This window comes from Amia ocellicauda, chromosome 20 (assembly GCF_036373705.1).
Source record: "Amia ocellicauda isolate fAmiCal2 chromosome 20, fAmiCal2.hap1, whole genome shotgun sequence".
Classification (NCBI taxonomy): Eukaryota; Metazoa; Chordata; class Actinopteri; order Amiiformes; family Amiidae; genus Amia; species Amia ocellicauda.
In genome coordinates this window covers 15,096,576-15,240,754 of record NC_089869.1, presented here as the reverse complement: position 1 = coordinate 15,240,754, position 144,179 = coordinate 15,096,576, and the positions used below count along the sequence as shown (strand labels likewise).

General features: G+C 36.1%; 11 protein-coding genes across 14 annotated transcripts; 4 read left to right on the top strand and 7 right to left on the bottom strand.

Annotated features, from left to right (window-relative positions):
- Nucleotides 1-45,236: 45,236 nt before the first annotated feature.
- Nucleotides 45,237-61,430, bottom strand: caly (calcyon neuron-specific vesicular protein). Its single transcript, XM_066693097.1, has 5 exons — nt 61,291-61,430; nt 53,333-53,476; nt 52,528-52,647; nt 51,702-51,815; nt 45,237-48,993 (listed from the first exon to the last, which is right to left on the bottom strand). The coding sequence occupies exons 2-5, from the start codon at nt 53,459-53,461 to the stop codon at nt 48,790-48,792; spliced, it is 567 nt and encodes a 188-aa protein (XP_066549194.1). The 5' UTR covers nt 53,462-53,476; nt 61,291-61,430; the 3' UTR covers nt 45,237-48,789.
- A 2,930-nt stretch (nt 61,431-64,360) lies between these two features.
- LOC136715725 (uncharacterized) lies at nt 64,361-68,729 on the top strand. Its single transcript, XM_066693095.1, has 4 exons — nt 64,361-64,454; nt 66,094-66,160; nt 67,079-67,116; nt 68,032-68,729. The coding sequence occupies exons 1-4, from the start codon at nt 64,447-64,449 to the stop codon at nt 68,549-68,551; spliced, it is 633 nt and encodes a 210-aa protein (XP_066549192.1). The 5' UTR covers nt 64,361-64,446; the 3' UTR covers nt 68,552-68,729.
- A 233-nt stretch (nt 68,730-68,962) lies between these two features.
- Nucleotides 68,963-72,345, bottom strand: fuom (fucose mutarotase). The gene is made up of 6 exons (XM_066693096.1): nt 72,198-72,345; nt 71,276-71,344; nt 70,934-71,004; nt 70,221-70,319; nt 69,718-69,791; nt 68,963-69,416 (listed from the first exon to the last, which is right to left on the bottom strand). Exons 1-6 carry the CDS (start codon nt 72,280-72,282, stop codon nt 69,350-69,352), a joined length of 465 nt encoding a protein of 154 aa, XP_066549193.1. The 5' UTR covers nt 72,283-72,345; the 3' UTR covers nt 68,963-69,349.
- A 7,150-nt stretch (nt 72,346-79,495) lies between these two features.
- Nucleotides 79,496-83,042, bottom strand: echs1 (enoyl CoA hydratase, short chain, 1, mitochondrial). Its single transcript, XM_066693411.1, has 8 exons — nt 82,856-83,042; nt 81,936-82,133; nt 81,548-81,675; nt 81,265-81,364; nt 80,843-80,947; nt 80,392-80,511; nt 80,023-80,090; nt 79,496-79,933 (listed from the first exon to the last, which is right to left on the bottom strand). The coding sequence occupies exons 1-8, from the start codon at nt 82,953-82,955 to the stop codon at nt 79,868-79,870; spliced, it is 885 nt and encodes a 294-aa protein (XP_066549508.1). The 5' UTR covers nt 82,956-83,042; the 3' UTR covers nt 79,496-79,867.
- Nucleotides 83,043-84,333: 1,291 nt separating this feature from the next.
- Nucleotides 84,334-89,411, top strand: sprn (shadow of prion protein). Its single transcript, XM_066693310.1, has 2 exons — nt 84,334-84,575; nt 86,107-89,411. The coding sequence occupies exon 2, from the start codon at nt 86,122-86,124 to the stop codon at nt 86,533-86,535; it is 414 nt and encodes a 137-aa protein (XP_066549407.1). The 5' UTR covers nt 84,334-84,575; nt 86,107-86,121; the 3' UTR covers nt 86,536-89,411.
- A 613-nt stretch (nt 89,412-90,024) lies between these two features.
- On the bottom strand, nt 90,025-94,251 carry mtg1 (mitochondrial ribosome-associated GTPase 1). Of its 3 annotated transcripts, none has more exons than XM_066693308.1 (11): nt 94,061-94,251; nt 93,580-93,644; nt 93,172-93,276; nt 92,931-93,017; nt 92,532-92,588; nt 92,115-92,205; nt 91,780-91,841; nt 91,526-91,622; nt 90,986-91,067; nt 90,516-90,624; nt 90,025-90,367 (listed from the first exon to the last, which is right to left on the bottom strand). In XM_066693308.1, the coding sequence occupies exons 1-11, from the start codon at nt 94,161-94,163 to the stop codon at nt 90,281-90,283; spliced, it is 945 nt and encodes a 314-aa protein (XP_066549405.1). In that variant the 5' UTR covers nt 94,164-94,251; the 3' UTR covers nt 90,025-90,280. The 3 variants fall into 3 exon arrangements, with proteins under 3 accessions (XP_066549405.1, XP_066549404.1, XP_066549406.1); XM_066693307.1 differs by having other exon boundaries at nt 90,512-90,624; nt 94,061-94,249; XM_066693309.1 differs by lacking the exon at nt 92,532-92,588 and having other exon boundaries at nt 90,512-90,624.
- Nucleotides 94,252-95,125: 874 nt separating this feature from the next.
- On the bottom strand, nt 95,126-101,913 carry paox (polyamine oxidase). The gene is made up of 7 exons (XM_066693329.1): nt 101,567-101,913; nt 100,150-100,639; nt 98,922-99,121; nt 98,169-98,424; nt 97,854-97,966; nt 97,446-97,600; nt 95,126-95,807 (listed from the first exon to the last, which is right to left on the bottom strand). Exons 1-7 carry the CDS (start codon nt 101,724-101,726, stop codon nt 95,655-95,657), a joined length of 1,527 nt encoding a protein of 508 aa, XP_066549426.1. The 5' UTR covers nt 101,727-101,913; the 3' UTR covers nt 95,126-95,654.
- A 4,335-nt stretch (nt 101,914-106,248) lies between these two features.
- Nucleotides 106,249-131,963, bottom strand: rassf4a (Ras association domain family member 4a). Of its 2 annotated transcripts, XM_066693818.1 has the most exons (13): nt 131,872-131,963; nt 129,993-130,027; nt 117,484-117,579; nt 117,184-117,259; nt 111,457-111,602; nt 110,027-110,112; nt 109,374-109,540; nt 108,626-108,727; nt 108,477-108,528; nt 107,987-108,108; nt 107,515-107,612; nt 107,070-107,166; nt 106,249-106,661 (listed from the first exon to the last, which is right to left on the bottom strand). In XM_066693818.1, exons 3-12 carry the CDS (start codon nt 117,537-117,539, stop codon nt 107,097-107,099), a joined length of 975 nt encoding a protein of 324 aa, XP_066549915.1. In that variant the 5' UTR covers nt 117,540-117,579; nt 129,993-130,027; nt 131,872-131,963; the 3' UTR covers nt 106,249-106,661; nt 107,070-107,096. The 2 variants fall into 2 exon arrangements, with proteins under 2 accessions (XP_066549915.1, XP_066549916.1); XM_066693819.1 differs by lacking the exons at nt 111,457-111,602; nt 117,184-117,259; nt 117,484-117,579; nt 129,993-130,027; nt 131,872-131,963 and adding an exon at nt 110,719-110,883 and having other exon boundaries at nt 106,249-107,166.
- Nucleotides 122,355-124,578, top strand: cxcl-c13b (CXC chemokine 13b). Its single transcript, XM_066693591.1, has 4 exons — nt 122,355-122,462; nt 122,913-123,042; nt 123,286-123,369; nt 123,835-124,578. The coding sequence occupies exons 1-4, from the start codon at nt 122,399-122,401 to the stop codon at nt 123,956-123,958; spliced, it is 402 nt and encodes a 133-aa protein (XP_066549688.1). The 5' UTR covers nt 122,355-122,398; the 3' UTR covers nt 123,959-124,578.
- Nucleotides 126,061-129,694, top strand: cxcl18a.1 (chemokine (C-X-C motif) ligand 18a, duplicate 1). The gene is made up of 4 exons (XM_066693821.1): nt 126,061-126,219; nt 126,295-126,427; nt 128,294-128,374; nt 129,558-129,694. Exons 1-4 carry the CDS (start codon nt 126,159-126,161, stop codon nt 129,637-129,639), a joined length of 357 nt encoding a protein of 118 aa, XP_066549918.1. The 5' UTR covers nt 126,061-126,158; the 3' UTR covers nt 129,640-129,694.
- Nucleotides 131,964-132,694: 731 nt separating the features above from the next.
- On the bottom strand, nt 132,695-141,566 carry tmem72 (transmembrane protein 72). Its single transcript, XM_066693820.1, has 5 exons — nt 141,098-141,566; nt 139,002-139,068; nt 137,890-137,961; nt 136,747-136,886; nt 132,695-136,403 (listed from the first exon to the last, which is right to left on the bottom strand). Exons 1-5 carry the CDS (start codon nt 141,165-141,167, stop codon nt 135,973-135,975), a joined length of 780 nt encoding a protein of 259 aa, XP_066549917.1. The 5' UTR covers nt 141,168-141,566; the 3' UTR covers nt 132,695-135,972.
- Between the last annotated feature and the right edge of the window lie 2,613 nt (nt 141,567-144,179).

Below are 144,179 nucleotides of genomic sequence, written 5' to 3'. Positions count from 1 at the left end.
TGTTCTTTACAGAAGTGTTAGAATAGGCAGAGAGAAAAAAGTCTCCCCTGATATTTAGTAAACTCCGAAGGGCACTTTTCATTCTTATTTTGCAAGCTTGGCACATGCCTTCTGTTACTAAGTGGCGTTGCATTGAAAAGCTCTACATCTTCTATTATTTGGCCCACTAGGTACCCAGACTTACAGCCCTGGCAGCTGTTGAGTCCTCTAAAAGGCTATAGACTCCTCTCTGCAGGTGAGCTCTCCTGCCAAAGCAATTTCCAATCAAAGGCTCTTTCAGGATTTCAATAGGAAGCTGACTTCGTATGTGCCACTACTCAGAGTGCCTTCACAATGACTGCCTTCTCTAAATATGCAGCTCATACGGAGTGGAGCCATTCTGCCCTTTTTGTCTCTGATGAGAGCCAATGGCTGGCGCAAGTCCCTTTGGTTCAGGGGCAGGACATTTTCCTCGCAATTATCATACGAGCTGTTACACATTACTCATAAGGTGTGGTACTTCCCTCAAAGGCCTCTTCTGTTTTCTCAAAGCTGCTGGCAAGCTGGGATATCTATTCATTTGGTTACTTAAGTATAATTGCTCTCTTTGAAGCCTCAGAGAAGCAAATAATTTTCTTTGCCCTCAGGCAGTAATGGCGACATATCCAGCGACCCCCCTAGCCTGTAACTGCCAGAGCACCTCCGAAAGGGCAGCTCCCATACAGAGAAGAAATAATACAGCTTGGGCTGCTCAATTTCACCTTCTTTTCATCCGATTCTTTTTAACTTTTATTAACAACAGCTTTCACAGCCATATCGAACGTTTGAAACGGGGGACGGGGGGCTCCCTGAAGCACTCTGCTGAAGTCACAACAGCATTTCCTCCACATCAATAGGGTCGGGACAGGGCTGCATTGAGAAAGCGCCGCAGACTCAGTTCACACCAATGGGGCCGAGTCGTGCTTCCATACTTCAAGTGACATAACTGTGTTCACATAAACAAACAGAGACAGACATACTTCTAAATACCCCTGCATACACAGACAAGTGTGCTCATAATGTGGAGGAAATCTTAGAATATATGATAATATATGGAAGTGTGGGCATACTACATTCAATATTAAAATACACAGGAAGTTACAACTAGTTTTAACCAACCAAGATTCACTTTTCCCTACTGGGAATAGATCAAAGTGAAATTCTGCTTTTTTCTGTCAAATAAATATCGTTTAAATAATCCCCTTGCATCAATTAGAAAGATGTATTTATGTGTAGTTAAATCATTCAAATAAAACAAAGTCTCAGAGGGATGCCGTTGTATAGTTCGAAAATCCTATCAGTGCTAACAGCTAACAGTTCTGCTTTCATTTTAAGTTGTCTGAGGGTTTCTGATGCCAGATATAATAATTCATATAATATGCTAAAGGCCATTTGCAATCCTTTTAGATTACATAATGGAGTTTCAAGATGCCTGTAGTATGGCAGTGATACATTCCTGAGTAGTGTAGGAGTTTACATTGGTTTTAAAAACACCCTTTTAAAAACCCATCTGCCAATTCAAAATACATCCAGGACAATCTGTTGGTTATATTCTTGATCTGAATCATAAAAACTGAAAGCCTAATTTATTTCCAATTTGTTTCGAAAATTAGGCCTCACATAATGTGAAAAAAACCCACATTTTTGTCTATCTGGAAATAGGTTTATGCAAAATATCCAACAGATTGTTAGTTGTTAAAGTCTTATCATAAGCTGTGAGTGTCTGACATTCACCTTTGATTAATTAACCGGTGTTTCAAGCTATAATTGACATTGTTTAATTGCTTTTATTCCATTAGCTATCATTTCAGTAGTGAGACTGCCAGCTCCATAACATGAAGACATTATATACTACCAGTTAAACTATTAAAACCTAAATTATTACTGTCAGAAATCTATATTTCATGAGATTAAACAGAAGGTGATGGTTATAGTTCACCTATTAACCATTTACAAGTTTTTACAAATGATCATAAAGACATTAAAATATTAATATCACCTTACAAATCAGTTGCTGGATAAAGCCATTATAGTAATAAAAGTAATTTGTTCTGTGGAGCTGCTTCCTTAATGACAGAATTAATACAGATGACACTAAGAGTAAGATAATTCAAACATCTGAACCAATAAAAGCGGGATGTCTTTCAATACAGAAACATTCAGAAATATCATAGGCAAAGTTATGGGAGTAATAACATAAAAGAAGTATGTGATTTCTGTATAGATGGGCAGAAATTAAGAAATAGGTTTATGAATATTGCATGTTACTAGTATTATTTGCTTTGAGGTTTTAAAGAGAGAAGCATTTCCTGTACTCATGCCAGCTGCTAACAATTTTGAGACATATTAAAAGCAACTTTCTGCCAAATAACTTCCCTTTGGGATATTTTCAGGAGACTGTATAAACCAATAATGTAATTGTGAACCAGTTTGCACAGAAAACACTTTTTTTTGTTATTTGTATAGATATCAGCTTCCAAAGGAACAGACATTTTCAGGGGTTTTTACATTCAGATTCAGATTTGTGCACAACAATCTGTTTAATATTTACACTGTACTCCGCATAGGGATAGTTGTGTCTTGATTCAAAACACACTAATCATGCAAGGTTATAGAGGGTGTTATATTAAACATGTTGCTCTTTACATTTCAGAAAACAGAGTTCTGCTTTAATTTTACACAAACCACATTAGGCATGCTTTTCAAAGGTACTAACTCAGATGTATTCATTTCTCATGAAAATAGACCTGTACTATGTATGATGTGGTTAGTACGTTTGAAACATGACCTTGAGCCAGGAGGTTAATACCAAACCTCTCTGCTGGATTGCATGTCATCAGCTTGAAACCCACAGTGTTGCTCCCTGCCAAGCGAGACTTGGAAGGCCAGCATAGGGGTTATCAGATCATACTGTATTATTTGATGTCTGTCTGCTCTGTGTAATGTTGGCATCTGTACGTAAGACATTAATATACTTGTTTTTCAACCATATGTGCTAATGCCTGTCTTCCATAGACCTACGAATGGTCCAACAAAACAAAACACAAATTGTCAGATTTTCCACTTGGCACTTAACAGATCACATACACTGCATGCTTCAGTGTGTGTGAAAGTACTAGCATTATTATAAATATGCAATTTTGTTTCAGGAAATCAGAATACCGCATTTTTACTGCTAATGGTAAGAAATCTCCTTGGCATCACTGTCCCCATTACTTTAATCTTTTATGAGAACCCTCTCTTACTCATAAAATTAAAAGAGGTACAGCAAAGAAAAAAATAGTCTGGAGCTGAACTGCATGCTCCCAGAAGCTAAACATACACACAAACCAAAGGTCTCCAATTATTGCTAATTGAAAAATACAGCTATGTCATGGTAATTTGCTTGTCTAAGTGCCAATTAAACAGCCCCCTCCCAGATTAAGAGGTCTCATGCTGCATTTAACAAGACACAATATAGACAAGACTGACAATGTGTGAAGCTATGTGTAGGTCAGAAAGAGACCTGCACACACTTACAGAGGAAATGCGGTGTCAGTGTCCCTTCTTCAAAAAGGTGATAAAACCCTGCCCCAATTAAGGCTGAAAGCCTGTTTATACAAAAAATAAAATTAAAATAAAGTTAATGTCAGTTAAAATAAAGTTAAAATAAAGTTAGTTAAAATAAAGCACTTAATGATGCATATTGAGAATAGTTTGCACAATTTCACTGTTCTATGTGTCAGAATCATTAAAAAAACCTATAAAATAAGTAAATTGTTTTATTAATTAGCAGCAGTGGTTAAAAATCTGTTTAAATCCTTGAGTGAAATTGTATTTCTGTAGTGTTTGTAATGCAGGAATGCAATACAAGAAGTGGCTAAGCAAAGGGCACCACAGTGAATGATGTGCAAAGAAAAGATAAAGTTAAGTATGGCAATTCTTTTGAAACGCATAATATATCAACAAAATATTGTGCTCCCCCCACCCTTAAAACTGTAGATTTTACTTTGTTCTTAATCAGAGCTGTAAAACAAAGTTCCACATGACTGGAGGTACAACCACAAAGTAAATTATTTTGTGTGTGTGTGAATTGCAGTAGCTTATGGTCCCTTAATGAGCTCCATATTTGACCTTAGTTGTATGTTTTTAAAAATGTCATGTCTTGTAACTCTCTGCAAAGACCCTAATGCTCAGACGATTTAGCATAAAAGAAAAACATCCACCGAAGGGCTTGGTGCCAGAGATGTAATAATAACCATCACAAGCAAAATATGTTTAAAATCCCACAGACTGCACAGCATATAGTTCCTTTGTATCATAAGCCCAATTTGAGGTATGCATACTACTGCTCATAATAATAATATCAGAATTTTAAGTTTCTGAAGATATTGCCTGTATGCGGCAGTACTTTGTGCATACATTTGTACAGAATATGTATTATTGTGTTTGGCAGTTGTAGTACATTTAGTTTATGAATGTAAAAAAACGGTATGATAGTGCCCATGATAGGATGTACATAAGTATACACATATGTACATCAGAAGCATGTATGATACGTAACACAGGGGCAGGCATCATAATGCAAGTTGTCTGATTACCTCAACCCAGTGACTAACGCAGACAGTGACATTCAGGAAGTACTTTTAAATGCGGATGAGTAGAGATAAGGTGGAGCAGAACAGAAAAGGGAGAAAATGTATTTAAGCGCTTTGTTTTTTAACACACAATTAACAGTTCCTCTAAAAAGATAAATTCCCAGAGGACTCAACCCACATTTCTCCACATTCACTCCATGTACAGCTGAGCAAGACTTGGAGATTGCATAGCTTTACATAATCTTACAATCTATTTCAATGTTCAAGAGCACATTAAAGCAACAGAAGCATATTTTAAAACAAAGGAAGACAATAACTCCTAAGAGAAGGGGGAGGGAGGTCAAGTGCATTGGCTCCTTCAGGGCACACAAGTTCACTACTTTCTCTCGCAATACATAGATCCTGACTGAGAAATTAACTTCCTCAAGCCTTTGAAAAGCTTTTAAAAAAGTCCACAGTCAGTCGGAACTGTATCTCCTCCTAAGTAGAGGAGGAGAATTCGAACTGCTGTAAACCCTAACTGCTGATTAACTATCAAGCTTAGGATGTACTGCTGATTGGCTATTGAATAGTAACCAGGAATGAGAGAGAAGGTTGCGTGTGATCTTATCTTAGTGGGCAGCGTTCAGCAGCACTGTAACCCTAGTGATGTTTGATCTGTTGAACTCCTATGTCTCTATGAAACAACAGACTGACTCAGTCTGTGACAATACTCTGACTCAGACTCCAGCCCACCCCACCAAGGTTTACCACCTTTCCTAGTTTTACGTCAAAACATGAATGAAATCATTAGCTATCGTGTGTAGGACTCAGCAGCTGAAAATGCAATACAACCAGACTGGCTTCTGACATAAGTTGTTCCTTTTCGAATGGACTTCTTGAGCTGTAATATTGTTGTAATTTTCTCATTTTAATATATTGGCTATGGCCCTGGGAATCTTTGACTTTGGGTCTCCTATTGTTTTCCTTAATAGTTAAAGTAATTACAGCCAAAAACAAAGAATTACATAAAATCCTTAAACTGTGCTTAAAAATAAAAAAAGTAAATATAAAGAAGCTATAGTGACAAGTTCCCTAATTGCTACGTTATTGAAGGCGGTTTTTGTAGACATGTAATTAGCTTTTTGATGGAGCCAGACTATCTTGAGGACATTGCTTAAGAGCAGTTTCTTTTAAGGGGATTTTGTCTTTATGTATTATTCACACACACACAAAAAAACAAAACAACAACCAAAAATATGTTATATATTTTAACATTAAGAATATTATAAATAAAAATCTGAAATTAATAACTGAATGTTTAACAGTTCATGACAAAATACTTACATTTAAGTATAATGATGCAAATTATAGTCTAATGGTTATGATCTAAGTTAAGAAAGACATATCTGTGAGATTATTTTAGTAATGGCCAATTATTCTGACCTAAAAAACGAATTTTCATTTTGTGCAGCTTACATACAATTTATATATGTTTGTGAACTAAGCTGTTTGCAACCATAACATCTAGTTAACTATGATGAAAAGTTTCCAGCTTCATTACAGTTGCAAGATTTGTGTGTGAATTTCTGGAAAGGGGCTAATGAAATCTGAAACACTGAAACCATAAAATGTTTTATTCATAATATTCATGATTCCACCCTGAGAAATGGTTTGGCTCTTAAAACAACTATGTAGTATATAAATATTGAAATGGTTTTTGATCATATTTATGTGATATATTCACCAATATCTGCACTTTTAAAAGAAAACTATGAAGAAGAGGCCAGTTGTTGATCTTTGGTTGACTAACCTACTCATTTTCGATATTTTCAAATATATTAATCAATTTTTAATTTTACGTGTTTCTGCAGAAGAGTCATTGAGCTTTGTATCAGGAACAATCTTCTCTTTTTCTTTCTGGAGGGAATTTAAAACAGCCGATGCTACAGTAGTAGGTATAAACATACAATAATGCTTTATTTCAATATTTAATTTGGTCTGTACTTAGTTATGAAAAAAAAATGTTTTTTCATGCTGCAGGGAAATGGGGAACTTTGCTGCAAGTCCAAATATTAGTCATGCCAGTAAAACAATGGTATATGTATTTATTATTAAGCAAACATTATAATTCTCATTAGAAAAACTATTTAATGGACACTCACTGACTCATGGATGCTTCTGCTTTGCATTAGAGAATGACATTAAAATGTCATCCTTTGAATATTGTTTTCTCTGTCCCAAGTGTTTTTTCCATGTTGTTCAAGGCTCAGCTTTGGTGGGGCAGGCTGCTTCAATTAGCATGATAGGATACATGTGGACACTATCAGCTCTGGCATCTTCTCCCACTGGCCTTTGAAATGACTGTCTCTTCACAATAACTGAACAGCGCACAAAAAAGACACTTTACCCTTCCGTGCTGGAATTTTACTTTGTGTCCCACCACAAGCCAAAGTAATTAAGAGTAAAACTAACCAGAAGGAAAGGAAACTTAGTGACAGCCCCCCAGCTTGTTTTACATTTATAATTTAATTCTTAGATGACGCCCTTACCCAGGGCAAAATATAATGTCAGATGTACAATAATTGCTTTGTAATGTTTTATTATTTCACTTGTTGTCAACTCATTTAAACCTGCAAACTACTAATTACAAGCTCTCTCACACTTAATGTATATGTATTATAACTGTAATTACACTATAGAAGTAGATTTAACTCTTAGCAGAAAATAACATTGCTTTGTTTGGATTCCTACACTTAAGAGGAATAATTCACCATTTATATTGTGACACCGTGTGGGGTCAGACTGTTAGTCAATTAAGGGTTCAATTAAGCAATTGAGAGCTCAGTTGGGACGAAAACCAGCAGGGCAGGGGGGGTTAACTCTTTCGTGAAGCACTTTGTTATATTTATTTATGAAAGGCGCTATAAAAAATAAATACTATCATCATTTTGAACATAGTGAATATGGATATTTATCCCTTGGCCAATTATCCAGACCCCTAGTGGTAATACAGTATTGTAAATTTCAGAATGATCGATTCTCTATGTATAACACCAGATTGTACATCATGGGTATATTGGGAAATGTGCTGTTAATGTTTAGTGGTTATGAAAAATATTAATTTTGCAGGGTGCGAGTGGGAGCAATAATACAAAGGGTGTATCCATGGCAACCGGATCCGTGTTTAGTACACACAAATTATAAATAACCTGCTATCATTGCTGCTGCTTTGACTATTGTATTAATCCATTAGGACACACAGTCAAAATCCCAAAGTGAAAACCATACAGAATATGTGCCAGAACAATTCCCTACACAAAGATGTGTGTAGCCTGAGCATATTGACTTTTGTATAATGGAAAATAAACAGCCATAAACACACGTTTCCAGTATTCAGATGCCTGTTACTAGTGCTGCCACCTCCTACGCTATTAATGAAATGGTTGTACTGCAACAGATAGATACATTCATAAACATAAAACATGTTATGCCCCAGTTGGTTGGATTAACGAGCTGCGAGTCCAAAAGACGTATTATTTTGTTATTTATTTTCTCCAGATCGGTAGGGTTGTTCCGTTTATAAAGAGGAACAACGCAAGTACAATTAAATATATACCACTGGGTATGTTTTTATTTAATTTGGCATTTTCATTATCCAAGGCCTTGAAGGCAGGGTTGGGCCTCACCTCTGATGATCACTAAAAGGACTCAGTGTGACAGTTGCTCCTGGGGCTGCTGCTCCCCGCCTCGGCTTCAGAGTGGTCTGTACAGACCCATGGCCTTGGCACCAGCCTAATTAAAGAATGAAGTCTGCTGGACATCCCTGTGACTGCAGTGATCATAAATGACAAATTGAATGATGTGAAAATAAAATATTTTTGCTATATGTTTTATACAATAACAAAGAGGTATTTATTCATTTCTTTTTTTAATTAATGCTCGTCAGCATACAAGGCTACTGTGCATAACTGTACTGCATTTGCACATGATTTACATACACACAAGTACAGTATATATAAATACAATACTTCTGTGGCATCATTCAGTTAAGCCCTGAAATCAAAATACTTTCCTGCCTCAAGAAAATGTCCATAAGATTCAAGCTGGGAAAGAAATGCTGGTCACATACATAACTCATATTTTTTCCATTGTATACATGTATTTTGTATATTCATATTTAGATTGGCAGTAAAATACGAGGATAAGGATATATGATATAGGATAAATGAAGTTATATTGGCATACCCTTTAAGAAACCTGTTGAGAGTGATGTTATAACCTAGTAACAATGGAGTTAAAGCCAGTCTTTCACTGTCTCATAAGGCCTTCTGCGTGTACTTCAAGTATTTGCTTGTTATTTTTTTCCTTGCTAGCAAAAACATAGAACAGCTGGAAGAAATATGGTTTATCGAACTAAAGTGTCAGTTAAATTTCATAATCCCAGGCTAATAAATGTTCTAGTCCTAAAAAAGAAAGCAAATATAGGAAAGAAGTGAAAGAAGTGTCCCAAGCTACTAAGAATAATTATGACAACTGTCATATCCTTGCATTATTTAGTACTATTTGGACACAGAATTTACAATAAAAATACCACTATATCCCCTTTGACAGCATGATCATTAAAGATTACATGAACATGGGTGTCCAGCAAGTTGTTATAAAATTTTGCATTTAATGGCCAAGTTTAAAAATAACTATGATCTATAATTTTAAATTAATCTGAACACATAATTCTGTCTTATATTCAATGGAGCAAAACCACAAGTATGTGACAAACAAGTTTAACATTAGAAGAGAATATGTTGTGTGCCATTATTCTTGGTTTGGATACCGTACAGAAAGATGAGAATATGTTTTGATGAGCAACAAAACATATGTTGAACATTTCCTGTCGGCTTTCTTATAACAGCATATGGGGATGGCGATCACTGCTGAATGCTTTACACGGTGCTGATAGTGACAGATTTCCCAAGTTGTCCTTCAAGAACTCCCACTGCATCTTCTTTGTTTTGGGATATTTCTCGAGTTAAGTCTTGCAACAATAGCATTTAGTACTCAGACAGAAATGCATTAAGGACATAAAGAAGTAGTTCATGACTTTTAAAATTGAGCACACATTTATTTCCCCAGGATTTCCATCGCAAGTTAGGAAGAAAAGAATGTAACTCATGAAATCTGATATTTCTTTAATAAGGACCATTTCAAACTAAAACAGTATGATCTCCAGGTTTGACATTTTGAAATGCAATTTAAACAGTAAATAAAACAGATTTTGGCAAATAAATATTTTGCATCAAGCCGTTTCACAGAAGGTTATCCATTATCATATTATTAATATCAAGCGTCAATGGAAAGTATCATGTGATGGTTATTCAGATTCATCTTAAAGGGAAAAACTGCTCGATTCCCAAAATATAGTGGGACTTTTGTTTACTCTACTTCTGTTTTATTAGCAAAATCTATACTTCAGACCTATAAACAATAATCTTACTGGCAGTTAAAATGTTAGAAAACTGTATTTTTAAAAACTACTAATTACACTTTTGTGAGTTCTTAGAGATGGATCTGTTTGTGTAATTTTCATCACCATGTAGTGCTCCAGCTGTTTAGGTAGTGTGGCTATTATTTTGGGTCATACATCAGATGAAAAAAAGTTGAAAGTCCAATACGATCACATGCAAAAGTCCAGCTAACATTCTGACAAGGGGCGTACACTCACAGCTTGTAGAGATGCACCTTTCTTCAAATCGTGACATCATAGAAGTGTCTGTAAGAGATGTCAGACAAGCAGCCCTGTTGAAACACCCGAAGTCGACATCTTGAAACTGACTGCATCAAATTTGTAACCAAGAAGGTCCAAAACTGACAGTTTTGGGTCAGATAAGCAAATTGATGTGTTTATCCCCTATGTATTATCTATTTATCTGAAAATAAATACATTAATAAATAAATAAACAGAATGTGGATTTGGTTTCTTTCCTCTGGGTTTGTTAATATCAGAAGTTATGATTTTGCTACTTACTGCCATCAGGCACAAAGCAGTCAACAGGAAAAGTAGGTAACAAGGACCACAAGCAAAACATGTAATTGGCTTACTACAGGAATCTGGTGTGCCAAACTAATTGACCCATGCATCCCTGGAGCATTATCAACAAAAGAAATTCCACTTGGTCAATAACGAGCCATCCTCGTAAACTGATCTATAACCAATGGCCAATTTGAAACACATGTTATTGGATATTTTATAGCAGCTTTCAAAAGTAAAAATTTGCTCACTAGGATTTGCCACATCCTGCCAAAGTGCTTACATTTCTATTTTGTATCTCGCAAATAAAGGGCCAAGTGTCAGCTATAATATTTCATAGGTGTAAGCCATTTACATTAACTATAAAGTGCCTGACAGACAGAGCTGGGACTATAAACTCTATGACAGTAATACATGAATTTGAGGAAAACCCAAGCAGGAAACTAATTACTGAGGAAAACTGTATTCAAAAACAACATTTTTAATCTAGGATCAAACTATTTACTCCTCTTCAAATACTGTAAGTTAAGTTCTGGTCATATAACTGCTTTTTGTAGAGTGCCAGCCATGCTTTTAATATATAGTGACAAGCTGTGGTATACTGTTTCTTCCCTTACCTTTGACATTCAAGAACTGGCTTTGTGTTTTAATATAATGTAAATGGTTAAGATTAACTTAACTATGTATTTGATGTTGAGACTTATGCATTTTGAGAAAGAGATCTTACCGAAAGAACAGATTTTAAAGACAAATGTCTTGTCAGAAATAGTTTAGCTTTACATACTCAATGGATCCTTATATTTATGATTCAAATTTCACTTAGAAGAAACACAACAAGGATATTGTGAATTAGAATATCTTTGGGGAAGTCATAATTTCATGGATTAATCTTAGTTTGTCACAGAAGTTGCCTATTAGAGTAAATTCCCAACATTCAGTTAACTAATAATACACTGGCACCACTGTGCATAATATTTTCTACTTTCTGATTTAAAACATACAAACAAACTATATTTTTAAGCAGCGCTCAGGATTGTATATGACACGTTTGTGTTGTATTCCTATTAGTGTTGGTTTCCCCGCAGTGTGCCGCAGATATAAATGAGTCATTTAGTGTTCCTCAGTTGTGTGGCTGGGATACTTGTAGACTGTGTGAAAAAGAGTTATACAGATTTACAACTTACATTATTAATTAAGTAACAGTGTAACTACTTAATTTACCTTATAGTATATAAAGTAGTCTTGAAAACTGCAGCTGGTGTCCAACAGGTTAAAACTACATTTAAATGTCCACATGAGTAGTTGTTCTTGGTGATGAGTTATGGAAATCTGGAATACATCAGTCTACAAGGTCAAATATATACTTAATACTGCAGTTATGAGTCTAAATTTGACTTTTAGTGTAGGAATTATGGGTAAAGGTACAATTGAAATATTATCAGAAAAGTACTTTGAATTGAACTAAAGATTCTTACAGGCACTGGTGAGAAGCATGATGGGTATTATTCATTAGCCACAGTCTGAAATTGCTTGTCCTCTGTGCAAACCTTACATGAATGGGTCACTTCTGCTTCTGGAATCCATCTTCGGCTCCGATTTGCACAGCTTTGACAAATGGCTTAAAACAGGGATCTGGACCCTTTGAATTTTCTTTTTTTTTGGACCACAAAAAAGAACATTAGCCAAAGAAAGGCTACTGTAATACCCAGCAGGGTTATCTGACAGCCCTCTCTATAAGAAATTCAACTCTGTGGCTTGACTGTCTTTAACCCAGCTGATAACACTTAGCCTTGCAGTAAAGGATAGGCCTCTTTAAGTGATCCATTAACATCCTATCCCCAAGAGTGGGCCAGTGTCTACTGAAACAAACCAGGAAACCTTGAAGGAAAACAGGATGGCAGACAAGCAGAGAGATCAAAGGCCCCCCTTCGATCCCCCTCCTCCAGACATCTTGAATCTTCCTTCTTGAGTGCAGTCCCAGTGTTTTCAATTAGGGGCTGCAAAAATGTTTTAAATTATAACATTATCAATTAGTCAGCAATTCCTGCATTTTATTTTAATGTCCTTAACTTACGACTAAGATTTATGGACTGAGAAGGAGGTGGCAGATCTCTTTAATACTGACTAAAACTTCTTCATGTTGTGTGTCATTTATGATGCTCTTTTTAAAGATATCATCTAGCACTGGAAATAGTTTAACTGCCTTCCTTTAGCTTTGAGCGCGGTCTTCTTTAGCAGTCAATCACCTTTTAATGTGCAAAAGTCTATCTTCCAAAATGACTGACTTATTTACAAGATGCTTTTGTGTCCCTCACTCCATTTCCTACTTCTGTGATGGCCGATTTGCAAACCACAGATGTTGAACACAAAGTTTTTGAAAGTATTCAGGTTCTTCTTAACCCACAGTGCAAAACCTTTCCAAGTTTTTTCTTAATTCGTAGTTTTGAATGAGGTAGCTTCATTCTCAGTCATCTGTCTCCTTTTCCCCTTCACTTCTGGGAGACCTAGACATCGTGTTTGAAACAATACAGAGTAGACCTGTCTAGAAGATGTCTGAAAATTCATATCTTTTGACCTTTAAAAGCTGTAGGCTGGGCAAAAGTTGTACTGAATAGAAAAGCTGATTTTAAATAGTTGCTATTGTATTGAGTAATTTATACAATTGGAAATATGACTTACTCAAGTTGAACATGTAATTCCTCTTAATTATTGTACCCTTCCCCTTTCCACCCTTTAATTAAATCTGCACAATGCAGGACAACCATTAATTATTCTATTCATAGCAATTTAAAAATGATACATTATAATTAAAACTAATCAATAAACAATAACACATGTTGTTATGCAGTTGTCCCAAGCTGGACTGATTTCCTTATTTCATGAAAAAAAAAAATGTTTCATTGAATTGTTTCTTGGAAAAAAATATGCTGGAAGTCAAGCTATTTAAATACATAATGAATCAGTAATTCCATACCCTCTTGTATGCAAACATAATACCATATCCTACTCTGAATTAGATAGGAAACAGTTTAAGCCCTAGAAGACAGAAAAGATAACGAAGAAGTAACAGCATGTCACATAGTATCAAATTCTCTGAAATGCTGATCCAATTCTGAGTGAGAAAAATAGACTGTGAAAACTGGATGCTGATTTTCCCAGAGCAAATGAAGACGTGTGTTAGGAAACTAATGAGAGCAGTAAGGAACATCACGAGTGACTGGCAGCTGTTTTATTCAAGGAAAATGTCACAAAATCTGTTAAAAGTTAAAACAGTATTTCAGGCAAAACTGAAAGCTCCAATTTGTGAATTCTGTGGTTTTCTCTTTTCTCTTGCATAAGTTGCCTTCATGTGATGCTGTTACTGTGTGCCAATGATGGAAACTGACATCAGTACAAGCAACATCAAGTCATAAAAGTCAAGTTATTAAGATGAGAAGGCTCCTGATGAGTAGGGCCAGACGGACTCCACAAGCACAGATTTTTGACGAAAACCACAGAACATCTTCAAAAAATGGAATTCCCACAGAATTGGATTAATTGAAATGATGCACAAAATGAGAGTATTACCATATCCCAGTCTGATGTTCAAAATAATAGAACTGTCACAAACCTACAATGGAAAATCCAATGGAAAAAGGAAGCACAGCGAAGATGTCAGCAGACAATACATACCCACCAAAATGCAAGTGATCATGCTTGATAATTTCCATGTGCTTTCTATAAAAATGGGGATTACTTTTTATACCTTCTCTCAGCATACCATTCACAACTGTTGGAAGCAGACACTGCTAGAACACTTGAAATCTAACTTGCAATCTGTGTTTCTTTATAGAAGAACATTAAATTCAATATATTAATTTATGCAGATTTTATGCAGAAATTAATAAAAAGTTCCATGGAATTTTAGAAAAATTCTTAAAATAAAATGTTGTCATATAATAGAACAGCTTGGGCAACATAAGGGGCCCAAAAAACACGGAGTCTAAGACAGAAACACCACACTAGACACCATTGCTTTTGTAGCTATTCATAGTCCATGCTAAGTACTTAATCATGTCTTACTCTCTAACCAAAGCTACACGAGTGATACATTACTCTGAGGTTGTGGGGCCAGAACAATATGTAATATGCCAACATTAAATGCTGATCCTTGTTATGTATGCAGCAGAGCTTCCAGAAGGAGACGAACTCAACAAACACTGAAGATTAACACATCATCGTGACTCACAGCGCGATCTCGCTTCGCTAACACCAGTAAACCCTGGCCTAATCCAACAAACCAGGCACAGAAACAGATGACACTCACAGCAAACACAAAAAATAGCTTCTGTAATGAGGAACGTATACAAACATTCAAGAGGAAATTGTAATTATGACTCCTGTCTTTGGAATGAGACTTGATGATATCCTTCTGTATCGCTCTGGATGAAAGTACTTGAAACTGCTTGGCAAGCCACTGTTGATGAGCCACACAAAAACATCTACTTAGTGTTTGCTTTTCATTAGAGAAAACAAAACACAGGGGTTTAAGTATGTATGATACATTTAACCCCCAACCAACACAATGAGCCAACGCAATCAGCTGAGCGCAATCAAATGATATAATGACATCATCCAACTTTGCTTCACAATCACAGCATCTGTATTCTCTGACTCTGACCTGCTGTTCAGAGCTGTGGAAGAGATCACTTTAAAAATCTTGAATGCGTCTGTTCTTTCATACAGCTGCTGGTAGTCAGGAGAAATGTAATATAAACAACAAACTGCACAAAATGTTTTATAATAAGCAGGTGTTGATATAAAGTACAATATCAGTAAGATTTTATTTTTGGGGAGACCAAAGTAAATCCACAGATATATTACAGTCAATGTGATGAATTCCAGAAGTAATTATTATTGTCTTAGGTAAAGGTAAAACATATACTATTTATACCGTAGAATAGAATAGAATAAGTCTTCATAAGTCATAAATACAATCGGTTCAAAAAGGGCCACAATCCACAATCAATCAAAAAACATTTGTGTATATATAATAATATTCTTACAGTGAGTGGTTATGGTTTTTGGTAAGTACTCTGAAGAAATATTGCTTTATTATATAGACCAAAAACCTACTCAATGACTTGGGCAAGGCACAGAGCAATTTAGTTATATCATACTAACCCAAATATATTCTATCGTCTAGTACAGCACTACAGTGGTGATATTTATTAGGCATATTTCCTCTTGTGTAATCATGTGAACATGTGGTCACTTTTCTCAGCCTCAACCTTACAAAGCACTCAGAGATTTCATCTTTAAGAACACAATAGGCTGGGCTGAAGTTCAGCTAAGGCTTCTTGGATCTGTAACCCTGTAATTTGTCTCGTCTATTAGACACAACCCAGCCAAACCACCATTTAAGCTGGTGACAATAAGAAGGTCACAAAAGAGCCGTTTCTTCCCCCACTTAAAAAAGATAAATAACAATTAGCTTTCAAATTTATGCCATGCTGAGGACAGAACAATGGCAGAGAGAAAAATAAAAGTTCATTTTAAATTCCATGAGATATTCCCATATATTTTTTAATTTTTCCAAAGAACAATTCATATTGGAAACAAGGTCATTTTTACTGACTTAATTATTGATTTCTCTTCAAAGGGTCTTATTTCATGAATTAAAATACACTTCCAATACTGTGAATGCTACAACTGCTTCAATTATAGAATGTCTGCTGGGTGTCTTTTTTAAGCATAATTGTACCTTCATTTTGTATTGTCAATGTTGGCTTCCTGTGCTATCAGAGTGACAGCTGGTTTTTACTTGTAAAGTCTGGGTGATCAAGGTGTTTCACCAGTTTGACAGTGATGGGGGTATAATTTATCATTTATCAGAGCAATGAAGGGAAAAAAATTACCATGTTATTTAACATATAATACCATGATTCTGAACCCACGACTTTAAACAAACTGACTTTGCGTAGCTTCAGGCAAAAGTGCTACAGTTATTAGCTACTTCCGAAGTGGCTTGTATGTGAAGCTTTTGTACATTTGTTCATCATCAAGAAAACCATTCATGTACTTTATGGTCATATGACTGAAAACTGTCCTTCAATATTTATCCCACATTGGTGTGATTAATGCATACAAAAATTGTGACCAATTTGTGTGGCTTCTATTACTGCAATTTCACAACAGTTTTTAACTTCTTGTCCAGCATGGCATTTGTTATTAGCCTTCCCAACGCCACTGCTTTAACACAAAGGTCAAAGGAAGTTGGCAGCTAGTGACAAAAGTATGATTTATGCCCTGTTCAATTAATGCCATAAAAAGTCTTCAGATATGAGGTAGCAACTACAATCAGCATCAACTTTTTACTTCAAACTGACAGCCATATGTGTGCACACATGGCATGGCTGTTATGTTGCTAAATTCTAAACCCTTTCCTTGAAAAAAGGAAAAGGTGTCTGGTTAACAACATCTTCTTGTTGCTGACTGCTGTGGGCATGTATACAAGTTTAAGGTATGTGTTCTGCTCTGTTTACAATCAACTTTGTGAGAGATTACTCAGCTGTCTTTTTTCTGAAACTGGACAGGTCTCCTTTATTCACCCAAGGACACGTATTTCACATATCTAAATAATTTGATTCTGAGCTATACGTTGTTGTTTTTTTAAGTATTGAACAATATCTCATACAATCACCTTAGAAATAGATCACAATGTTCAGTTTCCAATAATAGCATGGGTTTTATGTAATAGTCAAGGAGATTAATCACAAAATAAATCGTATTAGTAGCCAAACTATATGTGCAATAGAGTGTAACATATAAACCATTCACTTTAACAGTAAACTTGAGGGATTTTTAAATGATTGATTCAAATATAAAATGTCTTCTCTGAATAGATCAATAGGCTGCCAAATTGTTTAAAAAATGTCACATTAATCCCAACAGTTCAATTCGACAAGGCTAACTGAGGTAAAAAATATGGCTTGATGACGCAGGCTGATTCGTTATGGTGATTATTGCAGCAATTGGTGGCATTTTCTTGATCAAGTGGCATGTGCTCAGCCCCAGAGAAGTCAATAAAATCCATTTCTCTGAATTTGCACAGCAGCCAAATTAACCGAACATCTGTCACAACAACTGACGGAGCAGTTATTTTAAGGCACAGTCAAAATAAAAATAAGAAAAGGAGCACAGCTAGCTAAGGTTGAAATGGAAATGGCATTAAAACCACACTGTTTGGAAATAAGGCTGAACTGAGGGCCAGATTAAACCCGCTAATAGAAATCTACAAAACTGTACTCAGTTGCAGCCTCATTTTTAGTAAGATGCCACTTTATTCTAATCATAAATCTAACCACTATGATGTACAGATTTGTAGTCTTCTATTAGCATGTGGGTCAAAGTTTTTATTTAATCTGGCCCTGAAAATCATTCAGTGGAACTACAGGTTAATGCTGCACTGCTAGAATCAGAGGTTCCCATGGATATAAATACCATTGAGACTGATGATATAGTCTGAATACAAAATTGGCAGACCTTAAAAAAGCACACAGTATGGTCCAGAACATTATATGCATATAACCCAATCTTTTCAGTGTGACAAAGTTTTATCACAATTATATGATAAAATTAGATGGCCAAAATGTTGGTAAATAAAATGTTGTAAGCTTCCAAGGGATATTGGAACATGTTTACCATCCACAATGGTATGATTAAAATAACTGTGAAGTAATTTATGTTCCATGTCTTTTGACAGAACGATTTAAAGATTCACACAACTGAGCGATTGTGTCTATGGTCTGAAAGATCATACAATACCATGAATGGAGAATACTACAATCTTAAGGGCTAAATAATTTAACATGATTCAGTGGAAGATCGAGTACTGCTCCTTCTTAGTACAGACAATGGCTTATGTATATATTATTTATTTACCCATTACCTATTTACTTAACTTCTCAGTTAGGGACAGGTGCAATAAACAAAAAGAGGTCATTCATGTTTTGCTAACTACTTGGATCAACAGATGATCCCTTATTAAATACTGCAATACTGACCTCTATATTCATATTTTAATAAATTCAACACCTTACCAATAAAGTTTTTTTTTACACTTTGAGCTGAGGTGGAATGCTTTGTTTCTTAAGCATAAACAAAAGCAATTCTACTATTTTAAAATGGTATCGTTTCTTGGCAACTCCTCTGATCACTTTATCACATGTGAGGCAAGGAAAATGTAAGATGAATACAGCACTTGTGTTGTTTAATGAATACCCATGTATAATATATTATACAGTGCAAATGTACTTTCAAAAACAAAAATAATGTTATTAGTTAGTTTCAGAAGCTTCAGGGAACATTCATTTCCACATGAATTATAACAAATAGGACATAAAATAAAATGGTTATAAAATAAAACAAATGTTTTAATTCATTAAATGCAGAGGAATTCAAAATATGCTTGGCATGGTTTAGACAGGAATTCCAGGAGAACTAGGTCCATTATACCTTAGAAATATTCTGGGTAATAAAATATTAGACAAGGCATTTAGAAAGACTTCAGAGTGTGTTATGTGAACATTAACACAACAAGACTAGTAGGCAGAGATGACCGACTCACCAAATCCTTGTGTGCCAGGTTAGTAAGCAAAATTAATTTGGAGTAAAGCAACAACAAATTATTTTTCAGAAATATTATTCTGCAGGCTGTATATATTTATTTATTTATGTAAATCCACAAAAAGTAATACATAAATAACTCAACAACATCTCTCACTAAGTGAAATATTATGATGGCATTTGGAGAAATGTCAGAAACAATTTGGAATTTAAAACATAACGACCTTTGAAGATAATCAAATAACTAAACCAAAATCCAAAATAAATCCTTCCCTTTTCTTGTAAGGAAAATTTTACATCAGTGCTAAATACAACTTAGTGCATTGACGTGGAGCACTTAATACACTTAAAAAGGTGTTGAAAAACAACACAAGGTCTGTTTTAATAATAACAAATAAATCTTTCTGCACTGTTTGTGTATGATACTGTGTCTTTTGTAATCCCAAACTGTGAATGTGTACGTCTACAACAGCTATGACCGTAGGTTTCTCGTAAAACTCTCATTAACAACAAAGTGATACAGAAGTCCTTACCATGGCTAACAGGGATGTAACTATACTAGCTGTAATATATAATGGGTTTATGCATTGCTAAACTGTGTTTCACAACAGCCTCTTTGTCCAGCCCTGCTAAGTGAGAACTAATTTATCACTGTCAAAACATTATTTTATTTACTCATTGTAAAAGTTTTTTAAAGTCTCAGATTGCATTTGTAAATACACTGCATGTCCTTCATATGAACTTCAGTTCTTACAAAGTCCGTTCTTTACAGACATAATGACAAAGAGAGGAAAGTTTAATTAAGCTATCATTGTTAAACGTATTTTACTTTATAAGTGTTAACTTTATAATGATACATGAAATGCTGGTATAGCTAGATCTGATGTCTGTAATTAATGATCATTTTACTTGGTTTCCAAGGTTTAAAATTAAGTCTGCATGAATTCTGGATTGATAAAAACACAAAATATACAAAATCAATGAAGAGAAATGTATTTGACAATGCATACTACTCTGAAACCTGATCTCTAAATACACAAATGATACAGAAACTACAAACAACACAAAAGCATAGAAAGATGCATGCTGGGAATTGTAAGAAAAGTGTGCCCTGGAGAACAAACACTGTAGTTCAAAACAAGTAAAACATATTGGGGAGGCCTTCATCAAGCAGTGGATCGACAAAAGCTGCTGATGCTGCATATATATACATACCCAGCCTCAAACAAAAGACTACACTACATTACCTATATGAAATACATCTTGATGTCTCTGTACACTTTAAGACCTAATTTATTATTCTGTTTTTATTTTATTTTATTTGCAAATGTAGAAAATTAGAGAAACTGTCACAGTACCCCCTTAAATGGTATAATGGTGCCAACTCTCTCTGCAATGGTTGAGGTTAAAATATGACTAATTTAATCATATACTATTAGTGTTGTGTAACCTCTTGTGAATGTGATCACGTACTTTTAAAAGTTACCATTTCATATCTTATTGCTAAATACTATAGTGCATTCTTCATAAAAAAATCACAAGATGTCATCTGTGTGGAGTTTCGCAGCACCACAGGCTCACAGTAGATGGCAACAATAATACAGAGCTGGTACTGATATGTGGTAAGGTCTCGTTATTTTATCAAGACCTTATGATTCACAGTTATAAAATTCGCCTATAATTTGTCCTTAGAAAAGTCAGTTTTTATCAGTTTTTTATTTTTTTGTCATTATCAAAAAATGCATGCTGATCGCTTGACACAATTTCCTTTACTACAGAAATAATTACACTGTTTGTGAGGTTTCCAATACATAAAGGCATTACTTCAGAAACAGATGTAACAGTAAAATGCCCCAGGGGCTGGCATGCTAATAATCTAATTTAGTGAAAGCATTAATAAAATAAAATAAATAAATAAATAAAAAGTGTTCTGAAACATTAACATTTGCACAGTGGAAAAAGTATTTAAATGAAAAAATACAGATCACATTAAATAGCTATTAAAGTTTAACTGTTGTCATATGGTTACTGAACAAATCTGAGTGAAAAAGGGATGTTAATAAGAAACATGAGTTAAATGCCATTCACAGCAGAAACAAAAGTGATTAGTATTTTACTTTTACTTTTTTTAATTATTTCTGGTCATAAATTGAAAATATTATGAAGATTTTACATTTGCACTTTACTTTCCCATTAAATCGTGATATCATATACAACAATGTACTGTGAGAATATATTTACAGCTGAAATGATTATCTTTAAGGTATTTTGTTAAACAATGAATAATAATCTACTAGTATTTATCATAAGCTTACAGGAATCAGTTTAACTGGATAATTAAATGGAACCAAAAAAATGACCCAAAAAATTTAATTAGGGAGGATGTATATTGGATTAGTGATGATGTGTACAGGTATTTTTGACTCAGATCCAAGAACCATAGAAGAGCAATCTTAGTAATACTATATGTGTAATGTATGCCTTTACATGCGCTCACTACTCTAGTTAATGGATTAGTTAATGGATGAGTCTATGTACTCTACAAACAGGTGTTAATGTACACGCATTTAGAGATGTATTGATCAAACGATGCCATAAAAAACACACTGCTTAGAGCTTCCCTTAATAATGTGCTGTCATTGTAATGCCATGAATTTCATAGCTAAGAGGGCGGGATGTGGCTGACTGTGGCTACAGATGAATTTCCCCCAAGCAATAGATAAACTGTAGCCAAGAGTGTTGAGAAAACCACTTAATCAAGAGGACAATAATGTTAAAACGTATGTTTCCACAAGGATATTTATATCCTTTTAGTGTGTCCTGTGTTGTGACATAATTGGCCCTTAAGGATTTATTCTTTAGACATAGACTAAACTGTTGGTTCACTAGAGACATGTCTGCCTCTGTTTGAATTGGATATTTAGCAAGTTAAAAAATAAATACAAACCAAAAGCCTTAAGCACAACTACAGTACAAAAACAAGCATTGCAATAGGACTTCACACATTTTATCATGCACTTTGCCCATTCATACAAAAAAGTCTCAGATGTCTGTTCAGTTATCTTCCTGAAAAAATGTATTAATACTTTATGAAACTAACTACAATAATATCATTCAAGGTTTTCAGTTGTACCTGGACTACGGCCCTGCTTATGTATTTCTTGGAAACAATTACAGCACTCAAGTGTGTAGTTGCATTTCTGTAGTCTTGTGTCTAGTCTAGAAGGTGAATGTAAGGATGAGAATACGAAGCATACTGAAATAAAGGTTAGAAGAGACTTGTGTAATCTGATATATCTATATCAATAAACCAGACTGGAGAAAACAGCATAACCTGCAGAAGTAGTCATCTTATTAAACAATGGCATTTCTTAAAAAGACAACAATTCCAAGAGATTTTCGTTTGCCGTTTGCCGTTCTCTTCTTGATGTGACATTTTTGCACTGGCAAATTTAGTTTTCTTCTTAAGCTTTCACAATGTGAGGTCACTGTTTGACAATAACGTTTGTCACATTAACATCTCCAATAAATATCGTGTAGAAGTATAAATCACTTTTCTTTCAGCACAGCAGTAATTTTGTGGTGACATCAAGCATCTGAGTATTGTTGGAAACACTTCATCTGTGGGAAAGCTGCTGTCTGCCCACACTGCTGCCAAGAGTCCTTTTTCCAGACACGCTTTCCCCTTCATAAATGCACATCTACCCTCAAAAAGATTTCTGTGTTGCAAAGCTGCCAAAGAAGATTTCGACTATTGACTGGTGAAAAACTAATTTTGTTTTAAAAGTGTTAAGTAAATTGCCTTTTATGATTTGAACTCAGATTTTCTAAATGATCATTGTCAACTCAATTATGAGTCTCTTTGTCGAATACCTTGAAGTAATGCAGTAAATAAGCACAGGTGAGTTTATTCTACAGCCAGTGTTAATATATATTTATCACATGGGCATGGTTTTCAATACGCCACCAGAAAACCAATTAAATCAAGAGTACTTAATCAAGAGTACTAAGTATCAAACTCAAAAAAATAACTTGAAAATGTTTAAATGTATAACTTTTAGATTCCTTTTATACCGTGTATATCTGAATTGACTGTGAGTGAATTCAGACATTTATGTAAGAAAATACATGCTGATACAATATGATGTTTAGCAGTACAAATCTTGTTTAACTTATGAAGATGAGACATTAGATTTCCATGGCTGACAAAAACAAACATTATAAAATGGCCATGTGCTGGTTTAACAATAAGATTATGTAATCTTGTCTGTTTGTTGCTTGTTAAATAAATTAGCAATCTTCCACCACACCAAGGTAAGCCTTTCATGGGCCAACAGCAACACCCATAGAGGCTTTCTACCAATTGTGTTTAACCAGATAAGTCAAAACTTTTGCTGCTGTTTTGTTAGGCTGTGTGTACTTTTGGATTATAACTGGGAGTGTTATTTTTAAAACTCCCTGAACAGCGGAGATGAACTGACATAATGCCATCCTCATAAAACCTTTTCAAAAAAGTGAAGAAAAAGAAATTACCACATTTACAAGCATTTCATGTATTTTAAGTACTGTACATAATATATGTACTACATAATAATATTGTATTTATTCTGAAAAAACAACATTAATATCGATCTATTCAGAATAAAGAAGCCACTGTCTGTTTCTGGTACATTCTGGTAGAATATTTGGTTCTGAAGTGAACAATTAGCCCAATTGTGTGGAATCAGGTAATGTATGCCTCTCGGCCAATAAAACGTACCTTGTTTTTTCCTCGTCTTGTACACAATCTCCATGAGAGCAGCCTAAGCTGTTAAGTGATGAGGCAGATTAGTTTTTCTAACAAAAGAGCCAAGAACATTCCCAGGATAAGTGCAAGATTTAATAATTTCTGAAACCAATAATGCTTGAAAAATACACTTAATATTTAGGGAAGCTCTCTTCTTCTGACATAATAAACACTAAACAGAAGAGTTCCTGACTTAGGGTGTAAATAATGAGCACTCCTTAATGTAAATATAGTTGTTTTTACACTAAGGTGCAGCACTTCTTTAAGTCTACTATAAAGTGTTAAAACCTAATGTGAAGAAGATATAGACTAGACTGGACAAGGAAAAAGATCATGTAAAGATCATGCGAATTCCTTTATAAAACTTTGAGGTTTGACAATAAATGTAAACCGAATGATTGAACTACACTAAATCATTCACAATACTTTAATAAAAGGACACTAGGACGTTTACAAGCCAAGATTCAACGGTTAAAGTGCCATATTAGTGACAGGTCTACAATCTGTAGAGTGAAACAGAGAGTAAAATTGTGTCACATTTTAAGAAGCTAGCAACTGAAAAACACCAGTTGACGTCATGATCTAACAATGTCAATAGCCAAGACAGCGACAGTGTGTATTATCATCTCTCTCACTCGGTCAATGATTTTTCCCACAAAACCCTTTGACAATGCATACTGCCTGGTCCTGTCTCCATGCCCTTCACAGTACAGTTTAGCAGTCTGATAGCCCCTTTGAAATGAACTCAAAGCCTCTTGTTCTGATTGTTGGCCTGCTTGTTCCAGAAGGGTGGAGGGAATAACAAGCCCTATACACAGTCACCTGATGGCTGTCATCAAGTGTCTGCCGTGTCCTGACTGTCTTCTTCTTAATTACCCATCTTCACTCTCACACTGAGCTCCTCACAAATTACACTCGATTGTTATTGGATGATTGGTCTGTCATCATGCAGTGTGTGTTTCAGCACAACCATTGTTAATAGTGCCCAGCAGCGGCTCCATACAAAACCAGTCATTACCCCTGGTGCCAGGTGACTCTGTGACCCAGACAGGTTTTTGCCATGTCAGCAATACAAAATGACAGTGCTGTGGTGGTTATTCTGATGCACACAATGGGAAAAATGGGGCTTGCTCTGGGTGAGGCAGTTGAGATAATAAGTTCTCCTACCGATTCTCTACCCAGTGGCGCTCCAGCAGAGAGACAATAATTACAATGCTCGGTGGCAGCCTTGAATTTTGAATCATCCTTTCTTTGTCACACACAATAAGTATATACTATTCATTAACTTTTGGTATGCGCCGTACAGTTTTATTGAATAGGAATATGTTATGAAAAGAACAACCTGATATGTGTAAACCAGCTGAGGTAAAAACGTATTAATAAATACAGGTAAACTGTGGTAAACTGATTATTAATAAAGTATTTTTTTCCTAAATTGTAGTAATAGGTTAAGGTTGTTTTCTTTTTTAAAAACTAACCCAAAAAACAATACAATATTAATATCACAACTCTTCAATAAGTTTTAGTTCAAACTGTCTTGTCATCGCAAGGCACTATATGTACCTAGATCTACATAGGTCGGTGATAAAGTCACATATCAGTTTAAGCACTAAGGATGGTCCTTGCTGTGCTAAGCAGCATGTCATTTTGTAATTTGTACCTAAAAAAATGTAATGTGTGTGTGATGGCTGTAAATTAAATCCATAATTAACTAAATGGCAGTTCATGTAATACTCAAGAAAAATTACATATTTCCTCAATCGTTTAAGTGCTGGTTAAACCTGACTTTGTCAACACCCTCATTAATTACATTTACTTCCTTTGCTTATGGAGAAGAAAAGACCCAAACAATAACAAATACGACCCGTTTAGAACAAATTATAATACACCGAAGATGTGTTCATCAATCGATAGTACTTTATGCTTTATTTTATAACCAAGCTCGTCTAACAGAAATCGATTTCAAGATCTAATTCTTTGAGCACTATGAGGTATACAACCTTCATTTCAAAATTCAATTCAATCTTTGAGTGCTCATCATACTGTTGTCATATCACTCATTTAAGGGAAGAGTGATTTTCAATTAAATATATTATCCTGCATAAATCACGTGCTATAAAACAAAACTATTGAAACTAAATGTGTTTGTCCGTGCATGAAAAAGTATTTCCATATATATTAATTTTCATATCCATTTAAACAAAAGTTAACAGCACATCACATCAGCAGGATGTGGTGAATAAAAAATGCAATCATAAATAATAAATACGGCTTTTTCTTTTTGTAAAAATATCTAAAATCAGACACATTAAGAAGAAAGAGCCACAGTTAATTATTGTTATAAAAAGATAAAAGCCTCAGCAGTTTAAATGCAAGAAACAAAATCTGGAAAAGGAAAAACAAAACAAAAAATGTTTGTTCTAGTTGGGGAGTCTTTGCTAATAGAAATGGTCTAATTTGAGGTGGCTGGAAAAAAAATCAGCATTCCAGCAGTCTAGGGGTAAACACAACTCAGTTATATAGAGGTTACAAAAAGCAGGAAAAATTGAACTACAGAAACACTGACAATGCATACACACTAAACAAACTGTACTTCCATTACACACAAATATAAGACGCAACAGTTTTGCTGTAGATCTTTATTTTGAGTGATGTGATATTTAATTTATTTATGGTCACATTTATCAAAATCAGTTTATTTAAATATAATCTCTTTCTCACCAACTTAATTCAAGACAAACTATTATCAGTGTGGTGGAGGGAGATTTTTCTTAACTGCTTTTCTCTGTTGCAACTACACCTTATTAATTGGTGATTCCATCAAGTCAAACAGTAATGTATGTATTGTTTCAAAACCTAGCTGGGCTGGGGAACATTAGGACCAGTAAGCAAGGCTTTTCATGTATGACATTACTAAATAAACTATAATAAAAAATGTAATAAAAAAATACAATCAAATCCACACTATTGGTTGTTTAATTTAAGCACAAACTTGCCATTCCTTACTTACTTTTGGCAAACAGATAACAACTAGGATTATATTTCATTACAACAGAGATGAAAATCAGTATCCAGGTACAGCAAAAATAATGTACAAACAAACAATAGGAGATTGGAAAATCAAAGAAACTTTCACAAAACAGCAACTATAAATTAGTCTTGGTAAGAGAAAGGAGACATAAATGGAAAACACTGTAACAAAATATGTTAAATAATTGAAACTGAGAGTCAAAATCATTCCTTCCTGTGTTCCATTTATTAATGACATTTTTTTATTTTTAATTAAACAAAAGAAAACATTTATAAAGTTTTAAGATACTGTTCAATCAGTTAAAAGGGATGTGACTGACTCCTGATGTTACTTGGTGAAGATGCTTTACCAAGAGACTTTCAAAACCTACATTATAAAGTGGAATATGTATAATTTACACAGTGTGTAAGGGTATTACATGACATTTGATAAGAAAATGTATTAATCCAAAAAAGTATTTAATATATATTAGAGCTCTAATGTGTTTTTCCACACTGAGGTGTTTTGATACAATGTTCTTCATTAAAAGTGCAGCTGTTTGTTTACAGCAATCAAAACAGAATTAAATATCTCACCATGAATAAAAACTTAAATATAAGACGTAAAATTATTTTTACCAGTCTGCCAATACATTAAGATTCAGCCACCAAAGAAAATGTTGTATTAAAAAACAAACACATTGTAAACTTTAATTGCATGGCCTATGGTTTCTGGCCCAAATATTACACTCCTTTCCTTAGCACAACCAAAACGGCTGCCAAAAGCTAATTTGTAATTACAAACATATGCTAAACAAATGTGGAATCCTTTTACTGTGGTATTGGGTGTAAATTAGGATTATAGAGCTAAGCGCTTGCTAGCCATTGCAACAGTACTTCCACAGCAGTGTCTACCTGTTACAACACACAGAGACCTCATTCAAAAGCTATTGAAGACAACTCAGTTTAATGTGGGAATTTTATGTCAATGATTAATTAACGATGGTATATAAATATGATTGAAATATGTATGAATTAAGAACTGTTACTGACAGAATAAAACAACAGCAACAATAGTAACATGTTGCATACATTTCCTTAAGTAATTCAAAAATTAAGTATTTACAGCTTTTCACTTAAATCACGTATTGACTTCAATGTGTTAAGGTACCTTGTTAACATTCTTGAATTCAAGGATCACTTCAGAGAAAACACAAGTTGTTTTATATCAAGGAGCGAGCCTCCTGCAAAAAATGAAATAAATGTAAATACAGTATGATAAATTGAACACATGACTAATCAGATCTCTGAAAAAATCTTCAGGTTTGAAAAGTCCACAGCAAATAATTAAAAGTTCAACGTACCAACTGTCAAGCATTGTAATTCCATCATGGTGTGCTCCTGGTCTAATTCTTCAAGTAACGGAACATTTTTATGATTGATTAAATTAAATGATACAGGATTTTCATGTAAAATTTCTTATTTCGACAAGATGATGTTACAACTGATAACGTAATAAAATACAGATAAGGTAATAACTCTACAATAACATAATAATTTGCAGTTCATAACGTAATAATACTGATAACGTAATATATTTACTGATACCATAACCAAATTAGTTCAAAATAGCCTTTTCAACTTGTTCAACAATTAAACTATGTAACAGAATGAATACAACAGTATTTTTGGAGTAACAAGAGGTCAATAACATCTATGATCTATTCACAAACAGAACCTGAGGCTATGGCATGCACCATATCAAAAGTCGTAAATAGAGTAATGTGAAATCACTGAATATGTTTTTAGCAATTTATTTTCTCTCTCTTCTTCATTCAAAATAATTAACAGAAAATACAATTGTGACTGTTCTGCACTTAAATGAATGTTGGCGATTTCTTACTGGAATTCACAAAATGAATGTATCATAGACAAACAATACCTATTAAAAAAAATAAAAAACTTGACAATTGTATTAAAGTTGATAGTCTAAGCCAAACCTGGTTTTATTAAATAATGCAATATTCCCATACTGTTTTACTTGAACACTCAACGCAATGATTAGTTAATGACAGCTCAGGCATTTTAGATACTGCCCTTCTCATTATCATGTTAGAGAGAGAGAATTGGAAATGTCGACATGTCGAAATGAAAATAAATAAATTAATTTAAAAAAATGATATACAGTTAGGTATATAAATATTTGGACAGTGACACAAATGTCATCATTTTGGCTCTGTATGCCACCACAATGGATTTGAAAGGAAACAATCAAGATGTGCTTTAAGTGTAGACTTTCATCTTTAATTTGAGGGTAGTTACATCCAAATTGGTTGAACAGTGTAGGAATTACACCCATTTGTATATGTGGTTCCCACAATTTTAGGGGCTCAAAAGTATTTGGACAAACTGACATAATAATGAATTAAATTGTGAGTTTCAATACTTGGTTGCAAATCCTTTGCAGTCAATGACTGCCTGAAGTCTGGAACCCATAGACATCACCAGATGCTGGGTTTCTTCCCTGGTGTTGCTCTGCCAGCCTGCACTGCAGCCGTCTTTAGATCCTGCTTGTTCTTGGGGCATTTTGCCTTAAGCAAGTGAAATGCTGCTCAATTGGATTCAGGTCAGGTGATTGACTTGGCCATTGCAGAACATTCCACTTCTTCGCTTAAAAAAGTATTGGGATGCTTTCGCAGTATGCTTCAGGTCATTGTCCATCTGCACTGTGAAGTGCTGTCCAATGAGTTTAGAAGCATTTGGCTAAATCTGAGCAGATAATATAGCCCTAAACACTTCCTAATTATGCCTAATTAGCCTAAATAATATCTTGAATATATATGCTGAACTGTGAAAAAGTAGAAAGGAGAGACTTTTATGTTTCATCTGTCTATCTTAGTACACTGCAAAACTTTACTTTTTCATTTTCATCTGCAGAACATCCAGATACTTAATTTCAGTTTGTAATTAAAACAACAACAGTGAAATAAGAACTGAAGAGAGATTGAACAGTATTTGTTGTTGTTTAAACACAAATGCAGACAAATAGCTGGGATGGGGGGGGAGAGTAAGAGAGAGACATTGAGAGCAAGAGCAAGAGAGAGAGAATAGTTGAATAGATGTTAAATTGATATCACAGAAGTCCAAATGAACAGTTTCCTGAAAGGTCTCTACAAATATTTTCTACACAAACATTCTCATCACATAACCCACTTCTGTTGCTCTGAGACCAGTATTCTCTTAACCTTGGGTTTTGCTGCTGAATAGAACCAGTTGTGTGAAAATGGCTATTGAAATGACTTCCTTCCTCGAGAAAACTGAATAGATGACATTTGGCATCTATTAGAATAGACACAGATTAGAAACGATGGCCACAGAGGTTACGCACAAGACCATGCAGCTTTCCCATCTAAAACACTTGAATGACTTGCAGTGTAGATGTCTGAGAGTCCGTTTTGAATAAGAAACTTAATATGCAATTATACTTCCTACACAATTGTGAATTACATTATGGCACAACATTTTAACGTGCACATACACCCAAACATATGCGGATACTTGACCCTTTATGTCTGGACAGAATAAATAAATAAATGAAAGGGGTCATTTAAAAAAACAAAAAAACAGCCCTTTTAAAAATTGCCAGAGGCTTTTATTCAGTTAAGCGTGAGTATTTTTCAATGCTATTTTCCTTTCTATTACATGCAGTGCAAAACAGCTTTTCACATTCATATTCTTTCTACACACAACGATAACAAATATAACCTCCAGGACCATCTCCACTACTATGACCTATATTTGCTTTAATTTCACAAGTTCTTATCGAGTCACATACTTATGTGAGTACTGATGCATTCTGACAGCATAACAAAGAGGAAATTATGTGAGATTATTTTAATGTGCAAACAGTTTCTGACCTTATGTTTCAAATCCTCATTATCTTGCTCCACTTTGCTCTTTCAGCAAAAAGGTGAGTTGTGATTCACATGAAAGTATGCAAGACAATTGTATTCTGTTATCCTGTAGTATTTCACAGCCCAAAAACAAAAACATGGTATTCCTCTACAATGTATAATTCACAATTGAATGCATATGTGACACAAGATGATTGCTGAACAAAAAATATATGTTGATCTGGTAAAACACAAGGAAACATGCAGCTGTATAATACTATCATGTACAAAACCATAATAATAGAACTAAAACCAATTAGGTAATTATTTACTTGCCCAAAACTGCACGAGATGACATCTGTAATAGAGTGAAACGTCCTTCACACAACCTATTAACTTATATTAAAGTGCATAATGTGCTTGAATTTTTGCAGGTCAATTTTGTTGCCCTTGGAGCTCAATCTAGGGGGCCGATTGTTCAGTCCTATGTATTTTCAGCACTGCATTACACGGATTGTAGAATTGATTGGGGATTTTCTTGTTTTTGTTTTATTAACTAAACAAAATAATGAATGCAGGAAATGTTACTGTCACAACAACAGCAAACAGTTATGTCATGCAAAAGCATCCTGTAGTTTCATCCTATTGAAGAGAAGTGTCATGTTCACTTTCAAATTTGTGATTTTTCTCATTGTTTCTTAGGCATGGCACATTTTAAGAATGTTTCCTGAGATGCAACCATTGAAAATTTTGACAGGAGAACCACCTAGGGCTTTTAGGGTAATTAAGTTTCATACAAATATATATAAATAAATATGCAGCTCCTACCCACGGCTACAGTGAAGAAATGATCACCTTGGCCCGAATTTCCGGAGAGGTCACATGAGATGAGTCTATGGACGCGGCACATCAAACTGCTTAAGAACTCTGAATCAGAAAAGAGGAGATAGAAAAGCATAACACAAGTCAAAAAAGAATATAAGCACTTATCCTTGAGAAGCTCCCCCCAGGGAAAATACCACAACATCTGCTGACATGTAATTAAGCATGGTTTATTTTCTACCCTCAATGAGTGAATGTTAACCCATGCCTCACAAATCAATTCATCTTGCACATATGCAAGCTTTCTTCATTAGAGGGAACCGTCTAAGTGTGGACATTGTGTAAGATCAATTTCTGCTTTTCACCTCCATAATTAGGACAATCTAGATGAGACAGGGGAGTCGGGTCTGTGTCACTACAACCGATCACCACGGATTCCTTGTCTCGCAACATTTCTGAAATGTTTGCTAGAGGAACACTGAAGTCCCCTGGTAAAGGCAAAATTTATTACTAGCCTTTCAGCCACATTAATCTGTATAAATATATCCATTTCAATATGGAACACAGTCAAAAATTCATTTTGGTGGTTTTCCCCCATATAACTTAAATTGCTGCAAGCTGCTACACTTGGAAAATGTTCCCTCATAATACCATTCTTCTCAGCATAAATCACAACCTAATGTTGCATTTAAATAGTTACAGACAGACAATTTATTCTTGGCCTACTTGTTACCAAAACCCTGCCAACTAGAGTGCTTCACGGGTTGTTGCCAACAGTCATTATTTGCTGACAGTTCTTAGTCATTTAATCTTTATTGTTGCTTTTTTAAGTTTTGAGATCCTCTCCTACTCCAGTGCTGAAGCCTGCATTAGCTAGGAGTGAAAGTATGCAACACCACATTGAAGATTTAGGCAGGCTGTATGCAGCAAGTGAGTAACTTCAATGGGTTTTGCTGCTCTCTTGTTGTAATGTCAAACCTCCCACAAAGATGCATTCCCTTGCAGTTACTGAATTTCTCTGTTACTGTAAAGTTTGTTTGTGTTATTATGCTGATCTGTACGTTACAACGTTGCAGTGAAAACATATAAACTATTGTTCACATATTTGTATTGTTTTAAATAACATACTTGTCATCTTGTAAGGTAAATTGCAACCCTCAACCAAATCCATAATTATAAACACGTGAATATATATATATATACAAAACTATTCTGTCTAATTTGTTTGTGTTTCTACCTACTTAAAAATGGACCCAACATTGCAGACATTTTTACTTTGTCTGGTACTGCCTTTCTATTGGTGATATGCATACCATTACATTTTTCACACTTTTAAGGATTAACTATTAATGAATCATAAAAATTGTTTAAAACTATATTAACACAATTCCTAGTAAATGATATTCCAAACATTTTATAAATACCTTGTTGGATTTTCTTTGCCAGTTTGTTAATTCTAATAGCTTCACAAATGCGTAAGTCTACCAGCAGAGAATGGCACCCATACATCACACACACATAATTATTTTTCAACTTTAATACCAAACACACTAATACTACTGAGCTTAGAGTATTCTCTAAAGCTCGCCTGCTATCTAAATTCTCCTGTTATTTCAGCGGTTTTCAATACTGCCTGAATGAGTCCTACTGCACCCGGGCCAATTTTTAAACGCTTTCTGAATAATCTTTGCAGACTGGAAGTATCAAGCATCCTTGCCTTCCTGGAGTTAGTGGTCTCTGTCAACCACAGCAGGACCATAGACACATAATAAAAACAGAGGCACGAAACTTTGGAGTCACAGTGGGGACACTTCTGTTCAAAGAAGGGAAAAATTCTTGGAGACTGCTAGAATTATTACATTCAAGACCCAGTGTGTTATTAACTCCGAGTCATGCTCTGAAACAAAGGCCTCTGTATAGTGTCTCATCAGCTCTTTCACCTTTAAAAAAAATTATAGTATAGGATGTGTCAGATAGCATTAACCTTGCTTCTGCAAATGCTTTTTATAGTGGTGTTGAAGTGTTTACAAAGTGATATGGAATAATATAGATTAATATATATTGCTAGTAAACAAATGCATAATACATAGGACTTTTATTTATATTCACAAATCCTCTTTTGAAACTGATGCAAGGTATCAGATTATACAATAAACACTGGTGCATGAGGAAGTCAAGTTACGGGCAGATAAAGCTCAGCATTTCTTCAGAAGAGTAAAAGACATATCCAAACCTTGACTACCTCAGTGAGGGAGGCTTACTAATATGTATTCAATGAGGAGATATGTGAAGTTCATTCTTCAAAGTTATGCTTGTGCCTTTACTGTTGACTTTTCCAAGAGGGACCCTGAATTCATGTTTTGGGATTTAACTTGTTCAAATACCTTTTCTGTATATGGTGACGTATTTTAGGGCTTTGTTGTTGTTGTTTTGTATGCTGTTGTTTCTTCTTTTAAATGATGCATACAATATTAGTGAAGCTTGCCAAAGCATCCTGAGAAGATAATCATTAATACTGCACTGCATGACTCTGCATGTTTGCCAACATAAATTGGCTACTACATTTTATTTGTGATTTTGACCAGAAATAATAAAAATAAAAATAATGATTTACCATTGTGACTGATAATTGCAAAAACAAAACCGGGATTAATCTCCAAATTGTGATCCTTCCAGCTTGAGATTTTACAGACACAGTCTTATCCAAACTGAGCTGCGTTTAATTTTCTCCTGTCTGAGTCTAAATTAGACCACGCTAGAAACTAAATCAAACCAATGTGTGGCAGCCCAAATGCCAGTGGTAATGGAAACCAACTATCTCGTTTACAATTCATTTGTCTCATTAGCTTATTAACCCCAATTTAATTACAGGATGTCATTAAATGATTTGGTCTACAACTAATGACAATATTTATGCTCTTGAAGTAAGTCAAACAAAGGAACCCGCTATGCATATCCTTTCAATACCATGACTAGCATTATAGCAGATTAGATTCATTTCCTCTGGGTGGATAACATGTTTACAAGTAGAAATCATTACATTATGAATCTCAGTCCTGAATAACTATCAGACTAATTAGATTGATTTTATGGTTCTTAGAGGTACTGGATGTTACTGTGTTGAGGAGTGAGGTCTACCTCAGATGCGATGGCTACTTAGAGCTGACTGAACACAGATGACAAAGTTGTAGTCTTAATTTTATTCTTGTGTAGAGTAACCACACACACCAAAGTAAAGCTTTGCTCATAATGATTATATGTTACGTGAATAAAAGCAATGTTTCACCTCAGTTTTAGTTTAAATTGATAGTTTACCTGTTGACTTTTGGTGGTACAGACACCTGGAGTAAGACAACTGGAGTGCACATTCATTACACAAGAGAATCTGGCTCCCTCATTCTCCCACCAATCAAGGCAAAACTAAATTAGAGAGCGTCTTCACACATTATTTAATACTCAGTTGCACAGCTGAGGTGGAGACCCCCCCATAGAAAAGCTACCTACGTCCAGAATGCATCAAACGTCAACCCACCCTTCAACCGCAAATTCCAAATGTGTCACTCCAGGCTGCTTTCTGTTTGCAAGAGGCTTCTCGCATCTGCATCTATGGAAAGCCGACATATAATATCGGGTTTGGAATTTGCCATTGGGGGGGGTTGGAGTTTTGATTTAATCCAGGCCATATTGCGCATTAACTGACAGAAGTACCGCCGGATATGTTTTCAGTAGTCTGTCCAACTGAGCTGAACATGCATTTATATTAATCATTGCATTGTTGTTTTGTTATTGTGTTTATGCAACAGATCATTAAAAAACTAAAACAAAACAAGTTTCTAACCAATGGGTGACATTTAGACTTTGTCCACTTCATACAGGGTAAGCGTGTCTTTCCAGTGCGTCACATAGTGATCACAGATAATGGTAATCTTACAGAGTCGGCTGGTCGAACTACATGTGCACAGAGGCCTGATTTTTATGAGCAAGGGTGCGGCACTTTGCCAGAGCATGAGGTCACAGTTGTTTAGGATTTGATTAAAACCAATCTTTACTCAAGTTTATAATTTTTATGATTCTTCATTACTGTATTATTAGGCACCACGCTGGCAATCAATCACCAGACAGGAAAATGTCACAGGCATGGCGAGAGATCATCTATAAACAGCTGTAGAAACTGCTTTACAGATGTGAACCCGGCTTGCGCATGAAAGTGGTAAACAAATGGAAAAAACAACAACAACAACTTGGATTTATTTGGCTTCATAAAAATAAAAAAAATCTGCCCAATATCTTAATATCCTAATAAAGAACAGAGCGAAACAGAAACCCCGGAATAAGAAGCTATTGCCTTTCAGGATTTTTGAATGTGGCTATGACCTTTGTGACTAATCCAGTCCTGTCATTGCTTTCTGTGATTTGCACCCTAGACAAAAGGCGATTGTGAAGAAGTCCGAATTAAATAGAAGAGTAATCTCTCAAATATATAGACAATTAGCAAAATTAGCCTGATTTGGACCTGAACTGCATGTCACATCTGACAGGAAATGCAGCAGCTGTAATCACCAGAATTCAGAATGGCACTGACATGTATACAGTATTACTGTTTGTATTTTTTCAAGCTGCAAGACAGTTTTGTATAAGAGCTTTAAAAAAGGAGATGGAAAAAAGGGAGAATTACAGCATCAATTAACTTAAACACACACAAAGGAAAAAACTTGTTGGGCAGCAGGGTTGTTCTTGGCAAAGGTATTGCGAGATATTTTGTTTACAGGATTGTGACTTCAATATATGCTACAGCTAAATGTGCAGTAAAGAGCAAGTGCCAAAATAGCTAAGTTAACACACAATTGACACATTTGAGTTGCGTAAAGGTAGCTTAACAACATGGTATAGAGCTTAGGATCCTGTTAAACTGCTTTTACTTTCTTTTTATGGACCACACCACAATATCTGTAGGCAGAATCAATGTCAAATACACCAGAAAAGCAACTTTACAAAGCCAGTTCCCTCTGCCTTTGTACTCCTGACGAAGCTTCATTTGTCAGTAGCTGGGTCTTATCCTATACATTTCAGAGTTTGTTTTCATTTAAGTCCATACATTTGAGCCAGTGACAAAAGTGGTGGGCAAATACCTAAAACAAAATAGGTTTCAAATACCCATGACTTCTCATTTATGAATGTCAATATGAAAAATGGAATGCTATAATTTACTTTGTTCCCAAATCAAACACCTAATTATTAATATGTAAATGTTTCAAATCATCCAAATAAAGTGGTAAGAAAACAAACCAGATGGACTTATACCATTAAGATAACCACAGACAGATGAAAAGAATTATGTAATTGAAATCATCGGTTTCAAAAGGGGTATATCAAAAAGCAGGAGTATTCAGCTACACAACCTGGGATAAAAGGAAGGTCTTTTTGATTTATTTAGCTAATGCCTATCGTTCTGTATTGATAGATTTTGAGAAGATGTGTATTTGATTATAAGAATGTTTCTTGCTGTACGTATTGCAGTCATTTCCCCTTGCCTTTTTTAGGCCTGCAAATAATTCAAGGACTAGAGTTTGAAAATGGGAAAGAAGCAGATTATACGTACACTGAATAGTATAATTTATATTAATATTACAATCAATTAGATCACAAACCATATATCATCACTATAATATGAACCTGCATTTGTGCCTGGCTGTAGAACAAAGCACTAAAATAACAAATTTAGTGGTGTGAGGCGTGTGTGTGTGGGTGGGAGGCAACTTGGCTGAATACGATATACAAAATCTTTGAAATTAAATAAATAACATGTACCTGTCAGCACACATGAAGCAATTCAACACGCCTAACGAAAAAGTGCAGCCTCAGTAACCCCACACTTTCTATAAACAGCTTGCCAAGATAAAATCTCCTTTTGAGATTCTCCTTTACAAAGAGTACTAACAGCAGCATTACACTCAGTGATTTAAATTCTGTCCATTATGTCTCTGTTCCCTTCAAGTAACATGAAACAAGGCCATAATCCTCCAGGGATTTCCTTCTGTGACCAAAACTGAATTCCTTTCTGCAAGCCTGGGAAAAAACCTCTAGGTGGCAGTTGGGTTAACAAACACTGTGCAGAAACATGTCCTGAATGTGACGGCAGCATTTCCATATGGATTTCATATTGGGAAGCCCAGATAGTTCTAGACGACGTGGAGCCATCCTTTGTGAGGAAAAGGAAGTGAGTGGTGAGCATGTCTGCCACTGTTTCCCATTTGCACCAGCAGGCTTTTGGAACTGTTCCATCTGCACTGACATACACAGACAATGTGTCAGAACTGCGTCCAAGATTATTTGTTAAGAAATATTGAGGAGAGTGTCTGTAGTCGTCCCTACTATATATAGGATTAGCAACGATGAACGCCAAGATCAGCTTTTGTTTCTGTTTTTTCTTCTCCTAGCTTGGCTATTTTTCATGATTTCCCATAGTTCCTCTGCATTTTTATTTCTTAAAAACATATATAAAAAATAATAATCTTAGACTTAATATTTTGTATTAATTCAAATATGTTTTTAAGTATGAAATTGTGTGTGTGTGTGTGTGTGTTTTTTACATGTTTTAATGTGTACATTATTTCATAGATTATGCATTCTTCCTTAGAAATTGATTTTCTTTTCTCATTTCATGACCTATATCAGTACTTTCTTAATATGAGTATAGTGTATTACTGCAGGTCCTATGAGAAGTCATGTTTTCTTTATTTCCTTTTAGCAAGAGAATCCAACAGACCTCTGCATTGCATCAGGCACTTCATTTCTAACACATTTCCTGTTTTGCGTCTTGGTATTTGCAGTTTTAATATACTCACCACTGCCAGTAATTCCAAAAACACTTGTGTCAGGCAAATCGTTAACCCCTAACTTGAATGCTCCTTAAAGCCCCTAACGTCACTGTGATTTGTGTTTACCATGAATCAATTAGGCATTTTAATGTGAACCAAAGTGCACTGAAAGTTAACTTGTGATTTCCTAATTATTCTGTCCATCTTCCCAAGTATCATGCTAAGCACTGGTTTTGTGTTGTGGCTGCAGTATAATTTAAGTTGGGTTTCTTTCCCTTATAAAAATGTCTACACAATCGGTCACACAATCTATTAAAATACTACAAAAATATCTACATCTACAAAAATACTTAAATACTTATTTTGTTCCAAAAACAAACTGTAAAGTCAGTCCTAATTTATACCCATGAATACAATTGAAAAAAATGGAGTATGGTCCAGAACATTATGGTTAGAATGAAGGCCTTTGCCAGTTGTGACCAGGATGTCCTCTGGGATGGCGCACCGCTGGTTGAGTGCTGCCTAGGCTGGGTGAAATTATCCATGATTTCCTCCTCTTGCCATGCACCAAAAAAACTTTGGCTTGTGCGGTATCTGTGAGACTGCAGTGTTCTGATTACACCTGAAGGCTTACTCTACTCTTTGAGCTGTAGGCTTTGAGGTGGCCCGACAGATCATGTTTGGAGGACATGTGTCTTCATCTACCCTTTGCTGGCAAGAGGTATGGGTTAATTGCCGATTCCAATTAGAGGGACAAAAACACACTTGGTACACTTTTCCTGAGATGTTGATAAATCTGAAGCAATTAAAATGGATCATTACAATCCAATAAGAACACCTTCACACAAAGAACTAATCCATTAAGCTGTCAATCAATGTAGCTCTTCCTTTTTATTTCTCATGCATTTCCTACAGAAGAAAAAGGTAGACCAAGTAGTGTCATAGCATCTGGGTATGAATAACACAAGACTTCATCAATGCCATAGGGTTCATTACTTTCAATTAGTCCCATGGCACCCAGCAGTATAAATGTCAGCACACTGGAGTAAAATCTTGGTAGGCAAGCCTGTGGTGAGCCCTGTGCTGACAGGATTAAGGCAACAAGAAGCAGACACAGCTTAGCTAGGCTTCAAGCATAATTCAGATGAAAAGGGAACAGATTTGACTGGTTAATTATAATCCACACATACCACTCTTTATTTTAGTAACAGTGACACCACAAGAAATAAACACATAATACACCCAAGTCAATACAGCAGCGTCATATTCCCCAGGCCATGAAGGCCATATTCCAGTTTGTTATTCCTTACGAAATACAATAACCAGTAAGATAATCACCACATTAGAAAGAGAAACGTTCAGACATCCTTGGAGAGATTTCAATTAGTTGTAATTCCGTGGCAATCGTAAAATAAGGAATGTTCAAACGGATTTCTGATTCATCTTAAAAGACGTTGTTTTTCAGTGAGAGGAAGTGGTTCATTAAAACGATTACAATATGTATTTATCTAAAGCAGACTTGAAAATGCCGTGCTGCCAAAATTACCAATACTCCTCTTCTTCAGCGCTACGGCAATAGCAGCCATATACTTCTCTCAAATTCAGTGATGCTGCAATGAAAGTGTAACAACTTGAGATGGTGTTAAAGTCACAACTTCAATGAGTAATGAGGAAATCTGTTCTTCCACACTGTGGTCTATGGCACAAACTCGATTAAGGATTGCTGATAGCATTAAAATATTCTACTACAGAATCTTTTTTTTTCACACAGCTGTCTCACTTGTGAATATTAACTACATCACACGCTCACGTTCGAACGCATTAGAGCACACACAATCAGCATTTGGAAATCAGGTTCTGTTGTTGGGAAACTTTAAATACAACATTTAGACATCTGCACACAAATCAGCAGTACGAAGGGAACACATCTCGACCTACAAAAAACACAACTAAAATTAGGCGATTACCTAAACTATGGATTTCACTGCTGGCAAGCTACATGCATCAAGCCATACATTTTGTAAGCTAGTAAACACACGACTTGGCAGTTGTTTTTCTGCATTCAGACAGAGTAGTCCACTTAGGCTATGTTTTGTAACCAATCAAAATTGATGGGGTAGGCATCTGTTTTAAACACATCAAAGACTGAAAGTGTAATGGATATTTTAAGAAAAAATTTGAAAAAACACAAACACATCTCACTTCAAAATAAATTACAATGTTTTCCTTTAACAGTATACCATCCAATTTGTAAGCCATCCAGTGTTCTCATAAGTTAACAAGAATTGAACAGAAGTCTGTGCTTCAGGATGAATGGAAAAGCTGCATTCTAAGGCCCTCGATCCCAATAATTTTCCTTTTAGTTCATTGCAAGTTCTTCAGTTAGGGTCTACACACATTACAACATTTTTTATTGCATCTGTTTCTATTTAGATTAAGGTCAGGCTAAGATAAATCAACATCAGTTTCCAAGAATTGTATGATAATGATGGCAGAAAAATGCTCACATTTAAACATTTTTAAACTCATTCTCAGCTAAAATTACAGAAGAAAAGCAAAAACAATATAAATCTGAACTGATGACAATTCCCTAATCATCTGAAGGTAACATGTGCAGAACCAAGTATATATAACGTTGCTATCATCAAAGATGGCTTGGTGAATGCCAGAGTACAGGGTAGTGGACTATACTGGCAGGGTTTGAAAGGCATTTCCTCCTGGCGCCAAGCTTGAGGAAACACACTGAGTTCAGGTATTGCACTTTATGTGAACAGAGCCCTTCAAGGTCAGGTCTGTGGTCTGCACTCTGGCTTCTAGGAGACAGCAGATGCACGGGCCTGGGTGAAATCAGTTACATGTGTCCAGGTACCGAGACCAAAGACATGCAAATACAGATGGTGCGATAAGAAAGAATACATTTCATTTAAGATTAATTTGAGTAATGCATTTCACTGAAGTATTTTGATCAAGATTCTCACATCCCAGGAAAGTTGTTGACTTATTTCCCACAATCATCATATCAAAAGGAACAGAACACCTCTTTTCCATATTTCTTTACTATATCAACTCTTCCCTGCCAAACTACAACAGCAATGCTGGAACTTCAAAACACCGGTATGTGAAAAGAAATGTTTGTGGAAGAGGTTCCCAGACTCATGAAAGGTAATGGTATTCTCGTTTTAACTGAGTTTCACATCACACAAGATTAGCATCATGAATTGCGCAAAGTCAAAGCTCCTATCAAAGTGCTTTAGTGTTTCTAAATAATGTGATTTGAGTGGAAATCATTAGATTAGGATGTAGGCTAGGTCATAAAATAAATTGTGAACATATTTTTAGTCAATTTAAAGATCTCATAACATTTTATGATTTTACATAAGTACTTTTTTAACATGTTATACTAATGCTACTGTATATGTGCAATATTGTCTTTTACTTTTTTGTGGTTTATTCACTAGCTGCATGTAACTGACAATGTGTATGACAAACCTATCACTTTTTCAAATGAGCAAATAAACATGTCGTTTCTTGTTTTAAATCTGGGGTTTTAATTTAAACATTTCAACATCATACACAGCTTCACTCTGATACTGTGTAAACAAGCTCTGTAAGTCTGCTCAAGCACAATTTCACACAGTCATTGTCTTTCATTTCTGGACATCCATATTCTGTACCCTGTAGGAACATTCCTCAGAGGCTCAAAAGAAATATATGCAGTTGGAACTAGGAGAGCAACCAAAAAAAACAAACTGAGCCCTTTTATGGATTTGTAAATGAGAAAAGATCAAATCTGAGTCTCTAATATTGAGAGTTTTGTGGTTAATTTCTCCCCTAGTAGTCTACTTTCACTTTGATATTTTTAATATTTCATTTGGGATTGTTTTGTGGATATCTTGATGAAAGACTGATAATGAAATATTTAAAATGTGCCTTTTACATTTGGATGGCCCTGCTAGCAGTTTCTACAACGTTTTTCCAAGAACTCAGAATTTAATTGAAGTTTTTAATTTCAGAAACTGAATGTATTTATTCATAAACATTGATTACATCACAAACATACAGGCGTTTCCATGATTGTTGTTCTTAATACTGTAACTTTTTTTAATGGAGGCATACAGGGACGTTTAATGTTAGGGCCCAACGTAAAGATCAAATGTAAAGTAGTGCCTATAAAACGATGTTGTAACTACATTATGCATAATAATAAAAAAATGATACAGTAGTTTGGGGGGTTGATTTCGTTTGCTACAAGTGGCAACCCACCATGAAGTAGCTTTTTTTCTCCCACACAGATAACGCAATTAATGTCTGAATCGTTTTTGTGTTTTCAACTGTTTTATCGGCGATACAATTTATATTATAAACCAAAGCAATGTAATTGACATCTGGAGAAATTCAAATGTACGTTTTTACCTGTCTTCATCGCTTTGCATTGCGGCCGCCATCTTTCTGGGCTTGTAAACACAGGGTGAGTAAACCTGAATACTTACTGCTGATATCAATGAATGAACCAACGGTTCTGTACAGTTATTCATCATAATTGTATTTAATATCTTTATGGTCTCTGGTTATGTTACTTATTGATAATAAACGTTTGCATAAGTCAATTGTTTGTGTAGTTTTCACTAATCAGTAAGATTTCAGTTCAATTAAAGTGACCTCTGATTTCAGACTGTCAAAGTACATAGCCTATATAATATTTATATAAAGGCCTGTTACCAAATGCTTATTTGATTAAATCCTGAGTCAGTGTGCTCCTTATAGTGACAGAGATTACTTTTCCAGGTCCAATAATTGCCATACCACCTAAAAACAGGTGGCACCTCAGCAGACACATAGATAAGGGTAACTGAAAGAAAGTAGTGAAAGATCATACATGTTGACACAGAAATCTTTTTTAAAAACATTTTGAAACAAATCAAATGTAGTTTGCCACATAGAAGAGGAGAGAGAACACCAGGGAAGCCAACATAGTGTAGGAAAACATTTAATGCAGTGTTATCCTATCAAATATGAACTGCAATGACAGGAAAATTCACAATCACCAGCCTTTCTGAAATGTTTTTTGGCAGACAGTAGGCCCTACTGATTTCTCGTGGAGGTGCTAATATCCAGAGATAATCTGTCATGATCATGAGACGGCAACATGTTTATACTGAGAATGTGTTTTTGTTGGTTGGAAAAGAAAACCAACATTTATATATTTAAATATTGATTAACTTATCTTGTGATCTACAGATAATATACAATATGACTTTAATCCTTTCCCATGTCTTCACAGAGCTGTCACAGTTTCCAATCCATTCCAGCAGGACAGAGGAGAGGGAGGCCAGATCACTGTTTCTCAGTAAGCCAGTGATTCATACTTAATTTTAAAGTATTAAAAAACACTTCCACAGAAGTTCCAGATATGCCACTGCCAAGGAGAACCTGTCTGTGGTTGACATGGCTCTCTTATTGACTGATTTGTGTCCACCTACACATATTCCCCATTCCTTTAAACTTCAATTGGATTAAACCACACATACAGATATGGAAAGAAATAATTAATTCAGGTATTTCTCAAAGACGTTGTGTGATGTTTGCCTAAACTCCATATTATAAATAGACTGGAAACTAGCCTACAAGACTGTTGTGAGCTTACACCGGTGATAATGTAGGGAGGCTTTGTTTAAATAGCCTTTCATTTTTAATTAGTTTTTAGCAAAGGTAGTGATTTAATAAACTTTCAGGCTGCAGCAAATATGCATTAACAGTCACCCTGCAATATTTCTCGGAAAATCCCTGTAGTGTGTTTAGAAGATAAATAGGAACCACTTCCCTTTAATACCTTTTCCACTATTTGTTGTTTGTTTTTTTCCATGGCGGGGACTGATTTAAATTTTCCATGCTCACAATAACCTTTTGATACACAACTAAGCCCTATCACCAAGCATGAGGTCTATAAATGTTCTCATAAATACTTTTTAGCACTTTTATTTAGTTCCATGCCCACGGCAAGTTGTTTTCAAAATCTGTCACTCAGCAACTAGCCAAAAAATAATAATTAGTATACACTGTGAGATTTCAAAGCTGAAAACAGTACGGCGCTTCTTAGTCAATGCTTGTGCTAACTGTGCTAAACTCCCCAGTGATGTGGTTGAAGCCGACAAATTGGGAACATTCAAAAATAGACTGGATACGCTCTTTCGATCACTTAGTTATTAATGTGGCATTGTGGAGTAGTTGTTTGGGCTCTGGAACTGGAGTAGAGGGTTGTGGGTTCAATCCCTCGGTGGGGGCACTGCTGTTGTACCCTTGAGCCCAACCCAGCTGTGTAAATGGGTACAAATGTGATATGTTGTAACAATTGTAAATCACACTGGATAAGGGTGTCTGCTAAGAAATCAGGTAATAATAAAAATAATGGATACTGAATGAGCACGATGGATCAAATGGCCTCCTCTCATTTGTGAACTTTCTTATGTTTTGAGGCCATCTCAGCATTGTTCCTTATATGCAGTTGGTTCTTATAGTATAAACTACTGATACCCAGTGCCATTGTGGTATTATTACAGACATCTGCAAGTACATAAAACCTCTAGATCCTCCATAAAATATTGATGCCGACTTCTTTAATTAACACACCTCAATAGTCGTCTGAGCCTGAAGAGAAAAAACAATCAAACACTTTTATGGAATAAAAACAATGGTACAAAATTGATGAGAAAAGTGAACATTGATTTATTTGTGTTTCTCAATAAGATCAAAGCAGATGACTACAACATTAATTTTGGCACTTTAGTACTTTACACAAAGTAATGTGCTGCTATGTGAAAAGGTCACATTCTCTATTAAAAAGAAATCTACAAAGTGCTGTTAAAATGACCAGTGTTTACCACAAATTGACCAGGAGCTGCGTTACAGATAAGGTGATAACCAGTGAGTGTCACGACAATTATACACCATTTAAAATACTCACAAGGCTGTGAAGGTGATGGTGAGGTTACCATGACCTGCAGTACATTCCTTAGAACACTCCAAGTTTAATATTTATTAAGCCTTTAGAAGACAAGTGTAGAATAAAAATTAAAATATAGAAACAGAAGAATAGGTTCCAATTATTGTTTCACAAAAAAAAAACTGAACTACAGAGCAATACCCTGTTCCAATAATGCAGTGTTAGAATTAATTAACACAACAGTTATCTGCAAACATGAGCAGTTAAAAACTACACATTTAATTTTGTTGACAAAAGACTTAATGTTACAGGCTGCTCAGTATTAAACTGAAAATGCTTTCCAACTTGTTTTCACAAGATAAAATTTCATAAAATTCTTTCCGTCTCCACAGGTTATTTCTTTTAATTTCTTTAAATGATGTTGCATTTGGTTTAATCCTAAAAGCCTACTAGGACATGCAAAGCCATCTAATACATTGCGTCTATAAAGTTGATAAGCTTATATTGTATTTTACTGAGCAAGCTCTCAAAGTGTAGTTTCTTTGATGTATCTTTACATAATGTGGGTTTCTGAATGATGGCATTTTTCTTTTGCTCTGATGTATTTTTTGACACAATCATTTGTAAGATATGACAGTTTTAGAGTACACATTCTTATTTTAAATATCATATATTAAAATGTACCACCACAGTTTTGCTGTTAAAATGCAACTAGGAGGCAAAAATATTACAATCATAGTTATAGTTTTGCACTATTGACATGTCATCTTTACAGCCATGTAATTATGTACAGGAATACACAGTCAAATCTAAAATGACGCTGAAAAACTATAATATCACTTAACAATGTGAGAAATTGTGTTAGGATAAAACTAATTTGCCCATTAGAAAATATTTGCATTTGAAAATGTAATCCCCTGAAAAAAAAAATTGCATTCTTTAAACTTTTCATCAGACAACTGTAGAAAAATGCACACATTTTTGACACTGTTTGGGTATACCATTTTCACATTTTTGACCTGCTTAGTTTTTAATCTGGTGCTTGATAGTCCATCGAATGTGAAGATGAACAGTTCCAATAAATAAAATGACATTATGCAATATTAAGTTTAACATTCAGTTAACGGACATAAGCAAAGTGTTGTAACACATTCATTTGTTTTGTTTGTGTTCATCTGAAAGCCAAATGATAGCTGCCATTTAATAGCCTGCTGAATGATGGAGACTTTGCTATACAACAGGGCTCAAGAGCAGTAGATCAGTATTTATTGGAAATTAAGAAAATAAATGGCATTCCTATGGTATTAAATAGTGAATAAACAAAGGTGATAATTTAAAAAAATGGAAGGTGTAACTTTGGTTTAAAATGTGGGATATAAAGGAAACTTTAAATTAGTTAATTCGCAACATTGCAACGCAACAGGCCACATTGCCAAACATTAAAAATTGTGTAGTGCTGTTATGTGCCTATATATTTTATATTAAGGGTTATGAAATAATAAAACAAAAAACTTCTAAAGTCTTAATTTCCTTACAGCCATAAAAACCCTGTGTTGTAATTTACTTTTTCCCATTGTGGTGCTTGCATATTCTATATGCATATTATTTAGAATTCTGCATGACAGAAACATGCAGCTGTGCTTGTTTGGCTAAATTATCAATTTCTATGACATAATTTCCCAGTTTCACACCCAGAATTTGAAAAGCAACCCAGGGAAAAGAAAAAGATTTACACACAGACTAAACAGTTCTCCCACCGAAATGTGTGCTACTAATACAACCAATTCACCCAAAAGTCAATTTGTTATATCTGGATCCAGCATGATACTGCTCTCATAGCTATTTTAACAGAATAGACACAGCACCTCTGGATAATAGTGAATCAACAAATGAGTCTCAGAGTACACACTAAGTGCTGTGTTTCGAAAGAATATGGTGATTTATTTAGGTATACACTACTGTCAATGCCACTTCGTTTGCAGTTCTTAAAATGACACACAAGTCGGGGCAGTCCTGCTCATCCCTGTATGTTCAATAATACGTTGCACCAGTTCGGCACTGTAAAACAGTAATACTGATTGCTGTGGTGTTGCTGGTAAATATCAACATCCTTTACATGTGAAGGGAAGGAAAACACAGAAATCCCCCTACACCTGCAACCGAATGCTCAAGTCTGCACCCAAGCGGGAATGACATCAGTGAAGGCGTATTCTTCCCTACAATCTCTTTTACAATATATAACTTTCAAATGTAATGTTCGAAGCTATGGACAATCAGTAAGTTATAATGCACGTCGCCAGTAATTACATTTTTGTACATTTTTCAAAGTGTTTTTTTTTTATATATCAACCATGCCTACTAATTCTTTACAAAATGTCCTAGGCTTTGATCTGCTTATAGAGAATACAAATTCATACAGACATTCATTGAAAGCTTACCCTATGTGGTTTCAATTGAGGCAGCTTGTCCATCTATCATATATAAGGTTATCCCATCAACAAAATTTGCAAATACACTCCACAAATTTAAATAAATAAATAAATAAATAAATAAATAAATGGCTTAGTAAGGCTTTTGGAGTGTGTTCAGATAAAGTTTACCTTTAAAAACATGGATCGATTACACTTGAAATATAGAAGAGAAACAGACAGTTATACACATTTCCATGTTCAGAAATGCTTTCCCATGTGTGTTTATGTGTAGTCCTGTCAGGGAATACATCAACATATAAGCTACAGTTAATAGGATTTGCAAATGTTGCTCAGAACAAAATTATCTTTACAGTGTTCTGGGTAATGTGGCATGGCTTAATTTGTGACCATCTCAACTTCCCATTAGTAAATTACAGCACAACTCCTCAGATATACTCACTCAACGAGAAGAACCATCTCAAAACCCATTAAGTATCATGTCTAATGGCGTTAAGGAGTTCAAGTGTCTTATGTGAAGCTTTAGATAGATCAGGAGATCCAGGGGAAAAGAGGACTTTACCCTGCGAAAACCTGATGAAAACAATTGCTTGTCTTAAAATATAACTTTTGCTACTTCCAGAGATTTCAATAAGCTGTTCAAAATGGAATTCCTCTTGAAAACACTTGAAAAACAAAAATACCCCCCCACCCTCACATCACACAACTGTCTGATTATTTCTTGATATTCTGTGAAAATAGCTTCTGAATCAGGCACAGTCCTAAACTATTATTATCAGTATTATTAATATTTTATGTAACGCTTCAATAGTTTCAATAAAATTACAATACCATTGTTACGTATAATACATTAGTTTCCAGTTTGCTTGCTTTTTTCTTCTTCCTATTGCTGGGAATGGCTTGACTCCTCTTTAGCCTTTTCTGCCTCCTTCAAGGCATTGATTACTGGTAGCCATGGGGATGGCAGCTCCGGCATGGTCTTCTTGGCCTGGTTCAAGTGGCTGATGGCTGTGTAGAGGCTTCCGCGCGGGCCTGTCTCCTGCTCTGAGTAATACATCTCCAGGGCGGCAGGGGTACAATGCTTGTGCTGCAGAAAAAAGCAGAAACCCGAAGGATTGACAGACACTTTTCTGACCATGGCTGGACTGAACTGTAGGGTCTGGACTACAAGAGGTGCATTGGGCACAGAGCAGTGATTGAGTTGTAGCTTCAGCCGACCAGAAGCTGCATTTGGACAAAAATCACACTTCATTTTATCACTGTAACTTAAACGCCCACAAACAGAAGGTGCAAAGGTTTAGGACACAGTTTTAATCTCATGAAGCAAATCCAAAGAGCATAGCAAAAACATGTTTGTTCTATCTCTTGATGTTGGATTTCCATATAGTGCCTGGAATGTGTCACGGGAAAAGATTCAATTGAGAGTCAGAACATTCCAGAGGAAGTAAAATATTCCCAGATGGAAAATTAAAGAGGAGATTTCTGACCTACACATCCACTCTTTAAAAGAAAACACTTTATATGTCTGTTTTGTGCAACAAATGTAATGCCACTTCTTCATAATTTGAGTGATTTTATTTCTTTTCATGTGCCAAACAGTTATTTCAGAATATGCTAATAGCCCTGCTACCACCAACTTCAAAGGAAGAAGCAACCCCGCAGGGCTTTAATTGCAGTTTAGTCACAGCAAGTCTAATTAAAGGCACCCTGCATTTACATGCCATAGATTCTCTGTGAGCGAAAGGCAGGCTCCCTTGAGAAAACCTTCAGCCATCCCGTTTTTGCTTCAGGGGCTAAACTGTCTTCCTTTGTGTTTCCACACTCTTGTGTCTTACTGAGATAATGAGACAAGATCAAAAGACACAAGCAAGTATATGAAAAGGACTGTCCTACCGATACATTATTGATTTGTCTCAAAAACAACAACAACAACAAGAGCAATTAAAGAGAAATAAAGAGGAATTTTAAAGCATTCATGTAAAAGCACTTTCTAGTACCTCAGGATGGGACGGGAGGTTATTCATTCACTGAAACAGATTCACTGCACCTTCATTCACTAGATTGAAATAATGAATGAAATTAGAATTAAGGAGAATTTAAAATAGCCTCTTTCGTTTCCTTAAGGGTCACTGATCACCTGTCAAAATCCCATTCTCTGTTTTTTAAATGCAATCGCTGCAGCTCTTGTTATCAGCTTCATGAGGCACTGTAAATCATGTCAAGACTCATATGTACTGTGTGCAGCAATACTGAAACCTCAGCAGCTTAATTTAAATACAAATATGTACACAGGCTGAAACACTACAGACTTAAATGAATCACAAAGCAACCAAGTGGAATTAATTTGTAAGTAATTTTTCAACAGCACACCCTAAAACTAATTTTAAAATTATCTTAAATAAGTGGTTAAATGATTTTAACAAGAAGAAAGCACATATTTTTCTCATGCATAAAATGTGTCCTTTTTGATAGTGTTTTGTTATCTCCTAATTCCCAGAGTTTATTACATTACAAAATACTATTAAAATGCCAATTAAATGTACAGTGCTTAGTCTATTAATTTAAATTCAATTAGTAGTATTAGTGTAGAATGGGCAGTTTAAAATTATATATTTTATTTACTGGAGTGTTTTTTTGCACAGGACAATATTGCAGAAGTATGTTAATAAATAGACATTGTTATTGAGTAATATTTACATAAACTTCACTGCTCCTTCTTTCCATGTAAGCTATTTTTAAAAGCTTTCTAAGAATAGAATAATTTTTTTCCACAAGAATCAGTTCAATAAAGATAAATGACGACCTTGAGAACACATTGAATCGGTCAAATTAGACTAGAGCGGGGCAGAGATAAAAGAGGGTGGGAGAGACAAGGCGAATCCACGCGGCCTGTAGAATGAAATCAATATGATTGCAGACCTAGTGTGGGTACTCCCAGAAGACTTTGTTCAGACTGTGAACCTTCGACCATCAAAATAAAGAAATACGTTTAAAAAGACTGCAGAATACAAAACTGTCCTCTCACTGACCACACAAAACACACTGCAACAGATGTATTATTTATGACTCTCGTGTTTCATGCTACAACCACAATACAGAAAAAGGCAATTCAAACACAATATGAATCATAATATGTCGGCTACAATTATTCATTAGACTGCGGTAAATGTCTAGCAAATCATGAAGAGAACGCCCAACACATCATGTTGTGGCTTTGTTTTGCATCCTTCTAACCAGACATTAACCATGTTTTCAATGCAAGGATCACTTAATAAGGTACTGTCAGAAACATATCTCTATAAGTTTAATTATTGCTATGAAATGTCAACAGCACCCTCTACCTTGATACCTATCTCCTTCACATAGCCATTATTCAAGCAAATTGGAAAATTATTCAAATCTGATGTTTCATGTTTGTTAGATATGATCGTTATCGAAATGGCTACTGCCAATCCGAAGGAATCAATTATTGAAATATTAATACACATCAACTAAAAGGAAAATTAAAATGATATATGTAAGGCATTCTAATATAATCTCACCCATAAAAGGTAATAAAGGTAGATGTACATCAAATGCCACAATACTACCATGTCATGATTTAATTAACAAAATAATCTAATATATTATGAATTATTATATATATATATATATATATATATATATATATATATACACACACACACACACACTTTACTAAAAAGAAGAAATTAAAAGCACACAACTAAATAATAAATGAAGGTAATTTTCCAGTCATGTGTTTACCGAGAGACTGAGCTGAACTGCTTTCCTTACCTTGAAAACGAATCCCTCTGGACAGCTGAGCTGGTCGTACCACAGAGCCTTGTACATTACTAGCAGTAGAAGGCAGGCCAGGAATGCCATCGTGATGAGGATCAAGCCAGTGAGCTATAGCAAACACACAAAAGGCAGTTAACCTCTGAGAAACATCAGGATCATGCAGCAATTGTTCATACACCTTAAAATGGACACATCAAATAAATGTATATATCATCATCAGCCTTTCTTGATCCACTGCTGGATGAAGGCCTGCCCAAGAAGTTTCTGCTTGTTTCGATGTACAACATCTCTCTTCCAAGTCACACCAGCAAATCTTCTAATTTTATCTGCCCATCATTTATGTGGTCTTCTTCTAGGTCTTTTAAATTTGTTGGGTTCCATTCTGTAGCTTTTTTTTCCATATTTGGTCTGTTCTTGCAATGTGTCCAGCCCATTGCCATTCGAACATCTTCACTCTTTAACAATGTCACATACTTTTGTTTGTTCTCGGTTCCATTACATCGTTCCATAGTTAATGGTGTTGTTTACAGTTTCTGTATCATTTTTGCATTAAGTGACAAGGTTTCCGAACCGTATGTGAGCACTGGTAGTATGCAATGGTCAAATACTTTTCAAATGGGCAGACTACCCTTCAACAATGTACTGCATCTTCCAAATATACTACATCCCATTTTCATTCCATAAGGTCTCTCTGTGTTGATTTGCTGTCCAAGGCAGATATAACCTTCGAGTTTAGAGAGAGAGACCGACTGACAGAGAGAGAAAGAGGGAGAGAGAGATACAAATTCTGTACATATATGATTAGCACTATTTGCTTTACCTTGACTTTCTCCGACACCTCATCGTATAGGTTTATATTCAATTTCTTAATGCCAGGGACATACAGCTTTCTTTTCTTCTTCTGCTGCAGTTGATACTCTGTTGTAGTTTTCACTATCACCTAGGGAAGAGGAAATGCACACACAGTAACAAGAGTGTATTGTCTTACAGTACCTTTACACAGTCATTATAAAAGAATACAGAAGCTGTTGAATTCAGTGAGGGACGTATCTAGACTAAAACAATACAGTTTTTGTTTTGGGATTGGGGCTCACATTCTGGAGGGTTCCACAATTTTGTGATAAGGAGATGAAAGGGTATATAAATCTTTGCAAGAATATTACCTTTTAGAAGCATGTCCTGAACTGGTCAAATGTATATACAGTGCCTATAGAAAGTCTACGCTCCCTTTCAAACTGTTCACCTTTTGTTGCCCGGATTTAAAATATATTTATACATTTATTTATTTTCATTCATCTATACATCCTACCCCACAACTTTCAAGTTCAGACAATATTCTAGAAACGTGTATAAAATTAATTGAGAATAAAAACTGAAACAGCTTGGTTGGATAAGCGTCCTTCAGATAAGCCTTCAAAATCACACACCAAGTTGAGTGGCCTCCACCTGTGTTAGATTGTAGTGATTCACATGATTTCAGGGTCAATATTGGAAGTCAACAGGGGTAGAAATTCTTTGATAAGGGTGTCCATACATTATAAGCCATGATTATGTACTGCCTTATAAACTGAAACACAGCTTGTTGAACACTTATTTGCACCTCTTTATAATGGAAGTCATGTTACCTTGTCTGGAAATGGCTGCTGTAGCTGATTCACATCCAGGGGTGTTATCAATGGGATGTTATCAAACCCATCTTCCACAGACTGCTCCTTCTCTGGTTTTTCAGCCAGATTGCTTCCTAACTTTACCATGTCTGATTGGCAGGTCTGGGTGGAAACAGAACAGAAAATAACAGGTTGTGTTTAGCTGTTTTTGGTAGTTCTGGATGGCTCCTGACAACACTATAATTTTCCTCGGTTGCCTGTGAGTTTCTGTGAAATAATTTCCAGTGCTAAAAGAGAAAGGAAAGAGGCGTTGGGGGAGGGAGCGGTGCAGAATCGGGGCTCTGACACTCAGGTCTGTGCAGTGTTGTTGTTTCGCTAAACAGACGGTTAGTTGCAATCAAAATATGATTTATGCAAATGTTACAATAATGTTTTTAGCCTGACCACAGGACACTTGTATAATTTTAGCAGGTTTACTTATACATATATACAGTGTGGCCAATCAATAGACATGATAGGGTGAGTGAACTCTCATCACTCTTTGTTATTTTTTTAGTTGCTGATCACAAGAGCATGAAAACATTATTGAATGGATTCTGCAGGATTGTGATGTATATGCAAAATAACACAAATGCTATTAAATATAAAAGACTATTCATGCGATCATTGAAATTCCATGCTATCATAGAATTAGTGCATTCTTTAACCACTACAAAGAGACAAATCAATACATACAGTATATACTGGATGAAGACAAGTATTATACATTTTACTAGCTTAAATTCACAACGTAAACAACTAACCATACCTGCAAAGCATTACTTTGGCATTTAATGGCCACTTTATATTTCAGATTTTATTTTGTAACCAATATTTGTTTAACATCTTTAGCAGGCAACATAATTTCATCGTAGCTTATAAATAAAAAATATGACTCAAAAAAAAGCAGTAGTTTGCACCATGTTAGTCTCACACAAGTAAAAATATAAAGCTGTATGTTCTGTTTCAAAATTAAATATTGCATGCAAGTATTTTCAGAGCTTGTGAAGGGGATGTGACAGCCTGAAAGACATCCCAGTGTTGTCTTGGTAACTGCATATGTAAGTGTAAGGGCACACAGTGTATTTTATGAATATTTTATTTGAATTGCAGCACAGAAACATTTTTGCAAGCTGTTTGATAAAGCACCTGCTCCCTCAAGAATGTTTAATAAAAAGATTGAAACAAGTGGTTTCTAAGAGTGTTGAATTCACTTGTGAGCAATGCTGAAGACTAATTCTCAGATTATGTTAGTATTCATAAAGATATTAGCTATTTAATTTATTTAAATATAGTACAACATGTTTCTGTATCACAATAGAGATAAATCATTGTGCCTTGTATTAGGCAAGGTTTGTACTACATATTTTAACTGTAAATGTAACATTATCTTTATGTACGATTAACATTATGGAATTTCAATTGTGTCTTCCAAAGATGAGGGTACTTCATATAATTTCATAACACCAAAAATTCCCATTTGCTGAAAATAATCTCTTATCATTAATAATGTATTTTTAACAAATACACGAAAAATACAGTATAATGCAATTAGTGCTGGAAAACACCACAGCGTCCATCTTCTCCCTCTCTGGAAGCTCTTGGTATGAATTTAAAAATGCTCCCACTGAAGAACTTCTTAAATTCCTGTACACGTAATTCAAGTTCTTTGATCCCACAAATTGTTTTTTTTTTTTTTTTTTTTTCAGCAATGGGTATTCTAACTCCAGGATATTAAGTAGGTTTTATTAAACAGCAGGGTCAATATATTTATATTTTTCCTTCTCCAAGAACACTTCGGAGGTCTTAAGGTTTTAAAAACATCTAGAAGCTGAGGGTTTACATTTCAAAACATTACCATTGAACACAAACAGCATAGCATTAGAGCAGCGGTGTACAAGGAAATGAGAAAATAGCCTAGCATTTAACTTTCTGAAGCTCAGTGTGTGATAGCAGTGGGACAGTTGGAGAAATTCAGTCTTTGATGAAAACAACATTGGTAAATATAAACACGCTTGAGCTATCTTCCCCAGCGTTCTTTTGACATTCATTCATGGTCTGTCATTTGTAATAGGTATTTTTTTATGAAAATGCAGCAACATTATCCATTTCTCATTCTCCTACAAGCTGAGGACTGTGATAATCAATAGAAGATTGATCAGGAGGAACAATGTTGACCAAGAAAGAGAGTCATAATTTGAAAGCTACGTAAGATTGTTTATTCGGTTGGTTTATATGTGTCACAGGTCTTCAAGTGAAAATAAAATAGAATTGGAAATTAATATTGCTCTTATATTTTGTAAGTCACCCTGGACAAGGGCGTCTGCTAAGATTAATAATAATAATAATAATAATAATAATAATAATAATAATAATAATAATAATAATAATAATAATAATAATAATGTATTGCTGTCAAAATTGTGCTATGCAGTAGGTAAAGGTTATATGTGATATGGCCACAAGAGGATCTTTCTGACTGTCATCTGTGGCAAGCTCTTTCAACAATAGCCATGGTGGGGAGCCCAAGATCAGCCCTCTAACCTGTGGGTTATTAACAGGAATACAGGCAGACCGCAGACCCAGAGGCAAAGTGTAATGAGCTGAACCCTGCAGGGAACAGGTTAGGAAGTCTGCCAGGAATGCCTATCAAAAATAATCTGCTGCTTACTGAACACCTGTACTGAGGATCAGAGTTTATTGTATCAGTCTATCGTCCCCTTAACTCTTTCACTTCAAGTTTGCCATTATGGGACCCTAAACACTGTGCGTGTGTCTGTGTCTTTCTTAAGTCTTTGCAGGAGTCCAGCAGAATATGAATCAGTTACCTTTTCTTTGAGGTATAAAAGCAGAAAAGTAGTTTTGTTTCTAATCTGAATGAAAGCATTTACACTTTATTTGCCAGAAAAGCGTTCCTGTCAGAGAGCAGATATATAAAAATGGAACGAACAAAAAAATAACTGTCAATGACTTTCAAAAAACATAATGAAACATTATTATTATTCTTAACCTTATTCTCCGCCATGCTTTCATTAAAGTGCACTCATTGTGATAGGCAGAAACACTTGTATGCAATTCTGTTAAAATGCAGAATGCATGAACATTTTGACCTATATAATGGTGTAGATAAGATTCAAAGCCTTAAACTGCAAGAATTTGCAGTTTTTGTCTTGATGAAAAATCTTTCGAGTATAAAATACTGAGTTAATTTGAATGCTTTCTAGAATGACATTGAAGAAGCTGAACGCTAAACTGGAGTATATTTTAAAATCCTGGCTGTCTAGTACATATTCTCTGCTAAACAAAGAAACTAAATAACAGAGAGATGTGAAAAATCATCTAATATACTGTGTATTCTATCTGACTATTTAATTAGCTTAAGCACCAACACACCAGCTCTCTCTCCTTAATCCATGTTCTAGTTAATGTTTCATTAGCATAAACACAATCAGTATTATGAAATGAGATTATTCATGATCCTGTGCTTTCCATTATAGCTTGCTTAAATGTATTTCATGGACACAGCTTTATTATCTGGCACTGCTTGACCTTGTGGAAACTATGGAAATGTTAAAGCTTGATAACTGACTGAACCTTTTTGTTTCTCATAATGACATTTTTTTCCAAGCCGAGTTGATATGTGCTTCAAGGGTGTTTACTATAATAATGAACTTCTGAAGCATAAAAGGGGCTTTCAGAAGAGAACAAAAGTGAGAAAAAAGAAAACTATTTCAAATATAAAACCCATACAGTTTAGAAATTCTATATATTCCCTCAGGCTGTATATCATACAGTGAGAAAGCGGTTCTTTGATTCTGCATGGTGTTTATTATTTTCTTACACAAATCAATCCCATTTCAAGATGGTGTAGCATGAATGCATTTGGTTTCTGAACAATATACTTTTCCCCCTATACTTCTATATGTTGGGTGGTTATTTTTCTGCCATGTCCCTAAAATAAGAATAAATTGAACAAAAAATACAAAACATAAATTGGTCCATGCACCGAAAATATTCATCATAAAAACATTGCTCCAGTTTTTCAGAGATGGATTCCCTTTCCAAATCATCCACAACTCATGTACTTATCTAGCATTTTCTTTGCCTAGCAGTCTCTGCAAACATCTGTTTAATATTCTGCTCCTGCCATACTATTCTCTCCATTACTTGACCCACTTCTAACACATATCCTTTCTCCTTCCTTAAATCTCTACTTCTTCTAGTCACTCTGGTGTACTCTTCCCTCAATTTGCTACAACCTGCTCATGTTTATTTTCACCTGTTAGCTACATAGGAACATCAGGACTGCACGGTCCCTGGACACTCTCTTGTGTCTCCTCAGAACTCCCCTGCAGATCTGAACTATTGTTATTCTCCCTGCTTTTCATTTGTTAAGCCGTTCTGCCCAGGTCTGCACTAACTGTCACAACTCATAGATCATAGCTCTATTTTATTATGACATTTAGTCTATATTTTGCATAAAAATTCACTAGGCAATGTTTGGTCCATGTTATCTTCTCTTATTCCCTGGAAGTATTAAAATGCCATTGTTTTGGTGAATGTGAGCCATTTTATATAAAGGCACAAGGTAAATATAATTGCATACTACCAGTGCTCACTTATGGCTGTGAATCCTGGTCACTTAATGCAAAAATTGATACAGAATCTGCAGATGACACAAAGGAGCATGGAAAGATGTGTGCTTGGAATAACAAAAAGAGACAGCAAAATAAATGAATGGATCCAAGAACAAACCAAAATATGTGATATCATTGAAAGAGTGAAAATGTTTAAATGGCAATGGACTGGACACATTGCAAGGGGAACAGATGAAAGATGGACGAAGGAAGCCAGCAGTGGATCAATATGGGCTGATGGTGATACACACACACACAAACACTATTTGGTCCCATAATGCTCAGCAAAGGATATTGATGTATAGTTTTGTACTTAGTCAAGAAACAAAAGCAACCATGCTGACAGCTGATATATGTAAGATACCAGTTTTCTCTGTAAAATGAATTCACTTGTCAGCGTGAACCAGCTTTCCATTTACAGAGCTTTATACAATTGAGTGTAATCTTTTCTATAATCCTCAAATGTCAACAAATCAGTATATTCGGTGTTGTTATATCAAAGATACCTACTTTTCATAGATGAATTCACAGAGGACGTGCTTAATAGCTTTTTATTCCTCTCATCAATGTCAACAACATTTCTTGAGTTTGCTCATATAACCCCCCATTTTGAAGGGTTGTTTTTGTTGGATATTAGGCAGCAATTTACTGGCTTTGTAAGTCTGAACACCAAAGTAGCAGCAGACTATTAAAATAACTTAAAGTGATATCTTTTCAGAGTTGTGTTTGACTGTTTTCAAAGGTGTCACTTCACTGTGCCGGGTGTAATGACAAGTGAAGCACACACTGAGCAATATATCTAACACAGAACCTTATTCTCAGAACCAGAATCTAAGAATGATCCTTAATCTCTTGGAAACTCTCACATTATTTGACACATCCTCTAATATCCCTTTGCCATACTTGGAGAAAAAGGAGAAGTACCCATCTCTTTGAACTCCCAAACTGCATAAAACTAAATTACAATGATTCAACAAATAAAATATGCATATCCTTTTAATCACTGACACATTACTTCCAGAACTCCCTTATTTGCAACAATTACAGGATACAGATTTGTGTTCCAGGAGAAATTGGGAACGTTCTTTAAGACAGATGGAAAAGTGTGATGCAGATTTATGTTTCCTAACAAGAACATTTTGGTTATGAATTGCTGTTTGCAGTCATGAAAAGAACGATCTGTTCGGGTTTTCATATTTGATTTATGAATATAATATACAAATGCTGGCATTGTCTACAATAAAACTATTCTCTTTGATTAAAGAGTAGCAAATTCACAGTTAACAAAATGTTATTGGGCTCTTAGAAATATCAGAAAAGAGCTATATAAGTACTGAGTTTGGCAGAATCTTTCTTGAATCCAGAAAGTTTGTAAATCAACTAACTGAACTTAAGTCAGGTCACTTGCATTATATACCCCACCCTAGTCTACTACGATTTTTAGACCACTTTAAAATATAGAAAACTGGAATTTGAGATGTTAGGAATGGACAGTCTGGCTGCAGATGATTCGTTTCTCTGTGCCACAGTCACACTGATCTGGCCGCCAGTGGGACCAGGTGAACGTGACTCAGGTTGACGTTATTCTTCCATTGCTGAATAGTTCAACAACATCCTGTTGTGAGGTCTGCTGGGTAATGAGCTGATCTGACTTGGCACTGAGATCAGAAGACCCTCATGTGCCTCCAATCTCCTTCTCTCACTTGTGGGCTGCTATTAGTCATGCCAAACTGGTGATACAAAACAAAACGGGGGCGCTTGTCGACAACTGTGCCCCAGTCACTTTTGGAAGGAGCTCTGTGCTTTACTTACAAGCAGAACAGGAGGTGCCCACAGTCCCGTTACATCATAAGACACAGTGAAAGAACAAAGTACGTTTTAGCCGACGCAAGATCCTGAAAAATCGAAAGTACCATGCCACACAACTGAGGGGTCATGAGACATTTCTGCAGCTTCAAACTGTTACGTTTCCCTGCTTTTGTGTGTTCTTCAAGTTCATGGTGTGTGCAAGCAGCACTGTGTGTAACCGTCTCATTCAAGTAAGGTGAAATATGTATTTGAAAAAAAATACATATATTACTTATGCATATTTATAGCATCAGTATATATGTATATTATCTCATTGCATTCCAGAATTATAAATAGTTGATAAACATATATATATATATATATATATATATATATATATATATATATATATATATGATAGAGAGAGAGAGAGAGAGAGAGAGAGAGAGATGGATAGATAGATGCACATACATACAAAAATATTTGTAAATTATCATTATTATATATTATATATATACCGTTTAAGATATTCTAAAATGCATTCGTTTAGTTTACAGTAGTTATTATATGTAATATTTTCGTTCTGTAAAAATATCATGATGTTATACAAAAAAATATATATGACAAAAACAAGTAAACCCAAACAAATGCAAAAAAAAAAAAAAAAACGCAACTGGATGATGCTATTTTATTGACTTATGAGCAAAACGGCTGCCATCTTCTGCCAATCGATTAGTATTAGGAGGACGTGAGGTCCTGTAGCCACTGAAACACAGAGCATGCACCTCACTGCTTGCTGCAGTCCCAAGTGCAGAGCCCGACCGATAAAACTATCTTCCAAAAATCATACACATTATCAAACACACATCATAACGACAAACACGACGGATTCAATGAAAACCTCCGCAAACCGAGCCGTGTTGCGAGAGCCGATCGCGCCGGTGCGGGTTGCGTCTCAGCCCTGCCGTGATCTGCTGCTCTTTGTCTTGCAGAGATCCGCATGGGCGGAGGCTAGCATCGCTCTCATACATGTCTCTCGCTGTCCCCCTCTGAGAGGTCAATATCAGAGAGTTGGTAAAACAAAAAAAATGTACGTAATGCTTCCTTTTAATCTCACATTAAACAGCACACACATAACAATTAACAGACGAGATTGAGGAAGCAATTTTCAGTAACGATTCTTGAATCCAAACATGTAAGCATGAAAAGTCCCCGTAATGCTTTCATTGGATCTGTTTTTCCTTCAGCAGAGCAAAGCATGAAATACATCAGCAAAAGGCAAAATGTTTGACTCAATGCAACACATTTGTTTGAGGACACTACAGGTCTGCTTTCCAATCCCCCAGTTCATTGCATATATACTCTGTTACATGGAATATGTTGCAAAGTATGATATGATAATATTCAATGTTGGTGAATGCTGAAGAGAATAATGGAAATAATGCATTGAAGTATTAAGAAAAAGCTGCAAGACACGACGATGAAGAAAACCCAAAGTGAACAAAGACTTACGGCGGTGCTGGTGCTGATGGCTGCAGAGGCTGGGATGCTCTGACAGTGAGCGGAGCAGAGGCAGGCTGGTCCAGACTGGTTGCCGTGGTGATGCTGGGTTTGCAGCAGCACTGGGGTCCTCGCTGCATCCTTCAGGATGCTGGTGAAAAAGCAATGAAGCACCTAGTTACTAATGTGACCTTAATTCAAAACGGTGGCTTATTAACACTCTTAGAATAACGAAAACATGTTCATATCCCAATGCTGCATTTGCTAAAGAATGGTTTATGTATTTAAAAGACAAGGTACCTTAAAGAATATATTGGCAATATCCCCCATGTTACTGGAAAGAACACTGATTACCCAATACTTTTAACAAACCCAAGAAAATGCCATTTTAGTAGCTCTTGTAATACCAATATAAATATCCACCTGCTGCAGTCTGAATCATACATCAGTCGACTCAATGTAATAATAATGAAGCTATCCAAACCAGATAGTAAGATGTTCTTAATTGAATTAAGCAATACATTTAATTCCAGAGCACTTTATTTCCATCACCAGTCCTATTTGTAGAGCTTTCATTATGTAACTAGTTAACAAATAACCACTAGCTACATAGCTGTTTCATTGTCATCAGTTACTCGATAATAGTGTGTAACAGGTGATTTGACTGTCAGCTTGGTAAATATTTCGAGTATCCCCGTAGTTATTTTATTTGAACTAAATAGGCGAAAGGCCCTTCTGCAATGCCTCGCCATTGGTTGATGATTTGTATTCAAAGCCAGTTTCAGGTGACACAGGTCAGTTGATTTCACTTGTTCATATAGATTGGCTCCTGTAGCTAGCCTACATGATTGACAAAACAAAACACTTTAGACTACATCAGCTCGGCATATAAAGGCTGTGCATATAATAATAATTTGATACTGGTCCAAAGGTTTTATTTTGAAATGCATACAGTAAATGAAGCAGCACAGCAATTCAGGACAATTTAAATTGAGTGTTAAACATTAATACCATCACAGCAGAACTTATTAAAGAGACATTTTGCAAAGGATTTAAACATCTTTATTGGTTCTTCATTATGATTTAGTTTTTTGAGGGTTTGTTGATGTTTGACACTTTAAAAAAATACTGGTTCAGATGAGAGTTCATTGTTTGGGGAACCTACACATCAGTTTGGCACAAAAATTAATATACCGTAAAAACATTAATACATATTTTATTGAACAGATCAAAACTAGGTAAAAACAGATTCTGAAATTCAAGTGTTGCATTCTGTAGAACACCCTAATGAGACAATGGATGAAAGGCTACAATGCAAACATACTTTGTATTCACATTTCTTGTAACACACACACACACACAAAGGTGTGCATGTGACAAAAGCATAAATAAAAATCCATGCACTCTCTGGATGTCCTCTGTAAATCAATTATGCTTCATAATTTTAAAATAACTTAGTAATTATACATAAAATACTTACTTTTCTAATCTTAGGCTTTATTTATGGGCTATAGTGTATACTATATTGATGTCTTTTGGATACTTTCATAACAGCATACAACTGCAATTGTACAACAAATTCATAGAACATATCAAGACGTAACTGTACGTTTCCTTTATTTTAGCTGTACTTTTCTAAGTGAAAAATATCTAATATAAGATTAAAAATAATTAAGTAATTTGCCATTACATAACACCATAATCTACCATTTTATATATATATATATATATATATATACATATATATACACCGATCAGCCATAACATTATGACCACCTGCCTTTTGCCGCCAAAACAGCCCCGACCCGTCGAGGCATGGACTCCACTAGACCTCTGAAGGTGTGCTGTGGTATCTGGCACCAAGACGTTAGCAGCAGATGCTTTAAGTCCTGTAAATTGCGAGGTGGGGCCTCCATGGATCGGACTTGTTTGTTCAGCACATCCCACAGATGCTCGATTGGATTGAGATCTGGGGAATTGGGAGGCCAAGTCAACACCTTGAACTCGTTGTTGTGTTCCTCAAACCATTCCTGAACCATTTTTGCTTTGTGGCAGGGCGCATTATCCTGCTGAAAGAGGCCAATGCAATCAGGGAATACCGTTTTCATGAAAGGGTGTACATGGTCTGCAACAGTGCTTAGGTAGGTGGTACGTGTCAAAGTAACATCCACATGAATGGCAGGACCCAAGGTTTCCCAGCAGAACATTGCCCAAAGCATCACACTGCCTCCACCGGCTTGTCTTCTTCCCATAGTGCATCCTGGTGCCATGTGTTCTCCAGGTAAGCGACGCACACGCACCCGGCCATCCACGTGATGTAAAAGAAAACGTGATTCATCAGACCAGGCCACCTTCTTCCATTGCTCTGTGGTCCAGTTCTGATGCTCACGTGCCCATTGTAGGCGCTTTCGGCAGTGGACAGGGGTCAGCATGGGCACCCTGACTGGTCTGCAGCTACGCAGCCCCATACGCAACAAACTGCGATGCACTGTGTGTTCTGACACCTTTCTATCAGAACCAGCATTAACTTTTTCAGCAATTTGAGCTACAGTAGCTCGTCTGCTGGATCGGACCACACGGGTCAGCCTTCGCTCCCCACGTGCATCAATGAGCCTTGGCCGCCCATGACCCTGTCACCGGTTTCACCGCTTTTCCTTCCTTGCACCACTTTTGATAGGTACTGACCACTGCAGACTGGGAACACCCCACAAGAGCTGCAGTTTTGGAGATGCTCTGACCCAGTGGTCTAGCCATCACAATTTGGCCCTTGTCAAAGTCGCTCAGATCCTTACGCTGCCCATTTTTCCTGCTTCTAACACATTGACTTTGAGGACAAAATGTTCACTTGCTGCCTAATATATCCCACCCACTGACAGGTGCCATGATAACGAGATTATCAGTGTTATTCACTTCATACATGTATATTTAGTGAGAACACAAGCAGCATGCAGGTAAACCATCTGAATTGTCTGCCCAGCTGCCATTCATTTTATGAAGCTCAGTTAAGCTATCTAAGAATCTAAACATGAGCTCATAAAATGGTACAAAGTCCCAGGAATGTATTTATTAAATGGACTTTACTCTTTCTTTTGGCATTATTGTTCTATTTCCATTCACATTGTTCACACTGCCTTCTGCTCTTGCAAGCAATACAATCAGGAAGGAACCATGTTTAGGTAAGAATATGATAATATTTCCATATTTACATTAATTGTCAAAGCTTATTAACTAACCAGTTTTAAAAATCATAAATACAGTTCTGGAGCTGATATAATGAAATGCTGAACAAATTTACATACAATTGTGCTTTATCTCACAAGACCCACAAAACTAAATCTAGTTTGACAAAACATTTTAATAGCTTGAGACACATCAGTAACAAGTTATTTTATTTCTTATAGAATGTTTGTGATCTCAGTGAAAAAGGAGAAAACTGCTTTTTTGATTAGTTTCCAGTGCAATTCTTTATTCTTCTCTTCCTGGGTTACAATTTTAATGATTTTGTTGTAACAATGCTTATAGGTGAAACATGTTTTTGCAGCACGAGATCTGGTGCATTTATAGTTTTGGGCAGTTGATAAATTAAACCATTGAAGGTGAAAGTGTCATTCTTTGCAGATATGCTTTTAAAACATGGTACTTTTCCCTTTGAATTGCATTTTATTTTTAATTTTTTCTTTTGAATGACTATTCTAGTATATTAAGTTTGTCAATAAAGCTTATTTTGTAACCTTTTTCTTCATTCATTTTACAATGATCTCCAGTTACACAAGCAATAATGTACAATCTTTGTTACGCACAACTGTAAATAAGCTGTATTTTCTGATACAAATTACACACTTCCAAACATATTGGTAACTGCTATTTTAAATCCAAATTAGTTCAAGTATGCTGCTCAGTCAGACATGAAAATGTGACCTATTGTTTGGATTTTACAGTTAACCTAAAACTAATTTACTGCTTGTTTATTTTAATGAAGTGTGAAACGTATGACTTGAAACAAACAGATCATTTATCTATCCAGACCAATGGCAACACTAAGGTTTGATTAATCTCTTTTGACTGGAAGTGCAATGAGAGTTTCAGCATTTACTTATTCAAATTGTTTTTAATTTTTGTGTTTTATGTCTGTGTACATTTTAGCTACAAAAACAGCAATGTAACAGCAATGACTGGGGTTTAAGAGGCTGCTATAAAGAACATGAAAGAACTCTGGCTGCTCTTGTTTATTTGTGTAAAATTTAAATGTAACATGAAGCCTGATAAGGTCAAAATGCCCTGTTCGTAATGTAATTTATATTGTCCGTGTGTGTGGGGGTGTTAGCTTTGGTTGAAATAATTGCTCAGTATCTACAACGTATTTTGTGTTAAAAAATAAATTATCTGTGGTATACAATTGGTTACAATTGTCATGTGTCAGTTTCTGGTTTCCACTATCCATTTGTCCAAGTTGTGACATAAGCAGCATTTCCTAGTAAAAGGAAATTTGTACAATTCCACACTTCAATCCCTTTCCTTTTATCTGAACAGTCCCTGCAATTTCTTTGTGAATTCATTTTAAATGTCAGGCTTACGAGTAGAAGATTTCAGCAATTATCTCATTGCATCAATGACACTGGTAATGGTTGGGTTAGTGTCTTTTACACAATTCCCCGATCCATCTTAAGGTTAAATGATATAATCCAACATTTAACATATTGCATTCATACTGTTGGAACTGTAATTTAATAGTGTGTATTCAGTCTGCATTGTTACACACATACAAACTTACAAATGTGTCCTATTTTCCTCCAATGTGTTTGTGTTCACTTTCAGGATTTTCCTATTATTTGGCGTATCTATAATCCTCAGTGGCTCCACAGCAAAGCCATACTCTGACTGGGTATGTATTCAATTTGATGCATGTTATGTCAGTCCATTTGTGTGGCACATTTAGTGACGATATATTAAATCATTTTTGTGGTCTTTTTCTTATGATTTTCCATCCATATATATCCAAATATAACCAGTCATTTCAGTTTAAAAATGATTATACTACATTTATCATATTTATTTTTGTGTGTTTCTGTTAAATGTATGCTACAGATGGCTACAGAGGCATTCTGTAACAGTCACTATTAACCTTCACACTGCCATGGGGAAAGTTATCAGAAATACAAAGCGGACAAAGTGTCAATATACCTATATCCCAGTGTAATCTTTAAGTATATTTATTTCAATATAAAAATGAAGGATTGCATGATTTCTAGTTTAAAAATAGGAAGTCAGAAAATGATACTGATGATTTCCAATGTGTAACAACTATTGCTTCAGAGTTTGTAATCAAATCAGTGCCAACTTTAGAAGTATACAATAAACTGACTTTATTGTTACTATACTCCTTTTATTGGCAATATGCATGACCTAATAATGCACAGAACTAAATTAAAGCAAACGGTTATTAAATACTGTACCAAACAACACTGCAGTTATTAAATGAATATTAAACTGGTCTGAAGCATGATATTGTGAATCCAGAGTAATTATTGATTTGTAAACAGTAAAACCATTTAAGTGCTTTTGAAGGAAGGATGCAAAATTGTTTCTGAATTCAGTATATTTTTCAAAAGAAACCAAGAGAACTGAACTGAATACATGTTTTCAATCAAATCTGCTTGCAACATACTATTTGCAAGTCTACATTACATTGTGCAATACAGTGCAATATGGCACAAGGCCACCAATGGTATATTACTAAAAACAGCAAGTCCAAAGTAATTAGGAATGTAATCACATGCTTACAGCTTTAATGCCCTTTCAGGACAAACATGACCCTGGTGAACAACAGGAAGTTTTGAAGTAAGTGTTTCCCATTTACAATGTGTTAATAATTTGTCCTGCCTTGCTCATTCAAACAATAACTCGATACAGGTGTACTCCACTTGTAACGAATCCTGTTAGAATGCATTTCCGTGGACAATGTATTGAAAAGGCAAGTCCCGACTACATAACACGAGTTTCAGTGGTTTCAGATTTTAAACGTATAGTTTGCATATTCTAGAGATAAAACATACAGTAAAATGATTTGGATAATAAGAAGAAAATAAGATGAAATGTTTAGTTTGTCAGAGGGGCCGTACAATTTTTAAACTCCTTGGGTAATTTTAAAGGTTAATTTCTTTAAATGTTGGATTTCGGCTATACAACTAATCGGCATTGAAGTATTGTGTTAAAAACTTTATGAAGTATGCTTTCAAATGCAGTTTACAGATTAGAATACTGATATATAGTCCTTATAATATTTATATCTGTATACTAGTTCATCTTCCTGATATTTTTATATTTTAATTACATCTGGAGCATTTTCATTATTATAATGATTACAATGTACTGATTTCCATTGTCCCCAGAGTATGTTATCAGTGCAGACCTGTACAATTAGGACACTTATTAAGTGAGATACAAGAACAAAGAAATCTGGTAGATAAGCCACCTTACCTTTTTCTAGCAACAAAGATTAACAGAAGCAGCAAAATCTTTGTGCCCAACGTTTTTTGCTTAATGAGGACAAAATCCAGTGAAGGGTTTTTAGACTAACCCTAAAAGGCTGAATCTATGTACCTGAACGTGCAAATTTCACGTAAATATTACAATTTATACATAACAATTACATATTTTATTTTCTATCCCAACTGTTAACACAGGACACCTGTGAAATGTCTTGTGCTGAATAAAATGTAAATGTTATTAACATAAAATAAAATAACAACACAGGACTGGCGACCTCGATGTGAAGATGTCTGTAGGACTGAAGGAGGTTGAACCCCCTGAAGACCAAGGCATCACTGATGATGACGTTGATCCCTACATGTTGTTCTTTAAAGTTGTGAAGAACTCACAGGAACGAAAATATTACAAAGCAGAAGAGGACGAAGACGAAACTTATCATACCTTCCCTCAAGACCAGGTGGAAAAAGCAGTTCAGCAGGACAGGCCATCTTACATGCAGGGCATAGATCCACTGCCTGAGATGTACAAGGAAGCAGAGCCAGATATGGATGACATTTATCACAAGTCTGAACTTGGCCCTTCGAAGCTCGAGAGGGAAGAGGCAGGATTGTATGCTTCACAAGTTCAAGAGCCAGAGGAGGACATGGACCATTTGTACCATTCCTCCTCTCTCTCTGATCCACGTCATGACCCTCCAGTGAAGGTGGAGCAGCCGAGATATGACACTGACTACATTTACGACAAGCCAGAGGAAGACCTAGATCATATTTATCACAGAGCATAAAAGGGATCCCACCTCCCTTCCCCCCAAAAAACAAATGATACAATTTATGGCAGTTTGACTAGATTATTTTCAATCAAACACTGAAGAATGAGTAGACTTCCTATAGAAAATGCATTACTAAAGTGTAATAGTTCTGCATGTATCTATTCAAATAAAAATATTAAGAATTGTGCTGCAATTTGTTTTCAAACCATGATATATATAAGCAAAACAGGGGCCCTAATGAAATGTAATATTGTGACCATAGTAGGCAGATGTGCAATGGATACATTTTAAGTCCATCCCACCCCTGTGCATTATGGGAAACACCTTCTGTTCTTTAAACCTTGCAATGCAGATGCAGAGAAATGTTTGAAAGTAGTGTAAGTCACAACTGCATTAGCCATTACCAAATAAATCATAAAATGAGTCTGTTGATTAACATCAGCTTTATTGTAACATTAAACATGCATTTTTTACATTATACATGTCTATTTCATATGGATTTATCAACTTGATTGTGTAATACACATGGCTAATCAGATGTTACTGACCTCCACCTATCAAGGGAGCAGCCCAAGTTTTAAAGATTATTTTCACTATTCTTAGCAGTCATTTGTAAGCTCTGCAACCACTTGTTTATTTAGTGACCGAGCCCAGCCTCCTTCAGTAACTTTTCAAAGTCCGTTTTTTATGGTGGGGCTGCAGGAAAATTATTTGCACAAGAAAGTGAGCTCATAATTTTTTGGACACAACTAGAAAAATCTAATTGTCAGACACTATCATAATCACTTTAGTCTCAAAAGCACAGTCTTCCAGTCAACACAGATCTTCTGCAGCAATAACACCTTTTTTGATGATGAGGTTACCATAAAGGGAGGTCTCTCTAAAAAGATTAGTGAAGAAATAATACACCATTAGTAAGCATCAGATTTAATGGAGCTCACAAAAATGTAAAGTGGTACTTAATTTAAATATTTCAATACAATTCAGATCAATCTAAAACAACAATTGCTCATCATACTGAGAAAATATGATTTAGAGTAGAAATGGAGCTTTTATGTTTCATCAGTATAAACCAGCAACTTGCGTTATAAATGTGCCTACAGTAACACAGGTTTAAATGCCGTCATGATTAATATTTATGATTCTTTTTGTATTTTAAAATCTATAAAAGTAAATCTTACCCTGTTGCTACCACAGCAAACGCTTTCTTAGCCCGTTCATAAAACGCAAACCTTTCCAATTTTTCTAAAGGTTTCTAAAGGAATGAGAGAAATGTGGCAATAAATTATAAGCAGAACCACAACTAAAGAGGAGAGTTTCACAACTACTCGCTGCAATCCAACAAAACGAAATCAAGTGACTAAACTTACAGAAGACTTGCTAAAAACTACAGAGACAGAAAGATATACTATTTATCCATTATCAACTATCTTACTTACTATACCACCGACCGTAGAATCGTGTTGGAAACCATCGAACTCATCAAAAAGATTTGGACATAGAAAAACGCAGACTACAGCAACAGTTGACTATTGCTTTTTAATGAAGTAACTATGATTTAGCACACATTCCCAGCTGTATCCTTAACATGGTATTCTAAAATGCAGCTTCAAACTCCTGGAAATGACCGATATCCCTTAGACTCTTTTGAGTACCCCCTAATTACAGTAATTATGTGACTTACATCAGATCCCCCTTGATTTAGAAGTTCTTTGTACACTTCCCACACGGGCACCTTTAGACCTCTCAGTTTGTCATCTTCCACCATATCCATAACAGCTGCCTATTATGCAAGACAAATAACAAGATGACTAAAGACAGGCTCTCATAGCTGACTTATATATATAATCTACAAAGGTCTGACATTTCATTTGTGCCTTCGGTATCGATACCAGCAGTTCCTCAGTTGTCGAGCAGCCTGTCTGGGAGGTTGGTAAGATGGGCCTTCTTCTCTGCAGGTACTATTATTCCACTTTAATGAGACATAAGTACCTGCCTCTCTTCAGTACCACCATATATATCAAAATAATACAAACAAATCGTAATTGGTCACACACAGACATTGTTTTACTCCAATGGAAGACAGAAGTGAAAGGTGGATATCTGATCCAAATTAGGTCAAACACATGTCACTTGTTATATAAAATTATTCTTCATCAGTATAAATATAATTAGATTATTAGTATTGTTAATTGGATCCTACTTTTCTTCCCATGATTATTACTGTCATGTTCCGATGTTTTATGTCTCGATGGATTTTATTTAAAACAAATGTGAAATGGTGCCACATTGGTTTTCATTTAGTGTCTGAGAAAGTATGCATTATGGACCACTTCCCCGATATTCCCCTGACAACACTTAATATATTCCAGCTCAAATCAAGAATAGCACACCTACCGGCCTGGGAACGTAAGTGTCAAGCGGAAACAGCTTTAATATGGCTTCCAAAAGCTCAGGAATGCGCAGGCCTACAAAATGATTAGAGGAACTGTTTAACCGTGGTTACAAGTGAATAAAAATTCATTGCTTGCAGATTTTTGAGAAAGTATAAGTGTCCCTCCTGTTGATCTACAGTTTTCATGACCCTAAGAGCAGTTTCAAATACACTCACTATCAAGAGACACAACCTGGACGCAAAATCATTAGTCAGCAAAAGACACTCTTAAACAGAGTAAAGCAGAATCAATAAGTTGAGATATCACCGGATTCATCCAAATACAAATAAAAATGTACACTTACCATCAGCCCTTACTTCTGTGGGCCCACACTGGCAAGTCGAACAAACAGGAAAGTTTGCATCTGCAAGAACTAACACAAGAGAATGGATATAATTTGAAACTACTGGAAGGACTTTCTGTAAAGCACTTAAATGGTGCAGAGGTTACTTCTATTAACTGCAACCGTGAGACAGATGTACAAGTGATAGAAGAAATACATTTAATTTACAAACATGTGCAACTGAAGAATAATCTGAGAAGCATTATTTGACACTTTTTTCATTCATGCAACTTAAAGTGTATATTTTACATTTCACAGACACTTTCCACCAGTTCCAAGAAGTTCTACACATTGTCAGATGACTGTCTGAAATTAACTATATGAAAGGGTTAACGAATGGCATGCATTATGGCGCCAATGCTTAATTGTAATGTGGAATTTGGTTACAGAAGTGAATCACAATGCAGATCTACAGTGAGGGGCGCTCAGTGGGAAGCATGTGAAAACAGCATGCTTAGTCTGTAATGAGTCACTTCTGTATGATTGATCCTTATTGTGACTTCACAGGGCATTATCTGCATGATGTCGTATGATGTGTTTTATGAGGATGTTGTCAAGTGTTTGAGTTTGATGTTACAAAGGTCGTAAAAGTGTAAAGATAGCGTGTAATAGTCTATTTATGCTTAGTAATAGTATTACGACTTCAGTGAAATGCAGACCACTTCTTCTAAAGGTCAGTGCATGCGTTTCTGCTGTAATGATCTCTTCAAAACATGTCAAATGAAACTGTTGTCTAAGGCTGATCAAATGCATCATCGAGTTATGTATGCTTGCGTAGTATCTAATAATGCAGCCTCAGATTGACCACATTGTTCAGTACATTTCTGCCCTTCTTCTATCCTCAGCATGGACGTGAAATAACAGCTCTCTCTCTCCCTCTTACCCAGTTCATCGCCGTGACCCATTTTAGCTAAAGTGTACAGCAATCCCGGTGAAAGGATAGAGGGTATCCCTTTCAAAACGACCATTTTCCCTGCGCACACTGCAACCGCTGCACAACTGCGGAGAGGAAATCACGTGATCCCCCATCCTGCGCGCCGATTGGTCCAAATCCAGGAAGTGACTCACTCTGGAAAAGTTTACAAACACACATGCACGCAGGCGTCTGTGTTGATCCACTGCTGGCCTCCCTGGGATGTCTCCACATGTTTCCTTCTCTTATCTTGTCCATATCACGACTGCATTGTTTATTATTGAATCTTTTCATATTTGAAGTAGTCTTCTAGGTATGTTTGATTCATCTCTTGTGATATGATAGCTCCCTATGTCCATCTTCGATCTATTCTTCTCTCTCTATATACATTTAATCATGAATGTCATACCTCCATGTGTCCAATATAATGTGTCAGAGCAGGACTTTTCTCTATCCGTATTGAACACATTATAAATCCACCATCTCTGTGATCCCTATACGGTCCCTTTACTTTTCATATGCGCAATAAATACATTAAAATATAGCCTGAGCAGAGATGTGTAAACACGACAGGCTGTAAGGCGTAGTGCCCTGGGTGAGCATCCACAGAGCCCCCTATTGGTAAAACAATGTATTGCATACATGTTGGACATTTTACTCTATTGCTAATGTCTTCAGTTTTATTTTATTGAATTGTAAACTTAAAAGTAGTTCTTCTTATGCGTCTTTCACTTTTTACTACCTTTTCTATATTAGTTATAACGAAACTACGATGTAATGTGATTTAATGGAGTTATGATCTGTCTCTATTCATTGGTCTGTCTGCGCCCATCCTTTTTACGTACATTTGTGCAATGGCAAGCATGCACCGTAGTCTGCAATGGGAAATGTATGTCATTTATTAAAATACATGACATTGTCATGTAAGACAGCAATACATATCCCACCCCCGGCCCCCACTGCCGCTGTGAAACTACTTTGATTAGAAAATTATCTTTATTCTAAAAAACTCCATTTCACTATAGGATCCTAAATACATAGGTTTTTATGAAGCGATTGCCTATACGAATCTGAAATATATCAATACAATTGCGTTTGTATCAATCTAATGTGATTTAATCGAAATAACTGATATCAAATCGGGTTGTAACATATTAAATTCGTTATGTAGGCTATAACATGGTAGACTTTTGGAAGGAACAACTTAGTGTATAATTATTCTGTATAATGAAGCTGAACCTCTAAAATTACATTCTCCCACATTTAGATTCCCTGATGATATCGATAATGTTGGACATGCAAAATAGGATGGATACTATTACTACTTATAATAATAATAATAATAATAATAATAATAATAATAATAATAATAATAATAATAATATACAAAGTTAGGATTTCGATTTTGCTAATTAATTTTACTAATTGACATTACTTTCCACAAGAAAACTTCACACAAAAAAACAGACAAAACAATCGAAACTTATCAAAAGTGAATGCTTACAGTTTATGAATAGGTTACTAATTAATTAAACTGCTTGTGGTTTCGGAATGTCATTTAAATTCAACTTTTAAACCACTTAAATCGTCATTACACCCTGTACCGCAGGTGTTTCTCCATAAGCTGCGGAAATAAATTTTAGGGAATAAAATGTATACACTGTGAACAAACGAATTGCACATAGCTACTCTTTCATGATGTCTCACTGATCTGTACAATTGGTTTAGATAGTCCTGCCGTTTTCATAATGCTATGTATTATTATATTTTTTAAACTTACAAATGCGACGTTATTAATTCAGCAGTTTAAGTGTTGAAACTAACAATCAAAAAACGACTTAAACTAAGCTTGCACTTCTATAGAAAATAAACTCAGGGTTTCACAGATATTCAGGTAGTATATGTTAAGGTAGAGAACAGATTTCTTTTTCTGTTTTTACCAGAGACTCTTGTTTTATCAAAGCCATTGTGTGACAACTTGAAAGAGTGACTTTTCCCAAATCTCTGCTTGAGAAATATTTAAATAATTATTCGCCCAATTTGTAATTAAAAGTCCTCTTTCTCCTCTCCTTCTGTAAAGACTGCTATAGCTGGAGCCCATGGGGTTCAGTGTTTTTTTTTTTTTTAATTTTATTATTTCTTTGAAGTGATCTATTTATCAGAGAGGTTAAATTCTTGGTTATCCATCAATCGGGGCGTTTTTCAAAACGGTGTCATTCAGATGTGACATATTCCCTTTGCAATCATACGCATCAGTTATTCTGCTCAATAGGAGCACAAAAGAAAATGGTTTAACTTTTCTTTACTTTGATTCAGGGATACTAGCAGCTGGCAACCTCCCCAGATATGATCAAAACTAAAAATAATAAATAAGAAGGAGTGACTTGGCATTGTTGAATACACGGTGTTGGATTTGAAGGTCTGGATACATAAACTCCCAGTTTACTTGTTAACAGGTATACTCCCCAAAGGAATATGTAAGGAGAATAAACAAGAGAGGGGGGAAAAACGATTTTATTGCCTCTTTCGTAAATATGCATCAACTTTTAAGGCAGAAAAGGGAAAAGAAAAGAAAAAACGTACCATGGGGCATCCGGTGCATTTGAATTCAGTATAAGCTTTTTGCATCTGCATGAAAAAAGGTTTAGGAAACCAAATCAAGTTATATAAATAAAGCCAGCGCCTTGGTCAGAATAATGCCCCCAAACGTGCAGCTGCTGCTAATGAAAGGTGACTTTTTCTCTTCTTGATGAGGTTGTAATTTAGAGGAAATTTCTATTTGGCCGCAGTGAATGGAAGTGTGGAGGCGCTGCAGCTGCAATGGATGGAGAGAAGTGGCAGGACAGACTGATAGGGGGGAAAGAGAAAAGAGGGACGGAGGAGCCAGGCCTGTCTGATCTGTTGAAAGCCCTATTCTTTATCTGGGGACCCATGCTGCTCCCCCTTTGGTTCTGCTTTTTTAAATGAGTTTATCACGCTATGAGGGACTGCCTCTGCCCAAATGTAACGTTTTGCCTCTTTTGTCCCCGTTGAACGCTTCAATTTGGGTCTACATTTATTATTTTGACCTTTCGTTAGCAGGGGAGAGACTTCAAAGTGGGTTTTTCTCTCCCCTTTAGGGGAACCTTTGTGCCGTCTCTGCAGTGTGAGAAGCAGACTTTTCTCTCTCTCTCCTTTTAGAAGTTTTGTTCCAGGAGCTGAGAAGAAAGCCGGCTCTGGGGGAATATTGAATGCAAATAAAAATCAATTAGGCTATGGGCTTGTGAAGATAGGGCGAAGCTGTGTGAAGAAACGTTGAGATCACAGGGGGAAAAAGTGCCTTTAGAGATTGGGTGGAAATAAAAAAAGCTCCTACTATAATCAAATCTGTTATGGTCTTAAAACGTCTAAAGTGAAATGGTCTGCGTCTGTAGAAGAAACCCTTTTTGTAACCTGCAGGTATTGTTTATTTCGCAATATGCATTGTTTTATCGCGACAGACATTTATTAAAAAAAAAAAAAACGAATGAAGAGGATAGAATATCTTACTATGCAGATGTTAAACTTGGCTCTATTTCTCTGCACAATTTAAAATAAAATGTAAACTGTCATATATGAAATAATTAAGCTTCCAACCCATAGCTACATGTTTGATATTCAGGGTTCCCTGCGTATTCATTTTAATGTGTTATATTGGACTGATTAACCTACAGATACTGCGAAATTGTATAAACCAAGTTGCCGTTGAATCTGTATATTTAGAAACAAGTGTCCCATGAATGCATATTGTTAAGTATTGTTTCATAGCTCATAAAATAAACCTGCAACAAATGTGTGGCCTGTTGTCTTTTAAACCCCGGTAAATGTACCCATGCAGTGCACTATTTAGAACCGTATCAAAAGTATCTATTTTACGTCAATAATACTTCAAAAACTAAGCACAATATTAGTATAATTGAAATAAACTAAATCTAAAACGAAATGTAAATTAAGAAATATATCACATCCAAATACATTTGCATCTGATGTGCTATAGCCTAATATAATGTTAAGAAAAAGTCTGGGCGCATACATATTATACATTATCCTGCGAAGGTGGCACAATTTATACTGGTCTATAGTTTTAGTCTATGTTGATTCTGATTCTGAAAATAGCAGATGAAGAAACTGAGTATCATTGTCTGGAAATGCATTATCTTTCCTATCATAACCCATTCCTGGTTGTTTTCTATTTTTAATTGGTACTTTGTTAAATAATCAATGTATTTTTGGATATGTTTTAATATTGTCTTGTAGATTAGTTGCATTTAAAATGTTTACAGTATATCATTTTATATTGGACTATTTTCAGTACGTTTTATTTTTTATTTTACTTTATAACATATTTCTTGTTTGAAAATGTGTTATATAAATTTAATTCTACAGATTTAACAGTAAAAATACTACCAGGCAGCCTACAAAAATACACCGTTGCTGTGTGTGTATGTATATAGTCATTCGTAGTTTATCTACATTTAAAATGGATCTATTTAAGTTAAGCGGAGACATTTGTATGAAATTATCAGAAGCTCTCAGTGCATCAAAGCAAAGAAGACTCACTTATTTTTCCAAACTTTAACTTAATGGTTGACTTACTGACTTACCTACTTCTGGACTTTTCGTTTATTTTTACTTTTATATGTCTTAAATATACATTTTTGATATCACTGAAATGTGTTTAATACACGTTTGTGTCCTTATATTTTTTGCAACATCATCAGCTGAATATTAAATTAATTCATTTTTATTAATTGGAATAGGACTAGGAACGAAATTGCATAGAAGTAAATTGATTTGAACGGTCATACGAAAATGTGGAATAATAACGACAGTCAGAAATACAGATTACTTTTCTATGTAGCCGTGTGTGGGAACAGTGTGTCTGTATATATTAAATCATAATAAACAGGTTACACTGGCTTTTAACAATAATTGTTGGTATATCCATTATCAGTTATAGGATTTGATTTCATGTAGATCGTTACTTATCGAGAGTATCTTAGTATACATTTTTAAAATTGCTTCATGATCAAAACACTCTTCAGGAATGAAAGTCCCAAAGAAAGAGAGCAGTAAAGAAAATGAAATCGTGACTATTGACAGGACTCTTTTAATGAGATTGTGTATGCATAGTCTGTACAATACTGCCATCTACCGGCAATATGTAGCACGTTCAATATTTAGTAAAACGTTTGTGCAAAGTATGATTCTAGGTTTAAAAATCATAATACACAGTTGAAATTCTGAACTATAATATTCACATGAAGTTTAAAATGCACCACTACACATTACACATTGCTGCTAAAAGTGACGTGTCTATCCTTTGTTCGGATTAGGCTGCTAATCGTTTTACAAAGCTGGGAGCTGGCCGTCCACATGTGGATTCGTAATCATTATTTTTGGAGCACATGAGGACTGCGATTACACGACACTGTACTCACACACTTATAACTCACACTAGCAGTGTCTCCGTGTTACAATTCCACAATAATAAGACACACAATGTGCGACATACTTACTCCACTCTGACCTGCTCAATAACCGCATGCTTTCTTCTTTGTGGCTCCGATTTAAACGCGTATCCGGCTAGGCTTTGATGCAACAAAACTTGGGAAGCATGCGTGTTAAATCTCTAGAGGTCGCGTTCTTGTAGGGCAGATTTCCGCAGTTCTGCACACAACTGCAGCATCCCACCGCTCCCATTGGTGCAGCCGCGCAGATCGGCGCAGCGCTGCGCAACTCTGCGCTACAGAACGCGACCTGTGCGTTCGAGCCCGTAGAACTGTCCAGCGTTCTGAATCCGGCCTGCGCAGCGGCGGGGCCGGTGGAGCCTGAACGCCATGTGTCCTGTGGGACTGTATCAGGTGCACTGTACCTGAAGGCAGCAACACGATTTGTTCTCAAATGGATGTTATTTTCCTCATTTCAATAAATACTTAACATACATAACTGGTTTAGGTTGAGTCCACAAAAACACACTACGCAAATTCTTTAAAGAAGAAAATGTCCCTTACATGGATTTGACTTTTTCTGAACAGCTTTATTTCGATAGTTCCTCGCTTTGCGTTTGCCTTTGTTACTGGAATAGAATTTCACAATGCGACAATGACTCAGGCACCCTTCATCTCTCTGGAGAACTGCTCCAGAGAGATTTTACTCAATTGTATAAAATGCAGAAACCAGTAAACCAGTTTCCTAGATCACATGGTGAAATTTCAAATACCAGCAGTGACATGGTTAACTACATTTCTAGGCAGTTGCAGCTGACTGCTTATACAGCCCTAAGAAAACAATTTAAGAAAATAACCTGAGTCCCCAATGAATGGGGTCTGGTATTGAAAGCAATTACAAGAAGAAAGCTTCTTCTCTAATTACTGTGAAATGTGACCACTGAAACCAAAGGGACCAAGATCAACTTGACATTATAAACCAGGCCGTGGCGAGCGGGGTTTGATGTGTGCAAGGCCGGGGCTGGATGTATTGCTTCAATAAAAGTAACTGCAGTCATAAGGTGGTGACTATAAAGACTTGATGACTGAACTAATTATGCTAAGCAGTGGCTTAAAGCTCTCTACGTTCTGAAACATGACAAACAAAACAATTACTGTTCAGGTTAATGACAGCATTAAACAGACACATAATTACTACCAGATTCTTAAAGAGTGACATTAACCCATTATTTAGTACTTAAGAGTAATTTAAACATTTTAAATAAGATAATGTATGTATTTACATTATATTGACTAATATACAGTATCAAATACACACATTTGTCCTTAAGGTCTTCTGAAGGGCATGGTACTGCTACATTGGAAAGCAGAGTTCAGTTCCCAGCTGGCATTAATTTATATTGTACGGCTCGGACACTTAACAAATACTCCAGTCCAGGTTCACTTCTTACCCAGGTTTCAGGTGATCCTCCCTGTGGGTTATAACCACCACTTACTGTATCAAGCACCTCTTTTTAAAGTGCAGTGCACAACCAGATGGAGTACAGCTGCATTTAAGAAAACAAGTACAAAATAGTATTTATATTTGAGTAATATATATAAAACACAAACATGGAATAACAATGTATTTATAACAAGAATTGCAACATGAAAAAGTCTGAGACTAACTTTCTAAAATTCTCAGTTTTGTTGTCTGAAGTAATTTGGGAATGTTGGCATGTTCAAGGAATGAAGAATGTAAAGCAAAGTACTATCTAAGTCAGGAAACCGATGAAATAAAGGTGTGAAAGAGTTAAATGATTAACATGTCACTCAGATTTGTTTATTAACAAGAAATTAATTCACAGAACTGATTTCTTTTAATCCTGTTACAGCAAATTTCACTCTGTTTGTAACAATAAGAAAGGCAAACAGACAAATGCAGTCTATATATGTGAAGGCCAGACTTTTAAGTTTTCGTTCGAGATCTCAAAAACCAGTGTTTGCTGTTGAAGGGAACGGTCTACCTGTCTACACAAATCAGTATATGACACCATACACAGCAAAATGATTCTTCGTTTTAGTAACTTACTGGTTTGTGAACTTTTCGTTTATTTTTCCTGTTAATGCAAATGATGCACAAGTATAATGTTTGAAAGCTGTCCCAGTTCCATGTTTAGATAATATCCACCATTATTTGTCCTCAAAGATGGCTTTTCTCTTTTCAACAAATGCTGTCATTCCTTCCTTACGATCAGCCTGAAAACACAATGATGAAGTATATTGCATTTACTGAAACCAAAAGGACTCAAACATCTTTACAGGATTCAGCATTTTAATCTACTTACTGTGGCAAAGGTTGAATGGAATAATCTCTTCTCCAATCGATTTCCTTCGGCTAATGACAGTTCATAGGCTGAAAAATTAAAATGAGCAGATCAGATTTGTTCATATATAGCTTATTTAATTGGAACACAGTAAAGAAACTGCAGTTTTGATGACGGAATGAGTAGAATTGGAAACTGAATTGGTTACTTTTCAATGATTAAATTACAATCCTCTTAAACTCATACAGAGCTATACAATCTAAATCCTAATACAGTAAAATGCACAATAGGTTTGGCTGTATACAGAAATGATGCAGTACCAGTACAATGGTAAGGAACTTAAAATACGTTTAAGAATTACAAAAAAGAACGACATTTTGCTATACATACCTGCATTGACAGCCTCTTTGGCCATTGAGGAGACGAGCTTCGAGTTCCCAGCAATTTTCTCTCCACATTTGATTGCTTCCTCTACTAGCTGAGCAGTGGGATATACTTTACTTACAAGGCCTAAACAAAAAATAACATTAAACTGTGAAATCTGCCCTGCACAAACAATGATTAAAGAAGTATAAAAAGGGGTAACTTCATTAAACATTTACAATTGTGAGTTGTAATACTATTTTGGCATGACTGAAGGTTGTGAGCATTTTTTGCAAGCTGAGAGGTATTCAAACTTCTGCCCTGACTTAAATACAAAAAGGTACACGATACTGCACAGTAGTTTTAACATTTATTAACTTTTATATTTGTGATTTATAGCTCTTTATTAAGCTTTTTTCAAGGAATTATTTCCACTTTTATAGTGACGACATTAATTATGTAATTCTGAAGAATATACCTGATGCTTTTGCTTCCTGAGCCGAAATTCTGTCACCCGTGAGAACCATTTCCATTGCCAACGACTTCCCTACAGCTCTCGTTAGTCTCTGAGTTCCTCCAGCACCTGGGGATAAGGACTTCTGTGAATCCAAGCATGGAGAAAGTACTATAGCTTGACAAGTGCACCACTCTGTTTTAAATGCCCTTTAAGTATAGATAACAGTAGCACCCAAGCAGACGCAGTTAAATGTGCATTGATCAGAAACAGAACCTTTTATAAATACAGAGGAATTGTGAAAAGGAAAATAGCACCTTACTTTCTGCCTAAACGTGTCTGCTCTGATTCAATCTCACCAATACTGGGAATAGAAAATCAGTACTAGAAGAATTTAGATTTTCAGACCAGTTTCTACACATTAAATGACAAAGAAAGGTAGTTACCAGGTATTGTGCCCAGAAGGATTTCTGGCTGCCCAAACTGTGCCTTCTCCCCAGCGTAGATAATGTCACACATCATTGCCAGCTCACATCCTCCACCAAGCTTTCAAGAGCATAAAATGCCATTAGATTACAGCTGACAAACACTTATTAAACAATGAAAATGTAATGAAAAGGAAACAACTTATGTAAGGCTGCTGCTTGTGTATGCAGTGTAATTTTGTGACTAGCTAACCTTGAAAACTACATATATCAGTTAAACCAAACAAAGCATACATGTACTTACTGCAAATCCATTCACAGCTGCTATGACTGGCTTCTTAACCGTTGAAACCCTGTTCCAGTGGGCAAGGAAGTTGCCACCGTAGCACTCTTGAAAGGTTCGGTTTTGCATCTCTTTAATGTCTGCTCCAGCTGAAAAATCACAGAGCATTTAATAACAAGCAATACCAACCAGCACAATTGTGTTTTTTCATTATTAAAACATACAACAACTTGTTGTTGTTGAATTGTAAATCACACTGCTACAGAAACTACCTTAGATTATACAGTCTATGTTCTAAGAAGAAAGAAGTTGACAGACAAATTTAAAGAATTAGATAATGAATTGTCTACAGATTCCCAGTATGCAATCATTTATTTTCATGAGTGTAAACAGAAGTTAAAAATACTACCTGCGAATGCTTTCTCACTGCCTGTGATCACTATGGCACCAACTTGGCTATCGGATTCAAAAGCATCTAAAGCCTGACCCATCTCAGTCATCAGACCATCACAGAGGGCATTCAAGGCTTTGGGGCGATTTAACTGGATGAAACCTACATTCTGATTTGCACCCTTCTTTTCCACTAAGATATACTGGTACTGGCCACCTGAAATAAAAAAAAATAGGTTAGTTATGTTTTTGTAGGTATGCTACACCGGCATACACTAAACCTTACATTTATGAAGCTACTATAAGGTAACTATTGCATGTATTCATCATGTATTATGTCTGTACTTGCTCATTTACTAGGATGTGTGCTTACATTTTGTTCGGATTGTCTTACTGCACTTCTGTAATGCTTTAAACTGTTTGTGTAAACTTGACTATATATATGACCACTTATTAAAAAGCAGTGCAATGAGAAATAATATTGTACGTTTTGTTACGTCACTCTGATGACGTATGTCGTAATTCCAAACAGCAGATAGAGTAAACGAGGCATTTATGAGAAAGTAAAACACGACACCAAGCCAAGACACCAGCTAATCTACTTCATATTTAATAAATATCTACTGCATTTAAGATGATCCTAAAAATGACAATTTCACATCAATTAAGGAGAAAAACAATTACTTGCCAATCAGTGTGTAATACATCCCTGCACACTCTAAATTGTACTGTTTAGTTAATAAAACAACACGTCATAGGATGAGTCCTAAATAACACCTTAGGTTGAGATAAATGCACCACTCAAGTCGTGCAAATGTAAGCTGACATTGGTGAACTCAATCGTGCAGTTGTTTAAATGGACAGTTTCACAAAAAGTGACATTGCCCAAGCGACAGGCCAGCGCAGACAATGAGCGACAAAGACGTACTGCGTGCTTACCCGAGCTGCAACTTCGAGCAGCGGTCAATGTGTAAGGCAAGGCTTTCGCTGGTCTTAGCAGAAAGGCTGCAGTTCTGCAAAACGCTGCCATTGTACTCATGAGAGTGATATTAATTCAAAACGCAAACAATACTTGAACTTCACTGCTATTCCACTAACCCACGACCTCTGGAAAAACCAAAATCTCGCGATATTTCCTAACCAATGAGACCGAGGAAGGGGTGGGGGGCGGAGGCCACGCAGATTTCCACAGCGCTGCGCAGATCTGCCGAATCGCAGCGATCCCATTGGTGTAGCGGCGCAGATCCGCGCAGACCTCAATCTCTGAGCGCTCTTGTGTTGAGTGTGTGCCTTGTGAGTTGTGCTTCACAGTTTTGCATCCCACACACAACTGTTGTATGACAGGACTTGATCATACTAATGCTGGCCTTTCCTAATTGATTATCTATGGCGCAGACGAATCAGGTGTGCTGAAAGAGTTAAATCCTTTCCCATCACTGCTCTGTCCAACATGGGTGGGTGTCAGGATTTTAATATTTTGTTCGCTAAACTGACAGTCTACATCAAAATAAATAAATACACTGTAACCTCTATATATTGACTAAATATAATAATAATAATAAAAACTATTATGTTATAATAGTTTAAATCTGGTACATTTCAGTTCTCAAATCAATCAAAATAATAACATAAATTGCATAATTGTTGGAATACACAAAATATGTATTTGTACCATGATGCACACACAACTTTTATTTAATGTAATTTTACATTATTATTTTTATTTAACAACAACAAAAACAACAATACTTTTACTATAGACATTTCACTATAACCCATTGCTTTACAGAGGTCACTTGCACCAGTTTAGGGCCAAGCACCTGGACAAAAAAAACCTAGCCAACACCATAAATAAAGTGTATGCCCATACAAATCTACACCTGATGCGGTTCAATCAGTGGAAAAGCAACCCTGTCTTTTAAAAATGCCTACATTTACAGGGTGTGCCTCAGAATTGTGGAGACAACACATCAGGAAAACTAAATATGAAATAAATATGCAATCCACACCAGACTATATATCAGTTCATTCTTCAACATGTGTACATGAGAGCTGGAAAGAAAAGCACATACAGCATACAACTGATGTAGGACATGTATCTGTCTCTTTTTGGAAGAGTCTGGGGTTAATATGATTATTGTAATTGTTCAATAATGTTGATTTTAAACCCCAAATCAATGTATTGTTTTCTATTACCCACTTCATAGCTTTCACAATACATTGCTAAGATGTTTTACGTTTTTAGTCGCTTTATCTCTCTAGGACTAGTTTTAGATTGCATGCGTTTTTCAGGGAAAAATCCGATAATTCCACAGAGAAGACTAAATAAAACGTAAATCAAATTCATACAATCCTGTGACAGAATTCAGGGGAGAGCTTCTGCATCTTAGTCGATACAAGCCTTTTAATATTTCAAAGATTATCCCTTCACAGTGTGTCTGTCCCCGGATTACTAGGGGAGGAGTGTACACATCCACTGGGATCCCGGAGATGCTCAGGTATGCGCACAATTGACATGTTGCTCGATTTGATCATTTTTAGACGCTGGCAAAACAGAGCTGAGCATGTGAAGCTTGCTGATGACAGACACCTCGATTAACAGCTAAAAGGGCGACTGGAGGAGCACTATTGAACTCCCTTCACCACAAAGAAACCAGTGGTAAGTCATTTCAGCCTGAGAGATAATAAATGGTCGCCACAAATGCACAAATATGGACTAGTGCTCGCTTAAAATGATTTCATTCTTCCAGATCAGGACTGTGCCAAGATATCTACAACACAAATCAATCATAACGCATTTCTTGTAACATACAGAGTCATATTATTAAGACTCATATTATTAAGCACAGAAATGGCGATGATGAGATTCAGCTCTAGCAGTAAGCTGTCGCCTGGTGTGTTATACATTATTAAAGCCCAGTTTCACAAAGCCAGTATATCGGTTTTAATCTAATAATTGGAAAAGGGTATCCATAAAGCTGTTAATACAATATGCTGTATTTATCGATTTATTTAATGAGCATAGGTGTGGCTACTGTTCTGTGTATATAGGCTACTGTGTATTGAAATATCATGATATATATATATATGTTTGTGAATGAGATGAAAATACTGGAGGATGAATGTTTTATGTTGTTATGGTGTGGTAAACTGAATTACTCTTGAGACAGAGAATCGGCACATCTCTGTAAACAGTGATCTGTATTTTTTATAATTGTAATGTATATAAAATATAATGAAATGCAAGGAGATGGATTCTGGTTTACTTAATTTCAAATGTGATTTGTTCGAGGTGAGGTGTGGTTAATTACACTGTGTAATACATTAACACTGGTTAATTAACACTTGATTAACTGTTTTCATGTAGATTTGTTTTAATATATAAAACATACAGTGTTACTGGGATTCGCTGTATTTGGGTGTATAAGTACTAATGGTGCCTTATTTTCAACACTCAAACTGGCCAGAATCATCTGATGTTTAAGCTTTGGAGTAGTATGGTAATTACTGCCCGGACTACTTACAGTACATGAAATCTGTCCAATAAAGGGATTTCTACCCACCATCACCCATTTAATCTTGATTTCTACGTACTTGTATTATTTGTATTTCCTTTCTACAATAAATTGGTAGCACAGGACACAAATACAGACATTAATTGTGATCAGCAATATCTAGGTCATATCTCTACCTTGAACCTTACCTTGGTTACTGTTGCTCAGCGCCACCTTCACACATCCATCTTGTTCTTCTCGTCCCATGCCCTAGTTATGAATGCATTTCCTCCTGTCCTTGTCCAATACCAGGTAGTGTCTTTTCTACCCTGATTCCAGCTATGATGGGATGGGACTACTGTCCTGGAGGGCCACTAAGCCACAGTCCATTAGGGCGTATGGGTCTTTTTAAAATCGCCTACACTGTAACACTTAAGTGCATGAATTAAACAATTAGTTCAGTTATGTCATTAAGAGCTTATGTTATTCCTGAAGACAATACACATACCAAATACGAGAATTGGACACCCCTACCCTTAACTTTACCGGATTCCTCCAAACGTAAAGATTCTAGAGTCTAGAGTCTACATTCTAGATTCTAGAACATCAACCATCAGGAGCACTAATGGATAATCTATCCAGACAAAATGATCAGGAAAGTGAAATATAAAATCGGTATTCATTCTGTCCCTGTAGAGTGGAGTTGTCATCATGAACAGAGCCATGGCCACCTGCTGGATGGTTATCCTGCTCTCCGCCTTCTTCTGTGAGACGGTCATCTCAAAGGGGGGCAGGGGAGGTGCGAGAGGCGCAGCCCGGGGTTCCGCCCGTGGAGCCCGGGCTCGGTTTAAGACCACCCGGTACGGTTCGTCATCACTGAGGGTGGCCGGAGCCGCGGCAGCAGGAGCAGCCGCCGGGGTCGCCGCGGGAGGGTGGTACGCGTCCTCTCGCTATCGGTCGGACGACAGCTCCGAGAGGGATACAAGTGACAATCAATACGGCAACAGGACGGGAGATGACTACTACAGCGCCAGAAGATCGGCCTCCACGCAGCACTGCGCATCCGTGCCCACTATCGCGACTGCGCTCTCTTTGATAAGCATCTCCATGGTCAAGAGCTTCTGAAAGAGCGCCATGGATGCTTGGAGATGCCAGCCATTACATCGAGAATCACTCAACTGGGAGTTCAAAAATGATGTGTTACACTATATATATATATACACACACACACACACACACACACAATGATGCCCTATATGAAAGGATGAGCGTATATTAAATCATAATTTACACTATTATATATTTGAAATAACTACTTCATACTTCATAAACTAATTTTTGTGTTTATAACATTTGGAAATAACGCACGTATTTTCACAGCTTTAAGTTTTCCGCCCATTTACAGTAGCCTCCAAATGTATTGATACCCAAAATGAAATATAAGTAGAAGTTGTTTCAGCCTTAAAATGTTGCTATTTTTCCATGCATTGTACTATACATAATGTCAATAGCATATCTGTAAAGAATAGTTACATATTTGTTAACCTTTATCAGTATTATTTATATTCTCTTATCACTCTGATAACATTGAGTGATTACTGTATCCTTTAATAAATCCTTTTTTAGGAGGGATATTGCATATATTGATATCCTTTGCACAAAACTACTTCAGTTCTTCCAGACTGCAAGGCTAGCACTTCTGAACTACTTTTTTCAGTTAATATCTCAAATATTGCACTGGATTGAGGTGTGGACATGTGATGTCCAATGGAGATTGTGGATTTTGTGCTAGCTTTGTGCATTTCAAATTATTATTGTGCAGGAAAATCCATTTGCCACCAAGCTTGAGCTTCTTGCCAGAGTACACTTTTAGGCGAAATTATCCTGGAATATTATAATTTTGAACTGTGTATTTAAAAATATATTTGTACTGAAAAATGTATACCAGCATTTTCTTGCCAACACAACTTTTAGTTACACTTCATTAAGGATATAAATATATTTGGAGGCTACTGGAAGCATTACGAGTTTATACATTTTCAGATTTTGCCATTACTCTGAATCACTCAATCATCATATTTAGTTTGACTGGCTTCATCTTTCAGTTCACTCCTGAAATTATACTATTTCATAGTTTTAATGTACATGAAAGGAGTGCTTATTATACTATAAACTCCAACAGGGAGAGGGACAGTGGATATTTTTATACCTATTTGTTAATACATACACCACTGCAAAGAAATCAGTTTAGTATATTTTAGTAAATTATGGAGTGTAAACAAGTCATATGCATTTAGTTTAGTGGAGCAGGTGCAGAGGAAAATAAGGATGGAAGTAATTATGCCATATATTCATCTTATTCCATTCTGTTATTTCTGTATGTACTTTAATAAGCTATACACTCTCTGCTGAAGCCCAGCCATTGTCACAGACCTCTCTGTCTAGAATTGCTTGATTGATCGTATCAGTCAGGTCTAGACAGACAATGTTTGACTGCCAGCCATCAGAGTGCCAGTCGGGAGAGTGCTACCTTTCTTCATTTTCTAAATCCCATAATTGCAAGTCTACCTCATACAATCAGGTTCATATCGTGTTGCAAAAGAGTAGCCAAACCATACATATTACAAACATAAACATGGTTTTCAATTTGTTCACTTTTATTTTTAAATCTAATCCATCATCAAGTCCATATGCTAATAATATATATTCGTATGATTAAATCTCTCCTGAGGTCTCCTGTGAGAGTTACACGTTTTACAATATGGGCCCACTACTGAAAATGCAGTTTGGAGAGATTCCATTATTGTTGGACTGATGTGCTTTGATAAAGGGAAACTGTCCAATGTGCTGGCACTTACAAAGTGCTCAAGGACACACACAGAATGGTGCAAAACATGAGCTGTATAATTGTGAGTCACAGATTCGGCTCTTCACAATTTGAAATAATTGATTGCCTACAATTTGGCCTTTATAAATACATAGCATAAATGTATTTGCTGTGCATAGCAGATCCTGTATATATTAATGTAACATAGCTGTTTTAATAGTTACCGCATTTATAAACCTACCACTTTAATTTAAGCTAATGCCGCTTGTCCTTGATGTTTAGTTGATTTTGCTGGAAATATTTTCAGGATATATTTCTCCAGAATATACCATACTTAGCACAATCAACAGAAACTGTACTTCCGCAGCCTGATGATTGGAAAACGTTATTTCATAAATATATCTGAGCTTGATGGATTTTCAATATGATGATATTGTGCCGTATTGTCTTTTTCAGATGGAAAAATGTTGTTTGAAGGTCAGGCTTTGTATACAATACAAGTTTTAACCATTCTGTACACTTTCCAAGTATTTTGTTAGATTTATAAATTACGATATTTAGCATAAATAGATGAGGTTGGTAATGGTTTTGAAATGCAAAGATTATAAATCCTTTATAGAACCTAATATAAAATATTTTAAAAGGAGTAGTTGCAATGCACATGTTTAATAAATGTCAAAATTGCTGTTAGTTAAGGAGTTGTTGAAATGCCACCAGCAGGGTGGGTTTTGTAAAATGATTAATTAATACTAGATCCTTGTTCACCCTTGATCACTTACGATATGTAAACATTGAAATAATTTGTATATTGCTGTTTGTATATGTGATTTAAGTATTGTTAATACATTTTACAGATTTTTAAGGACATTTATAGTACTACTTTGATCACTATCTTAAACCTATGAAAATTATAATTAAAGTATATTAAGAAAAATACTGAGGTAATGGCACCTCTTTCTTTTGTTTGTTATTTCTTTTCCTTCTAATTTGAGTGCATATTCAAATGTTTAGTTCACTGTAGTTTCAGCTGCTGCAAACATTGATTTTGAGGTCAAGGAAAACAGAATCCTAATCCTAGTTAAACCGTTAACTACTGTCCATATGAAAATGTATTAATTTACTCAAAATAGAACAGAATGTAAAACATCAACAATAAAGTACCTAATATGTTTTGTTTTAACCTGTATTCAAACTGTTAAATGAGATAAGAGTGCTTGATTGTATAACCATTTGTTCTCAATACGAAATACTGTAAAGGTGACATAACATCTTTAGAGGTTAAAATCTGCTTATAATCTTTTACTATGGAAGTGATGTAAGAGAAATTAAAAAAAAAGACTGGCTTGACTGCAGGTGGGCAAATCAACTATCCTCTACTGGCCACCACACTATAATCTCAAATAAACATAGCTTAAGAAGGCATTAGAGTTCAGAAGGTAACCAAATATATATTTCTTACTTGACTAAATGGGATGTACAGGTTAATCTGGGGTTGAAGAATATCAAACAACTGATGTTATATCGGGAAGAGAATCTCTTGTGCACAACACAGGGAAGGAGACTTAAAATAGCTGGGTTTTGAAATGTGCGCGCTCAGGTAAAGATCTGCATTTCTACATCAGACACCTTTTGAATGTAGCGGATGGTTTATAGCAAACCCACTGACTTTTAAGACAATGAAAAACAATGTGCATTAGCATTTTAACAATAGCATTGTTATTCATTGTCTTAAAAAGTGAATTGACAGACTACAGTATGGGATTACTATCTAAAAAGAACAGAAATCATACTGTGCACTGCGATTTAATTACAAAGAGCAGAAATATATTATGACATTATATTTAAAATAATGATATTTTACAAACTCAGGAGCAAAAGTGCTACTGCAAAAATAAAGGTTCATTGTGGGACACGTATCCCATTTCTCTGGGAAATCCTTTGTGCCTTCCCATCAAAATAAATATATGCAAGTGACCTTGGACATGTACAGTCTTAGACACTCCAGTGTAACCTTGTTCTGTAGGTATGTTGATCAGTCCATCATCACCCTGCCAAGCTCTCCTTTCCTGAAAGCTCGGATGAAATCATAAGCAGCAGCCGTGTAGTTTGGCACGGTGAGGGTGACTTCGCCTGAGAGAACACACCAAGATTAGACATTTCTAAATATATTTTTTGTTCAGACCATTGTAAAATCAACTCTCAAAAGAAAGTAATTGTTACATTTTGTTGAATTGGGGTTTAAAAACTATGAGCAGGTTAATGTTTACAGCTCACCTACACCAGTGATAGCTTTCACTCTCTGTGTTTTTCCCAGCTTCACAGCAATTCTTTTTAGGATGTGCTGAATGTCATCAGATGGTTCTTCCAGCTCATACTTATCAACATAGCTGGCAATAAAATACAATAAATTAACATCTAAATTACATTACATTTGAGTATTTTTTAGGGCCTAAACCGTTTCTCATATCAGTTTAACAACTCTAGTGAACATAATTTGGGGAAATGATGATGATATATAGTATATAAGATGATTTATTAAAACCTAATCATGACAAAAGTGAAATTGTATATTTGTTTTTGTATGAGTGCAATTTTCACAGATTGACATATTTACAACCTCCATTATAATTACAGAATTCCACTGACTTAAATATATAGAAGTAATTCCATGACAATGATTACTGAGTTTTGGCACTGTACCTTGGACATTTGAACTAAAGGAAAAACAAAAAAGACTGTGGGGTTTACCTGAATTTCTCTAGCCTGTTTAAAGTATACAGTAAGTAATCAGCAATTACATCTTCACCAACTAAATGGTCCAGTATAGTTCCTGTAGAAGAAATATACATAAAGAAAATAATTTGACAATGAATTGAGCCTAACCTCAGACATCTATAGAGGTTCTTAATTTGCACACATCCAATAAAATACCAGATTCAGTTAACATGTACATAAAATATATGAAATGACTGAAATCTTAAGATCCAAAGGTAGAGATAAAAGTCTAACAGAAGTTCAATTAAGCATAGCTGAAAAATCTCAACTCCATATATCAATATCACCATTTCAATGTTTCCATAAACATTCAAGAAAATTAGGTAAAATTCAAACAAACTAACAAATTAGGCTAATTTGTTAAAACAATGAACACAAAGCCAGAGCAATTCCCCTCTGGCATGATTTTGGGCAAGATACCACAAACAGGACATTCTCTTATCTAACACCACTCATGTTAAATCTTGACATGGTATCACAGCACTTGAAAACATCAGTTGTATATGCACTTACCACATAGCGCCAACTTCATTCCAGTTTCTATATTTTCTATCCTTGGGGGAAGGACTCCAGGCGTGTCTAGCAAATACACAAGAGGCCTTTCACAGACCTGCCGAAACACGTTGGAGTCAAAACTGAAAATTACTTCATAATCAATTAAAATTTAACAACAAAAAAGGAAACAGAAGATTTAACTTCAAGGAGATCATGACACTTCCTTCTAAAACAAGTAAAGCCTTGGCAGGGTTTAAAACACAACAGTTTACCTGGATTTTAGTTAAAACTGCTCTGGTTATGCCTGGTTCTCCCCCAACTCTGGAAGCTTTACCTAAAATAATAATAATGGAAACATTAGTTAAAATAAGCAGAACACGTTAAGGTTTAAGTTAGACACAATACTAAATATTGTATTGCATTGCCTTTGAGAAAGCATATAAATCACATTAAGGATATATCATGGAGTTATGGACTTATATTTTGTTGTGATATAAAATGGTGATGTGATTTTATATAAAATCTTATATTGCTTTATATAAACATGTTTATATACATACACAGATATATATATATATATATATGCACGAATTGCTTTTTCTTATACCTTTTTTTAAATTCATTCTTCTTATGGCATTAATTAGAGAAGACTTCCCAACATTCGGTACTCCAATCACCATAAGGCAATAATTTGAGTCCTAAAAATAATAAAGATAAAACAGTGCTCTCAATTGGTTTGACGTACATTATTTTTTAGTAAAGTAACCAACAAACACTTAATAATAGAAAATGCAGTAGGCCTACATAAAAAGGAAATGGTAATCAAGCAACTAATTAAAAACTATTTCTTTACTCATACTATTTTCCAACATAATCAGAAATTATATATATATATATATATATATATATATATATATATACACTACACATACCCTGCTACTGGTGTGGATTAAAAACAAACGTGTTAATATCTAACTGTAGAAAACAAAGACAGTTGTATTATAGCCTGTTTTGACTCCCTCACCTCCGTCCTGTGGAATCGAGAGCTGCTCTTAATAAGCTCAGTTACCATAGGAACTACCTGAAGGACATAAAAATGTATCACTGAAACAAACACGAGTAAACACGTTTTGTACAGCAGATATAAAGATCATGAACATTTATTTTCAATGCATTCTTGTAATCTAGTTTTCTTCAGAGCCCCAATCCAAAAGGTTTTTAAAGGTCTCTTTGAACTATCACCGGAATTACCCCTGGGACAGGATTGGTGCTTTTAAGTGAGTAATTAGTTCAATTAACCAACGGAGATATTAAGTGGGATTAAAAACAGAAAAATGCCCTGGGCCTCAAGTAGTAGATTTCACACATAACAGATATAAGGCTATTCAAGCATACCCCCTCCTACTCCTCTCCAGCGTCTCACCTTCTTCACATTTTCATCTTTTTGCCGTAAGCAGTCTGTAAACACAACATTCTTCACACCTTGCTTAGCCAGCTGTTTAAGAACGTTCTGCAAAACAAAATTCAATTAATTATATTGCAAAGCACTCCACGCAAACATGAAATATCAATTTCAGTGAAGTAGGTTTATGATATACATTGTTTGCGCATTGTATTTTGTGTATTATCACTATTTCTAAGGACATATTAAACCCATACAATACCTGCTTGTTTGATAGATCTGCAATGTCCATTTTGTTTAGCACCAGTAAATGTGGTCTGATGTGTAAACTCTCCTGAAAGAGAGGATTGCGCCCAGATAATGGTATGTTGTCTCGTTAAAGAAGAGTCAGCATGGACATTTTAAAGATTTGGTATGCTCTTGCTGATTGTTAAGATTTATTCACCTTGCAAATATCACCTGACTCTTTAAAAACAAAAGTTCAGTTTTGGCAAGAAAAAGGTGCAACAGACAAGTGAAAACATATGGAAAAATTGCATTGATTTATAGTTACAGGTTGGAAGTAAATAACTATGATGCAAGTCTGATGACATCAAGGTTAAACAACAACCCAAGTCTTCTCATGCAAACACAAAACAAAGCAAAAACCAAATCCCTTAACAAAGGATATTCTGGCATCATGGATTTCTATGATACAGTCCACATTTCTCAGGTTGGCTTTCATCTGTTTGAGACCTAAGCAAAGGAAAATGGAGAAAGAAAAGACCAAATGAGAAAATGAAAAATAACCAAGAACACTTTCACTAGAATATTGACATATTAAAGTAGTTATGATATAATAAAATAAAAACTTAATACAGTTAAACTGATCAAGTACTTGGCAACTGTAAACCGTCTACATGTGCAACTTTGAACATTAACGAGCATTGCTTTAGCATTAATAATGCGGTTAAGCAACTTTATGACATACATCATCTTTACGTGCACATTATGGACATTTGCACATCCACTTGTCACCAATGCACATACAAAATATCTGTCTGGTATGCCCTGGATTTTGACACTGGTGTCCTGCCCACAGGCTGCACTACACAGTGAGAAATAAAAGCTGCTCTGCGTTGCGTTTTTCTGTCGGCGTACATCTTCCCTACCTTTCGCCATGTGACCAGGGAACCAATGCGCAATTTCTCGGCCGCCGAAATCGAAAACATCTCTGAATTGTTTAGCACTACACAACAATGCGTGCAGTCTCATTTTTAATATTAGCTCTGGTCACATCTTTTTATACACGCTTTCATACTTCATGTGTTACATCGAGAAAGATCCGGGTGGCGACCAATAGCACAGCGCACGGTTCCGAGCTCAGAAGATTCCTGATGCACCCGTTTCTGGTCACAGGCGGGTTATAGAGCTGCAATACTTAGACCTTCAACATAAAAATCATCATACACGTTTGGTTACTCTCATTATCTTTAAAAAAACAATCAAAACATGAAAGAAGTGCAACTACTGTTATACAGGTAGGTCCATAAATATGTGGACAGTGACACAATTGTCATCACTTTGGCTCGAATGAAGAATGCTTAAACAAAAGAAGATTTCTGCAATAAAACTGATTTGGGATATTGCACTACATGAGTAACACAATGACTTGAATTTGTATCTAGTCTAACCACATGCAACCCCAGGAGGCTGCAATAGCTTACCTTTAAAGAGGAAACACTTCAAATTCATTGTGGAGTTGCTCTGCCCGTTGCGTTTTAATGACGGCGTACATCTTCCCTACCCTTTCGCCAGGGAACCAATGTGCAATTTCTCAAAATCAAGAATGATTTTATTGTTCTTTTTAAAAGTATCACGAGAAGCACTCAAACTTTGAATTGTGTGTTAAAAATTTAATTTCCCTTTTTGTTTTGCTTGTACTAACTGAGAGACAAGACCTACAGACCATGGTACAGATGCCAAATAATGGGGTATTATAGGAGTCAACGATAAGGCTGCCACACCATTGTACCCTAGGACACTTTTTGTCCCCTACTTCTTTCTTTGTCTAGCAGGACATTTTTTGGATGTGTATGATCAATACATTTAGTGAAATAGAATTGCAAAATTATAGTTGTGGGGAAAACAGGCTCCACAAAAACAAAATACTCTTTAGAATTTTCAAGTTGTATCCTTACATATAGATGTATACATGCATAAATGGATGCAGACAATTCAATTTGAAATATAAACTTTTATTTGAACAAACTGAAACCATGAAGAGTAATATATCTATTTTCATTTTAGGTAAAAGTGGTCCTATGAACAGAATCATCATGAAAATAATTCAAATCACACTCCATATTTCTATTTCTATTTAGATTTTTTAGATTTTAATTATTTATGAATAACTTGCTAAATTCATAGAACAGAATACAATGCAATTATGGGGATTTCATCAGCTGATATGAAAAGCACAGTCTGAAGTGAAATTCCTTAAAAATAATAATTGTAAAGTAGAATACAGACAAATAGACAAAATAATGTTTACATTTTATAAGTCCCCTATGGATCAGGGTTAAACGAGTTTCAGGATTTTGCGTTAATGATCACTTCTGTTCTGCACCACTGGACCAAACACACCTTCTTATAATTGTGAATTTAAGGCAACGTAATGCATCCATGTATTCATAAACCTTGTATAACTCTCAGGAGTTACCGAATCCTCTTATGAACTGATTTATTAGGAAACAGAACCTGTCATTACAGCTTTGAACTGTGTTTCTCAGAAAACGAAGACGGGGCGTAGTGGGCGATGAGTCTGTCTGCCTCCCTCCACCCCGACAGCAGGGCCCCGTGGGTCGTTGAGAAGAACGATCTGTGTGTCGCTTCTCCAGCAAACAGAACCTGTAAAGGCTGTAACGATAAGGGTTGATATTAACATGTAGAGATCAGATCAAAGTTACTGACTTGGACCCCTGTGTACAAGAGTTTGCAAAAGGAAAGACTTTACATTACACCGCATTGTATCATACCAATAAGATCCTGAACCCATTTATAGCCCTAAAAATAGCCAGAAGCACTTAACACCAAATGTTAAGCTACTGTATGCTCAGACTGATCACATATCTAGCTGTGAGGAAAAAGTTTGTGAACCTTTTCAAATTATCTGCATAAATGGCACCTAAAATATAGTCTGACCTTCATCTAAGTCATAACAATAGATTTAACAAATAACACACAATATGTACTTTTACATGTCTTTATTGAACACATTGTTCAAACAAACAGCACAGGCTGGAAAAAACTATGTGAACCATGATTCTCAATAACTGGTGGGTCCTCTTTTAGCAGCAATAACCTATAAGTTTACAATGGTTAGGAGGTCTTTTGGACCATTCCTCCTTACAGAATGGTTTCAGTTCATTTATATTTATGGGATGTCTTGCATGAACAGCTTGCTTCAGGTCATGCCACAGGATTTCAATAGGGTTGAGGTCAGGACTTTGACTTGGCCATTCCAATATGTACATTTTCTTTTGTTTAAGCTATTCTGTTGCTTTAGTTGTTGCATGACCCAAGCTCTTTTGAACTTCAGATCATCTACTGTTACCCTGATATTCTCCTGTAGAATTTCTTGATACAATTTTGAATTCATTGTTCCCTCAATGATTGCAAGCCGTCCAAGGCCTGAGGCAGCAAAGCAGCCCCAAACCATGATGCTCGGTCCAACATGCTTCAGGGTTGGGATGAGGTTGTCGTGTTGGTGTGCAGTATTTTGTCTCTTCCAAACATAGTGCCCTTTTGCCTGAAAGTTCAATTTTAGTCTCGTCGGTCCACAGAACATTGTTCCAGTTGTGTTGTGGAACATCCAGGTGGTTTTTGGCAAACCTCAGATGGGCAGCAATGTTTTTTTTAGAGAGCAGTGGTTTCCTCCATGGAATCCTCCCATGAATACCACTTTTGTAGCCTTTTCTAGCCTAATAAGCCTCAACAACACTAATCCTGAGGTCTTCTGAAATTTGTTTTGCCCGAGCCATACCCCACTTCAACAGATCTCTGTTTTGAGGGGCAGACTTTGTTGATAACCAAACTTTGTGCATTTTTTATATGGTAGGGCACCTCTAACCCACACATGAATGTCATCTCATTGATTTAAACACCTGTCTTCAATTATCCACTTTCAAATAAGTTATCCTAGATATTCACATACTTTTTCCAGCCTATGCTGTTTATGTTTAAACACTGTGTTCAATAAAGACATGTAAGAGTAAAAATGTTTGTGTTATTTGTTAAAGCATACTGTGTTCACCTATTGGTATGACTTAGATGATGATCAGACTATATTTTATGAGCCATTTAAGCAGGTATGTGGGTAATTCGAAAGGGTTCACAAACTTTTTCTTGCAAGTGTATATACATAATTTAGTTCTGATGACATATAGTTCTTCAGTTCAAATATTTTAGATATGAGCTTCTTTCTGCTTTCTCAGTTTGAGGGTTTTAAAGGAGCTTGCAGACCACAATCTGATTACGTCTGCATTATAATAATACCTTTGAGTGCGATTCCTTCAGTGGAAGGGGCTCCGCGATGATATCAATGTCAAATCCCGAACATCCCACTGCAACGTAAGTGTAAGATCCACAAGTGTAGGGGTCATGGTACCATGCAGACCGCATGATCCTCTTGGGGGTGATTGTTGCATTTCCTAAACAAAAGGAAAATACAAAAAGGACAATGATTAACAGAGATTAGTTTTAATAAACACAGTTAAATGTACTTTTTTTTGTTAACACCATTAAAATGAGTCAAACTTAACGATGAGCTGCAGCCTTAAAGGATGGAGTAAAGCAGGGAACAATCTTTTTCATTATAATTTAAAAAGCACTTTAGTAATCTTGGACTGGATTTAAAGCAGATGGCATTTCAAGAGGTCAACAAGGTAGATAAACAGAGGTTACCTGTAAACCTGCGAATTACTTGTGTAATAGAGTCCTTAACTTCGGCTTCAGAGAGAAATTCCATGTATTCAGATTCATGCCCTGCGATCCAGCCACACAGCACATGGCCATACCTAATTTTAGGGAGAAACCATGAAGAAAGAACCTTTTTAATAAAACTTTATGAAAGTTTAAGAATCAGCAAAGCTATGTCTGAGATAAGGAGATCTTTATTGTAAGTGTACATTTGCTTCTATTAATTATTATTAATGTTGTCCACTAATAAATGTTTCATTATAAAGAATAACAAAAGCCTGAGACAATTCAGATTTTCACCTTTCAGTTGGTTTCAGGACAGTGAAGCCAAACAGTTTCTTCATCCAGAACCGTTGCACATCTGGGACCACATCGACAACAGAGGACTCATCTTCCCACACAAAGTAGATCACCTCACAGTCTGGCTCCCAGAACGGCTGCTCAAACTCCAGGAAGATCTTGTTATTTGTCCCAAAGCCCATCCTCTGAATGGAGTGCACTTTACTCAGGGGCAATGGTGGACTAAGAAGTGTGTCATAGTGCTTTTTAAAGTACCCTTAATAAAAATGAAAATACTTATTCAGATTTTAGTCTCTCAAAATAATGTGTCAGTCATGTCAAGTTCATCATTTCAAATGTCTACAGCCAAAACAAATTTATGACAATATTAAGAGATAAAATGTACAATAGCTGTGTCTACAAGTACAGGTCTGATATGAAAAACAAGACTAGGGGTGATCAATAACACAGCCAGGTTGGTTTCAGCAGACAGTAACTGACACATCAGCTTTTTATGTTGTGATGTTGGTGCAGTAACAGAAGTGACAAAGGTGTATAATAAATAATAAATAATAATATATAAAATATAAAATTGCCAAATTATGTTTGTGTCAAAGGCATCATTCTATCCCTCCAAACATATACTAACTGTATTCATACTGTATGTCATACAAATCACACTGCCGCAGAATGCAGACACACTCCAAGTGCTTGGATCAGTAGGACTGCGCTTGAGAAGGACAATTTAACCATTTCATTTCTGAAATAACTCACCTAAAGGAACAGTGAAAATAACATGGTCAGCTGGGAAGGTTTCTCCATTTTCACATTCTACTACGACAGGGAATGTCTTCTCTGAGGAGGCTGCTTGACTGTAGGAGTCACACCAGTGAATGCATTTGACTGGCTTGTTGTAGGACACTATACCCTTTGGCAGTTCCTTCATCATGGCATCTGTTAAGCCTTCATAACCTCTGGAAGAGAAAGACAACATTTTAAACAATAGAAAAAAAACTAGACTGATTGGGCTTGTGTTTTTTATTGTATATTATTTAATGAGTGTATGATTGTTGCATGCGTTTTCTTTGCAGCTCTTTTGGTGGACACAAGGGTAATTTTGTTATGGTATTATGGATTGTATTTTTATTTAATTAGTAAAATGATTGATGCACTTGGTTAAATTGTTCAGCTGCCCCGCTGTTTGTTTAAGCCCTTGTTTCCCAGTCCTTAACTGGCTAGGCCACCCAGCCCCCGAGTGGAGCCCCACACCTGAGTGCGGTAAGAGGAAAGAGGATTCAAGGTTATAAAATGGGGGGTGAGACCAGAAGGAGGATATCAGAAGCAGTTTGGACAGAATTGGGAGTGAAGGAGAGTTTTGGACTGCATGGACATTGGGAACTGGCTGACAAACAGAAGGAATTTGAGCGGTCTATTTAGAAATAAAGTCTGACACCAGAGTGAGATTTACCTAATTCTGTCTATTTGTCACATTGGTTGTGTATACTTATGGGGAACAAATATGGGAGTTTTAGGGTCATAGGGTAGGGATTTTTTTGTTGTGTTGTGAGGAAACAGTGCAGACTTCACACCCTACACCACAGATGTGCTGCCAACTGAATTATTGTGCTGTGAATTCGTGTGTCCTGTGTGTGCTCCAGTATCCAGTCTGGGAGTGGTGTGGGGTTCCCCTCCTCATAATAAAAGGGAGTGGCGTAGTATTGTGGGGACTGACATATAGAAAGTTATAATATAAAAGTTTAAGTGCACACAATTACAATGTGCACCAGTGTTTGCTAAAGAGAAGTTATAAATACCTTCACGCAAAGTTGGCATACGGGATTGATATATGCGGTCAATTCTCTATGGTCAAAGTGAAAATTAATAATGTACACATGAAGGGAAAGCACATTTTCAAATATTAACATCCAAAGCCTACTGCCAAAGATCGAAACCCTGTAAAAACAGATTTGTCAATGTTTATGTAACAGTTAAGGCTATGTACCCAGGAAAAGTGCAGTCTAGGCCAGGGAGTGTTCTGTAGAGACCATAAGCTCCCAGTCCCACACGGTCCATGGTGTGAGTCCCACTAACGCTGCACTCCAACTTTAGCAGCATGCTCATCATTGCCAGTTTCAGTTTTCTGGTTCGGGCATCATCCTTCCATCCGGCCATATCTTGTGCGATTTCCCTCTTTATGAACTCTCCCACACTGGGCAGAGGCTCCCTCTCGGCTTCTTGGAACTCCTGACTCTTCATAAGGCAGTTCATAAAAAGTTCAGTGACCGGCTCTGTTAATTCTGGCCCCAGTTTATTCCCAGAACTGGAGAACCAATTGGGCTTGAATGGCGGGTGACCCCCGACATCTAGCTGCTGGTTTTCCTCAGACATGGCTTGTTTTTCCAGCAGCCCGTACTTACAAGCCAGGCGGAACACAGGGTTTTCCTGGGATGGGCCATGGATCCAGTTTGCCCCAATCTCCACAATTGCATTTCCTTGAAACATGCAATTGAGAAAATCCCATTTAATACACAGGTGTACATCTCTATATGGCAATATTTATTGATTATTACTTGCACACAAAAATGCAATAATTCAAGATTAGATATAAAACCTTCCTTGTATAGAGTAATTGTCAAATCATATATACAGTGGGTGAATTCAGACTTATAAAGCCCTTAAAAGCTCTTAATTAGTATTACGTGTAAAAAAAATGCTTGAAGCAGCAGGAAATTCAAGGAAGTTGTAGGCCTTATACAATGAACTTTGATCTATTGTTTTGTAAAAGAAGCAATACCATAAAACCATTATCCTATAGTCTCACATGTGAAAAATAGGTTTTAATTTGTAAATGCATTTTTACACATCTTGCCCATACAAATAAATACATGTAAATAATAATATGATTGCCTTTACTTGCGGCACAGCCCCAACAATGTTGAATAAACACCGTCAGTGTGTGTACTTTGGACGCCTACTACTGGGCGAATATTATTGTAAGCAACGCCCACACCTTTCAATGCATGGACGCGATTGGCTGGAAGACGAGCAGTGTTCAATTACGGCGACTGCAATTGGGTAAACGACCTGCCTTTACATTTGTGATGGACGACCCTTACAAAACAACTATCGGAACATGAAACCAACTACCAATAAAACAGATACAGATTTATGATGCATATGTACACACAAATCAACAAATCAAACTACAGCTGGGTGAAAATGAGACGCACAAACACGACCTGCTTGTCACTGAGCAGATCATGTCATTTACAGTTCACATACATGATTGTTTTGATCCGTTTCACACGTTATGCAATCATATAACTGCAACCTAGCTGTAACTGAGCACTTTGGCTTCAATCGTAAGAGATGAAGAAATGTATTTTACAGGTGGACGTACACGTGTGCAGTCTACTCACCGAAAGTGGCCGTTTTAATCCTGCCCCCGCTTCTCCCAGTCGCCTCGATGATGTGCACATGTTTAAACCCGTGTTGGGTGAGCTTCTGAGCGGCTGCTATGCCCGATATACCGCAGCCCACGATCACTACATGGGAATCGACGCCGCGGAGAAAAGCCATGATGCTCCCACTCGGGTTACCGCCGTCACCATCTACTGTCTAGTGTCCGTAATCAGGAAGTCTGCAACGACACCTGAAAATACCACGGCTGACAGGAATATGAATATGACGGTTTCTATTCAATGAAACGGGACCCGGGCGGCGAGCTGCTCAATGGGATCACATGACCCCGGCGCTGCTGTTACAGTCCTGAACTCTGCCCAGCGGTTATTCTGTCAGCTCATTATAATATTGCACGTCATGTTTAAGAGCAATTGCATTTTGGCTTGCAGGACTTCAGTTGAGTCTTATGTGTTCAGTCGGGTGCTATTTGGGTTACACTTGAATGGTGTCGCGTATAAAATGTCAAGGTGTTGCAGATTTAGTGTATTAATACTCAGCACACATATGATTATAACTGGCAGCATTCTTCTTCTTCTTATTAGTCAATTACTTAACACATTTTATTCATGCATAAGCCATGTTTGAATGAAGAATGCTTACACAAAAGAAGATTTCTGCAATAAAACTCTGTTTGGGATTATTGGGATATTGCACCCAATGTCTAACCACATGCAACCCCAGGAGGGCGCAAGAGCTTACATTTAAACAGGAAACACTTCAGGGAGAATTTCCACCAAACTGTCTGGGGTCATTTTGTTTGCTCCCTTCTGTTCCTGTCTCGGGTAAACCTAGAAAAAAAAGCATGCATGAAATTCACTAAATGTGATAAGTAAATGTTAAATCAGTACCAACTGACTGCCCAGTTTCATGTACTGGTACTATTTAAAGAGATAAAATAACCAATACACATTACTGACATATTTAAATTGTATTTTTTGTATCTATTCAATGCAACAAACATTATTGACCAGCTTTGAGATAAACTGCTGAAGTTTGCATTCAGATACAGACTCTCAATGTTTTAGTAAAGTATGTAAACACTGCAAAACTGAAATCTCCTGGATGATATTTACCAGTAACTGTCCTCTTAGGTCCTGGCCTTGATGCTGGTGTTTATTTATGGGCTTTGTGTTTGAGAAAGAGATCCCACAATAGCCACACCAGCTTTCATTTGTGTCTGTTGAACTGTGCATTTATTCTCCATTACAGTGAGGGAAAAAAGTATTTGATCCCCTGCTGATTTTGTACGTTTGCCCACTGACGAAGAAATGATCAGTCTATAATTTTAATGGTAGGTGTATTTTAACAGTGAGAGACAGAATAACAACGAAAAAATCCAGAAAAACGCATTTCAAAAAAGTTATAAATTGATTTGCATGTTAATGAGGGAAATAAGTATTTGATCCCCTATCAATCAGAAAGATTTCTGGCTCCCAGGTGTCTTTTATACAGGTAACGAGCTGAGATTAGGAGCACTCTCTCAAAGGGAGTGCTCCTAATCTCAGCTCGTTACCTGTATAAAAGACACCTGTCCACAGAAGCAATCAATCAATCAGATTCCAAACTCTCCACCATGGCCAAGACCAAAGAGCTGTCCAAGGATGTCAGGGACGAGATTGTAGACCTACACAAGGCTGGAATGGGCTACAAGACCATCGCCAAGCAGCTTGTGAGAAGGTGACAACAGTTGGTGCGATTATTGGCAAATGGAAGAAACACAAAATAACTGTCAGTCTCCCTCGGTCTGGGGCTCCATGCAAGATCTCACCTCGTGGAGTTTCAATGATCATGAGAACGGTGAGGAATCAGCCCAGAACTACACAGGAGGATCTTGTTAATGATCTCAAGGCAGCTGGGACCATAGTCACCAAGAAAACAATTGATAACACACTACGCCGTGAAGGACTGAAATCCTGCAGCACCCGCAAGGTCCCCCTGCTCAAGAAAGCTCATGTACAGGCCCGTCTGAAGTTTGCCAATGAACATCTGAATGATTTAGAGGAATACTGGGTGAAAGTGTTGTGGTCAGATGAGACCAAAATCAAGCTCTTTGGCATCAACTCAACTCGCCGTGTTTGGAGGAGGAGGAATGACCCCAAGAACACCATCCCCACCGTCAAACATGGAGGTGGAAACATTATGCTTTGGGGGTGTTTTTCTGCTAAGGGGACAGGACAACTGTACCGCATCAAAGGGACGATGGACGGGGCCATGTACCGTCAGATCTTGGGTGAGAACCTCCTTCCCTCAGCCAGGGCATTGAAAATGGGTCGTGGATGGGTATTCCAGCATGACAATGACCCAAAACACACAGCCAAGGCAACAAAGGAGTGGCTCAAGAAGAAGCACATTAAGGTCCTGGAGTGGCCTAGCCCCCAGTCTCCAGACCTTAATCCCACAGAAAATCTGTGGAGGGAGCTGAAGGTTCGAGTTTGCCAAACGTCAGCCTCGAAACCTTAATGACTTGGAGAGGATCTGCAAAGAGGAGTGGGACAAAATCCCTCCTGAGATGTGTGCAAACCTGGTGGCCAACTACAAGAAACGTCTGACCTCTGTGGTTGCCAACGAGGGTTTTGCCACCAAGTACTAAGTCGAAGGGGTCAAATACTTATTTCCCTCATTAACATGCAAATCAATTGATAACTTTTTTGAAATGTGTTTTTCTGGATTTTTTTGTTGTTATTCTGTCTCTCACTGTTAAAATACACCTACCATTAAAATGATAGACTGATCATTTCTTTGTCAGTGGCAAATGTACAAAATCAGCAGGGGATCAAATACTTTTTTTCCCTCACTGTATACACATTGAAGTAGCTCAATTGTTGCAGCATCTTTCAATTTGAAAACAGGCATATGCTGTCCTCAGCCTTGTTGAAAATATGACTATTTGGCTTCCAGATGGGTACATTGCATTGCTGGTAGAAGGATCTAATGTTTACATATGTAGTGGACAGTTTCATATTTTTACAATATTTTTCATAGCAGTGTATTACATTTCCCAAGTGAGAAATGTATGAGAAATCAATTGAAATTATTATTATTATTATTTTTTTTTGGAACCTTAAGATGATTCAGACATTTACACTGAAACTGAAAGAATGAAAACAGCTGAGAAAAAAATGTATTCTCAGTATTTTGTGTATGGGGCTGGATGAAGGTAACACTTGTCTCTGCTCTGGTTTTCCAAAGTCATTATGACCTACAGACACGTGTGTCAGAGAAAGTACAAAGGTGTGTGACTATATCTTACCATCAACTCACAGACTTATTAATCTGACTGATATTGTGATGGAGATTGTGGAGTGTTTCTCAGACTGCACACCTTCAACATGGCTACAGCTCCATGGGGGATTTTTTTATTCAGCGCCATAAATAGGTAGTTATCAGGTCATGTCTATTTCTATTTCACTTTTTATTTTCTTCTTTCTATAGGACTGTTCTCCACATGACTCAGAAACATGCTTGTTAGCCACAACCAAGAGGCTTTAAATCATGGCATTAGACAGCGTCTTTCTTTCTTAGCCACACTTCCTCCTTCTTCTCTGGGAAAGGAAGTCATATATATTCACATCATTCATATTCTCTCTGGAAACCTCCCGATCTTACCAGGGCAGGGCAGGGCAGTGAGCATTTTACCTTCAATATTGTATTAGAGTAGCTCATGGGAATGGGTATAAAGGTCACTTAGCTGCACAATTAAAACTATTGTATACAGTTATCTTGGAAATACAAGAAATAAAAGGTAGTGCTTTTGTGCAGGCTTCAAAATTGAGAACAATATGAACTTAAGTGCCACAGCATATTAATAAATTACATAAATAACTGTCACACATGAAGCTGTAATACGTTTGAATTGGATACAAAGGGGAATGCAGGGAAGTGCCTTGAGAAAACTAGGATGCTGTTCTTCACAATGCATGCCCAGGGTCGCCAGCATTTCATGTTACTTACAAGCTAATTATCTGACAGCTAGCGTTGTTGAGGTCTTTATTAAACACAGGAGGGTTTATTTCCTCGTAGCCCCAACAATACGGTAAATTTAACTCAAAACACAAGCCATTAGTTCAAGGGATCTATACTACCCAGTACATTATTGAGAAACAGCTGAGACTTAGTGGTTAAGGGCAATGACTGTGGGCGTACCATCTAGTCAACAGATGCTTAACAGGATTAAGCTCCTCTGATTCTTAGGCCCACTCAATACATTAAATGTAAATCTTTTACACATTTGTCTTCACAGACTAGTGCAATATAATACAAGCAGTACAGGAGTCTCAATTGATGTGCATTAATATAATTGAAAATGGAGATGTATACATACATAATGTAATATCCACTGCATGTACTCACATGTACAGATGGAAAGATCGTCTCACATTCAACACTAAAACTTTCTAGGACTGGAGTGTACAGTTTCGACAGTGTGGTACACATGGCATTTCTCAACTCAAGTATGTTTTGATGAAGTTCTAGTGTTGTGTAAAGGATTGTTAACTCTACAGTGGTACACATGCAATGATCTGCTTAGTTTAGACATGTATATCAGTGTTGACTCCTCAATTTTTACCTGGTACAATAGCTCCCAATATGGGCACTGTGGTAAACACCATATTGTCAAATAAATGTTAAAAAGCGTGTGGACTATATGTATGAAAACCTTTATTAAACCTTCATTGAATAATGTGTTAATATTTACAGCTTCACAAGAAAACAGATTGATTATTGTTACATTTGACATATCTTCCTACAAAATAGTGTGGAGTTGAACATGAACTACACATAGGCAAATACACAAATAATGTTTTACAAAAGGGTGCTCAGAGCACCTTCCTCCAGTGGTTATTCATTATAGAGTAGTCTTGAAGTGCACAACAAAACAAAGTCCAAAAGTATACTTTCATATAAAGCTGATAAATTTCATACCTAAATAATATTTAATGCAGTATCAGATAACAACCAACAGTAGTCCTGAAAGATGTAAATGATTCTGATCTCTCCCTCTCTCTCCCACACTGGGTATCCTTAAAGCATATCCAGCAGGGAATGAAAGTGCTAAATGAAAAGGAACAAAAATAACCAGAATTATGCTTATTCTGTATTATATCAAATGCAATAGATGGTTAAGGTGGCAACAGAATAATAATAATAATAATAATAATAATAATAATAATAATAATAATAATAATAATAATACTAAATAATGTCTCAGTATGTATAGATGTGGTAGTTTATTCCCTGAAGGTCAGACATGAAGATGTCTTTCTTTAGATATCTGGAAGTGCTGTACAGCTTTACCATTTTATCATTTGTTTTCCCTTGATATTGCCCGAAAATCAGAAAAACGCTGTGAAAAACCCCTGCTTTTTGTCTAAGAATCCAGTGCCCTAGTTTGGAGAGATACTAGAGTAAGCCTGGAAACAGGTAATTAAAGAAAGTTTGATGATTTTCAAGCTGCTTTGCCTTTTGAACAATATCATGACCGTCTTGTCAGTCACGCTCCATGCTTTCAGTAACATCTTCTAACTTCTGCAAGATCATGGATTTCAGTGCACTGAATCTGTAAACAGAAAAGAGACAATAAAGTTTTAGTGAGTTATTTTCTCGGGGGGGAAGGGCAGTTTTTCATGCCAATGCATATTTGAGCTGTTCCCATGTGTTGGAAAGTTGCATTGTGTAATATCAAGAATGCAACAAACTCAATCACTTCAATGTTTTCCCTACTTAAAGCAAATTCTTCCTAAATTACAAACTGTGACTTAACTTACTCAAAACACAGCTGAGTGGTGCTTTGCAGCAACCTTGAACAATACAATTACCCTAATAGCAAATGCTATTTGAAAACATAATGGTGCAGGGTAACACAGTATAATATCTTAATTAAAAAGCCACTGGTGGTAAAACTTACTTATTTGTCAGTTTCAAAATTTCCCTCTCTTCTTCCTCCTTTAATTTTTCCACAAAGCTGTCAAGGACAGGCATTTCAAACTTTATATATTGTGCCACCTATTGAAAAAATTACATAAATTAGTAGAAAAAAAGGTTCAGTCACTAATAATAATAATATAAATAACAAAAAAATTCAAAAATGTTTTTTTTTACGGAATCTTGACTAGTTTATGAACAATTACACTTTTTACAAATACTTCAAAACACATTTAATATCAGTCTCTTCTGCATGAAGAGTGAAGTACTGCTTATTGCTGACAAGTTTCCTTCACCAGGAAATTTGTTAGCACAAAGCTAAAATTTGAATTTATTTTTAGTAGTTGAGAATGAGAAGGAGATCCTAGAATTCCACTATTTTAGACATTTATTTAGATATGAACAAAAACAATCAAACCAGAAGCTTTTTTTATGGTAGAAAAATAAACCCTCACATCATAGGTCACTTCTTCACCTAAGTCTGTCTCCATTAAGAATATCTTGGCTATTTTCTCACAAGGACCATGAAGAACTCTGGAAATCAGTGGGTATTGTGTGTCCTTCAGTCTAGTCCGTTCTGAAAGAATAAAGAATAGTTTTAAAACTAATCCCCACTTAATAAGCCCCCCAAAAAGTGTATGACAATAATGGTTAAAAAAATGAAACTACTAAAATAGCATACAATACAATACATCACATTAAAGGCTAAACATTAATTAATTTACTATAAACCCATTTCACTTAGTAGAGTCTATGAAAATTCCATTACTTTCTGTCATCTGTTGGGGGGAGACAAGAACTCATACTAATTTCTAAGAAGATTACTGCAGTGATGAACAATCTGCGGGAAGTAGCCACAGGTCTAGGAATGTTGCTTTTCTAATAAACCGTTTGATGAGAACATCTGTTAGAATACTTAAAAAAATGTTGAATACATAAACTTACCACCAGATTCATGAACCAAATACAGTGCAAATTCATCAGATTTATTTTCAACCTAAAGCAGAGAAAACGGCTAGATCAACAAACAGAACTGTAATGATAACAATGAAAGTGCAAATCTTAAATTAAAGCATACTAGAAACTATACTTACACGGAATTTGTTTAGTATTAAGTTGAGTACCTGTAGGGTGTTCATGGTACTGTTTACCCTGACGTTTGTTACTGACCCATAGGCTGGAGTGAACACTGATGTCTGCAAATGAACAGCCACGGGGAGATTCAGACATTAAACACTTGTTTCAAACACATATTCAAAGAATAATAGTAAAGGATCACAATTCCCTTTTTTGTACAGAGACGGTTACTGATTGGGAATGACTCATTGATAATGTAAAGGAATCGAATGCAAGTTGCTGCACAGAAACAAACTCCCATTTACAACATAATCAAAACAAACAAAAGCTGCACACTTAGAATACAACCATCTGATTTTTATTTTAAATCCAGCCCTTCTGAAAATTCAAATGCACATTAATCTGTACTTATTAATACGCCAAATGATTTATGCTTCACACATAACCATCCGTTACACGTCAAAGTAGAAAGTCAGTTTCCTTTCCAGGATTTCAACAAGTGTTCCAGGACCTCTGCCTCCTAATGAACCAAGTGACCTCGAAAGCTATTTTTGATAGTGCCAGCTAACAGGCAATTGTAATACTGTTAGTGCTGACAGCGATCTCTGGAACCGGAAAAAGCTGCTTTTCTGCAGGTTAAATCCAGTGGAACGCATCACCCCAGGATGTTTTAATTAATAATATTTGGAACAGTACAATGTCTATTGTCGTACGATATTGCCAGCAAAATGTAATGATGGCTTGTGAGCACGTTGCATTGTTTACCTTGTGGTTATAAAAGTGGCCGTTGATTGAAAAGCGATGCCTTTTAATCCTCTGCATGTCCCCAGAACTACGAAGCTTTGACCGTCTTTGGACGTTCATGAAACTCGCATCACTTTTTGTTCTCATTAGCTGTGGAGTCTCCTCTTCAGAACTACCACTTTCTGAATCTAAAAAAATATATAAAATCAAGAAAATACCAACAATAATAGATTCTGTATGTGGTATTCTATCAAATACAACATGTTTATGTAGCATAATCTGCTGGAAGGGGGTGGAGTGCTTTGTATTTATTGTTCTCAGTGGAAAAAAAAAAACTTGAAACCGCTCCCAGATACATGGTTCCAAAAAGATTATGATAAAACTCATCTAATCTTGAAAGACAAACCAAGAAGCCTAGCCCCCATCTTGAATAACAATGATCCGGTACATCAGCTCCTGTTACCCATGGGTTGATTTAAAGGTACAAGGCAGCAGATATCTTAATACATTAATCCTCACGTTTTGTATTTACTTAAGAGTGAGGGATTAGACGTGCACATGCTGTGTGTTAACCCCAGCTCTAGGTAAAACCAGTTTATATTTTCATTATACAAGAGTAATATAATTAATTTTCAAAATATTTCATATGATGCGTTAATGAATCAAATACTTACTTGCTTTGGATGGTGTAATTATTAGGGAATTATTATTGGATTCCACAGAATTCTGTACTGTGACACTTGGAGAGGTGTTTTCCATTCTAAAGAAAACAAGACATGAACAAACGGTTGTCAGATACTATGAGAAGAGCAGCTCTGACAATTTCAGGTTTACTTCTGGAAGGATTTTACAATTTATTGTACATTTTTAGTTATACCAAATACCAAAATCACCAAATCAAAAAAAGTTTTACCAGGTTTATCATATTATTTATCTGTGGTACTATATAGGTTATGGGAATGTATCACCTCATGTATATAACTATAAACAGCCCAGAGAATAGATGATAATATTTTAATGATGTTATACATTTAATCCTTATTTTGGTTTACATACATGCCATAATTTTTTTATATTATTGCCTACACCAAAACTGTGAATAACAACTTACAATCTTGTATCCTATAGCGTTTTAATTTTTTATTACATTTTATTCCCAGGATGGTCAATGTGTTGATTTTGTCAAGACCTAAATTTTAATGAAATGGTTTTTACTTTAATTTCTGAAATAACAATCATCTTGTTTGAACACGTTCTTTTTCTTTTGTGATTCGGAGCATGAGGTTACTAACTTGCTTTTAGCTTGACTGGCAGCACATACAGTACTGATAAAGCTTAAGCAAGCCTGAAAATGTCACCAGCGTACCTGGAGCCAATAAACCCAGATGTTAATCCGGATATGCTTTGGTATTTGTGATTTTGTTCAGGGATTTCCTTTAGAAAGGCAAAAGCAACAACAGGCATAATAATCTTAACTTTCTGGATTCCAAAAAAGACAGAGAACCCGAAACAACATGTGCTGTAGATGGCCTTGAGCTATAACAGGACACAGATTCATTATGAACTCGAGGGCAAGGTGGGACAGTTTAAGCATGTGCAGGGGCAAATAGTACATTATCATCATAAACATCCTGTAGATAGTTTTAGGTGTTAGCAAGTGTTTTGGCCAGAGTACCAGGGTTAAGCAAAGTTTTATAATTACATTTTTGGCCTACGCCTTTGCCCAAGGTACTCGCTGTCAAAAAGGAATTGTAACAAGTAGTGTGAACATTTTCAAGGTGAGGAGTAATATTAAATGTCGGGTACATCATTAGAAATTAATGAGGTGAAAGATTAAAATACGTTTGCTTTACAGGACGAATGCAGAAGAACTAAGAATGAAAGAAAATGTGTATATTCAAAACATGACTGTGTTACTCTTAGCAGTCCTTTAGTTAACTTAGTGTTTTTTCAATGTGATTAGGAAAAACAAGTGTTAAATAAGTGTGAGGGTAAAAGAATATATTAAATATGATAATGCTGCTGAAATACATTAAGATATATAATAAAAAAGGTAGGTGTGATTTATATTTGGCTTTTGTCAACCAAAGCACATTTTACTCACCTGTTGAACCCCATCTGATCTAATCTCCAAGGTCCAGTGCAAGAGAAATGAATTCGCTCATTATCATCATGCATCTGAAGTCGGATTGGTCTCCTGAGACCCCAGGAGATGTTAAGTAAACCTTCGATGATTAATTCGCCTTCCTCCTGCCGCAATACAAAATAATAATAATAATAATTTATATCAAAGACGGGAAATCCTGCTGGCTGAAGTCTAGCTGCATTACAGGTCTACGTGCTCCGAAGCCGTTCTGTTTGACACGTTTTCACTTCTTATGAGAAGTGGAAACCTGGGCTGGGTACGCTCAGACTAATTGACATCGCACTGACTAAAAGGTCACTTCTGGGCTGAAAATAGTGTATTGGCCATTATGAGCCACACATTGGAACGACCGGGTCACGTACACTATTTCAAATAAGTTAAACATTACTCTTTGAATATATTTTACTTTATTTGTGTATATGATTTTTATAGATTTTCTAAACCGCTTAGAGATCTTTACTGATATTATAGGCCTGGAATTAGAACACTGAAGATGAATTAAAAGAAAGACTTTCTCATATATAAATTATTACATTTTCAGAGGTTGTGAGTTTTATTGACCTCAGACAATATTAAGACACCTGATTGCAAACTACAAACCAGATCATTGATGAGGGTTTCAATTAGGTAGGTTAATTGATTTAATCCAGTCCTTAGTTTGAGGTGCTAAGTGTCCAAAAATGTATTATAGGCTTTACAGTGACTTTAAGTAAGTTTAAGACTTGTCCTAACACTACATAGAAACAATTATACATGTTAAATATACATTTCATTGTCCTGTTTTATGATGAAATGTATATATTTAATCTAATATGTAATTTTATATAATGTATTCTCAATATTTTGCACTGTATTATTGTGTCCTTAATTACATTTTGTGTTCAATAAAATGCCTTCAACTAAAATGACAGAGAGAGATAAGATAAACTCCAAACTCCTATTCAAAGGGTCCACAGTAACTGAGCCAAGCAGAAGACAAAAACACTGTGGTTGAACTACGTGTCCAACATCTCATAAAACAACTTCGGACTAATCCAATCAGGAACTGACTCGGCGGAATGGATAAGTTTCTTCCGTTCTCAGGACACAGTCTGAGCTATTAAGATCCTTGGGATAAAAATACAACATGTGCACCTTCAGGATTAAGGATATAGATTAATATAGAGCACAAAGGACTAAAAATAGCTCTTACTCCATTTGAGTGGTCCCCCCTCCCCCCATAATATAACCATTATGGTCTGTGTGAAATGTATTAATCATTAGCAAAACACATTTACAAACAGTATTCTTGATAGACTGTTTTAGATTTTATTTGAAATTCTTAAAAAAAGCATTGCTCAGTTTGATTGCTATAGATACACACATAGAAATAATATATAAATATATAAAATATCTAAACAATATTACTACTGATAAAATTGTATAGTCTAAATGTGCACAGTATATGCCAATATTTCTCAACTGATTTACCATGCCACACAAAATTGTATTATCTATCTTAAGATACATATGATGATTAAAAGCAAACTAAATATACGAATAAAACTAATCAGGACAAGGTAATTAAACAAGCTACATTTAATACACTAGTACAGAAATGTAAACAGTTCAGCAGCTGTGGTGATAAGGCTCAGTCAGTTTCCACACCAGGTTTTCCTGGGTACGCTCACATGCACACACACACTTCCTGCAGAGTGCTCCAAGGTCAGGTCAGTGCTATATTTGGACCCTGTCAGCCTTGGCTTATACCACACTGGACTGGGGCTGCAGTATAAAAGCCACTGCCATTCCCTCTCTCCCTGAGAAATCACCATTCACTAGAGACTCAAACACTAAGACAGACACTATCTGCTCAAAGCCTTTGTGACTTAAACCAGGTAAGCATATTTACACTTCTTCTGGGGGAAAACTATAGTCTTTCAACAAGAATGGTATTGATCTTTGTATTTTGTAAACTTTCAAAACAATTTACCCTAACAAGCACAGAAGACTCAAATAATTAATCTAATACATTCCAGCAATTTAAGATGGTCCTTTCAATGTTATTATGTCTCAAATACATTTCATGAAAAATGTAGAAAATATTATTTTTTAAAGCACAGTATTGTACTAATTTTGTGTTCAGTGATGAAGTTGTAAAACAAAATGTTTCACTGAAGTATATCTATCAGATTGTTCATTTCATGGTGGAAATTCAGATTTTAAAGTGAATACACTGGGTCCAAAGTTTGAATACAAGATGGAATACAAATGGATAAATATTAATATTCTTTTGTAAATTAAGTAAAATAATATTTTGTTATTGAATTACAAATTTTCAACATCAGTTGTATAGGAACAGATATATTTTTCAAATATGTAAATGCTTTACTGTGGTAGAAATGACATATCTAACTCAGTTTATGACCCTCTTTGTTTGCAGCATGAGGTCCAGACTGCTCCTGTGTGTGGACTTGCTGCCGACCATCAGTGAGATACATGAGGAGATCTCTCAGGGTGGATGCCACGCAGCTGTTTACCCTGTCCAGTCACTGGAGGAATACATCAGCTCAATAAAAGAACTGGCACAGCCGACGTCTCTGCACACCGGGACGTGCAAACTGCAGAGGACCCAGAGGAATAAGATGTGCAATAAGCAACTGAAACACTCTACAGCTGCATGCCTTCCTAGAAGCAGTGTTCGGGCTGGCAGGCCTTTCATTTCAGTCCGTCTGGATGATGTGACTCTTACGTTTGGAAATCAGAAAGAGTGTAAAAGCCAAGTACTTTCCAGCAATAAGGACCCACTGGACTGGCTTTTTGCCCAGTCACAATATGACGATGCTTCTCGAAAGGAAAATCTCCCTGCTGCTTTATACTTGCTCTGAAAAATGCCAAAATTCTTCGGTGATCTGATGGATCAACAGCATACACAGTATGGACTGGAGGCAGAAGTTGCCATGTTGGAGAGGGGAATTCGAGATTTTGGGGACATCTTATTTATTATTAATGAACTGTAATTTACACTTTGTACATTTTGGGAATGATTTTAGATTTTCAAGGTTTTCATTGTTTCTCAAATTTTATAGATTTTTAATTGTTTTTATATTAATAAAAATATGGAATTGAAAGCCGTGCTATCAGCTCTTTTAAATCTACTGTGGGATGATGGGTTTATGCTAGTGTTTCCTTTTCCTAATTTCTTAAAATTCAGTTTTCAGTAGAAATTACAATTATTAAACTATTTGTATTATTTTTGACATTTCAAAATACTGACATTTGCATTTTTAAGGAAAATATTTTAAGTATTTTACAATATAATCATTCTTTCTTACAACGTCTAAGTGATTTATATTCATAAGGACAGAAGCTGCTTTCTTTTCTAAACAGGAAATCAAGAGAGGTCGCTCTAAACAGCATGCATATCTTGCAGACATCACAGCGTCTGATTGGCATATAGAGGCCACTGTTCCACATCCACTAACTACCACTATATATTTTGTGACAGTAAAACTCTACATTATGCATATTTAATCAAACAAAGACAACAAAAACAAAAAAATAAATTATTAAGATATCTGAGTGATCACAAATTAAATACTGTGCAGACACTCAACTGACTCCAACTGATCAGTGGACATATTTAAATGTAGGATTTTAAAACATGCCATCACAGCACATTCACTTCTGTTCTTTGTACTAAGAAAGCAGGAGCTAATCCGTGTGTGAAGGATCCAGCTACGTTTTCAGTTCATGGTTGACAATTTATTTTTGGTATGTAAACAAACTAATCAACCAACACAATGCTACCTCTCTCTACCCTCAGTTAATATCTTTGAATGCAGACTATTTGAATAAATGTATATCTAAACAACAGTTATACTTCGCTTTTGTTATTTTTTATTACTGTGTTTTAAAATTCAATAACAGTACAAAACATTTATTGACAACAGACAATATTTTCTTAGAAAAAAAAAAAAAAGGTACCAAACATTTAGAACACTTCGTAAACATTTTGTCGGCTTAAGCAACACCTGATTCTTCCTGTAAATATGCCGAAATGTAGTTTACAATGGATGACTAATTCAGGACAAACCTGAATACAAATACTGAATTCACATAAAGCTATAGAACTCAAAGATGATGTCAGATCACATGTCTCCAATAAAAAACCCAACAGGTTTTACCCTCCCATGAGACAATTCTATTGACTAACCTCTTTTAAGACATTTATTTCTCATAAGAGTAAGAAAAAGATCACAAAAACCTCAAACAATACATGTAACAATCCGTCAGTCTCTGATTACTAACTGCAAGATACAATTTTTAATTGTTTCATTTCTGACCCATGACATAATTTAGGAATAACAGGTGAGAGTATTTGTCTCCTCTATAACACCGGAAAATTTTCACAATATGTTAGATCTTTCAGTGTATTTTACTAATAGAAATAAACACCAACTCATAAAGTACACAAATACATATTTCAAATAAGCTTTGAAGTGACAGTTAAAAAAACTACTAATGTGTCATCCAAAAGAATATTGGATGACACATTTTGGTTGCTGTTCAGACGAAATGACCAAACAAATCACTTTCTCCTGTGAAAAAGATCTTCAGTATGACAAAATGATCTCATTGTTCGAGGGGCAGGATAAAAATATTACACGATGGCATAGCTATGCACAATTGGACTGTTTATTCCTTCGGGGACTTCACAGGATGTGATTCAGCAAAAAAGTACATCCACATTAGCTGAAGAAAGCAGCCTTCTTTATGAAGCATGCTAGGCTAGTGACAATAACACATACCACGGAAGCCTGTCATGGTTCTCTTAGTAGTGTTATACTGTGATTTACTTTACATTGAAATAATGGAGGAATTATTTTTATAATTGTATAAAATGTGTTGGTATGGAAAAAAAAAAACTTTTAAAGATGAAAACAAAGACAAGGATATTCAACATAGAGATTTTAACAGGCAAGCAAAATGTCACCCACTGAAGTGACAGTCATATGCTTCTTTAAATCGTTAATTTTACACTTATCACTGCTTGTACAATCACTATCACTACATCTGCAATCAGGCAAACCTGTCATCTCCAATGTATAAACATATCAACGTTCTGATAGAATTGACTCTTCTTGTAAATATGCAAGAAGAAACATGTTTTTTTTATTTAGGGACAAAAAAAAACTATCCACTAAGAGGAGCTGTTATGTTTTCAGTTTAGCAGGAGACTGAAACACGTGCCTCTACTTCAAAGAAATGTGTTTGGTTAATTTATAAACCCAAGAAATGTCAAGATAAGTCACAGTTTATATTTAAAGTTGTATGGCATTTAATTTCTTAAAAAAATAATATTAAAAAAGCTATCAGAATGTGTAATGCAGAAAGTTCAATTTGCTTTCTCTTGTAGAATGTCATGTGAAACTCAGAGATGGGGTACAGATTTTTAAATTATTAACTAAGAAATACAGGATGTAGACTACCAGATAAGAGACACAATAATGTAATCCGTTTCCATTACAAATGTTTACAATGTTAAGTTCTGTGGTATTTTGGACTGTGATTGTTCAAGTTATAAGTACATGAATAAAAAACATGCAATATATATTAGATAAAACAATACCTACCTGTCCACACTGCTTTACACCCTTGGCAGCTTCACACTGACATTAACAGATTGATTTAAAAGTATCATACCTCTCGACTGTGCAGCTGGAAATGTTTCCCTTCATGGTAACAATTATATGTTTTCAACAGGGACAACAGATCTGATCTAAATAAATTGGATAAAAACAAGGTAATAAGGTTTGTAGTAGAATAAATATAATGCAGATTTAGACAATGACAATGGAAAACCAGTCCATATTATTTAGTAAGAAGTATATTAAATACATTCACATTTTGGATAACATATTTTTATAATCCACAGTGACAAAAAGTTAAATGAAACATTCAGATTTAAAGTGCACGTTAAAATATAGTGGAGATAATACTCACTTTGCAATTGTTTTATCTTCGTCAACCTTTACAAAGGATGTCTGCCCCTCATCCATTCTTCTTTATTGTTTTCTACTCTGTTTTATCATAGATTCCCTATAAAAGAGGAAATAAGAGGAGCATTAATTGATTAATGTAATGCTGGTTTAAAACGGCCTCATAGGAATTTATACAAATTATTACAAACCCTGCAATATGGACTACAAAAACACAGAAAACATCCTTTAATAAAAAGAATCATTAATATAAAATATAGTGATAAGGATTAGCAGAAATCACATGAAAATTTTGAAACATGTCCAAAAGTATTATATGAACTCAAGTTCCAACAAGCTATCGTGAGAGTTAAAAAAGTAAGAGCATATGACATGTGACCTGCTTTACCTGATTAGTCATAGGTTTGTGCCGTTAAATAAGTTAAAACATAAATTAAAACTAAACTAGTAACCATTTAAAGTTACTGTTTAGAAATGTGTTTGTTAACCAAGAAAATATTTTATATCCGTTACAGCCATAATAGTGTTTGAGTTTAGAGATTACTCACAATTTAAAAATATATAAAAAGGAAGAGTAAAAAAAGAACAGTAGCTAGCTATAAAATAAGCAATATTTTTTTAAACAATAATAATGCTTAGCTGTCTTGAAAGTGACTTGAAGTGTGATTATGAAATCCTTTTACTCCGAGAATGTTCATTTCCAATTAAAAATAACAATTGCCTCAATGGGAATTTTGGGAAATGTATAACACTGACAGGATATCTAAACTGAGAGAAATGAAACTAAAAGGAAATTCCACCACTGCTGTAGCCTTGAAGGTTACTAGTACACTATAAAAAATACTTTAATTTGATAGCTAGGGCTGAATAAATTGCATTTAAATTTATAAATCAGTGTTTCTCTTACCGTTCTCTATGGCAAACCCCACCCCCAGGTCTAGTTTGCTACGGTTAACCCCACCCCCAGGTCTAGTTTGCTACGGTTAACCCCACCCCCAGGTCTAGTTTGTTACTGTTAACCCCACCCCCAGGTCTAGTTTGTTACTGTTAACCCCACCCCCAGGTCTAGTTTGCTACTGTTAACCCCACACCCAGGTCTAGTTTGTTACTGTTAACCCCACACCCAGGTATAGTTTGTTACTGTTAATCCCACCCCCAGGTCTAGTTTGCTACTGTTAACCCCACACCCAGGTCTAGTTTGTTACTGTTAACCCCACACCCAGGTATAGTTTGTTACTGTTAATCCCACCCCCAGGTCTAGTTTGCTACTGTTAACCCCACCCCCAGGTATAGTTTGTTACTGTTAATCCCACACCCAGGTCTAGTTTGCTACTGTTAACCCCACCCCCAGGTCTAGTTTGTTACTGTTAACCCCACCCCCAGGTCTAGTTTGTTACTGTTAACCCCACCCCCAGGTCTAGTTTGTTACTGTTAACCCCACCCCCAGGTCTAGTTTGCTACGGTTAACCCCACACCCAGGTATAGTTTGTTACTGTTAATCCCACCCCCAGGTCTAGTTTGCTACTGTTAACCCCACACCCAGGTCTAGTTTGTTACTGTTAACCCCACACCCAGGTATAGTTTGTTACTGTTAATCCCACCCCCAGGTCTAGTTTGCTACTGTTAACCCCACCCCCAGGTATAGTTTGTTACTGTTAATCCCACACCCAGGTCTAGTTTGCTACTGTTAACCCCACCCCCAGGTCTAGTTTGTTACTGTTAACCCCACCCCCAGGTCTAGTTTGTTACTGTTAACCCCACCCCCAGGTCTAGTTTGCTACTGTTAACCCCACACCCAGGTCTAGTTTGTTACTGTTAACCCCACACCCAGGTATAGTTTGTTACTGTTAATCCCACCCCCAGGTCTAGTTTGCTACTGTTAACCCCACCCCCAGGTCTAGTTTGTTACTGTTAACCCCACACCCAGGTCTAGTTTGCTACGGTTAACCCCACCCCCAGGTCTAGTTTGCTACGGTTAACCCCACCCCCAGGTCTAGTTTGCTACGGTTAACCCCACCCCCAGGTATAGTTTGCTACGGTTAACCCCACCCCCAGGTATAGTTTGTTACTGTTAATCCCACCCCCAGGTCTAGTTTGCTACTGTTAACCCCACCCCCAGGTCTAGTTTGCTACGGTTAACCCCACACCCAGGTATAGTTTGTTACTGTTAACCCCACACCCAGGTCTAGTTTGCTACGGTTAACCCCACCCCCAGGTCTAGTTTGCTACGGTTAACCCCACCCCCAGGTCTAGTTTGTTACTGTTAACCCCACACCCAGGTCTAGTTTGTTACTGTTAACCCCACCCCCAGGTCTAGTTTGCTACGGTTAACCCCACCCCCAGGTCTAGTTTGCTACGGTTAACCCCACCCCCAGGTCTAGTTTGTTACTGTTAACCCCACACCCAGGTCTAGTTTGCTACTGTTAACCCCACCCCCAGGTATAGTTTGTTACTGTTAACCCCACACCCAGGTATAGTTTGTTACTGTTAACCCCACCCCCAGGTCTAGTTTGCTACTGTTAACCCCACCCCCAGGTATAGTTTGTTACTGTTAACCCCACACCCAGGTATAGTTTGTTACTGTTAACCCCACCCCCAGGTCTAGTTTGTTACTGTTAACCCCACCCCCAGGTCTACTTTGCTACGGTTAACCCCACCCCCAGGTCTAGTTTGCTACGGTTAACCCCACCCCCAGGTCTAGTTTGCTACGGTTAACCCCACCCCCAGGTCTAGTTTGCTACGGTTAACCCCACCCCCAGGTCTAGTTTGCTACTGTTAACCCCACACCCAGGTCTAGTTTGCTACGGCTAAAGGCTGAATTACTCTTCTGCGTCTGTGTCTTTGCGAACATGCAAATTATTATTATTATTATTAATTCTGTAATACTACCGGATATACTTCCTTGTCCAACCAATCAGCATTTGTTTGATGCACAGGACCGCAGATACGTGCCATGTAATTGAGATTTTGAGCTATGGTTACCCTTTTATGTGTATCTTCGCAGAAGCACATATCATGGCTGCGTCCCAAATCGCACACTTGCTCCCTACACCCTTCGGCAAGTGTACATTTTGCGTGACGTTGTGCTGACGTCACAGTGTGTGCACTTGAGTGAGCAAGGGTGTAGGGTGAAACTAAAAACGCTCAATGGGACACACTTCAGCGTCAGCATTCAGCGTGTGTGCCATTGACCGAAAAAGTACCTACGCAGTCTTTCTTGTCATCTGTCTCTGTATTTAATTAACATAATAATAATAATAATAATAATAATAATAATAATAATATAACAATAATAATAATTTGAATGAAATGAAATACATTGTTAATATCACTTCCTAGTTTTATAGGATACTACTTCAGTAATTAATTAATTGATAGGTGGTGAAACGTTTTTTGGCTGAACTTTCTAATCATATATTTAAATCATAATTATATAATAATTTTATATTATCTATCTATGTATTATAATTTCCTTGATACATAAATAAACAATTCCTACAACTGTCTAGCTAGCATTACATTACATTTATATACACCCACCGCTGCCATATTTTCCCAAATGACTTGTCTCTGCTTATAACGCAGAGTTCTGGGACTTCAGTGCTAAAACACTTCCGCATAAGTGTGCTCTTTTGTACACTCAGTCGAAGGTAGCATTGAAGGGCACAAAAAGCTTGATTAGGCTCCCTCACTGGTACTGTCGGTCAGAATGCACATAGAACTTGGCTAACATACAGACAAAATTATACTTCTGCTTGTGAAATTAATAAGAAATGCAGTCAGTAGCGAGACTGGTATGGCACCAAAACTATTCAGACAAAAACAAAATAACAAGAGAAAAATGCTCACAATGTATTTTGAAAGGTATAGATGAAACTTTGGTCTTATTGGCTACTGGTGTCCTACCAACCTTCTGTTTAATTTTGATTAAGATATGCTGATGCTGATTTAAATGTAATTAAAAAATCGAGAGTGAATAATATTAACTACGACTGAATACATCACAACATATCAGGCACTCTGTACTGTGCCTAGAGAAGTTACAAAATCAGTTTGCTAATTTGGCAGTCATCCATAATAAACACTGAACACACTGAGCTCTGTGCTTTAACATGCTTGCAACCTCTTGTACACTTCAGACTGTAATAAATAACTAAAGCACTAAAAGTCTTTGTTATGTTCAGAGTAATTGCTGTCTAAAGAAGTTCAACCAAGAACTGCATTTTAGTCTCAAAGACCAGGTTAGGTGCATACCCTCCAGAGACGCTTGCAGAAATAAGCACTGACTGTGTTCATGAAAGAACTAATGGCAAGGCTGTGACTAAAAGATACATTTAATAACATGGTTAAAGCTTTAGAAAGGGGGCACACTATTTCAGGAGATGTAATAAAGAATTCACCAACAAAGGAGAGCTGAAGCTTTCAAATCAATCGAGAAAGTGAATGATTCAAATACAGAAACGGTTGAAGAATAATTAATTAAACAAATTAAGATTTATAAACCAGGCTGCAATACAACAAAACTATGTTATTGGACAGTAATTGTCTCACTACCTAATGCTAGACTAATGCCACATGTGTCTTTCCTGACATCCAGATTCATTAAAAATTGAATACTTTCAAGTTCTGCTGACTAGCAGGAGAAATATCCTTAGTCTAGAGGTCTTGGAAAAGTCCAGAAGAAATCCTATCCATTTCTCCAGCTATTGGCCTTTTTTTCCCTTTTTAGCCTTCCAAAACACATTCTTGGAATTTCCAGTTCCACAGCCCTCGCTCAGTTTGAAGAAAAGAGGGACGGAGAAAGGAGGAGGGAATTTACAGGAAGTAATCTCGTGACTACTGGGAAAAACCCACGCTATTCTTCTGTGTATAAAAGGCAGCACCAGCTAGCATGCTCATTTCACTTCACATGTTTAACCATGAAGTTCATACTTAAAATGTGCAGCCTCATTCTGGCAGTTGCAGTAATTCAACTCCTTCAAGGTAAGAACAAAACCAAGATACAATTTATTTTGGCATGTAAAAGTTCATTTCAACTGCTTGCTGATTTTATTGTACTGTACCACATGCTATTAGGACATTTTATTTTTAATATGTAAATTGTCCTTATGCATGAAACTAAATATGCAGCTGCAATTAATAATCAAGCCACTTAGAATTTATAGCATTAATGAAAACGGGAAGTCCTAAAATCTCTCCTAGTGTATTATTTTACATGGAGTCTATGAAATGGAAAAAAAAGTAAAAAAAGTGTGGTTTTACATACATACATGCATACTTAATGCATGGACAGTAAACATTTCAAAGCAGATGGAATACAAGTAATTATTTACAAGATGCAATACATCTGAAATAAATTTGGGCAAATGAGCTCTACTGATGCAATATACTTTTCAAATGCACTGAAAGTGTTTTTCTGTTCTTTTCTGACAGCTCCTCTGGGAGAAGCACAATTCGTTCCAACAAGATGCATGTGTGTAAAAAGTGAAACAATATTTCGTCGACGCTTCACCAATTTTACTGTAATAGAAAAAGGATCGCACTGTAAAAATACTGAAATCATGTAAGTGTACACAGCTCTCCTCTGGTTGCTGTTTATATGTTGATTTAGATTATCTTTTTATCTATCTCTATTTTAGCTGTATATTTATATTGGGTTGCATATATTTTCATAATTTCTGACAATGATAATGTTATTTTCTAAATGGGTGAATATTTATTTTTATCATGCATTTCATTTAACAAACAGAGAAAATTACACAGCTGGATCTTTTTATAATACATCCTTGTGTTTCATTGAATTCAGACTGACTCTGGACAAGTCTGGTCACCAAGTATGTCTAAGTCCTGATGGACAACGAGGCCAGAGGCTACTCAAATGCTGGAACAGGTCAGTGTGCTTTATGGAGCTATTTCCAAAGAGACATATAAGACAATATTGACATAAGAATGGATGAGGGTTCCACTTTGTATTTGTCAACGTCATACGTATTCGCTAAAACAATATTAGGATTATGTTTTAAAGTCACTAGTTTATGTAAAACAAAATATTACACCATATCACAATTAAATGATTGTAATAAAGAAATACTTATGTTAAATTAAAAACATTTGATACAAGCATACAAAGTACAAAAGTACAATAGCAATTTCATCCAAAAGTATATTATTCAATACAAAGAGCATTTAAGATATTTCTGGACACTGTTCAGCATTATGGGTTTAGACAATCTGCTTTTCATGCAAACTTCAAGGAACAAAATCCATAAGGGATTTTATTTTTGTTTCACAGTGTCACTTGTGTTGGTGCCAAAAATGTTCATCCTGTCATGCAATGTGGTTTTTTGTCTCTTAGGATAAATAAAGATGAAAGCAAGAAGAAAAAATGCATTCGAAGAAGGCAAAAAAAAGTCACAGAGAAAGGGAACAAGGAATCCAATAGCAGAAACATTGTGAATCCTCAGCTGTCGCATGACTAATAACAGAGACATTTGAGGGGGGTAACAATAAGGAAGAATGAATGTAGAAGGCAAGGAGAGCTGGAGTACTGAAAAATTACTTGCCATGCTGTGATATGTTGGTTAAAAAGTCTGTCCCTTTCTATGTACATGTGTGTGTTCAGAAAGATGCACTTTAAAAGGTTAAAAGCAAACTATTCAGGGATGTATTCCATCACTATTATGTTACTGAAAACCATGATATAAAGGTCTGGTGGGATATATGAGAGCCAGATCAATCTAACATTTCATGGCAGCATAGGACAGTTTAGTTTCTTTTGAATGTTGTTCACAAATCACATTGCATTCACTCCATTTGGGCAATGTTATTAATAAAGGCCCCATTGTAGAGGGTACACTTAATCTTTAAAAATGTCCTCTGCACTGCAGCTGAGCTTCCTACCGGTGCTGGTGCTGGCCAGGAGTTCACATGGTGCACAATTGGTGGGTGAAACGTAGCCCCAGCAGGGTTGGGGTTTGGGATTTGTTTTTATTTTTTATATTTAATAATTATTTTATACTACATTTAAAAAAAAATCAACATCAATGTGCTTGTTTTTTATGGTCTGTTAAATAAAATTTTGTACTTTCTCAGTTAATAAGAGCAATTGTTTTTATTACAAATTTTAAAAGGAAGAAATATATATTATCCAAATATGATTTTCAGTATCATCCCCATTTCTCAGTGCCTGAGGATCTATCTAATCAAGGTCAAAACATTCAGTTGAAAGAGTTGTCATTACCATAAGAACTCAGAGACCGGCAACACAGTCCCACACACCACCACAATATAAAGCCAGGAGTGGGTCAATGGTCACGCTCTATTGGAATGAAAATCAATCACATAAGGGAGGTAGGGGCCAACAGGCGCCTGCACAGCACTGGTCAAAAACATCAGGAGCAGGGCTGTCAGGCCAGGCTCAGCTGGAAAATACAGTAACAACTGAAAAAGGGGGTCTTTTAGACGCACCGTGGTGAGCCATGCGCGTGTTTCAATGGTCTGGGAGATGGTACATCTTGAACACTTTCAGATGGAGTTTCAGGTGTCTCAGATCCAAGTTGAAGTGGAAACCACTGTCTATCACGGGTACAAGACTGTAGAAAGAGTAGAAATCCTCATGCTGTGCTGAAAGGGGCACTTCACAGGCATGGCTCCACTAACCCTGCCTTTCAGCTGAGGCTCGAAGCCTGAATATCTCAACACAGGGAGGAATAACCAAACATGAAATAGGCATACAGAACAGCCTGTAAACAACACAAGTACATAAAAGTACTGAATGTAACTAACGTACACAGTTATCAAGTATTTAAATGACTTATACACCACCTTAGTTCACCTCCCAATAGCCCTAGCAGAGATGGCCGCATATTAATTAAGCGGGGCGGCACTACCTTTCCATCTCAATTACAATTTTATCTATCTATGTATTATAGGTTCCTTCATAAATAATTTAACAATGTCTACAACTGTCTAGCTAGCTATATTTACATGACATTTATATGCACTTGCCGCAGCCATATTTTCTCAGTTTACTCGTCTCTGCCTTTAACCCACAGAGTTCTGGGACGTCAGCACTAAAACACTTCCACATAAGTGAACTGTTTTATACACACTGTCGAAGGGAGCATTGAAGGGCACAAAACGATTGATTAGGCTCCCTTCACACATTCCCTAAGGTATTTGGACACCCCTTAAGATGGCGACCATAGTACTTCTGCCCGTAAAAGATAGTGAACGAGGAAGCAAGTGTGCGATTTGGGACACAGCCCAAAATGCAAATGCAAATTAAGTTACTGGATGTATCACAAGCATGCATAGAACATACTTCAAAATCCATAGGCTGAGAAGTATTGTGAAGGGAAATTAATCCGACTTTAGTGTCTCCTATAACCCCTATATATGATATTGTTGACATTTTTCAGAATATGTATTTGAAGACATTTTTCTCATGAATAAAGCTGTCACTGTGCTTTTTCTGCAACTGTTATTTTTGTAATAATACATAACTAAATTAAATTAGTGTATTACTTGCTATTGGCTTACGCTAACCACAGTGAATTATTGTAAATCATGTGATAACACAAACACTTGATATGGGCATCCAGGAAGTTAGGAAACACTGAACAACAAGGATCTGCTCAGCAAAGCATTCAGTCCTTTTGCAACAGAAGAACCAGAAAAATGATTTTCAATGTCTCAGCAGCTTTTCTTCTTTTACTGTGCTTCACATCCTTAAATACAGGTAAGTGGAAACATATAATAATCCTGAAGTATTTTCATAGCACTGATTGTAGAGTTAATCATTTTCTCCCTGCAGATCAGATCACAGAAGCAAGCTTCGTTCGTGAGAGATGTGACTGTGTCAATACTGTCGACTGTGTCCAAAAAAGAAAAATATCCAATTTCACTGTGATTGAGAAATCCTCCCAATGCAAGAATGTTCAAATCATGTAAGTACATGCACTGTAAAATTGAAAGTCTGTATACTTTATTTCAGTGTATCAGTTCAGAATATCAAATACAGAAAGCAAAAAAAAAAAAAGAACTATAACGTATACGCCATATGGACACTTACTAGCTGTGTAAAATAGTGCTGTAGAAATGCTAAAACATTTTTTTTAAGGAATAATCTGCAAGCAATTTTTATTCTAAATGTAAAACGTTTTTATATTTGTTACAAACATTTTTTTTTTTTAAATGTACTTTTTAATGACCCTGGACAGCCCAGTTGCAGAATAAGCATGTCATCTTGCTCTCAGCTATTGTCCCAGAACAAATGGACATAAAGCACATTACTCATGTAAGGATATGAAATGCCATCACAGCCTTCAGGATGTTAGAATATCACTGCATCTGCAATGCCCCACAATCTGGGCTGTATCCTGTATACTGTTCATGTTGTGACATGCAATAAGATTTCAGATAAAGGAGGGATTGATTTACCTGTTAGTACAGATCAGCCCTGCAAGTACAATGCATCTTTATAAATAATTAGAAACATTGCACAATTGCTAGATAACTGTTTTTCAAATTAGATGTCTTCATGGTTTAGTAGATTCAAAATTTTCCCACAGATGTTCCACATACTTTCATTTTCTTTTAGCTACGGTGAATAACCGCAACTAAAACCTACTTTGGACGCATCTCATCTTCCATACTGGGGTACAGCATTGTTTTCTGCTGTGGTCTTCATTTTCAACTTTTGAGAATACAATATGTACACTGCAAATGAGCTTGACTCCCTCAAACACTGGAAACATGACCTCTTTCTTTCTGTTTTGGTCCTAGATTTAAGTAAACTCTAACTAGCCCATCTGCAATTCAGAATGACAATTTACAAATGAGGGTGGTCTATCTTATAAAATTGTAAAATGTTCACATCTTTACATACAATTGTTCTCTCAAACAGAAAAAAGATTCTGCCCTAGTTCTGTAGTGCTACTCTAGGACAAAAGGAGAAAAAAAAAAGAATTGTTAAAGCTGGACAAATCCTGATATCTGTTTGATTTTGCACAAACTGAGCCACTGGCTATTGACAAAGACAATGCATTTGTTCCGAATATATTTTCAGATGCCTTCCAGGGCTTTCAGACAAAGAGATTTGATCAGTTTTATATAAAAAAAAAAACATTCCTCTACATTTTTCCAGAATACTGGATCCATTTTCCTGAATACTGACCCGAACTCAACTGTCATCAACGGCTGCTGCCAGTGAACTAAACAATAACAGGACACTGTTAGCTAAGAGTTTTTGAATGTCAGGCCAATTTGCTCAAACTAATTTCTCAGCAAGTGCTAATATGTTTTCAAACATCTGTTATCTATTGCATGGATGCTCAATGTAAAATCTACATTATCATTATAAAAAGTACATAAATCAAGTTAGTGTGCATCGGGTTAATAAAAAGATTGTGTATTCATTTGAAACCGCAGCTGGTAAAAATCCAAAAAAGGAGGTTTCTGGACTTAGAACAAATATTTTTTCTTTTCCTTTTATTACCCTTGCAACTGACGTTGGTTAATCACATTTCATGATCATACATTCCACTTTATTTAACATCAACATCTCAGCACAGTCATGAAGAGAGTAAACTGTGGCATTTTGGGCACCTGTGAGATGATAGTTATATCGGATAAAACAATGTGTCTGAAGTCTGATGGTTGCACTGCAGTTTTGAAGAGGAGATGATAATACAGGTTTTATAGGATGCATGCATGTAATCTTAATAGCTATTGTGGCTGGTATGAAAATGTCAAAAAGCAAGGCCACTGTTACAGGCATTGCAATTCATCTAAAATGTATTGTCCATCCACAGACTCAATATCAGAAACAAACAACTGCTTTGTCTTAATCCAAATAAGAAACTAGGAAAAATACTGCAAAGATGTTGGCATAGGTAAGTGAATCTAAATAACATCAGATCAGATTTGAATTGTAAAACAAAAGTTCCCTAAAAAACAATATAGTGCCTTGTACATATTCCTGCATGCATGTCCATTATTGTATATCACTATAATGTAAACAGAACCAGAACTAAAACCTTTTGTAAAGAAATATTTTCACAGCACATCTACTACTTAATTGCAAAAACAACCCAACTTAACTGCAGTCACATTAATTTATAAAGGACATTAACAAACCAAAGTAAGTGAAATTAAATATTCTAAAAATTATTACATAATTAGATGTTTACAAGTCCTTACTTTTCCTTAAATGTGGATTATTTTATGTCCTGTAATTATACTAAAATACTAACACACACTGCCATCTAATGGCTAACAAGCATGTGGTGGTGAGCATTATTCTCACATTTCTATATAATACTGTAGACCCAGATATTATGGCCAGTACCCTGAAGACCTGGCAACTGTGCTCAGTATCTCTTTAGATAGATAAATATATTGTAAGTCCATAATCTCCTCTTTCCGAATCAAATACATCTATTGTTTATATATTGTGCACAGACAGTGGGTTACAATGTGTGAGACATGGGTCTGTGCAATGAGAAATGCAATCCTTTAGACACACTTTTATCTATTAATCATGAAAAGTGTAGTTTAGCTCCAGGATGGAATGAGCCAAACAAACACTGACTCTTAAAATACTGTTCAGTTGAATTTTAAGGCAATGGCATCATACTGAATTCCAAAATATGACTATCCTTTATCATAGGTCATATTTTCTCTACTTGTATGGTCACAGTTTGTTATTAGTTTATTCCATGACCCAGTCGACCTGACCGGGGTTGTTGTACCTAATGACCACAGCTCTATTTGAAAATAATCTTTAAAAACAACAGACGATTGATGCTTAGTCACAGATAATTCATTTATGTTATTCCTCGGCACGTAAGACAAGTTCCATGTGAAAGAAACCAAAGGGCAATCCAAACCTATCTATCTTTGCATAATTTGACAGCATGGCCTTTTACGTCTGGGTCTTTCAATTAATTAAAAAACAAACAAATCGAAACATGCAGTTGGCACAGACACCCAGAAGAATACATTTAATAAAGCTCTTGCATATGAACAATTGCTCAACGAAACACCTCATCTCCTGTATCATCATTATTTTTTCAGAACTAAGAACAGTCCAGAAAGAAATAAAGTGTGTTTGCAAAGGAAAGCTGGAGGAGGCTGTGGGGTGAAGAAGCCATCGTAGCAAGGAGAAAGATTGTATGTGTGAATGGCTTTCACCATTTATTCCAGAATCTCAAATGTAGCGTATATACAACAATTACAGCTGCAAATATATGCTGAATACTACTTCTATATGCTTCTACATACCAAGTGAACTGCTCAGACACACATAGAATGCATCTAAATGTATCCATATATCACACTAAATGTATCCAAATATATTTTTATATATTATTGATTTTTGATTATTTTTGAGAATAATAATTAAATAAAATTACATAAATGTCACTGCTGCTTTTAATGTTGTCATGGTGTCATATTTCCCACTTCACACTTTCATTTTGAATCTCTGTTAATCTGAATTAGTATACTCACCAGCTGTTTTGTGTGAGCTGTAGTTTGTGTTTGACCTAAAAGGAAGACATAAATGCAGGCCTAATTAATTTCAAGGCAGCTAAGCATCTCTGACAATCTTGCACGATACAGACATTGTTTAGGAAACATTATACAAAATGAATCAATCAGTCATATCATTGCACCACACCCTATTGGCAAACACATTCAAATAACTTTCTGTGTCCTAATCTGTTAACTGAATCGCTGGAGTAGCTCTGAGTACATATAAGTAGAGTAAAACATAAACTGGCAAGTGCAACATGTTTATGTGCGGGTTATTGTAGTAAACAAGCACTGGAAGAGAGGTTACTTTTGCTCTTATGATGCACTGATGTTGTTTTGATGCTGACATTGAGTGGTTAGATTGTGATGTAATTACCTCCCTCACATATTGAAGTCTAGGGGATATCCACTTGTATCTGTGGAAATGGTTTGTAGGCAATTCAGGTGACAAAATCATGTCAATATGGATTAATGCTAAGGCTTAAACCAAGTGACTGGGCGAAACATCAGTATAGGTTATTTCACTGTTTACCTTATTTAAATTACTCAAATGGATCTTGGCTGACGGAGTCCAAAATTAAACGCATTACCATTTCTATCAACTATAACGTAGAGGAACAGGAAGACAGCAGCAAAGTTACGGCCACTGATTTAATCAGAAATGTCATCTGAAGAAGCCTTGTGTGCTGATGCATTGCCCAGCTACCTCCACACAAAGGCCAACATAGATTGGTGGTCCCTGGAGAGCTTTTCCCACCTGTTTCATCAAAACATGAAATGACTCCTGTCCAATTACACAACCCAACCAGCTGTGGCCCTCACTGAACCGACTCATCCATCAATATATACTTCTTAGATTATGCACAGGTTGCATAACCTCTGTAATGCAAAACTCACTGCACACAGTCCCATTTTAACAAGTCTCAGAAGCAGAAGAAAACATGCATTTTTTAATGGAACTGATGATGGTATAATATATCCCTATTTCTTCATCTCTTCAGTCACACACACACACACACACACACACAGATTTTGTGGCTGGAGGATAGATATGATGACAAATTAGATTATATTTGAAACACATATATTGTTCACACAGCCTCTCCTCAAAGGAATCTGCAATATATTTGCACTGGCAGGAGAAAAACAGTGATCTTGCATAATTTGGCCCTCTATTTCAGACAGTAGCATTTCCGTTCAGCGTGCTTGAAAAGAGCAGGGCTGAGGAAAAGGAAATGGGAAGGACTGTCACACGGGGCGTAAACAAGACTGAAGGAAGAACATGTCTTTCTTTCTGTTACTTCTTAGCAGACCCACATGCAAATATTAGATTTTACTTTTTAAACATACAGCGAAAACATGAAAATCCAACAAGTCCCTGTGATGCTTATGATGCAGTTACACACAACAGCACCCCATTATAAAACGAATACAATTTCTTCTTGTAAAGTTGACTGTGTGTGATAAAGACACACATAATTAAAGACATTTCAATTAAAACATAGTCGAGCACTGATCCCGACACAGAGCACACCTTGTCCTTGACTTCACCTGCATCCATCTGCAATTGTTTAAACACCCTGGCCATGTAAAACAGTATCTGGTGTGCTACCCATTGTGTGTATACCTCCCATCAATATTTTTAGTTTTATTTTAGTTTTTGTTTCATAAGCCCTTTAAAAGTATGTAAACGTTACCATGTGTACAAGTCTTTACAAGTGGTGGTTCATTTCACTAACAATTTCATGCCACGGCTCTGTTTATATCTTCAGTCAGCATCCTATCCCTTTCATTGACTTCGCCCAAACTTACAAGGAAGAAAAATAAGAAAATGAGTCAAATACAGAGTGCTTACCAATCCCACAACAGGCTCCTGCTGTGCCACATCAGTTTGCTCCTCTAATCCATCTATCTATGGCATGCCAATCTCTTGACCCTGCCTGTCCAGAGAGTCGAGCAGCTCGGCGCAATGGTCTCACGACCTCGTCCGTGCAGGCGGCGCGATCGACAGTGGTGCCAGCCAATCGGATTGCGCGGAAAACGACGGGCTGGCGGCGGAGATTGTAGTTCTGCGCAGATCTGCGCAATCCCGCCGATCCCATTGGTGAAGCGGCGCAGAGCTGCGGAAATCTGCGCCACACGAACGCGACCATCGCTAAGCCAATCGCAGCCATCGAAGGCGGGTCTTTCTCCTATCGCACAGACTTGAGAGCAGAAGCGCTGGAGTTCATTGCTGTCAATATTGCGCCCAAAGTACAAATAAGCGAAAACTAAAACAAGTTAATATTAAAAGCACATTACCGTATATATTTATATATTTATTTTCTTTTTTGTTTGCTTGCTGGTACTTGGACATTATTATTGACACCTTACACAAATGTAGACTGGGGCAACAACCTGGGGCAGTTCAGTGTGTTACTTTATTTAGTGTGTTAATATTGCTTTATAATGCATTAACCTGAAAAACACTGCTTGATTGTTTTTTCGATTTCACTGCTGTACATTTTGTTTATCAGCCCAGAATTGCCGAGATTGTAGTCATGATGAAGTATCTGTGTCCTCTTAATGTTTGTGTGAAAGCAGGCCTCACAGTCCACAGTTATATGTTTTTATTTGGAAACTTTACATCATATTAAAAATGTACATCATCTATCAAATAAAAGTTAATGTGTTTTGTATCTCAAGTGGATCTTACAATGGAAAATATTTGAATCTGTGTTGCTTGAGTATTCAACCAATGTTGAGTTGACTCCAAGCCTACTTATTTTTTTATCCACTGCTTATTGCCTGATGTACCCTAGATACAATATCCAGAAAAATGTCCCCTGGTGATTGTGTAACTTGTTTGCTGAGGAAGCTGATTCTCGCAGCAGCCAAGAAACTTCCTCAGCGGAAATCTGAGCTTTGTTTGAAAAGGATGTGATTATGACAGCCTTCACATCGAGAAGGATCACATATATATCAGGATGCTGAAGCTATTCGAGATTGTACACAGAATGGAAAATACATATATGGAGACAGTAGGATAGAAATTAGAATACAATTATGAAAATTATTTATTATATAATGTTGCAGTAAAAGCATTTATTTTGAAAATATCCCAGTATATTGCAAGTTCTTATGTAAAATATCATGAAAACAAGTATACAGAATGAGAATCGTTATATAATTTAATCTGAAATGGACCAATAATCACCAAACCATTAGAAAAGCCGCTTTGTGCAGGAATTGCCTCTCGCCCCAAGGCCTTTGTACAGCGTTTATAGCGCTGCTATCTATTCAGATCAAGCTTTTCATTAACGAACAATAACACTGTGCTTATGAGGAATCCTTTCAGTTACCATAAAACAAAGAGCTCTTTAGTTTTACTACACATGGCTTTTTTTCTGGACCTGCACAATATATTATTGTGGACACAGGGACAAGCATATTCCGTGTTTAAATCTGTCTGTACATACCTATCATTGACTGAAAGAAAAAGGCATGAATTTTACAGAAGAATTAAACCGTCTATATTAAATACAAATGCAATATTGTCTGCCATCATTGTTATTTTATGTCTCAGTTTCAAAAAGTTGTATTTATTTACAATTGTAGATTTATTTTTAAGAAATGCTATTTTTGCTAACTGTTAAGATATGACACTGTAAACTTAATTACCAAACCATGCTGGCTGTAGATTTGCACCCTGGTTTCCATGCAGATTTTAGGTGGACTACGTTTCCCCTTATGGAGAATGAACGTGTCTTGTTTTGCAGTGTGGTGGGCTTTCTGTGCCTTTAAGATGCCAAATGTAAAGTCTGTCTGTAAACCATAAGGATTATCAGTGTTGTTAAATGCTTTGGGAGTCCTTGTTCCTTTCATAGTTCATGACTAGCTAGGTCAGAACGGTGGAGACTGTCAATCAAGGTCAGGTCAAACAATAGACAAACCCCTGAGGGATTTTAAGAGCCTAGGCTTTAAGAATATAGAACCGCTGTCTAGGCATTGGGGGTTACTGAACAGATTAATATCCCCTTCTTCCACTATCGATCCGTAGGAGTGAGGTGGACAGTTTGTAGGAGCATAATGCCTATGTTTCTTAAAGCAGATGATACAAACAATTAATACAATACATGGCTTTCAACAAAACAACACTATGCCTAGCCATTGTGGCTTTGTATATTCCTTAAAAATAACCACGCTATTGTTTATTAGAGAATGCCAAACATCTTTCAGATCCATATAGGAAACCCACAGAATTGAACGAGGCTTTTATTGGTATAGTAATGTGATTTTATAATACATCTGTGTTATGTCAAATATTCTGTTGACCATGTTTGTGTTCAATGAATACACACAAACACAAAGAAATCCAGGTCAACGATAACAGTTTGTCAAAAGTAGAGTCTGCACTCATCAGTTAGATCAAAGTAAAACCAAAGCTACATTACAATACAAAAAAACAAAACAAAATCCACAGACTGCACAGGAGATCTCCAGAAAATAGATCAACAAAGATAGCATTTTGAAAGCTCATATTGCATTGAGACAGAAAATGACAGTGCATCCCATATGCTGCAGAGAGGGCTCTTCAGAGACAGTAACTGTAGTCTTTATGGTGAGTGATAAGACAATTCTCTGTGGCTCCAGCTAGGCCAGTCTAGCCTAAATTAAAAGCCTTTCAAGGACCTTGTCTGGAAAGGTATTCAATTGCACTTTAATTTATTTTAAATCACAATTAAACCTATAACCTTTGATTCAATATGGGATATTAATTTTATTACAACAGATGGCCATGAATTTGTCAAAATATGTTTTTTCCTATATAGAGATGGGACAAAATAAATAAAGTATTGCATTAAATATGTTTTATACATTTACATCATAATCTACTGTATTTTTGTCTGTGTTCATCTATTGAAAATAACATTAAGGATATATCTTAATCTACTGAAATTAAAGAAAACAGTATAACTCTCAGTAATACATTCCTTAATAATATTTGTAAACAGGTATTTGTTCAATCTCAGAAAAGTGGTTTATGTAATTATGCGCCCTCTCCTATAACCAGATAGAAATCTCACAGAAAAGGTGGCTAGTTTCCTTATTGCTCTTGAAATTATTATATTAATATAAATACAATTATCCAAGTCTCTATTGAGGGTTGGGGCCTGGTTTTGTCATGATTTTGGGAAGTTGGAAATTTGGCAAGCATCTTTAAAAGAGCACTGGCCGTAGTGTTGACGCTCCACCCACTGAAAATAAACAAATCTACTGCAGAGATTAGGAAAGCTAAGGGCTTGTTCACATTTCTAGTCACTTTTCATTTGCAGAGATACCAACATTTCACAAAATTAAACTACAGCAACACTAACTATGATTTATTTTGTGAAAAGAATACAGTATATTTGTGGAAAAGAAAAATGTTACAGTGAAGATATTCAAAATGTATAATGTTATATGGTGACGATGATGATTATTATTATAGATTCACAGTAAATGCTGTTCATTCTAATATAACAATGGCTGGTTAAATTAATGCTAGTATCACTTATATAACTTATTTATTTAATTATGTACGTATTAAAAATATATTTACACATGACTTGATAATCTACTTCATATTTTAATGAAATATATAATTCACATTAGTGGTCGTCCTTCTTATATAGTTCCAGTTCAGAAGTGTTTTTTTTTTATTTCCATTAAATGTATTTATGTCTTTATGAATCCAAACACTAAATAAAAGAGCTGAGAACTAATTGAATAGGAAATTAATGTTTTCTTTTCCTCAGATGCATTCACGGTGAATGTGATCATTAATTCTGTTGTATCATACAGCAGCAGGATGTTTTAATGTCTTCAAGGGTCAGTCGCTGAATGATTATGGTACGCAGCATGTGTTGCATGATTTACTGTAGTAGCAGCATCATATATCAAGGTATCCCATGAAGGAATGTGTATGTTTTTCTTGTCATGCTCGGATGATGGGTGCTTTATCTGAAGTAGTTTCTTCTTCATCCATTTCCTGACACTCCACCATTTCTGGCTCATCCGGAATGATTTTGACAGCATGCTCTTCAAAATGTACCTGTTTTTTCTTGCCTTTGCTGGCTGGCACCTCTGATCTTGCGTCTACGGTGCCCTGATTGAGTTTTTCCTGAATGTTGTCTTTTGGTGGCTGAATTTTAAGCAGGCTTTGGAAGTATGCTAAGGGAGTTTTCTTGGTTTTGCCAGCAGAGAAGGTGTAGGTTTGCTCAGTGCTCCCTGCCTCGGTCAGACTCACGGCTGTAGCAGACGGATCAGAATAGTGCTCAGACGGAGTGGCTGGGTCTTTGGGCAGCTCAGCCTTTTTCTTTTTACTTAGAATGAAGTAGGCAAGAGCAGTAATCAAAAGCATGATCCCTAGAAATGATTGAAAAAGTATTACATACTTTAAGGGAAGGAAAGGAAAAACAATTCTTGTCGTGATATAAAAAAATCATAAGTCTCATTTTGATATTCATGTTATTGGGCATCTCTACTGAAATGTACAGAAAGCAAATACACGTCGTCTTTGCCACATCATTCTGTGCCATGAATTACACCGCTGTTCATCATTAGAAAGTATTGCCCAACATCATCACTAACCTAGGTCTGAATGGAAAAGATTGTGAAGCTTATAAAACTGTCAATTCATTTTGTCAAGTCTAATATTGATATGATATTTCCTGGTTATAATTTGGGTTATATATTGTTCTAAGTTTACCTGGAATGACTGCATGCCACACAAGGACAGGGTGAAGGAAACAAACGACTGACATCAGAGTATAATATAAAAACTTCTGAAAGCCTCCAAATCTGGCAGTTTTCTTCCACAGGATGAATGCTTGTGATCCTGATGGACACCTGATACATATCCCATAAAAACATGAATTAAAATACATTAATTAAATCAATAAATAATACATGTTATTTATAGATTTCATTACATCTATATAGTGCTCATTTAAATCACCTGTATTTCACGTATATAACAATATAAAAACGGTTCAAAAAAGCAATGTTAATACATCATTTGAGAAAGTAGTGAGATTGACAGAGAAATAAAATGAAATAAAAATCTAGTGTTTATGTTCCCTCAACCTCTCATGATTAATTTTGGACTGTTATCCTGATGATGTACGGGAAAAAAGAAAGATTGTAAAAGTGTTAAGAACTAAGATCTATTTTCAATGCAGACAGCACCATCTACAGCACGGTGTCTCCTATCACATGACTGGGTCGCTGGTTTGGAATTCGTGGTCCACAGTGATGGGAGCCACCTACTGGTTCTTCAACTCCACTTGAAGCAGAAAGCTGCTCTTTCTCTGACCTCCGCTTCTGGGATCTGAGATTATGCATTGGGCCTGGACTTCAGGATGGTGCAGCTGCTTTTACAGCATTGAGTCACGATTCTTAGACACATTAAGTGAACTTGTTGAGTTTTCTGTGTGATTGTGTGAGCGTTTGTGGCTATGAGTCTGCACCCTGTATCATATGCTTTATTTTTTCAGGTTCAGACTTCAGAAGCAGGCTACTTGTTGTGAATCATCTGGGAAAATCTCTTCAGGAATTTAACAAATATTAATAAAAAGGGGCTTACTTAAAATGAATGCTCCTTCTAATACAGAATTAATGTATTAGTCATTGCACTAATAGGGCCTTTGGCTGTAGCAGATTAAAGGACAGTCACTTTAATCATAACCGTTGACTCAGAGTAGAGAGAACATAGTGGGTGGCTTTCAATACTGAGATCGTCCTTTTATGGACACTTAGATATTCTTAGCATTCCTTTAATAATATTTGTACCCTTTGTACATAAGCTACAATAATAAAAGCTATAAATTATTAAATCAAGTGATATACTTACAGAAAACATGGCCCCAGAAGGATGTCAATGAAATAGGACACCTCAAAAACAATGACTCCGCCTGCAGAAACACTTAAAAGGGATTTTTCTGTGAGGATTTGTTTAAGGAACATGAACACACATTTGCACTCCGTAAAACAACTTCATGGGAGATGAGACAATCCAAAGCATTAGCTAGGTCCATAAGCAGGAAATAGGATAATAAACAAAATGTCAACTCTTTGTTGGTAATTTTGCAGATTTGTTTGTGATTTAAACACTTAATGTGTAACTCGTAACTCGGTTGTTTTTCAAATATGTGCTGTCCCGAAGCAGGTCTGTGAACCATGTATCGTTGGTTTCATAAGCACATCTACGGGTTTCAGTGCAGGACTAAAACCTTTTAAAATATTAATTACCAGCTTGAAAGTTCCTCTTCCATGTCTGCTTTTATAACCTTTTTTGATGATTTCCAAGCGGTTTTCCCCTTTTGTCTGAAATATGGTGACAGTATTCTCAGTGTGATCTGCGCTGAACCATATGTTTCGGTATGCTTTCTGAATGATGCTTCCTCCAGTTGTTTCCGCTGCTTCAAACCAGAATTCATGCTCTGTGTTTTTACTGACAGTGGGCCTTAATGGGGAGGCACAGCACTACTGTAGTGTCTTTATTAACTCACGCAGAGAGATCACATTTGTCAGGTTGTTCTTGTGAAAGCAGGGTTTACATAGGAAGTCGTAGACAGATGAACTGCTCGGCTACTGTGAGCAAAACCAGCTGTCCCACTATTATTGTGTGTGATAATCACTGTACCCTGTAATCATCCACATACACCCCATAATGCTTGCTACGGGGAACTTCCACCACATTTTACAGAGGACTTCTTAAATCGTTTTCAGACTGCAGACCCCAGACATGATGTAACTGAGCTCATTAACATTACTGGTGGTTTAATAGGTAGCATATTTGCCTCTGGGCTGGATGGATTAATGTTCAACAAATTCCATGTAACAAAATCTCAGCGGGTGTCACTGCACCACTGTGTAGGTCTATAGGTTGCTATAACATAAAAAGTATGAGTGAGTGGTCTCTCTCACAGGACACGAAGCAGTTTGCAGGTTAACAATACTTACAGAAGATAAACGGCAAGGCTTTCAAATTCCCCCTGAAGGAGAGTCTCTGTCCCGACGCCCAGTAGCACTGTGTTCACATAGAGGTGGTTTTCAAAAGGAGAAGAAATTGGTCAGTATATTTCATTCTGTTAGTGATATTTATTAAAACATGTGCGACTGATCTGTTAAGGTGGCACCAGGAATTGTCAAAAGCAGAACAAAGAAAAAACAATTGTTAATCAATATCAGAAACATCCTGCATCCACTTGACTTTGCAATAGTTTTATTCAAGTTTCCATTAAAAGTTAATATGTTATGTCATTTCTACTTTGTGATAGAAAATGTGGATTGACAATATGAGGTGCAGAAAATACAATTACATCTACAGCTATGGAAGCCTTACTAATTTTAACAAAAATCCCGATTATCCTATTTATTATCAATCTGCGCGAAATAACCAGTATAGCCACTAGGGGGCAGAGTTTATATAATAATTGCACTTTTTTCTCTTAAGTATCTTTATTCCCATTTTGTTTGATTATAATAACTTACTTTATACGTATAGAAAAGGAATTAGAAAATACAAATGGATAGATACAGTATATCAAGATGTTATTGCAAGTACTCAAATATTTCTTAAATCTGGCTAGTTAAAGTTGTACAGTGTATAGAAAGATTATTCAATTCATACATTGTTAAGATATAAATAACATGAAGTCTAACACCACACCACAATGATCTGCCAACTCCTATGTAAAATATATGTATTTGTTATGGTTAGGTAGAATCACATCTTTTAATCTGAAAAGGTTGGGTACGTTTATTTTAGTATTCACAAAAATAAAGTTCTTCTAGTGTAAATAAACATTGTTCACAGTGTACCAGCTTCATCTTAAATGACTGCAAAGTATTTCAAACAGTTTGCATTCTCTTCTATTTATTGAGGAACTTATAATCGCTGGTAGTCCTGACATGATACATTATTTTTGACTTGGTTCAGTGAAGGGTTAGGACAGTGATTAATCATACATCAATTTCCTGACATACTGAACATACTTGCTGTAATCCCTTTGTGGCCATGTGCAGTGGCTTTAATGGGAAAATAATCATTTAGGTTAAACAGCTGACTGTTTATATCTACTAATCTTTTCTTTTTCTTTTTGTTGTCCAAATATCTAAAACTGCAGAAAATGTCACGCATATTAATCTGATGACATTTTGTTTAAATCATTGATATTTCTTCTTGACTAAATTAATACAACTACAGACAGCCATGCATGTAGGAGAGCTGTATATATATATATATATATGTACATGAACTATATATTTTTTCTATGTAAATGAGGAACACCCCATATTCTGCAGTCTGTCCTGCCTGATTGGTTCTCTCGGATATTGCGATTATTTATTTTATGGTTGTTAGACTTCTGCACTGAAATAGAAAAGATAACTGTCACGAGCTCTCATGTTATGACAGAAAGAGTGGTGACAGATTGTTGGGAACGGAGGCAGTCAGGTAAAGAGATGTTGAAAATGATTTATGAAAGCTCATTTTCAACTCCATCTGCAAAGCAAGAACAGTGTGTCATTTGTGGGGATGGCCTCCATATCTGAGATTGGTCAAAGTAACATTTCACATACATTGAAATTAAAATAATGCAGGTTGTTAAAAGACTTGGAAAACCCAGGAGTTATATCTGCTGCTGACTAAGTCATTGTTCATCCCACTGTACATTCTTTTAAGCACTCTAAACTAAATGTTTTATTGAGACACACGAAATATAGCAATAAATAATACAGTCAATAATAATTCCAGACAGAATAGTTAGGCAGCTTATACTTTTCAGATGAAAATGGAAAACATAATTCTGTTAATTCAGGAGCTGTGGGTGCAAAGCATGGATATTACCAACACAATAGTTGTTATTTTTTAATAAAACCCAAACAAACCCTTCCTGCTTTGGCATGGTTTGTAACAAAATAAGACTGGAACCATAAACAAACATATGAGACATTTTAATTTAGCTCATTGAGAGGTCTGTGAGAAATGGTTTATCCTCCTCTAAGTCTCTGTAAAGCTACACAACTAAAACTGAATTCCACTGAAAGGTCCATACCTGCAGCTGTTGAAATGCCAAGGATTCTGCAAACGCACTCCATCACAATCCAGAGCGACGAACTCTCCATTGTCCAAGAAAAAAATCGTTTTTTGCCTTTGATCCAGATTGTAGGTCATCAATTAAGGCAAATCCTTATGTTCTTTCATAATCCCAAAGCGGAGAAAAGCTACTCAGATGTCAGCTTCAATGTCAGAGGAAAAACTATTTTTTTGAAAAACCAACCAATTTTTTTTTATTCTAACCTGTGCTGGAAGAAATCCAACAGTGCTTTTCTTGTTTTGGTCAACAGTCCCACATTATGTACAAAATGGTCAGTGCTGACCAAACTCAGCCAGTTAATTCTGCATTTCATGTGTCCTCAAGGTGAGAATGAAAACAAAACCTAGGCTGCCTTTTTTTCTTCGATCTTTTTGTAAATAAGTTAATTATTACCTGTCAGTAATGAAGCGGCTAATGCAGCAACAGTGAATGACCTTGGCAAAGGGTATGAAAGCTACAAAGTTTTCCTTAGCGCAGTTGAATGAGCAGCCCTATGGTTTCAATGGATTAACTAGTTAGTGCTAAGACGAGTTTAATTCAGGAGGATCTCACTGATATTGAAACAAAGTATATAAATATATACTTAAAAATCTGGAAAATCACTCAAATGCCTGTCCCTTGATAAGAAACTAAAATAATTTGCATTCTCAAGTTGAAGACCAGTTACAAGGAAGCAATACATATCTGTTTGATTTATATTTGTATGAAAAGCATTTTGAATAGTAATAATTTGGGATGAGACATACATACAGGCTTAAAGTCATCAGGTTAATTTTAAGTCAGAATTCATTATTATGGATGAAAACCATGCAATGTAACCAGTCATTCAAATATATAACTTTCAAGACAAAAGAAAACAGCAATATTTCAAATGGTTATAGATTGCTCTTTGCAAGTAAATTATACTGGAATTATAGTTGTGGCACCATTGGGGGATTCGATATAGGTGGGGTCTAGGGAAAAAGATACAAAAAAGCCAGGTGATAAGGTGCAAAGAGTTGCTTTATTATATTAACAGTGTTCAGGTGGTGACATCAAAACACGCAAACCAAAATAAAATCCTCTCTAAAGTCTCTATATGAAACAGTAACAAACGAGCACTGAACACACAAAGTCAAGACCAAATCAAAAACAAAAGGTCAGTTACCATTGTTCTTGAGTTCCTTCTGTGTCACTGTCTCAACAGGTGAGCGAGCTTCCTGCTTTATGTAAGAGACCGGCCAATCAGGGGAGTCGTGTGGGTCAGGTGCTCCCCTAAACTGATTCATCCCCCAGGGCTTCTGGATTCTCTGTGCACATCTTAGTACAATGAGGTAACAAGTGCAGACACAATACAGTTAAGTCCTAGATATGTGCTAAAGGGAGAGGTAGCCATATGAGAAGCGTTTACAATACATACGTAAGCAGGAGCATAAGGAAGCATAGTTTAATAAGAAAGTACATGAGCAGTGTAATGACTCTAGGATGAATTCTAGGGGACGCATTTCCCCTCTCAAAGGGTTTATAAAACACCCATGGCCAAAAATAGACAAAACTATCTATTTCTGGGCTTTGTGCTAAAAAGAGTTTATTGTAAAGATTAGGGTAAGTGTATTCATGTGATTTATCTTGCCTTTATCAAAGTATGCTGAAATGAAATGTAAATATTATTAATATTGTATTTTTTTGCAGCTGATGAATTGATGAACTTCAAATGTGAAACAACACAACCCTCTCCTCTCACGAAATAATCAAGCTACCCAGACCCACAAATACCCACTCACCCTCTGCTGTTTCAATTCCATTCTGGATGGGGAGGACACCAGAAGCGAGTCTTCAGTTCACCGTATCCTTGCAACAGTAAATCTAAATATTCCTGCAATCGAAAGCTTTGGTATATTACATTTTAGATTCACGAGGGACACGAACATTTAGGAGTGGGAGTCTTGACAGAAACTGCAGCTATTAAGCATCTGGAAACGTGTTGCACAGTAGAAAGTACATTTGCTAACAAAGAACTATTCACCAAAGCAAAGTACAGCTCTCTAAAGCTTTTGAACCTCTAATACATGATATTAAAGTTACTACAAAGCTAAGCTTATTGGCGTGGTGCTGGAAAAAATTACAGAAAACAATGCTATTTTTCAGAGTTGATATGCAGGTTGACTCTTGTCGGGAAAAATGTAAATCCCTCCACGTTTTACAAAGACACCGTTGTTTTGTCCAGCCCACTCACTTCCAGACTAATGACCATTTACCATGTGGTATGTATCGTTGTCTCAGGCTGTCTGAAACAATCAACAACACTGTACTAAAGAAAACAAAATACCTCATTTTCAGGTATTCCCAGCAAAGCAGTATGAAGAGGAACATTATGAGTAAAACGAATGAAAGGAACTACACAATGGGAGATGTTTTGACTGCTTCATGGACGAGTTTCACAGACAGGTTTTCTGCGGTCCACAAGTCAGCCTTGGTGTCTACTATGGGTATATCGTTGAGCTGTTTGATTCGAACCCTAAACTGTAACCCAAACAAGGCTGTTAACCCATCTAACACTAGTTTAATCTGTAAACTATCATCCTCAATCATTGTCTCTCCCTGCAAACAGCCCTAGCTCCAGTCTAGCCATACCTACATTGAAACACTAACCAAATATAACCCACAAATCATCCTTACTGGACCTCTATGTATCCCTAACCCCAACTGCACAGTAAACACAACCTCTGACTATAGCCCGTGTCCTTACCCTAGCTAACAATAGCTAAATCACACCCCAAAAGCTCATACAACCACAGCTTAACACTAACCAAACCCTATACTAACTATTGGAGGAACCCAAACATGTTCTCATCCCTAAACTGGTCTCCAGCCTACACCTAAACCCTATGTCTAACCACACTGCTAATCCATTAAATGTATTCTCCTTGTTGCTGTAACCCTGACCCTGACCTCAACTAGCCCAAAGCTAAACCTTACCCCTGCCCTGACACCCAACCCAAACACACTGAGCCTTGCCAGCACTAATTTATTGTGCTTAGATATTATCTGGACCCCTACT

What these genes read in the sequence shown, in the direction of transcription:
- tmem72 (XM_066693820.1), bottom strand. Translation starts at nt 141,167, where the DNA reads ATGGAGAGTTCGTCGCTCTGGATTGTGATGGAGTGCGTTTGCAGAATC. An exon ending in TGGCATTTCAACAGCTGCAG is followed by an intron (nt 139,069 to 141,097) that starts GTATGGACCTTT and finishes ATGTGAACACAG; the next exon opens with TGCTACTGGGCGTCGGGACA. An exon ending in CTTCTGGGGCCATGTTTTCT is followed by an intron (nt 136,887 to 137,889) that starts GTAAGTATATCA and finishes GATATGTATCAG; the next exon opens with GTGTCCATCAGGATCACAAG.
- mtg1 (XM_066693307.1), bottom strand. Translation starts at nt 94,163, where the DNA reads ATGAGACTGCACGCATTGTTGTGTAGTGCTAAACAATTCAGAGATGTT. An exon ending in CTCGATTCCACAGGACGGAG is followed by an intron (nt 92,206 to 92,531) that starts GTGAGGGAGTCA and finishes TATTATTTTTAG; the next exon opens with GACTCAAATTATTGCCTTAT. An exon ending in AAGAATGAATTTAAAAAAAG is followed by an intron (nt 91,842 to 92,114) that starts GTATAAGAAAAA and finishes TTATTATTTTAG; the next exon opens with GTAAAGCTTCCAGAGTTGGG.
- sprn (XM_066693310.1), top strand. Translation starts at nt 86,122, where the DNA reads ATGAACAGAGCCATGGCCACCTGCTGGATGGTTATCCTGCTCTCCGCC.
- LOC136715725 (XM_066693095.1), top strand. An exon ending in CAAAGCCATACTCTGACTGG is followed by an intron (nt 66,161 to 67,078) that starts GTATGTATTCAA and finishes ATGCCCTTTCAG; the next exon opens with GACAAACATGACCCTGGTGA. An exon ending in GAACAACAGGAAGTTTTGAA is followed by an intron (nt 67,117 to 68,031) that starts GTAAGTGTTTCC and finishes ATAACAACACAG; the next exon opens with GACTGGCGACCTCGATGTGA.
- paox (XM_066693329.1), bottom strand. Translation starts at nt 101,726, where the DNA reads ATGGCTTTTCTCCGCGGCGTCGATTCCCATGTAGTGATCGTGGGCTGC. An exon ending in GATTAAAACGGCCACTTTCG is followed by an intron (nt 100,640 to 101,566) that starts GTGAGTAGACTG and finishes GCATGTTTCAAG; the next exon opens with GAAATGCAATTGTGGAGATT. An exon ending in CTAGACTGCACTTTTCCTGG is followed by an intron (nt 99,122 to 100,149) that starts GTACATAGCCTT and finishes TTTCTCTTCCAG; the next exon opens with AGGTTATGAAGGCTTAACAG.
- fuom (XM_066693096.1), bottom strand. Translation starts at nt 72,282, where the DNA reads ATGGTCGTTTTGAAAGGGATACCCTCTATCCTTTCACCGGGATTGCTG. An exon ending in CACAGAAGTAAGGGCTGATG is followed by an intron (nt 71,005 to 71,275) that starts GTAAGTGTACAT and finishes ATCATTTTGTAG; the next exon opens with GCCTGCGCATTCCTGAGCTT. An exon ending in ACACTTACGTTCCCAGGCCG is followed by an intron (nt 70,320 to 70,933) that starts GTAGGTGTGCTA and finishes CTTGCATAATAG; the next exon opens with GCAGCTGTTATGGATATGGT.
- rassf4a (XM_066693818.1), bottom strand. Translation starts at nt 117,539, where the DNA reads ATGGATGAGGGGCAGACATCCTTTGTAAAGGTTGACGAAGATAAAACA. An exon ending in GAAGATAAAACAATTGCAAA is followed by an intron (nt 117,260 to 117,483) that starts GTGAGTATTATC and finishes CAATTTATTTAG; the next exon opens with ATCAGATCTGTTGTCCCTGT. An exon ending in AATTACACCATCCAAAGCAA is followed by an intron (nt 109,541 to 110,026) that starts GTAAGTATTTGA and finishes ATATTTTTTTAG; the next exon opens with ATTCAGAAAGTGGTAGTTCT.
- cxcl18a.1 (XM_066693821.1), top strand. Translation starts at nt 126,159, where the DNA reads ATGATTTTCAATGTCTCAGCAGCTTTTCTTCTTTTACTGTGCTTCACA. An exon ending in TGCAAGAATGTTCAAATCAT is followed by an intron (nt 126,428 to 128,293) that starts GTAAGTACATGC and finishes GTCCATCCACAG; the next exon opens with ACTCAATATCAGAAACAAAC. An exon ending in CTGCAAAGATGTTGGCATAG is followed by an intron (nt 128,375 to 129,557) that starts GTAAGTGAATCT and finishes TTATTTTTTCAG; the next exon opens with AACTAAGAACAGTCCAGAAA.
- caly (XM_066693097.1), bottom strand. Translation starts at nt 53,461, where the DNA reads ATGGTAAAGTTAGGAAGCAATCTGGCTGAAAAACCAGAGAAGGAGCAG. An exon ending in AGCAGCCATTTCCAGACAAG is followed by an intron (nt 52,648 to 53,332) that starts GTAACATGACTT and finishes CCTCTTCCCTAG; the next exon opens with GTGATAGTGAAAACTACAAC. An exon ending in CAGAGGGATTCGTTTTCAAG is followed by an intron (nt 48,994 to 51,701) that starts GTAAGGAAAGCA and finishes TTTTTTCTGCAG; the next exon opens with CACAAGCATTGTACCCCTGC.
- cxcl-c13b (XM_066693591.1), top strand. Translation starts at nt 122,399, where the DNA reads ATGAAGTTCATACTTAAAATGTGCAGCCTCATTCTGGCAGTTGCAGTA. An exon ending in AGTAATTCAACTCCTTCAAG is followed by an intron (nt 122,463 to 122,912) that starts GTAAGAACAAAA and finishes CTTTTCTGACAG; the next exon opens with CTCCTCTGGGAGAAGCACAA. An exon ending in TGTAAAAATACTGAAATCAT is followed by an intron (nt 123,043 to 123,285) that starts GTAAGTGTACAC and finishes CATTGAATTCAG; the next exon opens with ACTGACTCTGGACAAGTCTG.
- echs1 (XM_066693411.1), bottom strand. Translation starts at nt 82,955, where the DNA reads ATGAGTACAATGGCAGCGTTTTGCAGAACTGCAGCCTTTCTGCTAAGA. An exon ending in TGCTCGAAGTTGCAGCTCGG is followed by an intron (nt 82,134 to 82,855) that starts GTAAGCACGCAG and finishes TTTTTATTTCAG; the next exon opens with GTGGCCAGTACCAGTATATC. An exon ending in CAAAGAGGCTGTCAATGCAG is followed by an intron (nt 80,091 to 80,391) that starts GTATGTATAGCA and finishes TTAATTTTTCAG; the next exon opens with CCTATGAACTGTCATTAGCC.